General features: G+C 39.3%; 3 protein-coding genes across 14 annotated transcripts in view; 1 reads left to right on the forward strand and 2 right to left on the reverse strand.

The window, feature by feature from the left end:
- The window catches only part of LOC138746083 (suppressor of tumorigenicity 7 protein), a 152,720-nt gene extending 148,492 nt beyond the window's left edge, over positions 1-4,228 (forward strand). For all 11 annotated transcript variants that reach the window (XM_069903882.1, XM_069903878.1, XM_069903879.1 and 8 more), the window contains one exon: positions 3,911-4,228. In XM_069903882.1, the coding sequence (XP_069759983.1) occupies positions 3,911-4,006 (96 nt within the window). In that variant the 3' untranslated portion in view covers positions 4,007-4,228. The remainder of the gene's footprint in view (positions 1-3,910) is intronic.
- Positions 4,229-22,595: 18,367 nt separating this feature from the next.
- Positions 22,596-41,491, reverse strand: wnt2 (wingless-type MMTV integration site family member 2). Its single transcript, XM_069902814.1, has 5 exons — positions 41,418-41,491; positions 40,599-40,819; positions 38,523-38,800; positions 34,346-34,610; positions 22,596-22,825 (listed from the first exon to the last, which is right to left on the reverse strand). Exons 1-5 carry the CDS (start codon positions 41,489-41,491, stop codon positions 22,596-22,598), a joined length of 1,068 nt encoding a protein of 355 aa, XP_069758915.1.
- Positions 41,492-51,720: 10,229 nt separating this feature from the next.
- Positions 51,721-121,126, reverse strand: asz1 (ankyrin repeat, SAM and basic leucine zipper domain containing 1). Of its 2 annotated transcripts, none has more exons than XM_069902820.1 (13): positions 120,885-121,126; positions 114,876-115,017; positions 103,080-103,202; positions 92,941-93,052; positions 91,247-91,358; positions 90,811-90,945; positions 89,700-89,812; positions 87,707-87,776; positions 87,119-87,175; positions 72,169-72,281; positions 56,974-57,079; positions 55,740-55,853; positions 51,721-52,019 (listed from the first exon to the last, which is right to left on the reverse strand). In XM_069902820.1, the coding sequence occupies exons 1-13, from the start codon at positions 120,972-120,974 to the stop codon at positions 51,870-51,872; spliced, it is 1,437 nt and encodes a 478-aa protein (XP_069758921.1). In that variant the 5' UTR covers positions 120,975-121,126; the 3' UTR covers positions 51,721-51,869. The 2 variants fall into 2 exon arrangements, with proteins under 2 accessions (XP_069758921.1, XP_069758920.1); XM_069902819.1 differs by having other exon boundaries at positions 91,247-91,355; positions 120,885-121,096.
- Positions 121,127-121,896: the final 770 nt, after the last annotated feature.

Consider the following 121,896-nt stretch of genomic DNA (forward strand, 5'->3'; position numbering starts at 1 on the left):
CCAGTTACATCTGCCTTGATATGTGGACACCAGTACCTGAGCAGAAAGATCTGCAATAGGTAGTGGACAGAGCCCAGTACATCACAGACAAAACGTGCCCCACATTTACATGGAACACTGCCATCGGAGAACAGCAGCAATCATCAAGGATCCACAGCACCTAGGACATGCTCTGCTCTCACTGCTGCCATCAGAAAAGACTCATGCCACCAGGTTAAGAAACATTTGTTACCCCTCCAGCATTAGCATCCTAAACAACAGACTCAATCACTTTAACTGGGAGTATTTAAACAGGAAATGGATAAATATCTCATTAGTAATGGTATCAAGGGATATGGGGAAAAGGCTGGAAATTGGAACTAGGTGTGAGCATAGTTCAGCTTAGTGTAGAATCACGGAACAGACTTGATGGGCCTAGTGAACTGCTTCTGTTCCTTTATCTTGTGATTTATTATTCAACATTTTTTTTTAATTGCACAACCAGTTTATTTAAATTTTTTTTCTTTTATATCCGTATCTTTCTTCTTAGGTACAATTTACATTTACCATTAGATATAAAATTCTGTCTGACCCACAGGGAAAAGAATGTCAGGGTTGTATGTGATATCCTGTATGTGCACTGACAATAAATTTGAATTTTGATGACCCTGCAGTTTAAATTCCCTATTCAGACTCCTGTTGATAGCAATGATTAAATCTGCTGCCACCACTCTTCCAAGCAGTGAATTCCACATTGGGACATGCTTTCTGTAAATGACAATTCCTCTCTGTCGTCCCAGTCCTTTTGCCAATCACCATAAGTCAGTGACCTCTGGTTCAGCCCATTCCTCTGATGGAGATATCTCTTTATTCACTTTTTTAACAACCTGAATGATTTTAAACTCTCTGTTAAACCATCAGCCTTTTCTTTCCTCAGGAGAATAGTCTCAGTCTTTTTCCAACATATCCCTGGAACCATTATATTAAAATTTAAATTTAGACCAACAGCACAGTAACGGGCCATTTCAGCCCACAAGCTCGTGCCACCCAGTTACACTCAATTGATCTCCCGCTACATTTTTTTTGAAGGGTGGAAGGAAACCCACACAGACATGGGGAGAATGTACAAACTCCTTCCAGACAGCGCCAGATTCGAACCCAGGTTGCTGGTTCTGTAATAGTGTTATACTAACCATGCCACCTTTTCTTAACCTTTTCCAAAGCCAAGCCAGTATTACACCAGGTTCAAAAAACTCACTAAATTTTATCCCATTTGATTTTATCTATATGCATTTAATTCAATACTTTCTTTACCTGTCCTGTCAGCTTCCAAGGGCTCTGTGTTCCTGCATTCCTTTTGAATGGATTCCTGTATCCTCTTTGGAATGTACATTTAGCTTTTCCTAATTCTTCACACAAAAGAATTTGGCACTCTGTGCATGACATTTTATCTCCCCAATGACTGTTCCTTCTGGCAGCCTCTCTAGATCTACTTGAAGTCTATCTTTGTTCTTCTCACTGTTTACCATAACTTCAAGTTTTGAGTTAGCTGCAACTTTGAAATAAGTGCCCTGAATAACTCAAGTCTTAGTCATTGCTAAATATCCCCATACATACCTTTTACCACCATGAAAAAGAACTATTTCCCCAGCGCACTGCTTTCCTACTCCAAGTCAATTTCACATCCATTGCCTCTTTTATTTCACTGGCTTCAGTTTTGTTGCTGAGGTTATTAAATGGCATTTTATCAAACATTTTTTGGAAATACACGTCATCGGTATTGTCCTCATCAATATATTTCATGAGAAAAAAATTGGAATAGGATCCTAGAATTATGTTCTACTTTATCCAGACACACTCAATTGAATCTATCACTCTAATTGCCATTCCTACTAAAAATCAGATAGCCCAGTTCAGTCAAGAGATTCTGTGTCTGTGTGGCTAGGTTAATCACTGGGCTACAGTGAGGGCTTTTCTAAACCTGTTCTGAAATGGGGAATGGACCGAAGAAGGTGCATGGTAAATGAGTCTTCATCAGCCGAGGAAATGAGTACCTGTATTACCGTTGGGAAATCTTGTTAGAGTTCTACAAAACATTGGTGAGGCTTCACTTGGACTACTGTGTGCAGTTCTGGACTACTGTGTGCAGTTCTGGTAACAATACGACAGGAAGAAGTGAGAGAGGGTACAGAAAGATTCACAATGATCTAGATGGATTGGAGAGTTTGAATTATCAAGAGAGATTGGAGAGGTTGGATCTGTTTTCTGTGAAGGGAAGGGGGTTGAGAGGTAACATGATAGAGTATATAAAATTCTGAGCACATAGATAGGGGAGGTAATCAATGTCTGATTCCCACTGTAGGAATGACTAAAACTTCAGGGAATACATTTAAGATGAGAGTGAGGAGATTTGAATGATAGTTAAATTTTTCACAGCAAGAGTTGTTTATATTTGGAATGAGCTCCCAGAGGAGGTGGTGGATGTATCTTGACAGGTACTTCCACGAACAGAGCAGAGCAAAATAGGGAATTAATACAGGAATGTGGGATTAGTATCGGCAGCAGAGAGGCGATGTACAATTGGATGATACTGGCCAAATTTTGCTCATTGAAGTTGAAAAGGAAACATTTTGGATGCTAGAAATGTTGCACTAAATACATATTCCTAGTTATCAGCTTGAATGAAACTTTTCCAACTGAAGCAAGTAGGAGCCTTGTGAATGTGTGTGGGACATTAAGAAAAATATAGCCTTGGTTTTGCATAGCGACCTCAAAGAAATAACACATCACTGCTTCATGGGTGTGTTTGTGTTTACTTTCCGCATGGGACATGCTTTCTGTAAATGACAATTCCTGCTGTAAAATCTAGGAGTACGGGCAGTCTCAGATCTATGCAGGCGACCAGCAGGTGGGGTGGACTGGGGAGGAGATGCTATAGTCTCTTTGATGCTTTAAAATATTTAAACAAGTAGTTCTAGATAGTTTACAAGAGGGCCTGTCTTTTTTTTAACTTTATTTGTACGTCATGTTTGTCTGTTGTTTCTTCCAGTGGATTCAGTCTTAAACCACAATCTGAGGACAACGCTGCAACAGTCTTGAGATTTTTTTTAGGGTTGCAAATTTGGCATATTAAATTCTCACCAGACAATTGAAGTTAACAGTATTAGCATTCAAATCCCGTGTAAACACGGTATATGTGGAATTAGGAACCTCATATTGTCTCTTAAAGTCACCTGATTGAACATTACCTCATAATCATATGCTCATTATTTATTACTATATATTTATATTCACATCTTCATTTGCACAGTTTGTTTGCAGTTACTGGTATAGAAATTACTAAGACCAGCAGTAAAAAGAATCTTAGGGTTGTTCGTGATGTGGTTTATGTACTCTGGCAATAAATTTGAACTTTGAAATGTTGTCCACTCAGTCTGAAATGAAGGAAAATAGATTCTAGTAACAGGTTATCACTTCCTTTTTACCCCAATATCTTCTCAACTGGTGAATTCATTGAATTTTAATCTCAGTTGGTTTGTGAGCACGGGCATCAGAATATCAAAAGAAAATTATTGCTTTAGTGAGAACTTCTCCAGAAGACAAGAAGGGTCTTCTTATTTGTGCCATCTCATCCAAAATGTGGCAGCAGTGAAAGGGCTGAACAATCAGCATGAAGGAAACAACACCTTTAAATGTTAGGCCTTGAATTGGTTTCTAAAGAATGAAACACAGGTGCAATTATTGTGTGGCTGTAGTGAAGCATACGTGAACCTCTTTAATTTTTATGTTTGCTGAAGTGATCTGTTATTGTTTGAATGAGACTAATTGCTGAAAAGTTCCCGAGAAGCCACGCGTCTCAAATTTGCTTTTTGTTTTGATTGTTTTCTGCCCTTCCTCCTTAAACAGGATTTTCCATTATTTGTCCCTGCAGTTCCTCAGTACGCTGTTTGCTCCATTAAATTTTGTGATGGAAAAGGTTGAAAGCATCTTACCTTCCAGCCTGTGGCATCAATTGACACGAATCTAAGAAGAAAAGACTTGTTATAGACTGGTTACCATGATCCCCCTGTGCCAAGCTCATATCTTGCAGAATGGAAGACAGCATGAAAAAATGGATGAAAATCTGAGTTAAAGACTCTATATGTTATGTTCGTTCTAATGTGGACATGTTTTATGTTGTACCAAACAAAGTTGTTGTTGTTCTATTTTATTATTTTACCATTAGCAAAATTCTACAAAAATAAAAAATGACACAAAAATAAAGTTTAACTTTTGTGTAAAACAAGAGGGCATTTCTTAAGTTCTATTTATGCAGAATCTGTGTCGCATTTTATTGTATATTTCACCCTTTTTTATTTAAACTTAAACTACCATGACCTACTAATTGCCAACTTGTGTGTGCGTACGTTTGTGTCTGTGTGTGTATACGTGCATGTGTGTACGTGTGTGTGTGTGTGTGTGTGTGTGTGTGTGTGTGTGTGTGTGTGTGTGTATGTGCGCGCGCGCACGTGTTGGGGGGGGAACAGCCACTTCTATGGCCTGCCAACTTCAGTGTCTGTGTGTCTCTCTCACTCTCTCTCTCTCTCTCTCTCTCGCTCTCTGCAGGAATGCATGGGGTGATAGGGGGCTAGATGAGCAGAGTTGGTAATAGAAGGTGGGTATACATCTCGAACTAACCAACTTTTCCCTTAAGTTCACAAGTGTTCACATGCACAAGATAAAACGGGTTGCTATTAATATGGAAACAGATGTTAAAAGTTTTAACAGATATTTAAAAAAAGGGAAGAGTTGTGTGAGTCTTGGTGATTAAAATAATGTAAGAAGAGGACGTATGAAGGTAACAGTTATTTTGTGTCAATCTTCAGGATGGAGAATACTAATACCCCAGAAATAGCTGTAATTCTAATTATAAGGGAGGGAAGTACTTGGAAAAATTACAATCAATAAAGCAGTGGCGAAGTAAATTATCAGAGCTGTGGGCTGAGATGCTTTTTGGACTGTGATCTTTAAAGGAGAACAAATGTGGTGGATGAATCATAAACCGACAATGTATGATACAATTTCCGTCACTGGCAACTCCAGATTCCAGGATATAGAGCTTACAGGTGAAACAGTGGGAGTAAAAGGGGTATTGCACTGTTAGCCAAAGATTGCATTATTTTAGTAATGAAGGAAAACGCCCCAGAAGACTCCTCAAACAAGGCCATGTGGCCTTAGGAGGAAAAATTACAGCTTCTCAGCAAGAGGTAAATACGTGGGGAAATATCAGAAAAATCCAATAAAAATATTGTTAACATATTGGGGGGAGGTCAAATTCCCAAATTTTAACTATCAGGGGGATAGAATTTATGAGGCGTGTCTAAGAGAACCTTTTGATATGCAGTATGTAGAAAGGTCAATAAGAGAAGGGGCATAATTATCGGTCAGGTTTCTGTGTGGAGATAAGTGAGAGTGACCATAACTCCATATATTTTAATGGGAGCGTGTTTTGATGAAGGATCCTGATACAAAAGGTCAGCAATTCTTTTCTCCTATTGATGCTGTTCGACCCGCTGAGTTCTTCAAGCAGATTGTTTCTTGCACCGTGTATTTTAAAGTTAGTACAGAAAAGGATAAGGGTGGGCTTGTAATCTTAGATACCTCTTCCCCTTTTACTCCCTCTGTTTCACCTATGGAAGGACCTGGCAAAGGGAACATTTACTTGAACATTCAAAGGAGAAATAAGAATTTAAGGGTAGGTGAGATCTTAAATCTTTAGTGTTTACCCGTTAAGTGTTTTTTTTTAAATCTCAGGCTCTTACAAGAGGCAAGGGAACAGATTGTTGGGACTCTGGCTGAGATTTTTTAAACCTTCACTAAACACTAGTGAAGCACCAGATGATAGGAGGACAGCAGCCATCATCCCTCATTCTTTTTAAAGCAGACAACTATAGACCTGTGAACATAACTAGTAGTAGGGAAGATACTGTAAAAATTCTGAGGGAAAAGATTGATGACCACTTGAAACAATAAGGATCAATAAGACGTGGCCAGCATAGCTTTTCAACAGTAGATCATATCTGACCAATGATACTGAACTTCCATAGGATCCAGGGCAAGTTAGCAAATTGGATGGGCATCAAGACATATTTTCAGCAAGGGTCATACACATTAAATGGTAGACAATTGAGGAGTGCAGTAGAACAAAGTGATTTAAGAATTTTGGTACAAAATTGTCTGAAAGTGGAGTTCCATGTAGATAGGCTGGTGAAGAAAGCTTTGGGTGTGTTGGCCTTCATAAATCAAAGTATTGAGTACAGGAGGTCATGTAGAATAGGGCCAAATTTGGAATACTGTATGCAGTTTTGGTCACCAAATGATAGGAAGGATATCAACAAAATGGAGAGAGTGCAGAGATTTACAAGAATGTTGCCTGGGTTCCAGGGTTTAAGTTGCAGGGAAAGGTTAAACAGGCTAGGACGTTATTCCCTGGAGTGAAGATGATTGAGGGGTGATTTGATAGAAGTATTTAAAATGATGAGGGGGACAGATAGACTAAATGTGAATGGGGCTTTTTCCATTGGGAGTGGGGGAGATTCAAATAAGAGGACATAGATTGAGATTGAAGGCGGACAGTATAGGGGAAACATGAGGGGGAGTTTCTTCATTCAGAAGGTGGTGGAAGGAGATTGTGGCCAAAGTAGTAGATGCAGGCTCAATTTTAATATCTAAGGAAAAATTGGATAGGTATATGGACGAGAGAAGTATGGAGAGTTAGAGGCTGCAGAAAGGTATTAGTGTGTTGTTGAAATAGGCTGAAAAATCATAGATGGAGGTTACTCCAGAACAAATGGGAGGTGATGCATTTTGGGAGCATTGATGAGATTAGTATGAATGGAAGGGCCTTTGGGAGTATTAAGAAATAGAGGGACATTGGTGTACTAGCCCATGGCTACTTGAAGGTGGCAATGCAAGAAAATTATTTGGTTAGGAAAGCACAGGAGATACTGGCCATTGGCTGGAGCATTGAATACAGAAGTGGAGCAATTGTACTCCAACTTTATAAAACCTTGGTTAGACCTCAGTCAGAGCATTGTGAGCAAGGATATGATAGAGCTAGCAAGGGTGCAAATGACGTTGCATGGGTTGGAACAGTTCAATTAAGAGGGGAGATTGGAGATTCCAGGTTTGTTTTCCCTCTCATAGCAGGAATCAATCCACTGATCATTTGTACTCACTGTATTGCATACCTAGACTGACACGGAGAAATGATAGCCATAAACGATATTTCAGATGCGATCTCTAGGGTTCTATATGCAATTGCAATAAGATGGTTTTGCTCTTCTACTCAACTTTTCTTGCAATAATTTCATTTCTTTTGGATATTTGGCAAAACCCATTCTGAATGGTTCAAACCAAAAGAAAAAGCCTCAGAGCTGGCTGCCAGACAGTGTGGAGGAATTTGCGGTGTTTTAGCAGATGTACGTAGATGATTTAAACTGGTTTAGATTATGAATACTGCCATGTTTTCTGATTATAGGGGCTTTAAGAAAATGTGACAGAAATAGCTCAAAAGTAATTTCATTCAAAGTATGTTGAGAAGTTATTACTGAAGTGTTTCTAGCACCTAACAAAATGACCAATAGTGGACAGGTTTAACTGACTCAAAACCATCACTTCAGTAAATAATTTTGTCAGAGTTTACACTCGATTTTTGTGTGTTGCTTTCTGCTCTTTCATGAGCCTTATAATTTGATTCACACCCAGAAAAATAATTCAGTAAAGTCACTTGACCAACAAGTGATTATAATATCTAAATTAAATAATTTGATCAGTAATAATCAATTAAAAGGTTTGATCATGAAACTGTATGGTTTGCAGTAGAGAATGAATAGAAAATGGTGCATGTTATCAGCGCTTATTTTCACACATTCTGAAACTGACAGAGAGCTACATTCATAGCCTCCCTGGAAAGCTTGATTTATCTGTTTTAAGTCACGAGATCCACCTAAAATAAACAAGCTTTATAAAATATAAAACAAAGCAAAAGATTCAGCACAAAGAGGACAACATTGGTACCAATAGCATAGGTAAATAAAGGGATTGTCAGCATGACTTTGTGCAAGGGAACTTGTGTCTCGTGAATTTGGATGACTTTTTTAACGAGGCATTTAAGATGAGGGGCAGAACGGTAGATGTCATCTACATCAAAATGAGCCAGGCTTTGACAAGATTCTGCATGATAGACTGGTCCAGAAGTTGGATGGCCAATCAGACTCGTTGGTAGGAGGCGCAGGGAGGATCGCTTTCTCAGTTTGGAGGCTTATCGTCACTGTTCCCTCTAAGCTGTGCACATGTGCGCGTGCACACATCTTGCTGTCAGTGCACAAGGGATAGTCATGTGGTACAAAAGGTTAGTCTGTGCCAAAATTATCTTGAAACGATTTCGTTTACATTTGCACAAGCATTCAGTATGCATGTACTTTTGTCACAAGAAAAAAAATTGCACAACATAGGGTTTTTGTGCACACTGACAGCCAAACATTAGAGGGAATATTGCTTATAGCCACTGCTGTACCGTTGGGGTCAATGCTGCCCCCCTCTACCCCCATTTCATGTCATACATTATATATATGAATGATCTGGATAAGGTGGCATGGTTAATCTGTTTGCAGGTGACATCTAAATTGCTGGTATGATAGACAGTGAAGAAGGTCATCTGAGGTTGCGAAAGAAATCTAAATCAACTGGGAAAATTTGCAAAGGAATGACAGATGAAATTGGACTCAGTCAAGTGCAAAGCAATATATTTGGAGAATAAAATTAGGGCAGGGCATACAGCAAATGTCAGGGCCATGGGGAGTGTTCTTGAACACTGAAATCTAGGGCTGCAGGAACATAGTTAAGACAGTGAAGAAAGGTTATGGCATGCTTGCCTTCATTGGTCAGAGAATTGAGTAGAGGAGTTGGGGCATCAAGTTACAGCTGTACACGACATTGGTGAGACTGCACTTGGATGTGAATCAGCTAAAGAGGGCGTAGAAAAGATTCACAGAGTGTCAGAAGTGGAGAGTTTCAGTTATAAGGAGAGACTGGATAAGCTATGTCTTTTTTTTCCAGAAGTGAAAGCTGAGGGGTGACTTTATAGAGGTTTATGAAGGGCATCTCAGTCTTTATCTCAGATTAGTGGAGTCCAAAACTAAAGGACACAAGTTTAAGGTGAGAGTGGAAAGATTGGAGAGGCAGGTTTTTCACACAGAGGTTGGTGGGATAATGGAATGAAAGTGGTAGAGATATATACAATTAAAAAGTTTGAAAGACATTTGGACAGGTCCATGAATAGGAACAGTTTAAAGGGATATGGGTCAAATGCCACCAAATAGAATTAGCTCAGGTAGGCACCTTAATCACATGGATGATTTGGGCCAAAAGACATGTTTCCACGATGTATAAGTGACAAATAACATTTTAAAGGGCAATAAATTAGGGAAGATGGCAAGTAAAAATATAATTTTAGAATCTCCATTGTAAGGAACAATTGAGCTGTTCATCCTTTTTGGATAAATAAATAACCTTGTCAGGAGAAAATTTTCAGTTCATCAGTTCAACTCCTTTTATTAACCATATACAATCTGCCAGTGGTGGACAGTGCCCACCCAACCTCAAAAAAGGTTCCCTCAACCTAATTAGTTTCCTCTGAAGGTGCCAGATGTTGGTGCCATGACTGAGCTGCATGTGTGCATGGATCAGCGTGAATGATATTTGCCAAGAGATATTGTGTGATGTCAATAAAATGTTTATGCTTGAAACCCTTAATTCTAGAGACAGAAACAACCAAACTCATCCACTCTCTTGAGAAGCATAACAACTTTCGGTGTGGGAATCATGAGTGAACATAGAGAAGCGAGTGGTCCCAATGGGTCAGGCGGCATTTTGGTTAGGAACCTTAATGCAGTCCTGATAAAGAGATGACAATAATGCTGATCCTGCAGAACCCACCATGCGTGGACAAAGTTATAAATAAACTGCAATTCATCACATTTTTCAAGTGAATAGTGTTGAAGTTGTAACGAATGGATTCATCGTGAGATTTATCACTGCGTAAATAAAAGTATAGAAATGTTCATTACAGTCTTTGAAGATAGACATTCATGTCTTATATTTAACCTATCTCTTCTTTATTCTGACTCCTTTTTCTGTTCTTCCACTATATGAAGGGATGTGTTCTGAATCTACCCTTTGATCCAATGTAGGAAATGACTGATTTCCTTCTCAACCATCCACTATCTACTTACTATTCTGGTCTTGGGAAGAAATGCATTACCAACTCAAAGGCATGAAAGGTTTCTCAAATACTCCAGTTCACTTTTGAAGTTGAAATTTGGTCATCATAGACTAATATCTTCTATTGTGGGACATGCATAAGGGAGGCTAGAAAAGTCTGCTCCACAGATAAATATTCTAGTTTAGCAGTAATGTTTGAGAATAAAAACAATGAAGTTATGTTACTGTTATTTAAAACTTTGGTTAGGCTCTAATTGGAATATTGTGTGCAATTCTGGTTGCCCCATTACCCCTTGAATTGGTCATAATGTTTGGCCCAGATGTATCAGCCTGATCCTGTACTGTACTGTTCTACAGGCAAAGGCAGAAAATGACATTTTGTGGAGCTTGGCAAATTCATCATTTTGTACATGAATTTTTTGGATGTCTTAAATATTTGAATAACTACATCTTGTTGATTATATTTGAAGATAGCAACATAGTAAAAGAAATATGAAAAATGAATCCTCCACTAAACTATATATGGCCTGTTGTAAAGGGTTAATTCTTTGATTTCCAAGACCACCAGTATGGGGCCCGCTGAGCCTGACGAGAAGTGCAATACTCGGTCTTTGAGGCCTGCCCTTTGCTGACCCTCACCTTCCATGTGGTCTCAATTGTTTCTCTTTGTTAAGCCACCTACTAAGAATTAATACAACTCTATATTGACAGATGGGGGCTTTCCCACTTTTATCCCATGGCATTAGAACAAATGGAAGGTGCAAATGACCATTTGCAGCTGTGCAGCAGCTGACAAAATCACATTAGCGACCAAAAGGCTTTGCAGAGCATTCCACCACTTTGGAAGTTGGATTGTGGAGCAATTATTTAGACAATTTAATCTATAATTAAGCCTTTTTAATCATCAAAAGTAACATGAAAGTTGTCAGGCCTATTAGTAATTATTATAATAATGAAGTTCAAATCAGCATAGCATCTAATTTAAAACAAAGATAGCCAAGCTTTTTTTTAACTATACTTACAACCCATATATTTTCTCAAGGTTAATGTATCAATTTATACATATTTCATTTTATCAACAATAACACTTTTAAAAGTTGATTTCCTTCTCAGTGGGGAGTCCATCACATTATAACAAGCATAATGCATTGCTTTGAAAATTCAAATCAGGAAACCGGAGCATGCTCATGAATAAAGAATCAAATTATGGGAAAATAGACGCTGTTCTCCAAGAAGGCTGAGCCAGTCCATATAGAAATTTATCAATAAGGCATCTCACCTCCAAAACTTTTGATCAAGATCCTGTCCTACGTTTTGAAGGTGGGAGGAAACCGGTGCGCCCAAAGGAAACTCACGTAGATGCTGCTGACAGACAGCGTTGCATTCGAACGCAGATTGCTGGCCTGTCAGAGCGTTGTGCTGGCCGTTACGCTGAAGGTGCCGCTTTGCTTGCTTGCCTCTGAAGTGGTTCTTGCTTCATGCATCAGATGTGCAATACAGCTACATATTTACATTGTACTCTGCTTCTGAAATTTGTTTCTGTTGGAGAAAATTGTGCATTTAGCAGATGCAATCACGGACAATTTGGCCTCATCCACCATTATAATCCTGATGTACTTTTAAGATTGTGATTTGCATCTGAGCACTGAAGAAGGATCACAGTTGGAATGGCAGTTACAAAGAATATTTTACACTAACAGCACAGGGAAAATAGCAAATGGCAGTATAATTATGATATGTCAGGCAAGCTGGGCCTAATTTAATGTATAGTCTAAATGAGCTGATGCAGAGTTGAGGAACGTGATTTTGACAATATATGTATAATCTCTAAAGTCACTACATCTTGAAATTATTAACTGTTTTACAGAAATGAGGGAAAAAATACTCAGCATGAGCTTATTTTAAAAGAAAACAATGAAAAAGGCTGCAAAATTATATTTTTGCAAAATTAGAATAAGATTACAGAGAAGCTCATAATTACATTAAGCAAAATATTTTGAGCACCTCTTGAAGTGCTTCTGGGAAGTAATATCAGTTCAACTTCCGAATCTCATGAGGTCAGCCAGCAGAAAATTTAAAATATCTCTGACAAGAGACATGTATGTAAGATATCTACCAGCGACTCTGTTGACAGTATACCTGCCACCATCATGTCAACTCTAGCGAGATGGCCCTGGTCGGCTGTATCACAGTGTGGTACAGATACTGCAAAAAGAAAAGATTGGAGGCCATAAGAATGCAGAGAGGATCACTGGAGTCTACCTCCCCACCACTGTAATCTACTGGGATTGTTGTCTGAAGAGGGCGCTCAAAATCGTTGAGGACTCTTCCCATCCTGCACACAGCATTTTTCGGCTACTTCCATTGGGAAAGAGATACAGGAGTATCAAGGCCATTACCACCAGGTTGAGAAACAGCTTCTTCCCATGGGCAGTGAGAGTGCTGAATGACCAAAGGAACTGCTCACACTGAACATCTGAGACTTGAACTTACAAAACAATGTCTATTTATTTATTTATTTATTTGTATGTATGAATACTTGTCCTGCATATGCATTGTTTGTCTGTGTGTGTGTCATGTCTGGTTGTATGTCTACATGTTTTGCACCGAGGACCAGAGAATGTTGTTTTGCTGTGTTCTACTAGAATAATCAGATGATAATATACTTGACTAATAATCTGTTTGGTTTACTATTGAGCAAAATTGTAGAACTAAATTTCACCTGCTGCTCCCTGGTTAACAGCACCATTCTTTGAGAAAATTGGGAAATACGAGCAACAAAAATCTCATGGACACTGAAGATATAATTTCAAAGGTGGGAAGTCTTGCTTGAAGTGGCAACAAATACATAGTTTAGTATAGCTGCTGCCCTGTTCTCTATTTACCCACTGATTCCCCTTCTGTTTGCTGTCATGAAGGCCATCTCCAGCTAAATATCACGACTGGATTATAATTACCTGAATAAATTTGATTTGCTTTTTGCTCGTTTATCCTGGCAGCGTGAAATCATTTTGCCCATGCCGCTAAATGTTTCAGAGGGTCATGGGTGTAATTCAGCAAAAAGCACAATTTGAGTTGGGTCAGAGTGTGGCTCAGGTTCGAATCCCACGCTGTCTGTAAGGAGTTTGTACATTCTGCCTGTGTCTGCGTGGGTCTCTTCCAGGTTCTCCGGTTTCCTCCAACACTCCAAAATTGTATGGGGTTTGTAGGTTAATTGGTGTACATGGGCAGTGCAGACTTGTGGGCCAGAAGAGCCTGTCACCATGCTGTAACTCTAATCCACCTCAATTTTCAAAATATCTTTCACGTTTTTGTATCTTTTCATGATTTTGCATCGCCCCGCCAATAATCTTCACCTGTACAACATATCACGATGACTGTGCCTGACCAATTCTACATCAAAATGTAGGAGGTGGCTACTAGCCTCTCTGAGTTGACTCTGTCATTCTTTTAGAGTGAGGCTGATCTACCAGCTCATTGTCTTTTACCAGCATTGCCCACACATCCCCTGATGTCCAGAAGTCTCTCTGTCTCTGAATTGAATGGCTGAACCTGGACTAACTTTCGGGGATAGAGAATTTTCATATTCACCCTATAACGTACTTCCTTTTTTAATTGAAATCTGTTTATTGTTACATATACCAAAATGCAGAGAGAAAGTTTATTGCTCAAGCAGACAAGCAAGACATGACAGGTCATGTTTAACCAATCTTACAGAGATTTTTGAGGAGGTTACCAGGAAAGTTCACAAAGGAAAGAAATGCTGTGGATGTTGTCTACATGGACTTTAGTAAGACCTTTGACAAGGTTAGTCAGGAAGGTTCCGACGCAAGGTATTCACGGTGAAATAGTGAACTGGATTTGACAATGGTTGAACAGGAGAAGCCAGAGAGTAGTGGTGAATGGTTGCTTCTCAGACTGGAGGCCTATGTCTAGTGGTTGGCCTCAGGGACCATTGTTGTTTGTCATCTATATCAATGATCTCAATGATAATGTGGTAAATTGGATTAGCAAGTTTGCAGATGACACTAAGATTGGAGGTGTTGTGGACAGGGAAGAATGTTTTCAAAGCTTGCAGAGGGATCTGGATCAGCTGGAAAAATGGGCTGAAAAATGGCAGATGGAATTTAATGTAGACAAGTGAGAGGTGTTGCATTTTGGAAGGACAAACCAAGAAAGGATATATACAGTAGGGCACTGAGGAGTGTGGACTAACAGAGGGATCTGGGAATACAAATACATAATTTCCTGAAAGTGGTGTCAGAGGTGGATAGGGTTGTAAAGAGAGCTGTTAGCATATTGGCCTTTATAAATCAAAGTATTGAGTAAAGGAGCTGAGATGTTATGGTAAAGTTGTATAAGATATTGGAGAGGCCATATTTGGAGTATTGTGTGTAGTTTTGGCCACCTAACTACAGGAAAGATATTATAGTATTTTGCCTGGACTTTGGAAACTAAATTACGGAAAGGTTAAACTGTATTTATTTCCTGGAGCGTAGAAGAATGAGGGGAGATTTTATAGAGCTATTTAAAATGATGAAGGGGAGAGACAGAGTAAATGTAAATGGGCTTTTTTCCACTGAGGGTAGGTGAGATTCAAACCAGAAAAGATGGGTTAAGAGTGTAAGGGGAAAAGTTTAGGTTCACACAAGGAGTGGTGGGGTATGGAATAGCTTCCAGCTGAAGTGGTGAATGCAGGCTCAATTTTAACATTTAAGAGGAATTTGGACAGGTACATGAATGGGAAAGGTATGGAGGATGCAGGTCAGTGGGACTAGGCAAAAAAATTGGTTCAGTACAGACTAGAAGGGCCAAAGAGAATGTGGTTGGGCTGGGATGTGTCTTTTAATATATTGGCTGCTTTTTGAAGGTGATGGGAAGCATAGATGGAGCTGATGGAGGGATGAGGCTGATGGTCTGAGCATTGGGTAGGAGCGATCACAATATGATCGAATTCTCACTCGACATGGAGAGTGAAGAAATTAAAACCGAGACTAAGGTCCTGAATTTAAATAAAGGGAATTATGATGGTATGAGACGGGAGTTGAGTAAGATTGATTGGGTGGTGTTTATGGGGGGGTTGATGGTGGATAGACAATGGCAAGCATTCACAGATCTAATGGAAGAATTGCAGAAATCGTTTATAACCAGTTTGGCATAAAAATAAACCAAAAAAGGTGACTCAACTGTGGATAACAAGGGAAATTAGAGACAGCATTTTGTCCAAAGAGAGACCATATCAACTGGCCAAAAAAAGTACCAAATCCGAAGACTGGGAACAGTTCAAGGTGCAGCAAAGGAGGACAAAGGGATTAATCAAGAGGGCAAAAATAAATTACGAAAGTAAGCTTGCGGGAAACATAAAAACCAACTGCAAAAGCTTTTATAGATATGTCAAGAGGAAAAGATTGGTGAAATCCAGAGTAGGTCCCTTGCAGTCAGAATCAGGGGAATATATAATGGGGAATAAGGAAATGGCAGACCAATTAAATTCTTACTTTAGTTCTGTTTTCACAAGAGAGGATACAAATAGCCTCCCAAGGATGTTGGGAAACATAGAGACTAATGCAAGGGAGGAGCTGAAAGAAATCAGTATCTCTAAGGACATGGTCTTGGGGAAATTGAAGGGATTGAAGGCCGATAAATCCCAAGGGCCTGATAATCTACATCCTAGGGTACTTAAGGAAGTGGACATTCCAGAACTCGATAGACTCAGGATCAGTACCCATGGATTGGAGGGTAGCTAATGTTACCCCATTATTTAAAAAGGGGGGTAGAGAAAAAGCAGGGAATTATAGGCCAGTGAGCCTTACATCAGTAGTGGGCAAAATGATGGAATCCATTATTAAGGATGTAATAGCGGAGCATATGACTAGCAGAGAAGGAATCGGACAGAATCAACATTCATTTACAAAAGGTAAATCGTGCTTGACAAATCTATTGGAATACTTTGAGATGGTGACAGGTAAAATAGATGGGGGAGAGCCAGTGGATGTGGTGTACCTGAACTTCCAAAATTCAATAAGGTCCCACATAAATGACTGGCATGCAAAATCAAGGCTCATGGGATTGGGGGCAAGGTATTGATGTGAATTGAGAACTGGCTGGCAGATAGAAGACAGAGAGTTGGGATAAACGGCTCATTTTCTGAGTGGCAGGTGGTGACCAGTGGGGTGCCTCAGGGATATGTATTGGGACCCCAGCTGTTCACAATTTACATTAATGATCTGGATGAGGGGATTGGATGTAATATCTCCAAATTTGCAGACGACACTAAGCTAGGAGGGGTTGTGTGCACTGAAGAGGGGGTCAGGAAGCTCCAGTGTGATTTGGATAAATTGGGGGACTGGGCAGATACATGGCAAATGCACTACAATGTGGATAAATGTGAGGTTATCCACTTTGGTAATACAAACCGGAGGGCAGATTACTATTTGAATGGCAATAGATTGGGAGATGGGGAAGTGCAGAGAGACCTAGGGGTTCTTGTGCACCAGTCACTGAAGGCGAGCATACAGGTACAGCAGGCAGTTAAAAATGCAAATGGTATGTTGGCCTTCATATCAAGAGGGTTTGAGTATAGGAATAAGGATACCTTACTGCAGCTGTACAGGGCCTTGGTGAGACCACACCTGGAGTATTGTGTGCAGTTTTGGTCACCTTATCTAAGGAAGGATGTTCTTGCAATGGAGGGAGTGCAAAGGTGATTCACCAGGCTGATACCTGGAATGGCAGGAATAACTTATGAGGAAAGATTGCGCAATTTGGGATTGTACTCGCTGGAGTTTAGAAGATTGAGAGGGGATCTCATAGAGACATATAAAATTCTGGCAGGACTGGACAGAATGGATGCAGAAGATGTTTCCAATGGTGGGGGAGTCCAGGACCCGGGGCCATGGTTCGAGGATAATAGGCAAACCATTTAGGACCAAGATGAGGAGGAATTTCTTTACCCAGAGGGTAGTGAATCTGTGGAATTCATTGCCACAGAGGGCAGAAGAGGCAGGTTCATTGAATATATTTAAGAGGGACTTAGATATATTTCTTCAGTATAAGGGAATTAGGGGTTACAGAGAGAAGGCGGGGACGGGATACTGAACTTTAAGATTAGCCATGATCTCATTGAATGGCGGAGCAGGCTCGAAGGACCTACTCCTGCTCCTATCTTCCTTGTTTCTATGTTTCTGCAGTTTCTCTTTGTGTCTTAGGTGCAGTATTTCCTGTAACACGCAGTAATGCATTCTAACAGAACACTTTCAAGGGTAGATCTCAGTGACACACCAAATTTTCCTAGGCTTCTGTGGAATTAGAGGTGCTGGCTCACTTTCTTGGCTAATGTGCTGATGTGGATGGATTAGGACAGGCCACTGGAGATCTATACTCCCAGGAACTGCCTACGGTCTCCACCTCAGTGCCAATTATGTGGACCAGAGAATGAGATCCACCCCTCTTAAAGAAGTCCATGACCAACTCCTTAGTGAAAGTCTTGGTAAATACTGGAATTAAGCTATGATAATTCCATACAAATGGACACCAAGGGAGAACATGACCACAAGAGTGATGAGGAAATGGGGTTATCACAACTATTGAGGATGTTAGTTATCTTGGCTATGTGATTGGCAGCATTGGATAAAGAAAACTGCAGTTGTTTGGCAAGTGGGAAAAGCAATTATGAGTTTAAAGATTTGGGGGAAATAGAGGAATGGGCAACAATATGCAAGGTCAAAGAGAAGTAATAAAGTTTGTTCGCAAGGTTTCATGGTGAAAGCTTGAATATCCTCATTGGAATAGCTAGGACATCCAGAGAGCCAAGGAGCTATGAAATGCTCCTTGACACAAACAGTTGCATAAAGATGTCTGAAATCTTGCAGGACTTTCCTGTATCCTATGATCAGTCACAAGAAGTTGTGGTAGGGGAAATCTGCATCCTTTTATAGTGCATCAACATGGACCCCAAAGGTTTTGTTTAGCTTCCTGTGGGGCACAAGAGAAATGGGTGAGCTCAAAGGACCTAAATCATCTCTGTCTGGCAGCCAGGAGTCTTGAGTCTTGTTATGCTTGAGATGCGTGAGAGGCAGATTGTGCCACACCTTTTAATCCAGACGAGCAATGCATAATTGGGGATCTCGCAGAGATCCACTTACAAAGCTTTTCATCAATCCTCTGGTGAGTGGATTGATAAAGGACAAAGATGGTAAATTAGATCTTTCATGAGAAGAATAAGAAGTATTAATACCATCCATCTTGGGATCCATGTCAACCAATGCACTGATGTATTGAGATTAAAAGAAAAATTAGAGAAGGTGAAAATTCATCATGGAGCAGGGCAGAACCTTCCTGACCCTGGGGTGTCTTTGGCAAGTGGGAGGAGTGATAAGGTAGGGGCAGTTGAATGATTAATCCAAGTGACAAAGTGGAAGTTGGAATGGACTAGAAGAAAGAGAGTTGTTTCTGTGAAGCGTTGACAGAGGGAAAAAGCAAAGCTTACTTTTATGCATCCAACAAAATTCTGTTAAGAGTAGTTTTGACAGTATTAAGAGTTGTTCTGCCAGATCTGACAAGGGGAGTGCACTTTACATTCAAGCTCTTGCACTTTCGACAAAGGAGTAAAGATTTTGTACTGTGCTTGGGACCAATGTCTCTAGGGGAGTGCAAAGATTATACATGGCCCTTGCCATCAATAGATGGGGGAATGATGAATGCAGGTCTACAGGTTGTGAACATGACTAGCTAGGGAAAGTGAAAGGTAAAGGATATTTGGAATCGGTCATGCTTGTGACTAAATCCTAAATATTGCTTCTCCATGCTATTCCAAATTATATGAAAAATCCACATGAAAATATATGACATTTTTTTCTCTGTTCCAACAAATCTAAAATTATTCCATTCAAATTATACAGTAAACCCGTATTACTGAGTTTACAAACAGTTTTATAATGGAGATGGCTCGACGTGGATTTTTATCAACCTGTTGGCTGGGAACTATTTTGGTCTATTTGTATTCAGGAAGAAGAAGAAATGACTTGAAGAACAACAAAGATATTTTAACGTACATTGCTTTGCTTTTATTTCAATTTGAGGTCCATTTTACAAGAGTAAAATTATGCTTACTTATACACTTTTTGTTTAACCAAAGAACTTTCACAATTTTGTTCATCAGATTTGCAAATAAAACCAAATATGTGTGAATAAAGAAGTGATCTTGCCAAGCCATCATAAATGAAGGCAATATTTTATAAATTAAAGTAATTCTTGAAGAACAATCAAAATTATAGATTTTTAGATTTGCATTTATGGCTGTAAAGAGGTAGTAACTAGAGTAACCTTTGAATGACTAATGTAAAATCAATTAGGTCTTGGAAGGTTAGACTTTACAATGACGGGTCCAGTGAGCCAGAATTTGAACACGTGTACACATTTCATTAAAAGAATTTCAAAATTTAATGGGTTAAGCCTTGAATATTTAAAAATTGTGATTTGGTAACCAACTTTTAGTAAACCCCATAAAGCACAACAAGTACAACCTTATGATGCCTTCTGTGGAATCAAAATCCATCACACTCCTTAAAACATATTTTATCACACCACAATTTCTATCTTTCTTAGTAATTATTACAAGTTTTTTTACGAGAGATTGGGAGCTCTAAGATAATATTGTCCTTATATTTGACATGTCTCTAAGAGAAAACTGAAATTGTTAAAACTAGTCTTAAATAATACAGTATTCTCATCTGTTACAATGGAACAAATGTTTATAAAGCTTCCACCTAAAAATATCAATCCTATGATTTCAAAATTAACTTACGAAGCATTAATGTGCTTTATGGGTATTTTCAATTTGAATGAAATATTTATGATCTGTTACACATTTACTCATTCAGCCATTGACAATAATATGGCATGATAATATCAAGCAAAATTATCAGTTCAAGTAGCAAAAATAATTTGCTTTCATTGTCCAAAAATGGATGAAGAGAAAGACTTTTGTATCTCATTTGAACAAAGTCGATCTGTTTTATTTGGTTGTGTTGAGAATCAATGAGAAAGAAATATACAATGCATGTTATTTTCTATGCCCCAAATAATTGCATCAAAATGGACATAATCAGGATGTTGCCATTTATTTTTGTTTTTTCATTTAAAGTGAAGTGCAGAAGAATTGTCGTATTTCACACAGACCACGTATAACTGTTAACTCCCTACATTAAATTTAGGTATGATAAGAAACTTAGAGTGTACCTGAATGTACTTGTATGTTATACATCCACAGATGTTAAATGTATGTTATTAATAGTATTGTGAAGCAATTACTATCACAATGTTCAAATTAATTTGAAATTTTAAAAAAAGATTTAAACATACAGCATAATAACAGGCCATTGTGGCCCACGAGTCCATGTCACCCAATTTACACCCAATTAACTTACACCCCCCAGTACGTTTCGAATGGTGGGAGGAAACAGGAGCCCCCGGGGAAATCTCACGCAGACACAGAGATTACAGACAGCATAGGATTCGAACCCATGTTCAGATCACTGGTGCTAGTACGCCAACTGTGCCACCTATAATGGCCATAATAATGTAGATAATTGCCTTTGCTCTGTTGTTGGAGCTTCCATTTTATGAAGTATAGTTGTCAGGGAAATTGATTACAAAATTTGTTATGTAAATCTGTGCTGAGAGTCAGGTTGCAATTTATTTCCATTACTAGCAACAGTTTGCCATTCCTAAACAGTTTGCCATTCCTAAAATAAAATAAAAACCTTTTCTCCAATTTGAGCTGAAACTGTAAGACTAAACGAGAAAACCTGCAGATGGTGGGATCGAGTGCAATACCAAAGAGTGCTGGAGAAACTCAGCATCCATTTGAAGTAAAATATAACTGAGGTTTTTAGGTCTAGCCCATCATCAGGATACACATAACATTGGATGCAACGCGACCTGTTGAGTTTTTCCAGAGTTTTGTTTATATTGCACGCAGAGGAGACCGCAGATGCTGGAATCTGAAGCTACACACAATCTGCTGGAGGAACTCAGCGGGTCGAGAAAATGAACAGTTGACATTGTAGTAGACAGCCTTGATGAAGTTTTCAACCCAAAACATCAACCATTCTTTTTCTCCCACTGATACTGTTTGACCCACTGAGCTCCTCCAGCAGATCACATTTAGTAATAAATGTTGGAGGAGGAAGAGGTACTTTAGACTCACGTGTCCTGATTTGATGTCATTGCATGCAACCTTCAGTAGAAGTCACGAGATAACGACTTGGAGTAGTAATTCTGCATGTTTTTTGACTTTTCTTAGGTCAGGAATATTGCTTCTACTCTTGGGCTGACTTTAATTGAAAGATTGTTCTGAATGGCACAATGTCATTAGGATGTTTATTCTATGGATGACTGGGAGACTTCACAATTGGAATGAGTGATAGTACAGATTCTATCACCAATGTGTATATGTACAGATTGTAGTGTAGGATGACTGTGATTGGCTGAGAGTGTAGCCCCACCTACTGGCAGGTCTTAAAGGGTTGCTCCTAGCCAGACCAGGTCATTCTGGACTGGTCGACCTACTTGTGATACGCTCCAGTCTTCTAGTTAATAAAAACCTGGGTTTGGATCAACAAGCCTTTGATTCCTTCGACGTGATCTGCCGAATGTTAACATAAAAACCAAGTCAACCTAAACTGAATGTTGTGTGAACATCATGGTCATAGCATGCTGTAAGTAGCAACCCTGATTGAAATCCACATCAATTATTGGTCAAAATAAGCTGTAATTAATTCTGTATAGCAGACAAATACAATGGGAATCTAACTAATCATCTTGCAATTGAACATCTAAAATATATTGATTGCCAGGGCTCGGATTGCAAGGAAACAATTGCATTACGTAGAGAATCTGATTCTTGTTTGTTATTTGAGATCCTCATGGATTGATGCAGAAGGTTGAGTTGAGCTGTATTAATGGAAAGCAAATCATGGCAGAAGACAAAGGCTACTTGAGGAGAGGTAATCAGAAATATAAAACAAGAATCAGAACATTTTTAGACAAATGTTCAACCTTACTCCAAAACTAGGATATTCAAATGTTAATAGAATAGAACAACTGCAATTCAATGATGCAGCATTCCTGCTGAGGGAAAAGATTTAGCCATCTCTTCAGGGACGTTTTGCACCGACGACTTCCAACCAGCACCCTGGTATGATGAAGGCAACATCTTTACATAAAATCATTCCAGATGTTTTGGAAAGTAGACATTTCTGTGGATCCAAAATGAATGATGAATGTTTATTAATGGGGAAACAGCAAGAGTTATCTGTCCCATGATGTAGGTCCAAGCTTCCTTTTATTTTTTATGTTTGATCCAGCCAATCAGCATTCTGAGGAGCTTTGCAAGTGTGTACATCTGTCATTTCGTGACATTCCTTACAGCGGACTACACAGCACCAGTGAAATTTACATTCACACTTTCTCACTCGCATGATGCGAGACGTGTCATAGCCTCTTCCACAGCACATCACTTCACATCCATCCATTCCTCGAGAGGTCCTGTTGCATACTCTGCCTGCTGTCCCCAAAGAACCTGACAAATAAAGGATAAATAGTACAGATTTTTATGACATGTAAAACATGCTACTGTTAGCTGGTACAAAATTTCTCTTTCGTGTTTCTCACACGAGTAAGAATGCTGAGATATCGTATATGAACCATGATGATTATCAAATTTCTAATATTTCTGATTCCAACATCCAGTATTTGGTTAGAATGCACCTGTCTGATATATAATGCACAAAGATATCAAACTGACTCATCATTCCATTTGACTGTGAATTATTAATGGGCCAATTCATCTCTTTTTATCATTGCAACGGAACATTTACTAAGCTTGTCATATCATAAAATGGAAATATCTCTATTGAAGAAGCAAGCCCAATTTGATCATAAAAGTCCTTGATTTAGTTTTAAATGTTCAAGAAACCACAGAGATCATGTCAATTAAAATCTGATTAAAGAATTCCCTAAATAATTGTACAGTTTTTTTTGGCTCAACTGTTTTTATCCTTCCATGAAGTAATTGCCTTAATTACACACATTTGTATTTGAAGGAGTCATAATCTTTGCACCATTGTTCTTTCAAACATAAGACAATGGCTCACAATAAGCTAATTTTCAATTAAAAACATCACAGTTACATCATATTTTTCCATCTATAATTATATCACTTCTACTTTCCAACAGTAGTCAATAGATAATGATTGGGGCTATCAGTCATCCCTGGCACATGAGAGTATTTCGACTATTTATGAACTGACATTTGAAAATACATGACCAACAAAATGTTAAGGCTAAATCTTTCCAGATTATTATACCATCAGAATAGTTCAATGAAGTCATGCCTTGTTCTGGTGAATGGATGGTTACACAGAGAGCCAGATACCAAGAGTTTTAATGCACTTGTAATGAAGTGTTTCTCCAAATTTTTTAGCATCTCTTTTGCATGGCCGTGTATTCCTTGTCATTTCTCAGCTGATATGTTAAGCCATCTGGTTTCATATATTGCAGACACTTTAACAATCTGTTTTGACATTACTTGGTTCAATTAGTACTGGGAAAATAGCAAGAATTTTTAACACCCAATGAAAATCAAATAAACTGAAGATGCTGGAAAGCTGAAATTGAAAAAAAAAATCACAGAAGAAGCTGGAAAATCTCTGCTGCTTAGGTAGCATTGTGGAAGTAGAAGCAGGTAACTGTGAAAGAGATAAACAAGTTGAGAAGGTTGAGGAAGGGAATAGAAGCCAAACTTCCTCTTAGTGATATAGCCAATCAGCATCCTTTTTTTATCATTTAAATTTTATTTTCTTTAAAAAAGTTTCCCGATACCCTTAAGTCAGTGTTAAAGTTATGTAAATCATGTTACAAAGCACAAACATCCATTAAAAAAAACAAACATGTCAGCAAAAAAATCAATAGAATAACCTTATCCATCTATGTAGACCTTTAATAACAGAAAAAATCTGCTGTTCATTAATATGCTTCATTACAACATCCACCACTATTTCCCTTCACCCCCGACCCAGGAAACATAGATATTTCCCCCATTTTTGTGTATAGACGTCCAATTTATCAAACTGTATGTAAGATGTGCTTTCAAACCCGGCCATGTTGGCCATATCCGAGGCCCACTCCTGAAATGATGGTCCCCCTCCCCAAATTCTTCCAACCTCTAAGTATAATTTGTCTTCCCACCATTATACTTGTCTGAATCCAATTTTGAGAGCATTTATCCCAAAATAACACGCCTGTCTCCCAAGACAGTCTGTGGAAAAAAAAGGAATTTGAATACCTGAAACTCCACCAATATACTAATGTATCATAATCCAAAATTCTTGAAATATTAATCAGCATTCTTAAAAGCACTGACACAACTGTGAGAGGAAAGGATTAACTCTTAATGTACCTCTTCATGGGTGTCAAGGTTTAAGTTAATGTGTTGAATAAATGAAGATTTGAAGACCATTCCTTCTAAATCTATGTTTAGTGTACCAGTGTTTAAAAAAAAACAACACTGCAATGAAATTGGAAAATGACAAAGGAAAGATTTAACTGCTTTTCCCATAATTCATTTGTATCAGAGCCCACGAGCTATTGTTATTATGTTTATTTTGGAAAATTATTAAGAAAAATGCACTTTTCACTAAATAACTGTAATATGTTAAATACATTGGATTGCATCCTACAAGCTATTGTTAGTGGTTGTGCATTTAGACAGTTCAATAAGTGTGAGTTCTCGACTTCTATCCAAGCATTGCCAAAGACAGGAATTCAAAAGATCACATTGAGTTGAATGGCAGAATCCAGTCCAACTGAAACAATCTAGTAACATCTTGGAGAGTTACCATTTTAATTCTGCCAACTGGTTCGTCCTGCTAACCAGTGGTGGTGTAGGGTTTCAGATTGAGAAACAAAGGAAAAGGTACATCAATTTATTTCTCATTATTTTGCTTTAGTTTAATGCTTTAGCTCAGTGGTTTTCAACCTTTTTCATTCACTCACATACCACTTTAATTAATCCTTATACCATAAGTGCTCTATGATTGGTAAGGAATTGCTTAAGGTGGTGTGTGAGTGGGAAGGGAAGGTTGAAATATTTTGCTTGAGAAAAATTGTCATTGGCCCATTTCCTTTGGAGTTATGAAACCGTGCACATAACGAGTCAATTAGGTACGATTAAAGCAGTGCCTTTCAAACTTTTTCTTTCCACCCACCTTAACCAATCCCTTACCTTAAGCAATCCCTATGGCATAGGGATTACTTAAAGTGGTATGTGAGTGGAAAGAAAAAGGTTGAGAACCACTGCTTTAGCTCATTTATCAAAGCCTTTTTTTTTAAATAACTCTGTAAAATATATTTATTTTGATTTTAATAGTTTTGTATGTTCCAAAACATCAGAAATACTTTGACAGTAAACCCCCCAGTATCTGGAACCTATGGGATTGGTAGATGCAGCTTAAGTGAATTTTTCCAGTTGCTTGAGATTATGAGTTGCACAATTGGCAAGCCAACAGCAATGGGGGAGCCAATTTTAAACTTTTGTATTTTTTACATATTTACTTTCTGGTTCTTTTTGCTGGTTGTTTGAGGCTGTCAGTTGCTTGAATTCCAGATAACAGGAATTTTTCTGTATTATTCTCAACAGATGCTGCATCATCTTTAAGCTAACAAATCTAAATAGTGGCAACAGGTCTTGCTCCAGCTTTTCCTGTACTCAGAAACAGCAAGATATATTTGATTAAAAACCTGAAAGACTCAAATACAGTCATTTCCCTTTCAATCAAACTGTACAGACAAAGATACAAATATTTAAACCTATGGCAAATGTTTATTTATGTAGTTGAAAATTGAGGAAACTGTAGATTGTGTGAATATTGGTTGTTAATAGAAGTATGAAACCATTATGACATAGACAGGGGCAGAGCCCAAGGAGATCTTCCAAGGATATCCATTATATAAAAAAATTGAGTATTAGTGGAAAGGCTTCTCTTTTTCTCTTGCAGTTTCTATTGAAGTCTGTTAAATGAAAACTTACAGGAATATATAAAAACCTGATGAATAATGAAAATTATTACTAAATTAGAATACTTAAAGATGAAACAAAGTAGTTGAAAATTTCAAGAATACACACCAGTAACAAATATGCAATGAGTTCAGACATGAACTGGGATATGATGACTTGGGAATCAGTCTGGAAATCTCATTGCTTTGCTTTTTGTCATAATGTAATGCACAAACAGCTAACATTCTTCAACAATCACTTCAGCAGAAGTAGAATCTAGAGCCTTTTCATCAGTTACATGGATTAGTTATACACATTATTGCTTTGAGAAATGTTTCAATTTATATGGGAAGAATATGTGTGTAGAGATTCATCTCCGTTGCTGTTGTGTTGCAGGCAGTTGTGTCACTAAGGTTGGTGCTCATTGTGTCACCCACCCCCACCATGGACCTCCTCCAGTACCAGATCATGCAGAATCCTTAGTAATGATTTTTGCACTAATGTTACTTGTAAATCATATGTACTAATTACCACAACATTGCAGCTAAAACACCAGCAAATTTGACAGAAGCAACGATTATTTTTAAAAAACACCAGCAGCAACAAAAACAACAGCGCATGCTTGTGGCAGATGAAACCACGTGATTCGAAAAGTCATCATAATTGGGTAATAATGACAGCTCTGACTGGAGCACATTAGAAGGTTTAAAAAGTGAATTAGCATCGAGTTTTAGCCTTTTCGGCATATTGATACATGTAAGCTGGGCTTTCAAAAAATGCTTTTGTTGTTATAACTAACTACAGGGATATTTTTATAAAAAAATAATAAATTTCTGCTGACACACTGAACAAAAATGTTATAGACAGTCATTTTGGTGTCAACCCCTCAGTCCAAACCTCCCACACCCCCCCCCCCTAGTGACACCAATGATTGGAGGATCCAACAGTACCCTTTTAAATTCAGTGACTTAAAAGTAACTCAAGAATCCTATAACAATAGATTGAAATGAAGCAGGGCAGCATGGTTCGAGTAGCGGTTATCGCCACACTATAGAGCACCAGCAATCGGGTAGCAATCCGGTGCTCTCTGTACATTCTCCCTGTGTCGTTTTCCTCCCACTCTTCAGAATATATGGGGGCTGTAGGCCGATTGGCTGGAAGGGGTGTTATCGTGCTGCATGTCGAAATTTAAATTTAAAAACAGAATAGATGAATAACCGTTAATAATTTGCAAACTTCTAATTCCACAATGTCACATCCTCCTCAAATTGCATCTCAAACATAAATAGTTTCTAAATGTGCCATATAGGATCTATCACTTTATTGTTCTGGACAATATTATTGTTCTGTTCACGTACAGTTCTGGATTACTGGGAGTCACTAGAAAGGGTACCAGGAACAGAGGTATCTGCATGCTTGCTGCTCTCACAATGCTCTACAAACGTGATGTTCATGAAGATTGTTCATCGTGGTGGATCGTCACAGTGAGAGTATTTCAAAGATTTTTTTAAATCTAATTATTTTTGAGGGAGAACAATGTTCATGTGTAATGTTATTGAGACAAATTTCCTTGATGAAAATGCTTGCAGACAGTTGCAATGAAACTAATGATGGCCTATTGACTGCTACAAGATTGGGAAAGATAACAATATATACCAGGCATGTTCAGTGCTAAAATAAAAACAGCATTTGAAATTTACAACACTAATATTTCTTACTTTGAGCTAATTTCAATCAGATTATGTATATTTATAAGTGATTTTCTTGTAGAACTGTATTGAATAGCTGACTTCTGCTGGAACTCAACTATACAGTATATCCACTAACCAATGTTTCATTGTGAAATACTAATCAGAGCATCACTTCAGAAATTGGATTAACATAGTAGCGGGCATCCCGCATTTTCAAGGCCCCTCTGTGTTTATGTCCTATGAATTATGAGAAACATTTTCACTTCCATCTTTGTGCAGCGGCTATGAAAAACAATACACCCATGGCATGTATTAATAACCCCGATTAAAGGTGATAATAGGCTAAAATTGCTAACCTTAAATTTAAGGAGGATGCCACAGTCCTCGCCTCACTCCCAGCCCTGGCCATCTGTTTCCCCCAAACTCCCGATGCAGCAGAAGGTGCAGTGTTGTTGGAGGTCACCGGAGTGCTGCTCCACCATCTGATGTGGCTGCCCCAGCAGCTCGTGGCGACAACTCAATGCAGGAGCAACGGTCGCCTATATTGCCCATAATCCCCCACGCAACTGGAACCACTCTGCTTTTCCCTGGTGCTGGCAGAGCGGTTCCAGCTGTGTGGAGGATTATGGGTAATGAAGACGGCCATTGCTCCCACATTGAGCCAGCCTCCAATCGCCACCACCATAAGTAAGTTTTAACAGGGAATGTGGAGGGGAGGGGGGTACAAGTTCAGTGTAAGTGTAAACATGCAAGTAAGTTTCAACAGGGAAGGGGGCACAATTTCAGTGCTTGCCATAGGCAATATGTTTTCTAGATGCGCCACTTACCCCACACTGTGCATGCACCAGCCAGCGCTATTTAGGACCCCACAAGCACAAGCCAGCACAATTTGGGGTACCTTTAAAAAAAATGCTACAGTCCCCGCAATTACCTTAATCTCGGTGCTGATTATGGGGTCATATGATGACAGGGTTTGTTTAAAATTTTGACAGTCTGGAATTAGATAGAAAGAAACAGATTATTCCAGCAATTGAGGGAACTTGAATGAGGATCTATGGATCTAAAATGAAGTTCAGGACCTCAGTCAGCAGGGAATATGGCACCGAGACCTATAAAGCTGTGAAATTCAGTCAGCGTTAAGCAGCTGAAGCTAAGATAGATGACAAAGGAAAATGAGATAAAAAGAATATGGGAAATAGTGGAAAATTGAATTGGAAAATTCATATGGAAAGATGATAAACACCATTATGCATAGGTGAACTATTCATGTGTTGAATTTCCCATGTATTCCTAAAGCTGTCATTCTCACAATCAAAGTCTGTTTGGAAAGGGTTAAACTATGATACTTCATTTTCGAATTATAATTGTCGAGATGGATCTTATCTTTGCTATTAAAATCTTTAATTTCAAATGTACAATATGTTATTGACAGTTATTGGTCGTTCATAGCCCTGAGTGTTGTTTTTTAAACCAAATCTGAATGTGAAATTTGTCTTTGAACGCATTGAAGTTTTGTCAGGTCAAATGAAAAGTAGAAAGGAAAGGAAAATCATCAACAGATGTTGTGATGGAAACGTTCCACGGAGATTCTTCATTTTCAACAAATTTACTACTATGTATGAAATGAAACTAACAGATGTCACAAAAATAAACTCAACATACACCCTTTAAAAACCATAAATGTCAAAACTTCATGACTGTCATAAATCTTTCTATAATCTTGTATGAATTTAAGAACCATATGTATACACAATATATTTGAATCAAACTGTGTGCTTCTTAAAATGCATTAATCATTTTGTTCTAACCAATTGTTATTTGTAGTGTTGAATGGTTAAAGTTTCCATGGTGGTGCAATATCAAGTGCACATTTTAGTGTTAATTACCCTTGGCAACCAAGAATATTAAAGAAAAAGAAAAAAAAAACGTTGAACAGTTTTTGATGAAATAAGACTTTCTTGCCTATCATTAGCTTGCAGTTAAATTCTGGCCCATATGACAGGAGATTGTAATATATTCTGATAGATTACCACGTGGACTTTAAAGAAAGCAAACGAGTGCCAACAGAAAGTGTGAGTAAAACAAAAGCATGAATTTGCAAGATGTTATGCAAACATTTCTGGGGAACACCAATGTTTGCTTTAGGACTGTAAAATTTGCAGAGATGATTGAACACTACATCCATGCCAAGAATTATATAGACGTAACTTGGTGTTTAATACCGTTCCCACTGTCAAGTGATTGCCACCCACAGTCATTCTCGGCAAAATTGTGTTCCAGTACAAATTCATTTCCCTTTTCTCTGCAGCAAGCGTACAAAATTACATTTTTTAATTATTAAAAATTGTATGTTGGATTAAGAGAACATTGAAGTCCTGCCCATAATTGTCACCAAACCCATAAGAATTTTATTTCAATACAGAGGGTCTACCCTGCTATCCTTGATTCCAATGGCACCATGTTGCAGTAACCCTGAAAGTACTGATAACAAAACTACTGGTTTTTATAAGTCTGTGCCTGTTCCTAGAGAAAAAGTATTGAAATAATTATCACCACTATATTAAACTGAGGTGATAAAAACACAGAAGCTGCCTTCTCCTTTGTTTTATAATCAGAGGCCCTCCAATCCCGTTTAGTAGGATGATGGATCCTACATCTGGTTAGCTGAGCATGCTGGAACCTAAAATAGAGCTCCACTGCTGTAGAGTTTCGTGGCAGAGCAAACACACAGACGTGGAGCTCAATAAATAATGAAAAGTAAGGTGCGAAAATGCTTGAACAATGCACAAAGTGCTGGAGTCAGGCAGCATTCACCGAAAGCAATGGTCAATTGACATTTCGGGCCAAAAAGTCCATCAGGAATCTGGTGGATCTTGGAAATGTTGGCATTCACTGCACCAGGAACATCTAGACCAGTGGCTTTCAAACTTTTTCTTTCCACTCACATACCACTTTAAGTATTCCCTATGCCATTGGTGCTCTGTGATTAATAAGGGATTGCTTAAGGTGGCATGTGAGTGGAAAGAAAAGGCTTGAAAGCCACTGTTTTAATCGTACCTAATTGAAGTAACATAAGAGGGAGCTTCTTCACTCAGAGAGTGGTGGCTGGGTGGAATGACCTTCTGGAAGAGGTAGTTGCAGCAGGGTCACTTCTGTCATTTAAGAGGAGGTTGGATGAGTACATGGATGTGAGGGGGTTGGAGTGTTACGGGCAGGGAGCAGGTAGTGGAAATAGTGGAGTTTCACTTAAATTGGTGTGGACTAGAAGGGCTGATATGGCCTGTTTCTTTACTGTAATTGTTATATGGTTATATGACTCGTTATGTGCACGGTTTCATAACTCCAAAGGAAATGAGCCAATGACAATTTTTCTCAAGCAAAATATTTCAGTAACAATTGGGTCTAGAGAAGTGGTTCTCAATCTGTTTTCCCCATTCCACCTAAAATAATCCCTTACTAATCACAGAGCAGCAATGGCATAGAGATTACTTAAGGTGGCATGTGAATGGAAAGAAAAAGGTTGGAAACCACTGACCTAGACCATGATGCATTTCATCTATGAAAACATGCGGCTGCATCTCATTAAGTTGAATCCTTGTCAAAAGGATAAACTTCATAAGTGTGTATATCCAATTTACCATGAGTGTACTAATTACTTAATCTATTATCATGGCAAAAATTATATCAAATGATGCAGAGAATGAGATATTATTTCACAACCAATTTCAATTTAACATTTTCCTCTGAAACCTAAGTTTGCATAAAAATCTCATTAAGGCATCATATTTTGGAACCATATGCTTTTTTAAAAAAACAAATCAGACCCAAGTATATCAATAAGGCTATTTTGTAGTACGTAGGAGTTATATAATAGCTCTAACCAGCAGCACTGTTAGCTTACCGGTTACAGCTCCTGTGCCCGCACCTCCCTTATCGCTAGAAGGGCCATTTTAATGAGAATGGAAAGATGCTGTCCCTCCCACTCACACTCAATGGTTGTCCAATATGATGGCATGTCTGACTTTGGGGGGGAAAAAATGAGATGTTCCACAACTGAAATGAATTCTTTATGGGATCCCTTTCTTAATTACTTTCAAAATTAGTAAGATTAACTAGTTTTTGGTTTTTGGATGCAATGTTTACCATCCTGTGATAGTACAGATTCTATCACCCATGTGTATATGTACATAGGTACAGATGGTAGTGTAGGATGACTGTGATTGGCTGAGAGCATAGACACACCTACTGGCAGGTCTTAAAGGATTGCTCCTAGCCAGACCAGGTCATTCTGGACTGGTCGACCTACTTGTGATATGCTCCAGTCTTTTAGTTAATAAAAGCCTTGGTTTGGATCAACAAGTGTTTGGTTCTTTCGATGCGCTCTACACTTGCTTTTTTTTAAATTATTAGTCGTGGATCATTTCTGTTAGTTGCGTCCAAAGGGAGGGGATTGAATTAGATATTTAGTATAGTGTTTTTTCCTTTTCTCTTTCTTTTCAATGTAACATACATTTGAGTACTATTTGCATCGCTGTACAATATTTGTTAACACTTCATTTTATTGTTATGTACCAATGGAATATTCATTTGATAAATCTGATTTTTTTTTAATATTAAAAAAGAAGCATAGTGGTTACAGCGAAAGAGCCACAGGATCAAATCCTGTGCTGTCTGTAAGGAGTTTTTACGTTCTCACGGTGTCTATGTGGGTCTCCTCCTGGTGTTCTGGTTTCCTACCATCATCCAAAACATTTGGGATTGTTGATTAATTTGAGTGAAATTAAGCGGCACGGGTTTAAATGGCCAGAATGGCCAGAAATAGACTATTTCGTGCCTCATTGAACTCTTACCTTCAAATATCATGAGCGCTGGTTTCCTAGCTTTTCACCTTTAAAGTATTCCCAAACTGACATTTACTGGGGCAAAACACTTCACTGCTGATCCCAACATGCATTTGTCTTCCCCATTAATTTCATACAAGTTCTGCAGTGAGTGTAGAGCTATTTTTTTTTTAAACTTTGTTTTTGGTAAATACTGTACTAATCTGAAAGTATTGGTACTATTGGTGATAATTACTGCTAACTTTGCACCATTCTGTCAATCATCCATCACCCATGTGTTTGCAGATGCTTTTGCTAATTTGTGGTTGAGCACGTCGTTTCTTCAAATGCCTCTGGGATTTATTTCTTCTTTTTCTACAGCTTCACCAGCGAGGGAATCTTTATTCCTTTACTTGTGTTTTCAGGATATGATTGCAATCTGTTTATGTTTCTAGTCCAGTGATTCATCAAATACAGCCATGTGTTCAAATCCCACCATGGCAGTTGTGGGATTCAAATTCAGTTAATTAAATGTTTAAAATGTGATCCGCAATGAAAAGATAATAACAATAATATTGACTAACTGGGTTATTGCATTTGAGCACCGTTTGTTAACATCCTTTAGGGTAGTAAACTGTGACCCCAAAGCACCAGTTGACTCTTAACTACTATCTGAAATAAACTTCCAAGCCACTAATTCAAGAACAATTAAGTTAGCGCAATTGGTGACCTTATTTGCAAAGCTTACTTCCTGTGAGTAAATTAAAATTATATTTGGCCTTTTGATTATACTCAATTATTTCACTATTGAAACCTCACCTCACCTCATCGCTTCTATTGTTAAAACACTGTCACTGTGTATGGCTAGGTGTAAAGTTTTGTTTGATAATACTCCTGGGAACTGCCTTTGATGTTTTACTAGTTTAAATACGGAATTATTTGGATTTGGGGACAAAAGGGTGTTTTTTTTTAATATAAAGAATGGAGCAGTTTCTCCCTCATTCTAATTTCTGCTAACATCACTTCACTCTGGTTAGATTCAACTGTTGCTTGAAGTTCTATTTACATTGCAAAGCAATATATTATGCTCTCAAATCATTCTAATTGCATCAGTATTATTTTTCTACTGTATTTGTTGTTGCAAAAGGTTTCATAGGTCAGCACAACATTGACGGGCCTGCACTGTACTGTAATGTTCCATGCCACTTCAATTGCTGGTAAATTAAGTTTATTAAATCCATTCACTTGTATCTGAATTTGAATGAAATTGTCAGTGCTATTTTATTCAAAAAAAAGTTGTGGAAATAAAATGGCTAATTAATTTGTTCCCCAATACGAACATCAAGCTAATTAATTATAATGACTCTCATTTAGAGATATTCTACTAATGACGGGAAAATTCAAATAAAGATAATTAGAATGATCTCAGAATAGATTTTCTAATTTTAGTACAATTGCATTGGCTCAGTCTAAGTCGAGCTGCAACCAGAAAGAAGTTACATTCAATGAACATAAATAATGGATGGACAAATTACCTGCTTCTCTGTCCATCACGCAATAATCTGGAGAGCTTTCAAAATACACCAGGTCATTCTTTGTGGGTTTTTTAAAGTTCTTATTTGCTACAGTAAAACCAGTCCCATCTTGGTTCATGATCACCTGGATGGCTCCATTGTATTTTCTTCGCAGATAGCTACCAGTTTTTTGAAAGTCTGCCATGGTAAGCCAACAGGTTCGCAAAGTACATGATCCACTAACTCCATGGCATTTGCATTCAAGCTTCAGGAAACGTTTTACAGCCTAAAGGGGAAATAACACTGTTTATTTTTCATTAGAAACCAATAAGAGCACTTTAACTTCAATTCACCATCTAAGATATATTTGTGTATGTATGTCTGTTTGTTTGTCTGTTCTCCATCCAAATCAATATGGAGTCTAATGTCCAGTAGGGGTAACATTTCATTCTGAATGTCAGGACCACATTGAATTTAACCTTTAAGGTTATATGAAGTTCTAAAGTTCAAAAAAAAAGATTTGAACGTGTATGAGGGACACCTCAATTAGTTACACAGTGCTGTGCATCGATGTACATTCAGAATTTTTTTTTAAATGTGGCCAAACCCAGTTCAATATGGGCCCAAAAAAAATGAAGCCAAATTGGCTGAAGCTCTTCACAAGCCTGGAGAGTTAGACAAAGGAGAAAGCAAGAGACAGCAGATGAATATCAGTCTCACTTCACTGTTGAATCTTCCAGACATGCAAGGAGCAGGCAGCAGGAAACAGAACAGTAACAATATGCCAGTCTCAGTGCTCAGGGCTCCAGACATGCACAAATATATATTAGATTACCATGAAGCTTTTGTTTCCACCATGAAGTTAACAACTGAGTGTCTTATTTCCCGGAAAAGACCGGGTATCCTGCTAGTGTGAAATAAATGTAGCAAAGCCCCTGGTATCTGGCACCTATGGGGATTAGTAGATGTCGGGCAAGTGTATTTTCTGGTTGCTTGAGACATTCTTACAATGCCTAACTAATGCACCTGCATTAAGAATAATCAGTTTTTAAAAAAAATACCGTACTGTATGTACACTGAACAAACTTCACTTGCATGAATATATAAACCTTATCGGATTTTACTTTATTTTCAGTCATATTCCTTGACATTTAACCATCCCTGCATCTGCAAGTTCCTTTCCCACCAAGGACCCGCCCAAAAGACAAACAATTACATTACAGCTAATTAAACCCCATCCCCCAAGTTTACAGATAAAGCCTCTGACTGGGGCGACTCTTAATCAGCAAGGATAAGGAAACATTTTAAGAGAGTCATGCTAACAGCAAGGAGCATCAACCAGCTCTTCATCCTGGATGAAGATATTGCTGTTTCACACAACTTTATTCAAACACCTGCGACAAGTAAAACACAACTAAGGCCCTCCACTGGCTGAATATTTGTTTTCAGCTTCACGGAAGGATTATGTGTCATTTCAGAGAGCATTTACATTCACAATTTTAAATTGCATATTTTTTACCTATTATTTTATTCTTTTTTTTATTTAATCTCCTCGATTATTTTGCCAGTTGCTTGAGGCTGCCAAATGCTTGAATTCTGGATACCAAGGGTTTCACTGAACTTGGTCTTGAATGAATCAGGATCAATCCTAAGCAAAATTAAAATGATCCTGAGGAGGTAGACTAGGTTGATCTGAGGAGATTTTCTTTGGGTAGAGAGTTCAGAAGAAAATGGTTTCAAGAAAAAGATCAGCAATTTAACATTAATGTGGGGAGAATTTGTGAAGGTCATTGTAAAATCTAAGGAACTCTCTGCTCAGAAGCCACATGATTGCTTGATCATTGAATAATTTTTGGGAATATTAGATCTCATTAAATGTTTATGGAGACGGTTTAGACTTTTCTTGTTTCTAATTCTTAAGTATTCACCTCAAGTGGAAATGACTTGGAATCTTAATTGGAGAAAAATAGGCACAATTTTATAATTATTTTATAAATGCATGTTCAGAAATGTCAGTTTAAAAAATGTAAAAGATCATGAATAGGAAATAGAGTAAATCGAGTTCCCTTACTTAAACAGGAATGTGTTGGCTTGAAACTCTCCCCGACTCCTTTAAAAAAGCTTCTCACTTGCCATTCATTACTTTACTTTCTGACAATCAATCAATCAATCTTCCCCAATCCTGTCTAATGCCATCAAAATTTGTCTTGCCCCAATTTAGGGATAGCCTTAATTTTTTTCCATTATTATTGCAAAGCTAATAGACTTCTGGTCACTGATCCTAAAGTGCTACCCCAAAGACACATCACTCACTTGCCCAGTCTCATTTACTAAGAGGAGGTCAAGTGGTGCCCTGCCTCTCATAGGGTCATTGACATAGTGCTTGAGATAAGTTTTCTCAGCACACTGAACAAATTCTATACCATCCTAACCCATAGACCAATCAATATTAAGGAATTTAAAATCGCCTATTATAGAATTATTATTATTACATTCACTGTACAAATGCTCACATGATTATCAGTGATATTCCTACCCATAAGTGTAAATTATTACAAGTTGAACTAATTAATTATTCTACTTGCCGAGTCTCCTGAAAATAACTGACAGAGTTGGGAATGTAATGATTTATCCTCTGAAGATTAGTTATGGATTTGACAAAAACTAATGCACTTAACAAAATGAAGACGTATTTGAAACATTTACCAAATCCATCAGCAATAGTAAACATTTTATTTACAGTTTAGAATTAGATCCCTTATCTAAACAAACCAAGGAGACTTTAATTAATATTTTTTCTCGTATAGTTTCAATAATTTTGGCTTTTTCTTCAAACTTAAATATTTTTAATGCAGTTAACACACAAATCATTTTTGACTGAAAATAAATTGGAGGTTGAACTAAAGTCCGATTTTCAATTGTACAAATCTTTTGGTGCTTTTTACTGTTGGAACCATGTTTTTTTCTCTGCAAATCACTGAAATTAGGTCGATCGTTGACTCTTAGTGTCCGTTAACACATTTTCTGATGTCTCTGAATAAATGTTGGCAATCTCATCCAAAAAGGCTAATCAGCTGGGTGCAGAAAAATAAAATGGAAGAATCCAAATGGGATTGTGAATGTAGATCTGAGAGACTGTTTCCTCCAATCTAGAACAAGCAGGAACAATCACAAGACACGAAGCCAGAAAATTAGGATTGTAATGAGAAAAACTTATTTCCACCTTGTTGTAAACCTCAGAAGGTTTCATGAATTGGGCTGAGATTAATTTGCTAATTTGATTTTTGGGTACGAGTAGAATTTTGGATGAGTTGGACAAAGAGACACAGCGTAAAAACAGCCAAGGTATAATTGAATGGCAAAATAGGTGCAGGGCCACATTCTTACTTTTATTTCTTCTTACATGTTTTATTTTCTGGATTAGACAAGGTGCGTTGTTGGGATGACAGTAATATTTTATTTAATCCTTTATCCAAATTTATTGTACTCAGTCTGAAGAATTTTGATATTGTCTTTCAGCATCTAAAGTGAGGGAAGGAAAGGTGTGTACAATAATCCAACTTATTAAAAACACCATGTTGCTTCAAAGCTTAGATGGTTAATGCATATTGCGGAATTAAAAGCGAAAGCTTTTTCTTTCACTTTCTATTTTTAAACAGAGCTGCTTCCCAATCCTAAATTTACCCTGACATATGCAAGTTTCAAAAGCTGTGGAATAAGAATGAAGTTAAACAGGAAAGTCTGCAGTTGTTGGAGTTGTAGTCAGGGACGCGCTGCTAAATTTTAGGTGCCGGAGCTCACCAAATATGGTTGACAAGGAAGTCTCATGATACCTGGGGTGGGGGACTGCGGGAGGGAACTGTCGGGGGGGTGGGGGTCCTGCTGATGGAGGTGCAGGGCTGCCAAAGGGGGGCTGTTGAATGAGAGGGCTGCTGAGGGGGGGGGGGGGAGCTATCAAACGAGGGTGGGAGGGGGCAGCATTTGCATTTCCCTGGCCACTGGCAAAGTGGTTTCAGCTGCATGGGAGGATTATGGGTAGCGAAGATGGCCATTTATCCCACAATGAGCCACCAACTCGGACCTGAGTGGGACTATGAGGTGCTGAAGTGGTCCTGAAGCGGCACTGGAGTGGCCTGATGAGGTGCCGGAGCACTGCACCCCTGCTCGTAGTGCAATTCTACAATATGTATGAACCCACCTTTCTACCAGCTCGGTTATTATGCAGGTTCATCAGTGCCCTGGCATCCTTTCCTTTCTTTTCCTTGGCATCCACAAATGCTTTAGCAAAACTAATTCCGTAGTCAATATTATCACTGCATCCTCCCCAATCGAAGGTTCCCTTGTTGTCCTTGGATATGCCTTTTTTTTGGGGATCGCAGGAACAGGAGCTGAGTTCTCCTTGGCTACAGGCTCTTGTTATGGCAAACACAACTCCAGCAGAAGAGATGGCATAAACAAAGGCGGCTTCCCTGCTACCTATTGCAAGACAGCACAAGGCAATTAGTTAACGTGTATTAAAGCACAGAAAGAATGGCTTCCACTGGAATTATTTAAATCAATATCCCTTTGAAATTGCAATAAAAGTAGCCTCTAGGAGAACCAGGAATATTTTGGGAGAATAGTTTTTTTGAGTTTTCAGCTCATAGAACATGATGCTGATGCAAACAGTATTATGCTAATAAGCCATTGTAATTTTCTAGAATAATCTTATTGCTGTGTCATTGATTTCAAAAAATGACAATGAAACATGTAAAATATAAAAAGTTGATATAACATCAAAATAACAATGGAAAAGTACTGATGTAACCCAATGCTATAAAAGCCCGTGGAATTCAAATTACTCTGTAAATTGCAATTTGGAAAAGTTAATTAAAAAGAATTGATCGATAGCTTAGAGCAGGGCACAGAAGCAGTCTGGCCTGGTGCGATATTAAATGTCCAATTACTTTGACCATCAGAACCCTCAAGAAACTTATTGCCTTGTAGCTAACTTCCAGCTTGACACATAAATATAATGCAGTTAGCCTGACTAGATATCCTGAGAAGATAGGATTTTCCCCTGTATTAAATATTTCATTTTACTACTGACGTGGGGTTTTTTTGGCACCAATTATCAACAGTAACTTGTTTGGTGAAAATGTTGAAGGTTTCTAGAACCCCTATGAACCATATTACGCACTTTATATGAATTTTCTTTGCCTCAGATTTAACTCTCCATTGCTATGGTGTCCCTACTCCCCTTCTGCACCCCCCCCCCCCACCACCACCTAACCATTGCCTCTCAACTCAAATGAACTCACCCTACCCAACCAGAATATTGCTTTTGCCAACCCCCTGAACACGCTTTCGACTCCTGCCTCTGTCTTCACTGAGGATGAGTTGAGGTTGCTGTTGGAATGAAATGTAAAGACAGAATATAAAAGTCATGAAAAGCATAACGATTCAGATCCTGGAAATTTGTAATCAAGATGAAAATGCTGTACATGTCCAGAAAGTGAAATTTCATCAACCTGAAATGCTGACTTCGTTTTTTTCTCCATTGATGCTGCCTGGCCTGTTGAGTATGCCCAACATTAACTATATTAGTTCTCCTTATAATGATGTTTCCACATTGTGTTTCAGATCCCAATTTGATTAAACATTGAATGCAACTAATTAAAGGAAGGAACAGCCAAAATACTCTGCAAGAGAGACAGCATAAAAAGAGAGAGGATTTCCATACGATGATCTTGTATTAGAATATCTTTAATGTAAATGTGTTTAAAAACACAAAACTAGCATGCATGTTATTGGCAAAGACATAGGTACTTGAGTTCTGCTTTCCCTCTACAAAATAAAAATTGTTTTTCAGCATTTGGGAAGGGGTGGACATCCTAAGGTTTTTTTCATGCATGAGTGTACTGGGAGTTTAGAGATAAGCCAACAGGTAGCACATATGTGCATTTTATAATCAAGACAGTACAGAACCCAATCTGTCATTGATTCATATAATTTCCTGTCTGGAATCCATAGGAATTATGGTTAAGCAAATTGCATTCTATAAATCTGTCTAAGTTTTGGCACAAGGCTCCATCCTGGTTAACTGTACTGTGATGGAGACATATGTACATACAATGTGCATTTGGTCAACCAACGAGCTTATCATGCTTCATGCTTTCCATTCTCAACAGCTGTCCTCAAAGACCACCAAATAGAATCGATCCACCAGGGCTATTATGAAGAATCAAATGTATATTTAAGAGCAGGTCACCTGAAGATTCAGTCCTTTACTTACTTCTGAGCATGACTCTACCAAAAAGTGTGTGGTCTCTGTCCAGTGTGTTACAGTTCCAGCGATGATAACGGAATTGATGTTGGCATTCTGCAATCCATTCTTTGGCTCCATTTCCAATTGACTGCATCATATCAGGGTGCTTGTGACAAAGCTGTCGCTGTCTGCTCACCAAACCTGGGATATTGTCACAAATCACCCGTGTTCCAAGGGCACCCATATACCTGCCAGGATTAGTAAATAACCAGAAGCTGCCATTTTCAAGGTATCCCATGCAATGTCCAATTTTGACAAACTTTTACTTACTGCTCCTTCTCTATTTTTGTCCTATGCGCTCATCTATATATACACACACCTATATATATCTATATATACACACATCTATCTATATATATATACACACGCATATATATATCTATAGACACATCTATCTATCTATATACACACACACACATATCTATCTATCTATCTACACACATATATCTATCACACACACACACTTCATATATACACGAATCAACTTCCAGGAACTGCCTCGCAACAGCCCCTTTATTCGATTTTAGGAAACGAATTAAAATATGAAGGTTTTTAATTCGTTCTCTTCAAAGCGGTGCCACAAGTGAGCAGCGCTTCATGTGCTGAAGCGATCGAATGGGTTAGAATACGTTGGGAAGCGCCCGGAGGTAGATGATGCAGCCAGGTGCAGATTTCAGGTACTTTCTCCGCTGTTACGGGGGCTTGGGGGAGAGGTAGGGTCGCTGGGCGTTTGGGACTTGCTGCTGCGACGTATTGTTGACACGGCTAACGGACTGAGTGACTTACCACCATGACGAATAAACTCGAGGGGCGATCGACAAAACGACCAGAGGCAGGGAGAGCAAGAATGTGGAGTTCATGTTAAAATGCTTTGATCCGGATCCTGGTCCGATCGGTCACGGTCTGCAGAGAAACATTCCATCGATTGCCGCGTTCAGGTCGTCAGATGCCGGCGGTACCTCTGACTGAGTGGCTCATGAAACCTCTCCGAGTTTCAGCAATGCTGCCTCGAAAGAGGTCCCCTCTCCGCCGGGCACCGAGGCGTGGACACGCCGCTGGAACTCTGTCATCCGCCAAAACTTTGGCACTGGGTTTGTTCCCACTTGCTGCAAAGTCTCGCTCGAAGGTGAACCCGGTGGTTCTGGTCGCTGCCGCTGGCTGCCTCTGGACCTATGGCTGGAGAAGGGGTGGGGCAAGGTCGCCCCTGATGGTGATGGATAGAGCTTCTGGCCGAAATAACGTTAACGAGTGCACTCTGATCATTCTCAGAGAACAGGACCGACCCCTCGTTCGTCAGTCTGCTCTCAGTTGACAGAGGATCGCTCACAGTAAATGGTCCGATCAAACGTCCCAGTTCCAGGCAGACAGGTCGGATGCGAATTAAATGAGAAGTCGTGACACTCGTGCAAAATGTATTGATCGACGACGAAGTTGGCATGAGCTGTCTTCAGTTGCTATTTATTAGTGCTATTTATTTTTACCACCTTGGAGATAAAGATTGGCGATATTTTTCCGGGCAATGCCAGGCATTTTTTCACACAGAGGCTTTGAACTTGCGGAATAGTCCCCCCCCCCCCCAAAACAAAAAGTTCTTAGGTTGCTCGGAACGCGGCAGTGAAGGAAGCTACAGGTCCCTTCCGATCAATGCACGTCCAGTCAAACAAATCTCCACGGTAGATCCCTGAAGAAGCGAGGTGACGGATAAGCCCATTACAATCAGATGTCGGGAGGGTCTCACAATCGTTTAACATTTACTCGGAAGGTCAGGATCCTCTCGTGAGAGTTTTGCCAACGTTCTGAAACACAACCATCTCCGTTTGTAAAACTCCTGTCTAAAGTTCCACCCTGATATGATTTACCTAATTTTCTCGCAAGTTTTATGGCACTGTATGCTGGTCCATTTAGCACGGATATCGCCAGTAAATCTCATTGGCTTCTAATGCAATTTATTCCCACATTCAAGTACATTAATATCACCCAAGAGGATCTGAAACTAACAAATGGACATTTTACAAATAGACATAGGCGAATACTCCATTGATTCATGTGTTTTTATATTTATTTGGATTAGTGGTGTTCCACATGTAAACATGTAATAATCTTCTCATTCAAAAGAGCAAAGCAAAAGCCCAGATCATGTGCCCTTTTGGTTCTGTGCAATGTTCGACTTTTGCATTGCTGTAAACTACAGCAAGTTTAATGATCTCAGTTTTGCACACATCAATGGCCGTCACTGACATCGAGGAAGGAATGGACAACCAGGCCCGGGGTTTAAGGATTCCCTGGCCAATTTAAACATGTTTGTTTAACATCCTCGCCTCTGTTATCAGTAAATTTTGAACTCAATACGTCTTGGCTCAAAATCAATTCCCAGAATTGGTCTGTGCAGAATTTATAACGCTGCATTAGAAAGCTGCATTCAGTACAGACAATGCAAGTTCTTCCTTCATCGAGTGACACGTCTAATTTGCCTCTTGGTGGAAACTCTCGTTCTAAGAAATGGTCCAGGGATGACAACGTAGTTTTCGTTTAATGGAAACAAAATTTCGTCAAATATTAATTAGCTGGAGACAAATCTGGATCGAAATAATGCTCAATTTCTTGAATTTCAATGCCATTTGGGGATTCCAAAGCTCTAACCATTGGAAAGCGTGCGAGGAATCTTCACTTTATGCGTTACACCGAACTAACTGCCTCCTTTCAAATAGGGGAGCGACTCCAAACTACCAAAACACGTTCATCCGACCCCTTTTCAAACCAGATTACTTCAACGAGGTTGCATTTTCGAAACAAAAAGAGAAGAAGATTCGATTCATGTTACTTTTTCGTGGAGTTGCAACTGTTTAAAGCGACCCAAACAAGCAGGGCTATAAATGTGGTTCCTGCAGCATTTAAAATAGCAACAAAACGGCGCAAAAACACCAGCACTGCATTGATTTTTACACTCAGATAGTTACTATTTTGCATAGGATGTTCAGGAAATGAACATCATTTCTCAAAATTTTTTACAGTAACTTCAGCCTTTGAGTTTTGCTCCGAAATACCGGTCCCGTCACTCGGGAAAAGACACTCGAACCATTTTCTATTAGGCTGATTTCTATTTTCTCTGTGCCCATGGGAAGATCCACAAAGATGGCTTTCTGAATCCCTCCGTTCCAATAACGACCTGCACCGCTCCGGAAACCATCTCACTGATATCAACAGTGCTATTATTTTAAAGACCCCTAAATAGCCATTAATATTGGTCTTTGACGGAAAATATCCTCCGACCTTGGCAAAGGGCTCAGGCCCTTTATTTCCTGTAGATGCTGCGCGACCTGCTGAGATTCTCCAGCACTTTTGCATATTGCGCAACGTATTCTCACTCTTCCTTCCAGATATTCTTCTTTTCTTTCTTTGGTTTGGCTTCGCGGACGAAGATTTATGGAGGGGTAAATGTCCACGTCTGCTGCAGGCTCGTTGGTGACTGACAAGTCTCTAAATGTCATTATGGATTGCTATTGGTTCAATAGAAACATTTCAAAGACTCAGACACATGGATGCAAAAATAAAAGGGTCTGGGTATGAAGCAGGCAAGCGTTAGTTTGTTGAGTAGATTTATATAGGTCGGCACGACATCGTGGGCCGAAAGTCCTGTACTGAGCTGTAATTGTCCATGTTCTATTATAGATGCAGAGAAATTAATACTCATTTCTATGGAAAATCTAGCACCGATGGTCTGCAGGTCTTTACAATTTAAAACCTCCACTTCCATTAAATGTTGCATATTATGTTAAATATCATTCCAAGGGATTGGCGCTGCCTTACTTTGGAACTCAGCAGTAAACGTGCAAAGCCACCAAGTTTTCATGACCTTTACAGTGTACACTAGGAATTATTTAGAAGGTAGACCATTATCCCATCTTACGAATATCTGCAGCTTAATCCCACGTGAACATTTAAGAATTAATTGTTTTAACATAATACTGCGTAAAGATTGTTAAAAGAAAAAAATACACTAAAATATCTGGTACTTGATAGAGAGTGGTCCTAAGTCACTATATATATATATATATATGTGTGTGTGTGTGTGTGTGTCTAGAGAGAGAGTAATCTATGACCATGGCCACCGTATGTGTGTGTAAATTCTCCGGATAATTTGCCTGACACTATTTTAGGATTGCTGGAGCAACATTTTAAAGATTCAGAACGATTTCTCGGAACGAAATCTTCAAACGCGTGGAGAGAACAGCACCGGAGCCCAATTAAACTGGGGCTTTCCATTCCCACCGTCTCTTAAACGCACTTGTGCTTCCACCTCTGCCTAGACAGTAGAATAAAAATATAGTAAAAATATAAATTGCAAACACGAAAGTCTGTAGACACTGGTTGAAGTAAAAGCTCAAGGCTGGAAAGTCCTTTATAGAGCACAGAGACATGACCAACGTTTCTGGTTTGAGCCCTTCTGGCCAAGAAGGTTTCTCCAGCACTATTTTTACTTCAGAAGGAACAATCTTCTATAAAAAAGAACAATAATAATTTCCTGTAAAGGAACAATGGAGTTTGGATATTGGGAAGTTAATCTATTTATCGGAAGAAAAATATTGATCGCTACAATAGCGTTTAAAAGTTGAGTTTATTGAATAATTTATTCAGACAAAACTGTAAGTAATACAAAATGTCCCATCGATCACTCCATGTTTTTAAATGTTATTTCATTTGCATTCTTGAATGTGAAGCTAGGGGAATATCCTTCATTGTCAAATATTCATTACATGACCCACTTACTCCAGCGAAAATAAAACATTCAGTATAAACATGCCATAAAACTCAACATTTATATTGTTCCCAGGTAATGTGAACAACATTTATGGGCCAGGATGTCAGATCAGCAAAGAAATTCACTCTTTGTGGATCCTCCTGCCTTAAGGGTGGCCTCAAGACGTGAAAAAAAAAAGCATTTTTCCCCCAAAACGGGCAATCTCTAGAGATCTTTACCTCAACCAATATCGTAGAAGCTACACTGTTCAAATGGAAAGCATTTGATGTCTCTAGGAGAGTGAAAAAAGTGAGCCCCGATTTTATTTTTGCCCAGATTCACAGAGACGTTTTGCACTTGGCCATTAATGTTGATTTAAATCACAGGTGAGGTGGAAAAAAAATCATTTGGAAGAATGAAACCGTCGTCCTGTAAACCGTGCTTAAGGCATCAATTAAAATCAAATCAAACCCATCCTAAATAAAAATCAGAGCTGAAACCAGTGCCTTGGATCGGTGAGGTGCGATTGCTTTAAGATATTTTCTGGTGTCCACAGAGGGGGTGTTTATTTCTAGCAGGAGCGTCGCCGTCCTCAGGTGTTTTATAAATGGAGTGAAGTGCGTTAAATTGTGCCTGACTTAAAAGGTCATTGTGGATTTAGACTGCAATAATTGTTTCGTGGAGAGATCCTTAAAAGTGGACCCCCCCCCCCCATAAAAAGCTGCTGCTTTGCTCTGTTCATTGGAGGAGGATATTTGTCACCAGGAGAAAGTGCTTGTCAGGATCTCCTTTCGGAAAAGGATTAAAGAGCGTTAAATCTCATTAAGCATTTGGTCCTGACAAGAACGAGCGAGGAATATGCTAACACCAGAACCAATTAAGCTGTCTGCTCCGGCCCGAAACATCAGCTCTTGGGACATCTTCAGTGTCGCTCTCCGCTCTCTCCCTGAAACAATCCTTGTCATTTTTTTAATGATCGAATATGAAATACGAAATAGGTACATTTCCTGGAAGGGGGAGGGTGGGGGGGGGAATAAGGTCATAGAATAATCCATCCAGGCTTCGCACGGTGATAAATTCAGGGGTCGATCTGGCAAATCGCCGACAAAAGGCATTGAAATGATTCATTTTGTCACATTTTGAGTGGTTTTAAGTGGATTTGGGAAGCAGATTAAAAATATAAAGGACGACTTTAAAAAGTAGACCTGCAGCTTCCAATAGTTCGGTAGCTACGGCTGAAACTTCAGGTAATATTGACGGGGTCGTGTCTTGAGAAAAAAATACCAGCCGCCGTTTATCGATTCACAAAACAACCCAACTTCCACCTTTAAAAGGTCATCGCGGGTGAGTTTTGTTAAATGCCACTGGCTCAGGCCAATCCATTCGGATTTAGGGGATTAAAGCCGTTTAATGTTTGTATTTGGTTTGATGACCACCTCCTGCCACCGTTCAAAATGTACCGGGGGGGGTGTAGGTTAATGGGCTGTGAATTGGGCGGCCTGTTACCGTGCTGTATGTCTAAATTTAAATTAAATCGAAGCACAAACGGGATCCCACCAGTGCTGTCTCTGTAAAACCCCGCAAATCTATCGGTTTTATTTCCCTGTTCAACCTCTGGAGCAGCCCATGAGGCTCACCAGCTTGGCAATTGACCTTTTTAAATTTAAAAAAAAATTTTTCACACTATGAACCATATTGACCAAAATACACATAAACATTTCCCTCTTGAATATACAGTGCATTTTCTCCCTTTTCCCCCCTCCCTTCCCTCCCTTCTTCACCACCCCTGTCCCCACCCACTCACGTTCAACATATAAGATACATTAAACCCATTAAACAATGTCATCACACAATGAAAATAAACAAGAAAATTGTGTCATCTACTTTTACACACTGGGTCAGTTCATTTCTCCTTCTTCTCATTCTGTCATTTTAGGGGGTGGAGGTCCGCAGTAGGACTTCTCTGTTGTGTTCCATGTACGGTTCCCAAATTTGTTTGAATACTGTGATGTTATTTCTTAAATTATATGTTATGTTTTTTTCCAATGGAATACATTTATTCATTTCTATGTACCATTGCTGTATTCTTAGGTTATCTTCTGATTTCCAGGTTGACATTATACATTTTTTGCTACAACTGAGGCTATCATAATAAATCTTGGCCTCGATGTGGATGAGGCAATTGACCTTCTTGAAGCATCTACTCTAGCCCGAGAACCATGGGAAGGGATTGCTGGCAAGATAAAGAAAATATTGCAAATGTGTTCCTGAAGCCTCCTTGAAAAAAAATGGAACAGGTTGATGGTATTCTATGGTTCAACACCATGCAAAAAAGGAGAATATAGATTATCTTTCAGGAACTCATTGACAAGAGAAGCAAATCATCAGATATACTACCCACACACACCCCCCCCCCCCCCCACCCCCATCTCCCCACCCAATGAAACAGCAGCTCTGGCAGTATCTGCAGATCCTAAAAAGGGCACATCCCACCAGCAGCTAAATAACTTGGATAGATCCAAACTCTGTGAACAGGAGAGATAACTTTTGCATTGCATCCATTACGAGGATGTAACTAAAATGACCATTTGCAACTTTGCACAGATGCATATAAAACAAATTTTTAATGGAATTTAAATATAGAAGGGTTTGCACTGCACAATTCATTTTTTCCAGGAATGTTGCCCATGAGGACATCCTTGAATTAGACACACACACACCCACAGGAACAGTCTATTTCTGAGACCTGCCCCGCCACATTAAAGTATCTATGTTTGATTTTTTTTTAAACAAGTTCATTGGGCCATATATGGGTGAAATTAAATGAAAAAAAGATAACAAAATGTCTCCATGAGGATCATACTGTCTTATGGTGCTTCACAGAGACAGAAGTGTTAATCTTTTGTAAATATCATAAGGTACAGTATGATTGAGCTCACTTTGAAATTTGAAAAAGAGAGGTTGAAGTCCAATGTGTCGGTGTTTCAGTGGAGTAAAGGAAATTACAGTCCCGTGCAAGAGGAATTGCCCCAAGTCGAATAGAAAGCACACCAATGGGGAAGACAGCTGATCTGGAGTTTATGTGTGAAATGAGGGAAGTGCAGGACAGGAACATAGCAAAAAAGGAAGAAAATTATGAATGGAAAAATTGTGGCTGACAAAGGAAGCTAAACCAAAGTAAAAGCTAAAGAGAGGGCATACAAGGAAAGTGGGATAGAGGACTGGGAAACCTTTAAAAACTTGGAGAAGTAAGAAGGTGATTAGGAAGGAAAAGATGAATTATGAAAGTAATATCAAAGAGTTACTAAAAGCTTTTTTTTAAATATCGTATATAAAGAGTAAAAGAGTGACCAAAGTGGAGGTAGGACCAATAGAAAATAACACTGGAGAAGGTATAGGAAGCTAAATGGTTTAAGTCTCCCAGTCTCAATGGAATGTTGTAGAAATTATGCAGGCATAAGTAATGATCTTTCAGAAGTCAATGGAATCTGGCATGGTTTTAGTGGATTGGAGGATAGAAAATGTCACTCCAATGTTTAAGAAGGGACCAAGGCAGCAGAAAGAAAATTATAGACTTATTAGCCCGATGTTGGTGGTTGGCAAGCTGTTGGAACTGATTGTTGATGGCGACGACGGAAGTCATGTATTCTGAGTTGTTGGTCAGTTGGCGCTGCTGTCAGGCTGACCAAGTATCAGACACTTTGGCAAAAGCAAATGTGAGTGGTTTGTGGTCCGTGAAAGCCATGAAATCCCTGCCCTTGAGATAGTAGTGGAAATGCCAGATAGCGAGGTAGAGAATGAGGAGCTCCTGGTCGAAGGTGCTGCATTTCTGCTTGGGGAGTCTCAGATGGTGACTGGGGCTGCCAGCTACCATCGATCAGTTGCTCCAGCACTCTGTCCTGACCTGTGGATGTACCAGCATTGTAGCCTTTTCCAGCACTTTCTTTGCATTATCGAACGTGGTCATGGCCAATTTATCCCAAACGAGCTCTTTCAGCTTGTTGGCCATGACCTTGAAAAGCATTATCCTGGCTTCTGCTGGCATGAGCTGGCGATAGAAGTTGAGCATACTGACAAACTTTTGGAGTTCCTTCACAGTAGATGCTTGAAATTCATAGTATTTTGTAGCTATTGAATTTAATGGGGACTCGCAGAATATTACTATCAGCAATGTTAATGTCAAAGGGAGATTAGGTTCTTTCTCATTGGACATCAATGCCTGACACATCATACATAGTTCAGTCTAGATTAACCGTCCAATTTCCTAATTATTTACAATTAAAAACAATAATCAATACACTATATCACTTTGAGAAAACCTTGAATCAAAACTCAACATTTTATTAAACAATTGCAACTAGGCAGTTTATTTCATAAATTTTTCAAATAATAGGAGATACTTTCCAACAAAATATCTTTCAACATTTGTATATGGAAGATAGTTTAGTAATAATTGTGGTTTACTGACACCTCAGGAAAGAAAAATATTTGGATGTCGCCTTTTAACATCAAGTAGAATTGCATTTTTGAATGGCAGTTATTTTTTCTGGAAGTTGTAAATTGCCTTTCTCAAAATTGGCAAAATAAGCAAGCTAATTTTATGACTCAAACTTCAGTCGTTGATTCCACCTATTAACCAAAAGCAACAGTAGACAAATGATAGGATTTAAGAAGCTTTTAGGTGGCACATAAACATGCAGCAAGTGGAGGATACAGATTATGTACAGACAAGAGAGATTTAGTATAATTTCACATCATTCGTGCAGACATCATGAACCAAATGGCTGTTCCTGTGCGATGAATGCATTGAAGATGTCGACACCTGAACACCTTTGGGTGTATTTTTATGGATTTCGTACTGCTGATCATGAAAATTACCTTAAAACTTTTCTATCACAAACTCTTAGATATAACCTATTTTTTTATGATTTCCTATCATATTTTAAATCTACTAGTATATTGGCTACAACCAAGCTGTTTTGTTCGGTCCAAGCATGCCTGGGCATGCATTCAGCACAGACATTATGCAAATATTGTCTTAGACCTGGGCATGCTCAGTCAGGATATAAAAGCAGTTCACATCTACAGATGCTGTGCATTACATTGATTATATAAAGAATGCATATTGCTGCCTTCAGCAAGATTCAATGCAGCAGCATGTCTCATCGATGTCACAACAGCTGTGCTGAAGGCTCAAAGACTGCTTTGTAAGAAACTGCAGTTAGTAATGTAGGTACTCAATATTGCTGCAGATGTGTCTGCTCAGCTAACTGGCAAGATCATGACTGCATTGATTAGGAAAGCCTACGAGCTCTGGGCTCCTCACGTGTTGTGCAGTATGTGCAATCAACTTGAGAGCTTAGAGCCAGCATCATTATGTGATTAAACGTGTTAAATTCAATAAATGTTAAGGTAAATGTTTCTGCAACTTTCTATGTGATGCAACAAATCTGAAATTATCTTTGTATTCAGCTTGAAGTTGTTTATCATGTTCCCCAATTTCTTTTGTTGTCCAGTAAACTAAAAATAATTTGCCTATTGCTATCCATTTACTTCCAAACAATAGTCTAAGAGGAATTTGACCGATTGATCCCATTAATGCCAGTATCGTTGATGAGTTGCTTCAAATTACAGTTGAGATTCAAGCTTATATCCTGGTGTATTCACTGCACAAGGACACTGATCCACAAATTGTTCACCAGATTGAATGCAAATAATGGTTAGAGAACACAGGACAAATGCTTTCGTTGACTGCAGATATATTCATTGATTTTTGAGTTTGACCTGAGCTTTATCTTTTGATTTTGAAAATGTCAGGACTAGCATCCAAGTTATAATAAAGATAAATAAACTAAAGTCACCCCTCCCATTTTTGTGACGCTCTGAAACTTTGTAAGAAACTGCAGTTAGTAATGTAGATACTCAATATTGCTGCAGATGTGTCTGCTCCATGGTTCAGCTAACTGGCAAGATTATGATAGAAATAACTAAATAGTTAAAAGTTATAGCAGAAATTGTGAAATAGCTCCTTTTTAGAATTTGGACATTTAATGATAATGTTTCGATCTGTTTTCTTCTCATCAGTTTCTAGACTAATTTCTTAGATTCTAGCATGTCTTTGGGGTGATTTTTAAAAAATCAGACACTGGATCATAGAGATTATTTTCCGTTTGATAAAACATTTCCTCTGGATGACTGTTAAGTTTTCTTTCTGGGAGTTAGGACCGCAAATCCAAGTTATGTCTTATTAATACTGAGGCTGTGTGTGGGGTAAAAATTATAAACCTCTAAAGCAACAAACCAATAGTGCAAATTCAGTAAATATTTTATTCAAGATTGATTTTGTAAGCAGATGATTGGAAATCTTTACAGTAAGATGCTTTCTTAAACATATACTATTTTACTTAACAGACACCAACAATACAGTTGAGAATTACAGGTATTGCGCTTTTGTGAGAAAGCCAACAGAAATCAAATACTTAAAAACATCTACTATCCAACTAATTTCTCATATTATTTACTTTCATGAGGAGAAATATAAATCCTGTTCCAAAGAGCCCAATTGCTACCTTCTTTAAAAATTGATTGTGATTAAAGTAATTTTGCGCTGGTGGGACGCGAATGGGAACCCTCTCTTGATTAGTCTGCAACTGAAAGAGAAAATGTGTTATGAGGTATGTCTGAGGGGGGGAACTTAAGATGAAATACCTTTACAATCTCAGATGTTTAGATTTTTCATTAAATCAGCAAGCTACAGATGCCTAACTTTTTAATCCTGGATCGTCAGGACCGGACACCTACCGTTGTCCGGAATCTTTTGGATTTCAGAATCATTTTAAAATGGCAGTCCCTTTAAGCAAATGCGATGTTTCAAAATCACGCAAAACAGGAGGCACAGGGTGTTAAATGAATTTAGATAAATAAAGACCATAATATCACAAGCATGTTGTTTGTTTTTTTTAAAAGTAAAACTTCAAAACTGGCCCAGACATCTCACACAGTGCAAATGCAATAAACGCATATTACAGCTCAGACATCACAGACTATCAAGCTTCCGCAATAACTCCACCTTCTGTGCAATCGATAATGAAAGACGCTGCTTTTTCTGCATCTCACTGCTACCCAGAGGGGACTTTGCAGCTCTTACTTCCATGTTCATAGACTTCACAGAGGCTTCTGACTGGTAGCATCGAATGGGAGGGTGGGTGGCGATGATGCCAAGGGAAGGGCTCTTATAAAGTAATGATCATGCTAATCAGCGATGGCGTACGACAGGGAGTCGATCTTATAAAGTGATAATCGCACTAATTAGCGATGGTACGTGCCATGAAGGGCCACTTATTAGGAGATGATACCACAAATTAGAGATGCAGAGTGTGATGGGTTACACGGAAGTTGCATCGAGTCATGTTTGGCACCAAACTCCATCTTTGATGAACAGATGTCATCCACCAAAAAAAGTGTCAGTTTTTGAAGGTTGCCTGTTTTTGGAATCCTGGATAAAAGGTTAGGCACCTGTATTCTACAGACCAATCTGCAGATTTTACTTTATTGTTTTTCAGTTCATGAATGTAACTGACATAAATGTTTTGTAGTTATACAAAACCACAGCAGTTAATTGCAACAATTTTTTTTCCTCTCCCTTTTGTCTCTCTCTATCTATACAAGCTACAAGACTTTAATTGCATCTGTACATTGTAGTCATGTGTATAACACTCTTTACACACACACACACACATAGCATCATAAAATGTTACCATTTGGTAAATATAAAGTTGCTGTATTAAGTCCAACATTAGATCATATCCCCCACAAGCAATTGCATTTTTATACATAGAAAATGATTTTTAATGAACAATAATTCTTTTTGCCTTTCTTCCTATTTCATTATATCTATCTATATAGGTAAGAGTTCCAATTCTGCAGATGGTGGTACAAAGCTTGGAGTGAAACAAGCAAGTATGGAGTGGCTGTGATTACAGCATATACATAAAAGTACTAGAGTAACTTAGCAGAGACCATAGGTTCCAGAGGAGCTATAACAGCCACTGTTTCAGGCATAAGCCCTACAGATGCATAACTTTTTATCCTGGATCGTCAGGACCGGACACCTACCGTTGTCCGGAATCTTTTGGATTTCAGAATCATTTTAAAACGGCAGTCCCTTTAAGCAAATGCGATGTTTCAAAATCACGCAAAACAGGAGGCACAGGGTGTTAAATGAATTTAGATAAATAAAGACCATAATATCACAAGCATGTTGTGATATGGTGAGGAAAATGCAGTGGAATGGGTCAAGAGGACTGCGGATAAACTGAATGATACACTGAACATTTGATAAAAGCAGCAATGCAATTTTAGAATTCCATTTTAATTCTTTGTGCCTTTAAAGTGAGGGGTTTCAGGGAACTGTGGCAATTATTTTTCCCCATAAATATAAATAATTATATGTCTAGATAGTAAGAATTTTCGTTTTCCATCTGGGGTATTATTTCAATGCTTTTAAAATTCTCAACCAGTTAGAAAGAGCTGCCCCTTCTGCTCCATCTTTCAGCAGCTTTCTCTTGTTGCAGAACCTGAGACTGAGTATCATTGCACTTGCAGTGATTTATTTACTGGATTAATCACACTCTGATACCACGGTACAAAATAAGCCTTCAACTGGCAGTTTACACAATCAATATGAATGACTGAAGTGACAAGCATTGCTTATTTCCAAATAGGCAGAAATGATTTATAAACCAATTGTCACAATTCTACAAACAAATTAAAATCCTAAATGACAAAATTAACTAAAGAAACACGATGCATCAAATTTTCAAAATTTATGAAAAAAAAAATTATATTCTCTGAATGGTCATTTTTAACCTTTTTCAATTTTCAAGAATAATTTCTAGGATAGCTCTCGAGCTATTAACCTTGAAGAATGAGAAGAGAGTTTGCGAAAAACAATTTTAGACTTTTGTTTGTACCACTTATGTCTTTCAGAAAATTTACATTATTGATTTCATAAATACATTTGATAATTAAGCATTCACATTCAATACTGTGATGGATGAAATGTGTATATTGTCTGCGAAGACAAGTACCATCTTTTATAGATGGTCTATCTGGTTTGTGGCTCTTATATTTTCAGGTAGAACATTATAGCTTCAGTCCCACTGGAGTCCTGAGTGCAAAAAAATCTAGCTTGATTTGAGTCAAGGAGCAGGGCTATAACAGATGTACATGTCATTCTGAATGAGGGTCCATCGTCCTCTCCGGTAGATACAAAAAATTTAAAATCGTGAGCAGCTATAGCCCCAAAATATTGGTCAAAAAGAGTTTTACAATACCGTTTATGGCAGCTTACATTTCCCTTCTTACAATGGTGACTGCACTTCAAGAGTGTATCAACACTGCAGAGTTCTATATCAAAGTCCTTAAGTTGTGAAAGATATTACAAAGTATTAAGAAGTTTGACAAGGTAGATGCAGAGTTGATGTTTTCCTTGCCTGGGATGTTGGGAACCAAGGATCTCAGTCTCAAAATACGAGGTTGGTTATTTAGGACACAGACAAGAAGAAGTTTAGTCAAAGGATAGTAAATCCTTGGAATTCTGAACCCATGAGGGGAATCATGGCACATAGGGTTAGTGCTAAAGCAAAACATCAGACATGATCTCATCATTTGGTGGAGAAGGCACAAGCACTTCTGTTGAAAAAAATGAGTGTTTTTGTTTCAGTGCTGACTTTTGTTTTCTTCTGAGTTAAAAAAAAAGTTAACAATGAGAGCTTGTACTGCTAAATCAATTAAGTTTTCACATAATCAATTAAATGATAGATTAGGGGAAGCATGGCTAATAAACCATTTCACAGACACTCTCAAAAAAGAGAAAACTTGTTGATTTCAGAGAACACTCTGTTTTATCAGATACTGCCCCATTAAGTGACATTGTTTCTCACATTAGGGTTAGGAATGATTTTCTTTGGTTAAGCACCAAGGCTTTACTGGTCTCTTCACAAATATTCATGATGAGACTTCCACATGTATTCATTCAGTAACAGATTCTTTGCTGACGCTAATATTCCATTTACTGAACCACTAAATTTATTCCCACTCTTGCAGTCAATTATTTTCAGGGGACACTTTCTGACAAGTGCCTGTCGTTATGTTGTTAGTTTTCAAATGACAGATGTGGTGTTAACACACAGCCTTGACCTCTCCCACCCTCACTATCTCTTTGTCACCCCATCAGTGTTATCCAGACTACATCTAGTTTTATACTGGGCTACAGGGAAGTGGCTGCTTCAGCAAAACAGTTTGTATTATATTATGCTAATATCCAAGTACTTAAGGCTGTACAAGAGTATCTGTTCACCCTCATTTACCATCAGTAGAAGATTCCTCAAACTCTCCACTTCTTTATTCAGATCTAGAACACACTTCACCAAGTCATTACAGATCAAAGCTGATCTTTTGTCAGGGTCCAAATCCAGTACTCTCTGAAAAGAGATGAATTGAAGACATCAGTAAAAAGATAACAATGGGAGAGAGAAAAAAAATCAAGCCTTTACTTACTATCCTTTGACAGGAATGGCAACCACCTTGATGTCCCTCTAAGCTTTCTTCAGAACTACTCTGCAATTACAGTTTTAAAATTATTCTGTTTTTTAACCCCAACCAACCAATTTTCCCTTGCAACCGCTGCAATCGTGTCTGCCTGTCCCGCATCGGACTGGTCAGCCACAAACGAGCCTGCAGCTGACGTGGACTTTTTACCCCCTCCATAAATCTTCGTCCGCGAAGCCAAGCCAAAGAAAAGAATCTCACTAGATAAATGTGTTGCCACTGCCAGGTGTGAGTTACATGATAAAATGGGAGATTAAAAAATCATTCATCTGTGTAAAAAGAAGTTTTCAATCAGATTTATAGAATCACTCCCCTTGAAAGATGGAAGCAAATGACTTAAAGAAACATTACTGGTTTTTATAATCTGTTTTGTTGCTGTGCCATCCTATTGGCTATAGAATTCCATATTAAGAAACCCATGCAAGAGTTTGGAGCAAGGGTACAGAAGGAGGATTAAAAACAAAGACATCTAGTATGGACCACATAAGCCACACATATCAGTAAGGATCTCTTTCATTTGTTTATTCATTTCAATGAGGACTAGAAGTGTGGAAAATGATCAGCAATCCATTTCAGTAATATTTGATGGGAGTTTTCAACCAACAACAGTTAAGCGTAAGATCGGTCAGTTATATTAGACCCGATGGAAGAATTTCCTGGTGATACTTAATAATTGAAGTTCATATATGAGGCATAATTATTTTAGAAGGGTTCCAAGGACTATATATGCTGATGTATAATGGAGTGGTGTACTTAAAATTTTAAGTGGGGGGGGGGGGAAGAGGGAATTTCTAATATGGGAGCAGAAAATATGTCTTTTCAGTATTTATGCAATAGCAGTCTGAGACTACTTCCTAAAAAAAAAGCTTTAAGCATTTGAAATTTAGTGACTTAAGACCATGTGCTTATTTGAGAAAGGAAGGTTGCTTATTTGTAGAAATATTGAGATATCCAAGCTGAGCTTTCAAAGATAAATGGCAAAAGGAATAGTACCAGTTCTGAATTGCTTGCTAGTTGGTTTGTCACATTCTGAATTGTTTCGATGAGATGCTCACAGCACTTCTTCAATTTTATTAAAAAAACTGTAAGCTCTTCATTGCTTGTGAAGAAAAGAAGAGCAAATTAATAACAATAAAGTATAATCCAAAGAAACATCCATTTGGAGGCAATAAATGAATAGTTGGTTTCTTAAGTTATGGTCTTCAGTAACCTCCAAATTCTCTATTCAAGAAAAAAGCTATGGCATTATCCAGGAACAAAGATATTGAACGGTTTGTGCTGCACCACTTCATCTTCCAATTTTGGCAGTTCTCAAGTTTCAATACAAATTCTTATTTTCTTCAATTAAAATTGAATCACTAATTATAAACTTTCCTTCATTAACTGTCACACTCAAAATCCCCAACTACAAGAATACCTTGATGGCACTTTGTTTGTAACAAAGCCACCAAGATAGATTTCTATATAGCTCTAATAAAGAGGGCGAAGGCATAGCCATACTTATCCACCCAAACTGCCACACACATTCATCTAGAGGTGCTTTTACTCAGCATTCTTGATGTGCAAAGCTAAACAAGGTGGTGCCACACAGTAGTTCTGGAGTTAGTGCTGCTACTTCACAGCTCCAACAACCCAAGCTCAATCCTAACTTCAGGCTCTGTCCAATGCATCTGCTGGTCCCATTGTGGCCATCTCTACATCGAAGATACTGGACGCAGACTGGAAGATCGCTTTGCTGAGCGCCTTTGCTCTGTCCACATCAGTATCCGGGATCTCCAGTGGGCAATCAGTCTGTGCCCCACTCACATGTTGACAGGACTGTCTATGGCCTCATGTACTGTCCCACCAAGACCATCCATAAATTGGAGAAACAACACATAATATTCTGCCTGGGCATAGTCCAATCAGATAGCATTAACATTGACTTCTCAAGTTTCTAGTAGCCTAGTCTCTGTTCTCCCTCACCTCCTTTTCACTACTTTCCTCTAGCTCTCCATCCTCTTCCCTCTCCATTCACAGAACATTCCTTCCTCCCCCAGCTTGCTGGTGTGCTCTCTCTCCCTTATCCACCTATTACTTCCTGCCTTTGGGACTGTACTCCTCCCCCTAACCCTCCTTTTTAGTTCGGACAACTGTCCACATTTTTCTTAACACGATGAAGTGCTCAAGCCTGAAATGTTGGTTTATGTATCTATATTTGCTCTATAAAATACGCAGTTTGACCTGATGAGTTTCTCCAGCATAGTGCTTTTACTTAGGTGCTATCTATATAAAATCTATGCGTTCTCCCTGTGACTACATGCCTCTACCTTTTTTTTTGGAATATTTTGTTTTTGCTTTTCCAAGACTTGCTCAAATCCAGAACAATAATATAATCTTTTTCAACAATGATATATTACATTCAGAACCCCTTTTCTCCCCCATCCACTCCTCTCCCTTCCCTCCCATACCCTAATTTAATTAAATTAAACAAACATTTAAAAAAAAATCTGTAGTCACAGACCCTTAAAGGAATCAAATATAAACCCAAAATAACAAAGTATAATGAAAAGTCACAAAGCAAGAGTATGTCATCTGTGCCATGACCCACTTCATTCATCTCAGTCATTTCACTGTTAGTATGAATTTTTACCTATTTAGAAGGGGTGCAACTATATCTGCAGACCTATATATTTCGGATAAGGCTGCCATACCCTAACGAATGTGTCATAATTCCTCCTTAAATTATACATTATTTTCTCTGGGGAATACAACTCTACATTTCAGTATTTCATTATGTAATATTTAGTTGGGAGTCAGGACTTCCACATGAGTTCTACGTTTCCAAGGCGACCTTCAAAAACTGGATTTGGTACTTGGACAGTTTAAAACTCACATCCATAATGTTTCCCAGAAGGTGCAATTCCAGATCCTGTGGAAAATCCACCTTTGTAATTTTATTTCAGAATGTCCCCCAGGTCCTCCCAGAAGCATCTCAATTTTGTACACAGCCAGGTTGAATGCCTTTGCCTCAGTGCACCTGTTTCCTTCCTAAAGAATTTGGGGAGGTTAATTGGCTACTGTTAGTTGCCCTTAATATAGATGGGTGGCAGAGAATAAATGAAGTTGATGAACAGGTGAGCGAGTTAAGGTTAATGAGAATGGTCAGATGGAAATGCTGAATATGACACTGACTCAATGGGCTGAACAGCTTTCTCTGTCATAAGAAAAAAAAATGCACATTTGCACCCTCACAGGCTTTGGTGTTGGCTTGGTGGATATATATATATATATATATATTCAGAAAATTAAGATGTAATCAAATAAAAAATACTTTTCTTAAATTCTGGAGTTGATACATCACTGCACCACTTCGCCCGCATTCAGAAAAAAAAACTCTATTGTCAATTGAGAAATCAGTTCAGTTCCCAGTTAATGTTGGAGTTGATTGTATCACTTATTAGAAAAAAATAGAATTATGGCAACATTAAAGAGTCTGAAAAGTGGCATTTAATGTACACAGCATGTTTTTAATTTGCATGCAGTTTCAAAGCAACACAAAACTTCTGCATTAGAGGATTTTAGCTTTTGGTCATCAACACAAAACATAAAACAAAACCTATTATCTACAAGGGATACGAAGTGCAAGGCTTCTCAATTTTTTTTACAGAACTACATCTGTTGTATATAGAAATTAAATCAAATAATATTGGTTGCTATATTGGACCAAATGTTAGGCTAGATAACTCCATTGATCTGTTGGTGCCCCAATATCATTACAAAATCTATTTGGTTCTTCAAAAGCTAAAAGTTTTTGCAAGATAAAAGGTGGTAGATATGAGTATATTAAAGCACTACTAAATTTAATTTGTGTAGACAATGCTTTCTGAAATTCAGGCATGGTCAAAAGTGACAATACCTTTATTAGTAGCCAAGCTGGTTCATTCTGTTGTTAATGGTTTTTGTGGGACAGGGTTAATGTAATGACATTAAAATCACTTAATCTGGTTTCCGTATTACACTAGAAATAAAGCATCAACATGGATCTAACTGGCTCAGTGAACATAGTGTTTCCTTTTAAATATAATGGTATTTTAAAACAATACCTAACTTGTCAAGATTCAGACATTTCTCTAAACCAGAACAAAACAGCAAGCTGTTGTTCTGATGGGTTTTGATAATCAAATGTCACCCAGTGACTTTCTTGTGTATTCTAAAATATTTTTGAAGGAAATAAAAATGATTATCAACAGAGTGAAAATCATGTCTGAAAGTAATCACTTTCAAATCAGTATTATCAGATCATTTTTACACATTCTTGTCCAAGAACTTATAGAAATTGTTATCACTCTTTAATTCCATTCCTCCAACAATCTGCTCTTCTCCAAAATACAAGCTTGAAATCACCTGACTGAGTGTTCCTAATTCAATTGATATTCTCATTTCATTCTTGATGAGGAAACTCTTTATAATGTGCTTAAAACTTCCCCCTTATTTTATTAATATTGAAAATGATTCAAAAATTATAAATGCAAAATAAACTGGAAAAAAGGTTGATCTTTGGTGTTGCAATGCAAAAGGCTGTTGGTTCTTAATGTTAAGTGTTGTTTTCATTTGCAATGAACGTGTCACATAACTAAATGGAATATTATTGAGTGTAAATGCACCTCATCTTCTGGACTGCATCAATTTAGTTACGTACAGGAAACAATCTTGGAATTGGAGTCTTTTGAGGATACGTGCAGTCAATTTCACATCAGATTTTTGACCTGAAACTGACTGCGTACTCCATCAAAAGGTTGTGATCCGGAGACTGATTGTTTACCGTAACTTGAACTACCACTTTTTCACCATGTTGTCAGTTTATAATGCTCAATCAGCCACTTCTAAGAAAGGGAACTTCGAATTTAGCAACATTTGTAGAGGGTGGAAAGTCTATCAAGATCTCTTTTTTTTCTTTAAGCGTGACATCTATTTCAGCAGATTGTGCTGGCAAATAGCAAAGGTCAGAGAGGAATTGGGTCTTTTCCAGTGTGCTATTCCAAAGTAAAACAGCCACTTATGACATCAAAAATATTTTTAATATGCATCCTTGGACCTGTTCATCTATTTTTAAAAGTTTCAGGAAGTTCTAATGGTTAGCCATGATAGTTACCAGTAGGTCTATATATTACCATAAAATACACCGTAGAAAGCAACAGTATGTAGTTTTCAACTCATTCTGAGAAAATCCAGTTACCTTAGTCTGTAACATACCTATATCTCCAGCGATAATACTTGAGGATTTCACTTAAACAATATTCATACATTTTTTTTAAGATTTAGAGGTGAAAAGTTGCATGCAATTTTATACAAGACAATTTAAAGTATTTTGTGTTAAAATCTCGACTCCATTCTCTTCTGTTATTTTTTAAATTACATTGATGTTTAGTAACCGAAAGGAGCACCAAGCCAATCTTAAGCAATAAAAAAATCACCATAGACAAGCAAATGTTATTTTCTAAATAATTTGAAAAATAGTATTTTATAAAATCCAAATCATTAAATTACTTTAAGTGGTTTTTTGATACATATTATTGGGAACTGTTTTGCAGATTAATCATCCTAATGGTCTCGGTGTGGTGGTGGGAGGGTGGGGGGGGGGGGGGGGGGGCGGGGGAAGTATCTGTGAAAGCAAATGGCAATCCATCACTCCCAAATGATTTAACTGCAATGAGCTTCAGGATTCTTTAGTCTAATCAAGAACACAATGTTTGTCAAAGAGATAAGGTGAAACTAATATTCATGATGTGAAATTATAAAATGAGCAACAAATTGAAAATTTCATCTACAAATTAATCTTCAAACCAGTTAATGTACAAGTACTAGATAACTTCTGCAGCAAGATTATAGTCTTTTATTTTATTGATAAATGGAGAAATGTTAAAGTAAATATACAGTTGCTCATTTGGAACTTTAATCAGATAAATTACCATCTATATTATTAAGGCTATGGGGTTACACAAATAATATTGTCCTAATCATCTGATTTTAGCTTTTATTTTGTATGCTCATTCTGGTTAAACTCTAGACAGTGGGCTATGTAAGACAAGGAAATTCCAATCTGACTGTACTTTTATCTGTGGATTTGTTATTCCAGTTCTGTTTTGAGAAAATAATTCACATCCCAATATTTCCAAGTCATAAGCTATATTTGTAACAGATTTCCAAATCAATGTTACAGCATATGATGTTGAAAGTAAAACTAAAAAAAGTCGATTTTAAAAAATTCTTGAAACATTTCATTTGTTTCTATCTTATAAATTCTTATTCATGAACTGAGCATGGAGTGTGGGTACATCTGACAATCAATACCTGAGCAAATGTGCCCACCTAGTGGTCGAGAGAAATGAGTGCCACTGAATTAAAACAAAATTGGCAGAGATACAATTACAGACTCCACAAAAATTCCTATGAAGTGTATCATACTTGTATAAACTCTTCCACTTTGCTCGTTCTCCATTTTGTATTGATATCATGTGTTCACGTGCCTATTTCTTTCTCTATTCAATGATTGTGGTAAAATGGCGGCACTGTTGGCACAGCGGTTAACGCAACGCTTTTACAACGCCAATGATCGGGACCAGGGTTCGAATTCCGCGCTGTCGAAAAGGAGTTTGTATGTTCCATGCCTGTGTGGGTTTTCCCCAGGGGCTCCAGTTGCCACCCACCATTTAAAACGTACCGGGGTGTAGGTTAATTGAGTGTAAATTGGGGTCATGGGCTGAAATGGCCTGTTACTGTGCTGTATGTTTAATTTAAATTTTTTTAAAGTTCCATATTCTGGGAGTCATTTATGTGCATTATGTGTTTCTTTCCACGTGCACATCGACTTTGCACACCTGGCTATCTATTCACTGACTGGGCGTCAGTTTGTCTCAGTCTTGCTTTTCAATCAGAAGGGATACATTACCTGTTCCATTCTTCTTAGATTTGTACATCAATTACTGGTAGACCAGCACCTCAATATGAAATTGTTCTCCATCTCGTCAACATGATCAAAATCTATTCAGCCAAAAGGGATTTTAAGAGATGTTAGTAGTGGACATGAAGAAATTGTACTAAATATTATTGAGGTGATGCTAAATCTACACTGGGATATTTCAAAATTGTGGTCACCTCAAATTAGAGGAAGTCAAATTGGGACATTTGCCTTCATATAACTTGGTCACGGAGAAAGAAATGAACGTATTGTTTAATTATCTAAATAACTTGGAGTTGCTGCAGAATGAATACATCCATGATGCCATAATCAAGATGTAATATAGCCAGTTAAAGAGGAATGGGGGAAAACAGGGATGGCAAAGAAAAATCTAAGGGAAATATGAATGGAATAGTATCTGGGAAATTTATTAAACACCTGTTCACGGTGTCATTTTCAGAAAATAATTTATATGGTATTTTCAAAGCATAAGGTTTTACAATACAAATTTTAGAAAACCCAGGCTATTATTTCAATGTTTATTTTAATTGCAATGGAAAAGTCAATGAAATGTAACTGCAAACTGTATTCCTTCAATTTAAAATAAAAGCCAGGTGACAGATTATAACTGCACACATTTTAAACTGTTGACACCGTACAGTGATGTTTGAGGAAAAAATACTTGCAGATGAAGACCATAAATTATTCAGTTTGCATAAACAAATATAATAACTGCAGAAAAAAAAATCAGATTTACAAAATTCTATCCATAGAAATATTCAATGGAACAAATCAATTTAGGCAGAAATATATTTGCTTTGATTAATCTTGGCTCAGTTTATTTGATTGAAAATTAATGGGAAATTTGAAATATTAAATGGAAACTTGAAATTCCATCTGAAACTTGCAAAAGTACTCCTTTTTAAAAATAAATACTTTAATTTTTCAACTCAATGATCCTTTAATCAAACGGCTTCTCCGTTGAAAGATTCTACTCATCCTGTTGAGTATTTACAAAAAGTTTAGCCTTTATTAAAGTTTCTCTTTTGTGTTTCAAAGAACATTGACCTGGATTTCATACTTGGGTAGAATTTGACAGTGCTTGCCACTGATCTTGAAGGAAGATATCAGCAAAACCTAGTCATTGCCTCTCTACTGCCCTTGCTTGCCAATATCCTTATATTCACTGCAATCCCTGCAATATTGAATCTGGAACATCATCAGGGTGGCTAAGAAGTTGATCATATTCATTAATTCCCAAAACCAAGAGGGACGAGGCAAAAGTTTTAGTTTTTTTTTTAAACATTTTATATTGCTTGATAAAGATTACAGTCAAAGCTAAAATATCACAAGTAAAACTTGGATTAAAAATAACCTCTAAAAAATTGGGAAATGATCAATGTAAAATTATTTTAGGACCATGGATTATACATGCATTGTTTTTTTTTAAAATAATTGGTCAGCATTAAATACTCATCAAGACTTCTTGTAATAAGCACAGTTTCAAGACATTTTAAAATGCAATTAGTTGTGACTGTCAAACTTTTTGTTAACTTAATTTTTTGTTGATCTTCATGAACACAGAAAAAAGTGTACTGAAGATGTCTGAATTACAAACAATTACACTGGGGCTTGGGCATTAAACGACAAAGAGAAATGTGAGAAACACTGATAACATTACTATTATAATTGCAAAATCTGGGCCAATGCATTCTTCCAAAAATATCTTCAGCTATCTTAAGTTTCTAAAAATGTAACATTTTAGATTTGAACTCTGCTAATGTCAAAGATTTCAATGCTCTCAAACAGTACATTTCTGCCAATGGTTAATTAACTGAAAAGGAAAGAAATACTGGACTTCTCTTTATATAATCCCCTCATATATAAACATCAGATAACATGTTAGGGTAAACGACTGAGCTGATGTGAAAATTAACATCTATGCTTGAAGTTACATAACTTGTGCATTAACCTGCCAGAATAAAACCAGTCTGAAAATTCTCCCATTCAACAAATGAACAAATTATGCTGTCCTGCAACTGAACAATCATTTTAGATTAATATCGATTGAGAGATGGGAAATCCATACCTTATTTTAAAAATATTAAATCTCCTAGAAGGAGACCTCAAGAATGATAAGTGTGCCTAAACATTTCCTTTATAAAACATCAATATTTCAATCCCTGTGCTTGATACACCAAGTTCAGATGAATTTGTTTTGACTGTTTTATTCTAACACCTAGTTTAGCATTAGAAAGATTAGAGTTTGTTAATACACTTTGCATTTAAAATTCATATACAGCAAAATGGTTTTTTTTTTTACCTCCTTTCAAAGATCAGGATTAATCTTGCTGCAATCTTTTTATTCATTTTGAAGATGTTTAAGAAATCTTAACATCAATTCCAATAAACAAAGCTCTGGATTTGCAGTGCACATTACATGCAAAAATGCAACAAGCTGGTTTGATGCCTACAATTTACTGCAAATAATTACAAAAACATCTGAGCAAAATGTTTTCATTCAAAACATTAATTTCTGAAACATTTGTCAAAGGTGAGGTGGAGTTTAAGACCCTCACATTGGATTAATTAAATCACAGCTTATTTTAGGAGACAGGATAATAGTCGATCTCATTCTTTCTGTCATCCATAACACAAATCCAAACTTTCTGACAATCTCAGGGACATTCTGTGAACCAAGGCATATTTGCAGAGAGGCAAAGGGAATTAAGGATTTCAACGCCTGTCTGCTTACTACAAGGTCTTCCACGGCACATAATTAATTGTGATATTTGCTTGAAAAACATCAATAATGTGAACACTACTAACTATGTACATCCATTCTCTGTGACTGATAAATGACAGCAGTTTTGAGATGCAAGGACAAAGTGTGAATAGAGACTAAAATTCTTATTGCAAGATAATTTTCATAGTGTGACAATAAATCAATTTGCATTTAAATTCAGAATTTAACCTTTAATATCTGATGCTAAATTTGCAATATTTAGGAAAATACTGTAATTACTTTTATTCGATTAAATTCTTCAGCACATTCTCCCTTAAAATATTTAAGGGTTCAATTAAATGGTTCATTCTGCTTCACATCTTGAATGCATTCTCATTCCTGGCTTAAAATGTATCTGTTATCTACACTCTCTACAAAAATTACTTAGTCCACTTTTGGCAATTTCTGAAATGGCTTCCTTGACTTCGAAACCACAAAGTTATCCAGGGCACTGCTTTAACCCATTATCAACACTGTTTAAACACTTTAAACATCAATATTTTGCAATCAGTGGAGTCAGATTATAATAATGTATTATTAATGTCATTCTGCAACATCAAAGTACTTTGTACAGAAAGTATTTTAATTGTTATTTAAGGGAGAAAACTGCTTAAATTTTATTTTAAAAATGTTTTTCAATTCATGTAGAGCCCAAGAACGATCATATTCTGTTCAATCAAGAAAGGATCAAGGTTCAGTGAGCAAAAAGCATAGAATTTCAGCATGTACAGGTGCAATTCATCTGAGAAATGGTAAGTAATTACCATTTAAAAGACTTGCAAATCAAAATGTGTTCTGGACAAGCAATATCCACCAAGAAAGGCAAAACTGGTAGCTTAAGAAGGAAAAATAAAACTGCAAGGATCTCTTTCACCTCCTTAGACATTCAACAATACTTCATTCAATGGACTCTCATCTCTTAATTCTTGAGTAAAAAGTAAAAGTATATATTCTGTAGCAAAGATCCAATTGAAAATATTAATGGAAGATGTATAACTGCTGAAAATAACACCCTCACTCTCTGCTTCAAAATAAAAATATAGAGAATCACATCCTTGGGATGTTTCAAGGTGTTTGTTAGATGATAAATTACTTAAAAATACAGTACATGTAATACTGCAGCAAACTGCAGCAATTAAGCTCGTGCTCTACTCTGATACATAACTGAAACCCAACTGATCATAGCCAATCCAAACTTGACTAAAGGACATGTTTATTTCCTACCTAACCCCAACATTTATATCATGAGTATAAATCATACCAAACAAACCATTGTACAGAAGCCTGCCAAGGCACACATGCCCAATTGTGCATGTTACAAGTCCTCATATGTACCGTAAGACACCAGGTATCCCTAAAAGGTTTGGTAGATGCCTAATAAGTGCAATTTCTAGTTGCTTGAAACTCATTGGTGTAATGCCAAACGAATACACCTGAATGAAGAATAATCAGTTTAAAAACAAAAATACTACACTGTACAAACTTCACTTGCATGAATAAACCTTAAAGCATTTTACTTTATTTTCAGTCCCATCCTTTGAAAACATTTAACCATCGCTGAAGTTACAGGTTCCTCACCCTCCATGGAGCCGCCAGAAAGATGAACAATAACATTACAGATGATTAAACCCCCTTCCCCAAGTTTACCGATAAAGCCTTATTAATATACTTAATGAGATACTAATAAAGATTTCTTTCTAAACAGGGGTAAGAAAACACTAAGAGAGTTGCCCCAATGGTGAGCTGCATCAATCAGCTCTTCATTCTGGGTGAAGTCATTGCTGTTTCACACTTTATTCAAACAGATGCAATGAGCAAAACACAACCCAGGTACTCTGCCAGCTGAATATTTGCTCCCATCTTCACCAAAGGTTTGTGTATTACTTCAGTGAACATATATTTTTACATTTTAAACATGTATTTTTTAATCTATTATTATATTCTTATTTATTTTAACTTTAAAATTTATTTTCCTCAATTATTTTTGCCAGTTGCTTGAATTCCAGATAACCAGGGGTTTTTAACCGTATCTACATTTTCAAACATTGTTTCCAGGCAAAGCCCTTTTGCAGGATCCTTACTTTTACCCCTCCACTTGCAGATAAACCCACTGTTGACCTCCTGAGCATGAATAATTTTTTTTCTAATCCCTCTACCCATTTATAGTTATAATAGCATGGTGTTATATGTGGATTGTGGAGGAACACTTGGCATCCCTGTCTGGAACTTATTAGGAAATCGCAACACCTGCCAATCACCGTTGTACGCCAGCTACCCATTAGTACACACCTTAGTATTGGCTCATTGGTCAGACACGCAGCTCAGAACAGTATAAAACATCGATGCATACCACATTTCTCCCTCTCTGTCTCTTGGTCCAAGTCCCAGACATCGCTTCATGCCGGGTCGCTACTGTGGCCACCACTGGAGGAGTCATGGGTGAGGTGTGCACTATACTGAGTTAAGCCGTAACAGTGTGTTGCAGAGAGCCGGACCCCCATTGGTACAGAGAATCTGGAATGTGTTTGGAAAAAAAAAGCTGTCTGTGAAGTGTACGTGTGAGGGAAAGTGTGGTAGGGTAAACAGCCACCGGTATCAGAGCCGCTTGTGCCCAAATGGTCTGCTTGCACTAATTATAGTTTTTGTTTCATACAATGTAGAAGGTAGGTGGTGACTGGTATTAGATTCCAACTGGGTCCGATGTGAATGTCTATATAGTTATTTAGTAGTAGAGTACTGTAATTAAGAATCATTCCTGTTTGTCTCCCATGCGTTCAATAGTTACCTTTGATTGTAACTTGTGTCCACCCATCCTCTGTGAACCCACTGAACCTGATATTTTTGGTGCTGCAAGCAGGGTTCAAAGAGTTTCGGCTGGACACACGTGGAGTATGAGAGATTGTGCGAGTGAGTGTGTGTATGTGTGGGTGTCCTGTTGGATGCATGTTTTATTATGTACCAGCTCACCAATGGGGGGCGGCAGGAGACAACCCACAGCTAGAAAAGGAACCCCGGGGTCGGAATACAAAATCCCTGGGTGGATCAACAACTATCAGGGGTTCAGCTGTTTGGTGGCGCGGCTGGCACATTGTTTCCCTCCTGGAGGAATCAGGGTCTCTCAAGGCCAGGGTGAGCCTTATGATATCCCTTCTTGGGTGCCAGTGGGGTATCACGTCCAATTTAAGTAATCAGGGCGCCCAGAAAGATGAACAGATTAAATTGCTAAAGCTCCATTGAGGATCCCTGTATGAGTCACTGGACACTGCCAGAGCGCGCATCAATCAATAGTTTGGAGGCTATGTAAACTGAAGGTGGCTGCCAGCTAGTCAATGCATGGCAGCTTCAGGTGGTCCACCTGTCCAGCTGGTCTGTCGATCCTGTAAAAATCAGAGCTATCAGAGTGAGCGGGGAAGAGAGTGATATGTGATCGGGAGATGTTGGCAGGACAATGATGACTTTGCAGAGGCTGATTTCACTTACGCGCAACTCTCCCGGAGACCTTGCAAGCCCAGCAGGTAACCACGCATTCCCAGACCCAACACGTGAACCCCTCATCAGCCTTCCTCAATGGGGAGATTCCTGAGAACAGAGAGGGTCCAAGCGGACAGATAAGGGGCTGGTACAAGATCACAGAGACCTGGGAATGCTCCATCAAGGAGTTGGCTGGGCTAGCAGATACCGCCAGCGATCGGGTGAGCACTTAACTGAATGGCTACTCTGGCTGAGGGACGGGGCCCCCTTCCCCATATTTGCCTCTTCCACCTAGAGGTCAACAATCTGGGCAGTCTGTCTGCACAGCAGACGGAGAACAACTCTCTGCAGGTTCCACCTGAAGGCATCGATGAGGAGACCACTGTGGTGTGGGCCAGGTACCCTACACTTTTTGAGTGGGATTTGATGTGCCCACCGCCAATAGTCAGTGAGGGCATGAGGGTCATTGGAGAATGGTCCCTTATTACTAGCATCTATGGTGGGGCTCCTGGGTGCAACCTTCTTGAGGAGGCCAGGGGAACCTCCACCTTAGTTACCACCATCCAACCTGACCTCAGAGGGATGGTCTTGCTCTTGATGGGTCCGGAAACTGGCAAAATCGTCTGGGAAGCCATTGCCCTTCTGAAGGGAATAGAATATTTGGATCAGGGAGCACCTGCCCAGGGGGTACCTGCATAGGTTCGCCATATGGAAACAAGGCCTGGTGACAGGAAGATGGTTGAGAGCACATTCCTCTTGTCCTGCAGGGACATGTGTTGATGTAGACCGTGCCCACATACATGGCATCTCTACCCTTGCCATGTTCATGATGTGGCAGGAGTACTGTGGGGGAAAAAGCCGCAAAAACCAGCACCGCCCACTGCGGCCCCCACTACGCAGCCTTCTGCTCTCCCCTCAGCAGAGGTGACCCCTGCTGCTCTCAGGGCAGAAATTATCTCAATGGTGTGACAGGAAATCTGCAATAAAAGTGCACAATTGGACCCATAGGATGGAGGCCAGGGACCCTGGTGGATCCATTCAGTGGTCCTATCTTGCCCACTTGACCAGAGGCACCGGGCAGAACACACAATTATCCCCAGGTATCCCGAAGGGTGGAGGGGGCCTGGTTAGTATAGAAGAGCTAGGGTGCTCCATACTCTCTCCCTCTCCATTGGCGATGAGTCTCCCTATCCAGTCCCAGTACTAGCCTCCCATGGGTACATCCTTGGAATGAAAGTGCTCAAGGAGCAGTGAATTCGTCCCAGCAAGGTATCCATGTGAGGATGCTCACTCAAACATGGCCACAGTGGACGCCATTCACAATGCCGCCATGAACAGTGCAGCACAAATCTGTACAGCCTCCATCTGCTTTGATGATATAAAATCCAGTGCTTTAGAAACATGGGCCCACAGGAAAAGCGGTCACCTGTGGTCTGAATGAACCTGGCAGTGGGCAGAGAGCTTAGAGGTGGCATTAACCCAATATCAGGTATGGAGAGCGATAGACAATTGCCACACGTGCCAGCAGGTTAAACGATGTGGCTGGCAGATGGATACATCAAGGCACATTCGGCACACCTATTCTAGTGTCCTGGTGGCAAAGCCCTGTGAGTGAGCCAACCAGGACATCACAATTCGGGGACCAAAGTACCTCTCTTCCATTTAAGGAACACCATGGGAGGTACAGTCCAGTCAAGGCTGACATTTTACAGAGTCTAAGGTACAAAACTGAGTGACAGAGGCTGGTATCTCGTGGCTGTTGCACATCCCCTATCATCCACAAGTATCGGGTCTAATTGAAAGAATGAACTGTCTCCTTAAGCAAAAGCTGTGCACGCTGAGACCCAACAACACGCTTAAGGGGTGGATCAACATGCTGCAAGAAGTGGAGGAACATCTTAATTCACATCCTACTACACAGGGGCGATCACCACTTTCTAGACATTTGGCCACAAAGTAGATGAGGTTGACCTTCAGGGCCCTGAGGAGTCAGTAGGGTATGGGTGCAGCAGCCGCAAGGTCCACCCAAAAGTGGGGAGGTAGTTGCTCGAATGGGTTGTGTTTCCCAGAGAAATATTATTATGTTTCCACACTAACAAGCTCTCCAAGAGGGAGTGAAGAAAATTCCTACCACCCATCCTGCAGGGCAAAGACAACTCAACGTTATTGAAGACCACCCTGCAGGACAAAGTCCACAATTACAACAGACTGCTGCAATTCCCCTCACTGATTTTCAGTCTTCCAAACATCATCATTAGTCTGTTTTAACTACAATAGACGGCAAGAGGCATCGTCATTGAATTTGATTATGTGCCTTGTCTATCATACGTAATGTACTTGTTAATATATCGATCCACTTGATTTCCATCATTTTAGACACAATTTTACAGTTATAGCATATTACTTAGATTTTTCAATTTTGAAACCAGTTACTGATTGTGTTTGTAGTGTTTGGCAAATGATGCGACTTCCGAGGGTGAAATGTTTATGTGGATTGTGGATGGTCATGTGACCTCCCTGTCTGAAACTTATTTGAATGTCACATCACCTGCCAATCAAGTTTGAACTCCTGCCATCCAATAGTGCACACCTTACCGTTGTCTCATTTAAATTATTTAGCGTCATGCCCAGGTCAGAACAGCGTAAAACATCAATGCACACCACATTTCTCTTTCTTTGCCTCTTAGTCCAAGTCCTGAACATCACTCTACTCCAGGTTGCTACTGTGGACATTGCTGGAGGAGTCGCAGGTAAGGTGTGCGCTATTTTGAGTAGTATTGCTTACAAGTAATATTAATTTCAAAGGATTTTGTAAAGCTGAGTACCTTCAAAATGACATAATTATCACAATAAATATTTAGAGACTAATTGTCAAATGAATCAAAATTTCCAAACTATAAAGAAGTTTGAGGAGGTCTTGTACGTTTCCAAATATCACTTTGATAAACAACCGACTTAGCTGTTAAGTGCTAGTCTTTTCATTTTCTATTACCTGCAATCAACATTATTCAGCATTGACAACTGGGTGATTTGTAGATCTTCTGGTTGCATTTCACAAACTGCATCAGAAATTTTCTGTTGGTCATTAGAATCAGTGATTCCAATCTGCATAAAAATTAAAATTGCGACAATTTATGCTCAGACCAGGACATATTAAGGAAAGAACAATTCATACTGTCACAATTCTCCACAAATTTAACCTCAGGGCAAATCCATTCTTACAATTACTATCATTCAGAAAAATAATTCTTCTATATGTTTTGGGAGTGCCCAAATTTAGAGAGATTCTGTAAAGACATTTTCTGTCAAGCTGTACAGTAATGGGAAGCCCTGTGCCGGCTGTACAGCCATGATGGCAAAGGGATCCCACACCAGCCACTGGGAGGGAGGCCAAGGCTGCTGGAAGATGAGCCGGTAGGTGCCGCCCAGGGATCTCTGGATTTCCTGTTATCTACGATTCTTAATTTGGAACCTTGCCCGTTAATTGCTTTGTTTGTTTTTTCACTCATGATTCAGATAAACTTATATCGGCATCTCAAGAAAAAGTTTTACCTTTTACCACGTTGATAGGCAGACAAGCAATTTTATGGAAATGGAAAGATGATTCATCCCCTACTCATATACAGTGGTTATATGACAATGTCCTATTTAAGTTTAGCGAAAATTAGATAATATTAAAGACAGAAAATTTCAATTTATGAAATTGTGGGGCCCATTCTTAGAATTTTTTTTTATAATTGGAAGAATTAACAATTATTGTCTGTACCGGTGGTTGATCGCCTGTTCTCCAGGGGTCGCCAGTGGTTTCACATTATCATTTTTTTAAAAATAATTTATTAGGAAACCTTGATTAGAGGAAGGCGATGGATTAGATTTAGTTTTTTTTTTCTTTTTATCTTTATCTTATGGGTTTAACATGTTATTTCAATTAAATGTTTTTAAGGTATAAACAATTATTGATGTAGTTTTATTTTTTTCAATTGGCTTTTTTGTGCATGCTTACATATATACAAATGAATGACTATGTAATTGTTAATGCTGCATTTATGCTTATATATTAAACTCTATAAAAAAAATATTTTTCATCATTTTGCACATCTTTGTTGATTCCAAAGCAGAGACAACCCTTTAATTTCTACTTTTTGTTTGTAAATCTAATTTTATTCTGTCCTCTTGCTGTCTCCTTTTCTTCTACAGTGTTCATACAGAAGGTCTAGTCTGATGATTTTAACACATCTCAGCCCTTCAAATAACTGTTGTTCTACCTTCTCCATCTTTTCCTTTACATTTGCCCTTCTTCTCGTGTTTAGTACAATATTTTCATCATTAACATCCCCACCCTCCTGGCTACACGACACAATAAATGTAGTTCCAAATAATTTTTCCAAAATCACAACTTGCCAAATGATTCTTCACCAACATCTCCTATCAAAATCTTCACCACCTGAAAACATGGATTCACCAACTCATCCATTATCTGACCAACTTGCAAACTAACCTGATTTAGAAACTTTTCCTCATAGTTGTTTCGTCAATTTCTTTCAGATTTCCCATCTAACAATTCAACAGGAGTACCCTCAACAAAGATGACCCAGCACCACCTGGATTATGGACAACTTCGGACAGGAATTAAATCAGGACTTTGCCAGCAGCCTTAGTCCTTGTTCTTGTCAATACTTTGAATTATAACTGAACTATTAACACAAAAGATTTCTCTATTCTGCAATGCAAGTCTAATCTGTAATCTATAATAATGGTGAATCAATTGTGTGATGTAAACATTGGTCTTATGCTAACTCATTAGTCTTCTGTTTTAAACAGTGCTCATTCCAGACATTTGGTCAAACTCACAAAGACAGCACCAACTTTAAGAATTTCAAACTGTCTTTACACTAATTTGACAATAATTTTATTTGCAAATGCATTTACAAATTTGGAACTGTTGAAATCCCATCCACATTCACAAAAATATTTTGAAAATAGGACCGAGATCAACTAGAAAAGTGGGCCAAGGGGTGGCAGATGGAATTTAATTCCAATAAGGTGTTGCATTTTGATCATTTAAACCAGGGCAGGACTTGCACAGTAAATGTTAAGGACCCTGGAGAGTGTGGTACAACAGAGAGACTTAGGGGTACAGGTTCATAGTTCTCTGAAAATGGCACCAAAGGTAGGTAGTGATATAAAAGGCATTTGGCACACTTGCGTTCACTGATTACAGGAGATGGGCATCGTATTGCAGCTGTACAAGATAGTGAGATCTCACTTGAAGGACTGCATGCAGTTCTGGACATCCTGCTATAGGAAGGGCATCATTAAATTGGAAAAGGTGAAGAAAGATTCACATGGATGTTGTTGAGATAGATGGGCTTGAGTTATGGGGTTCATAAAATCATTAAGGACATAGAAAAAAAATAGAGGGTCACAGCATTTAATCCTAGGATTAAACTAGAGGGAAATAGGTTTTTGGTGAATGGAGAAAGATTTAAAGGGGTCCTGAGAGATAAGCCTTTCACAAATATGGAATGAGCTTTCAGAGGAAGCGAGGGAAGTGGGTACAATTACAGCATTAAAAAGATACTTGAGCAGGTTCATGGATTGCAAAGGCTTAGGGAGATATGGGGCAAATACACATAAATGAGACTTGCTCAGGAAGGCCCATTGATCAGCATGTTGGACTGAAGGGCAAGTTTCTGTGCTGTATAACTGACTCCATAACAAAGCAACTAAGTAAACTTGAAAAAACTATGAATCACTTGATTTCTTATCAGAGGTGAGGTTAGAACAATGGGAAAAGGAAGGTTGTTGTGGGAAAGATGCAATAAAGAAAAACAAGAAGGATAATTAGCTCACTTGGATATCTCTGGAGAAATGGACTTGCTAACCAGATTTGGAGATTGATGGCTAAACCATTTAACCTCATGCAATGCCATCTGTAACGATTGAACATCATGGTGTTACAAATCTACGTTATTTGCATGATAAGCAGACATTTTATTCCCTTATGTTCTCCTAATATATCTTCTATATTCTTTTCAAGGTTAGAATATGGAGAAATTCCCTGTTAAAGATAAAACCGCAATGTTCACAACAGATTTTTGTGAGGCTACGTTTAGCAGAATTTTTTACTCTTCCTGTCTCCTTAAATCCTGCTTTGTAGGAATGTTGAAGTAATAAAGTGCAGTTGAAATGTGACAGGAAGCACTCAAATATGGAATGAAACATAGCAAGTCAATGTGTGCTGAAAATTTTGTTTTTCCACTGACATTTGGAATGTATACTGACATGAGTAATTTTGTCCATTAGTTAAATGACTATGATGTGTGGTATTAGAAGCAGCATCTAGGAATCTTGTAAATGTAATGATTCGATTCTGTGTCAAATTATAAACTGTAAAATCCTGACTGGTTTATAGACTGTTTGGCACAATCAGACAGCTTAAGTGACTTTAATACAGTGCATGGCAATGATTTACATCCCAAGTATTGATACATGTACAGTTTTTAAACACAATTTGTACAGTGTACATAATGACAGGAAATTACTGATGTTTATTTAAAATCCAATATGACATTTAAAGTTATTGAGTGACAAGTTACCATTCACAGATGAACATGCAGACATCGTCAAAACATAAAATTCCCTTTTCTATACCCCAAAGTCAAATACAATGAGCATTTAACATGCAGGAGAACATACCACTTTGATAAAAGGCCCTTTCTACATGAAGATTTGGCAAGCTCCCAGGTTTCACTCCTTAAAAAAAAAATAACCCAACTTTTTGTGGCACTGAGAAATAGAAGTTCTGCATACTTCCACTCTTTCAAAATATTGCCAAACACTTTTTTTCCCCCCCCCACAAAGAGGTACTAATGAAATCTAGTCACTGGTATAATGTAGAAAGCATCAACTAGTTTGTGCAAAGTGACAAACGGCAATGGGCTATGACCAAATTCTAGATTTTTCATCTTAGCGGATTGTGAAATAAATATTCGCTTGGATTTCTTTACTCCTCCTCAAAAGTCCCATTCAATCTCTTGTGCCTGCTAAAGAGAGCAAACGACCTTAATTCAACATTTCATTTGAAAGACAGTAATTCCAACTGCTACTTTGCAATAGAGTGTTGACAGTTGACTGATATTTATGGGAAGGGGTTGGGTTGTGTTTCAGCCTCAATGTTCCAGCCTGAATGTTCACTCGGGTGTTTGTCTCTTGCACTTGGTAAGGCATCGGCTTTTCAAGATGGAGATGCCACATGCAACTTCATGCTATTCCTATCTAACCAGCGTGGGAACTAACTGGTGACTAATGCAGGAACCCTTTAAATTTACTCTCATTGTCTGAGGTAAAGATTGTGGCAAGCCCATCCATACTCTCACAGTTTAAACAGTCATCATATCAGTCTGTATCTGATGAGGTAGCTTCATCATCAGTGCCCCACAATAAATCATCTTCCATTGCACAAGAGATACTTCACTTTATAAACAATTTTATTATAGTCTCTACTTTCATTTTATCCCATGTTTTGAGCACAAAGTCATACAGTTCATCAAGTGATGCAGTACTCATTGCCCCGCCTTTTGTGAATTATTTTTATGCACTCATCCTCCATGTATTCCATTCTTCATGCACATTGTCTTTGACTGGTTTGTTCAAGCAGAGAGGTTGCAAAAGAGATGTCAAACCATATTGGATAACCGCCATGTAAGTTTATTTAGTGCTAATCTACTTATTGGTCTTTATCAATTAAGTGACTATGAAACACATCCCAGACCAGTAAACTCCTTATGTAAACCACACATGTCCACACATTGTCCAACCATAGTTTTACACAATTTTCATCCATCCTTTTTCATGAAAATGTACAAAAATATCTGCTGGGAATTTTATTTTAGGTTTAATTTTATGCCTGAAGATTACCCTAGGTCTTAACTTCGTCCTGTTGGCCATGCACGATAACACCACGGTACTTCTGGTTTGCCGTTTTCACACATTTCCATTCCACTGTTCTATTGCCTATCATTGTTAAAATTCATGGGGGTTTCATCCATGTTTCCAATATTTGCCAATGCAAACCTGTGTTTCTGCCGGTTACATATAATAAACTGGTGAAAACTTACAACTTTATGATCAATATCTTTTGGTAGTTTCTGAGCAATTTTTGTTTTTGTCATAATACCATATTTTTCCTGTTCACGAAACAGTTGCACCAGCCTACTATAGCTTCAAACTTTTTACTGAGTTCTGGGTGCAACTCTGCCACTTCAGTGCAAATGTTCTTATTTTATTTTGTGTGCAATCTCACCTCTGTTCACATACCCATAATGAGATGTGACTTTCCAATTTTGGCCAACAAGCCCAGGGTGGATGGAGGGCTGTACAAAAGGAAAAAGAAAAAGAAAAAAAGGGCCCAGTGGAGGTTAGGGGCTGTACTGGTCAGGGGTGTGAACCGCCATGGTGCCGGGATTGGGGTCGCTGGAGTCGTGTCGCCGGCAGGCTCGTAGGGTGCGGCCACTGCTTCGCTCAATTCCCCAATGGCATTGTTAACAGTCTGGCCTGAGCTGGTGGGGTGGTGCTGGTCCCTCTGTTCAAGCACATGACCTGGGGAGAAGGATTTGGGGGAGGTTGGGTTGGAAGCACTGTGGCGCCTGATCCGGCTTGGGCTAGGTCCCTTACCGAGACTGTGTCCTCCCGCCTGTCCAGGTACTCAATGTAGGCATAATGCGGGTTCGCATGGAGCAGAGTCACTCGGTCAACCAAGGGGTCATTCTTTGAGTACTGGACGTGGTGTCGTAGGAGGACCGGCCTGGGAACCGTGAGCCATGCCGGTATGGTTGTTCCTGATTCAGATTTCCTCAGGAAAGAGAACATCCTTTCGTGAGGGGTGGCATTGGTTGTGGTGCATAGGAGGGAGCGGATGGAGTGTAGTGCATTAGTGTGCATGTCCTGCCAGCAAGAGGTGGGGAGACCTTTGGACCGGAGGCATTCTCTCTTTCGACTTGCCCATGACTGCGTGGGTTATAGCCGTCCTGCTTGAAGCAATACCACGCTCCAAAATGTACTGCCGCAGCTCTGCACTCATAAACGAGGACCTCCTGCCACTGAGGATTTAACTGGGGTACCTGAAGATGGCGAAGATGCTGTGCAGAGCCTCTATGACTGAGGAGGCGGTCATGTCCGAGCAGGGCACAGCGAATGGGAAGCGAGAGTACTCCTCGATGGCCGTGAGGATGTAGGTATTATGGTAGGGACTCCTTGAAGTTCACGCTGAGACACTCAAAGGGGTGGGTGGCTTTGATGATGTGGATGTTCTCCGGACGGAAGAAGTGGGGCTTGCACTCAGCGCACACCGGGCAGGCTCGGGTCATGGAGCGAATCTCCTCGACCGTGTAAGGCAGGTTGCGAGCTTTGACAAAGTGCGCGAACCTAGTGACCCCTGGATGACAGAGCTCCTCGTGGAGTCTCTGCAGCCTGTCCAGTTGTATGTTGGCGCAAGTCTCCCTGGAGAACACATCTGGCGGGTCATTGAGTTTACCAGGCTGATACAGTATGTCATAATTAAAGGTGGGGAGCTCGATTCTCCACCTGGCGATTTTGTCATTCTTGATCTTACCTCACTGGGTATTGCTAAACATGAAGGAGACCACGCGTTGGTCGGTCAGCAGTGTAAAGTGTCTGCCAGTGAGGTAGTGCCTCCAACGACGTACTGCTTTGACTTGGAATGGGATGGACTCGTCGATGGCATGCAACATTGCAGCAGCGATGTCCGATTTGATGCGGTCGAAGGCTGCTCTGGCTTCGGTTGACAGGGGGAAGGAGGTGGTCTTGATGAGTGGTCTTGATGAGTGGCCATGCCTTGTCGGCACAGTGTGGAACCCATTGGGCATAGTAGGAGAAAAAGCCCAGGCAACGTCTGAGTGCCTTCTGGGTGTGGGGGGCAAGACCATGAGGGGACGCATGCGGTCTGGGTCTGGCATGACCACCCTGTTCTCCACCATGCAACCTAGAGTTGCGAGCCGAATGGTCCGGAAGACACACTTGTCGAAATTGTAGGTCAATGTTCAGCCGAATTGCAGTCTGAAAATTTTTTTCAAGGTTGGCATCATGATCCTCCTGTCATGGCCGCAGATGGTGACATTGTCCTGATACAAGAAAGTAGCAGTTAGCCCGTTCTGGTCCACCATCCGGTCCATTTCCTGCTGGAAGACCGCGACGCCATTTGTGACCCCAAAGGGTACCCTGAGGAATTGATACAGGTGCCTATTCGTTTCGAAGGTCGTGAAACTTCAGTCTTCTCGGCGGATCGGGAGCTGATGATAGGCCAAAAGTAAGTCAATGGTGGAGAATACGTAGTATTGGGCGATCTGATTCACCACATCCGTGATCCGTGGAAGGGGGTACGTATTGTTAGGTCTGCTTTGTTCATGAATGAGTGAGACAAACACCAGGCTGAGTCGAAATCAGGGTTCTTTGTTCTTTATTACCGGATTGTAACACTTGCGACTAACAAGTTAGTCGGAGAATGCATTCTGCCGTTATCAGCAAAATGGTGATTTTTTATACCCTTGGATACATGCTTAGAACATCATCATATCATTACTTGTCCAATGACTAAAACTGTTGCTATCCTTTCCCTGCTAGCTTCCTGCCTCTCAATCCATCAATGTCTCTCTTATCTTGTAAGTACAAGGATGCATTCTGTTACTCCTTAGTACTGGGTGACTCCTTCTCCGGTCCCATCTCATGATGTTTTACCTAACAGGAGTACAAGGACACCTCCCCTTCTTGTTACTGCCCTGTACAGGGTAACTCCCTACACATTCCCATCTCATGATGTTTTACCTTACAGTATCCAGAAGCGTGAAGCGGTTGATTGTCTGGCTGTAGTCAACCACCATTTGCGGCTTCTCCCCATTTTTAAACAATCACCACCTGGGCCCTCCAGGGACTCAAGTTAGGTTCGATAATGCCCTCATCCAGCAGTCTGCGCACCTCGCTTATGATAATTTTCCTGTGTTCATAACTATATTGCCAGCTTTTAGTGGCCACAGGCTTCCAGCCAGGGGTGAGGTTTGCGAAGAGCTTTGGCAGAGCAACTTGGAGGGTGGAGAGGCTACAGGTGAGGCCCCGGGGCATAGGGGCGGGTGGCTCGGGGTGCTGCTGGCAGGAGGCTTCCGGGGGTGGAGTGGTTACAGACAGAGAGTGGAGCGTGAGGCCTCCCAAAGTGCAGGGAAATGGTTTGAAACTGAAAATCCAGTCCCAACAGTGCAGGGGCACACAATTGGGGAAGGACTAATAGTTTGAAGTCTGTGAACGTGATGCCCTGGACTTTCAGGGTCGCCATGCAATACCCCTTTTCTCCTGTCGAGTGCGATCTGGTCGCCAATGAAATCCTCTGGGCAGTGGGGAGAATAGCTAGTCTGCAATGGTGGGCCAGGTCTGGGTGAATAAAACTGTCAGTTGACCCCGAGTCAAATAAGAAATGGGTACAGTGTCCATGCACTTTAACCAGTTCCATTGCTTTTGTGAGGGGATGGGGGAAGTCCTGGTCTAAGGTTACTGATGCAGCGACTTGTAAGGGGAACAGTGGAGTCCTGCATGATGACATCACGCAAACAGTTGGGCCTGAAGAGACAGCGTTGAGGAGTTGGTGTTGCTGCCTGCAGTCTGCTGGGGGTGTCGGCCAGTAAACGGTAAGTGTTCGGGGTCGCTGCTTGCTGTCCCCGGTGGGGCAGTCAGTCGGGCAGTCATTGGCGGTGGGTACCGGGTCGGTAGCGTTGGTCGCAGCGGCGTGTCCCCAGTTGGTAGCGGCAGCGGGTGTGGCGTGTCCCTGGTCAGCAGCGGTGGGCGCGGCGGCGGGCTCAACAGTGATGGCGGCGGCGGCTGTTGAGGTCGGGGCCGGGGCCTGGTCGGACATTGCTTCATGAGGGAGGGTGCACGTCATTGCGGCGAAGGTGGGTTGTACCTTCCGCGCTCGCCATCTGCCCCGTGATGTCAGGCGCTGCCGCACAGTGGAGCCCTCACTCTCATTGGAGAAGAGTTCTGAGGAAGAAGTGTTTGAATGGGAGGGTGGTGGCTGGGCTTCACATGAGGCACTGTGTTTGACGGTGGCCATTTTGGAGCGACAGACTACAGCAAAGTGGCCATTTTTAAGGCACTTCAGGCACTGGCTTTTCTCACTGTGCACTGGGACTTGCTGTGCTTGTTCCTCCCGCAGAAATAACACTTCTTCAGGGCAGTGTAGCAGCAGCCGACAAGCCGTTGGTGTGCTGGGGGGTAGTATGGTAGAGGGAGGGCATCCTACTCACATCAGGACATTGGGGTCCAACCCCGAGATAACACGTCCATACTTAAGACCACATCCTCCATTGTCTCTGTGATGCGGATCATGTCCTCTAGGTTTTCTCCCCCGTGCTCTAGCAGGTGCTGCGTCACCTCATTCGATTGAACCCCAGCCACATAGGCAACCCGAATGAGATCATCTGTGGTCTCCGCAGCAATTCTGTCTGTACAGGCACAGTCCTTGCCCATTGCCTTTAGTGCTTGAATATAAGCTCTACAGGACTCACCGGGCTGTTGCCTCCTTGTTGCAAGTTTGTACTGAGCATAGACCCTGTTCACCAGTCACTCGTAGAGCCCTTTCAGCACCTTCATGGCTGCGGCGTAAGTGGTCGCGTCCTGGACACTCTGGTAGACTCTCGGGGACACCATAGTCATCAATATTAGTAGTCAATGGCTGTCCTCTATCACGGCAGGGTCAGAGAGGTGTAAATATATTTCAAAGCATCTCGCCCAGTGCTTAAAGTCATTCGAGGCTGTAGCTGACTGTGGATCGATGTCGAGGCATTCCAGCTGTAGCATACACTCCATCCCTTCAAAACCTTTTTGTTAATAAAATTGTAGAGCGCGTCGAAAGAACCAAGGACTTGTTGATCCAAACCAAGGCTTTTATTAACTAAAAGACTGAAGCATATCACATGTAGGTTGACCAGTCCTTTAAGACCTGCCCGTAGGCGTGGCTACACTCTCAGCCAATCACAGTCATCCTAAACTACAATCAGTACATATACACATTGGTGATAGAATCTGTACTATCACACTGAGATAGGGGAAAATATCACCATTAGTATCACCTGATGCCCCTTACAGTAACGTGGGGAAAATATAATATTGGTTCACTTGGCAGGAATATATATTCTCCAAATAGTGAGAGATTGCAAACATCCAAATTACAGATGGATTGTGATGGCCTCCTACATAATTTGCAAAAACTTGGTAATGCAGGTAGTTCTGGATAATATCAATTTTTGTTTGAAATTCTTTCACAAGAATAAAAATATTGAACACTACCCAAATGTCCTTGTCCTAAATAAATCCTTACCATTTATATTATTATCGAAACAGCAAAGAAAATCTGAAACATCTCTTCTCTTTAAAAAATCCTGTATTGATTTTAAAGGGAACTTGAAAAAAGTTATCAAACAGTTTCAGTCCAGTTACTAAGTTTGAGAAGTAGACAAAAGGTCTTCCAAATATTGCTGGGCTTCCTGTACCGAACATAGCCACTTAGATTTATCAGGAAGTGTGACTTAAAGATGCGCAAGGTCCAGCAATGCAGGTTTGCAGCCACGTTTATACAATTCTGACAAATTCTCTGTAAGCAGCATGCTCCTTCAATACCTCAAAGCAGAAGTCTTCCACAATTCTGATGTCTTGACCGTGATATTCAAGCATCCCTCTACAATAAGATTCATGTACAAGAAAATCTCTTATTTGATAACGGTGCAGTCTGAGAGTAACCGAACACATCAGCGGTTTCCACAATTGTTTCAACAGCAGAGATTCTTTCCTCATAATCATCCATTCTCTTTCTTAAAGCATCCAGTTTAACATCAATTTGATCCAAAAAGCCTTCAAGGTCATCAGCTGACGACTTTCTGAGTTGTTCCAACAAAGAAGCAATATTTTCCATAGTTAAGGGAGTTTCTTATTCTCTCTTTCAACCTTTACCACTTATTGTAGTCATCTTTAAAATAATTGTGATTTAAAAGTATATACTTTGATGCAAGTTATTTTAGTACAAGGACGTTAGTAAATGGAAGACTTGTAAAGGAGTCAGGAGTAACATTAACAAGCTGCAACTCCATCAATTGCCAGGAGGAAGTCCAGCCAGGTTCTTGTAGGGATGTATAAAGCAGCCCTTCCCTCTTCCTTGCTGAAGTGGACCAACTTGGACGAGAATGGACATCAAACCTGGCCTTTCCTTTTTTTTTTATATACATATTGTAAATATGTATATTTCCATTAACAATGGCGTGAAGCAAGGCTGTGTTCTGGCACCAACCCTCTTTTCAATCTTCTTCAGCATGATGCTGAACCAAGCCTTGAAAGACCCCAACAATGAAGACGCTGTTTACATCCGGTACCGCACGGATGGCAGTCTCTTCAATCTGAGGCGCCTGCAAGCTCACACCAAGACACAAGAGAAACTTGTCCGTGAACTACTCTTTGCAGACGATGCCGCTTTAGTTGCCCATTCAGAGCCAGCTCTTCAGCGCTTGACGTCCTGCTTTGCGGAAACTGCCAAAATGTTTGGCCTGGAAGTCAGCCTGAAGAAAACTGAGGTCCTCCATCAGCCAGCTCCCCACCATGATTACCAGCCCCCCCACATCTCCATCGGGCACACAAAACTCAAAACGGTCAACCAGTTTACCTATCTCGGCTGCACCATTTCATCAGATGCAAGGATCGACAATGAGATAGACAACAGACTCGCCAAGGCAAATAGCGCCTTTGGAAGACTACACAAAAGAGTCTGGAAAAACAACCAACTGAAAAACCTCACAAAGATAAGCGTATACAGAGCCGTTGTCATACCCACGCTCCTGTTCGGCTCCGAATCATGGGTCCTCTACCGGCACCACCTACGGCTCCTAGAACGCTTCCACCAGCGTTGTCTCCGCTCCATCCTCAACATCCATTGGAGCGCTTACATCCCTAGCGTCGAGGTACTCGAGATGGCAGAGGTCGACAGCATCGAGTCCACGCTGCTGAAGATCCAGCTGCGCTGGATGGGTCACGTCTCCAGAATGGAGGACCATCGCCTTCCCAAGATCGTGTTATATGGCGAGCTCTCCACTGGCCACCGTGACAGAGGTGCACCAAAGAAAAGGTGCAAGGACTGCCTAAAGAAATCTCTTGGTGCCTGCCACATTGACCACCGCCAGTGGGCTGATATCGCCTCAAACCGTGCATCTTGGCGCCTCACAGTTTGGCGGGCAGCAACCTCCTTTGAAGAAGACCGCAGAGCCTACCTCACTGACAAAAGGCAAAGGAGGAAAAACCCAACACCCAACCCCAACCCACCAATTTTCCCCTGCAACCGCTGCAATCGTGTCTGCCTGTCCCGCATCGGACTTGTCAGCCACAAACGAGCCTGCAGCTGACGTGGACTTTTTACCCCCTCCATAAATCTTCGTCCGCGAAGCCAAGCCAAAGAAGACATATTGTAAAATTCCTATACTCTGGAATTAAAGCATCCAGCAGCCTCATGCAACTGGACCAAAAAAAAAGCTGAAAATAAAGGGTAGGTTAAAAAAATACGAAAGTTTAAAGTGACCCGTCATGGTGAGTTCGCCAATCATACAACCAGAAAATTCACTTATTCACCATCAACCAATCCCCATTGATGCCGGATACTGGGGGATTTACTCTATTAGTAAATCTGTCACTAGAAAATTTAATCAATAGGCGATGGATGGAACCTCAAATAATACTGTTAAAATAAAACTTCTTGAAAAAGGGAACAATCAAATGAATTTTTCTGAAAATTGACACTAATGCTATTTAAAAGATAGATTTAAATAATTGCGGGGTCTGTACCCAAGATGGTGCCACCTGTGCTGGGCAGTGCACCATGAGAGGTTGCAGATCAGGGGAGTAGCAGACTGGTGCAGGGTACCAGAAGTGGGGAAAGCTCACTCCCTTGAGAAGGAGAAACATAGGAGATGGCCCTACAGGACAGTGACCATGACAGCATACCAGCGAGGGGTTCAGTAACAGAAGGACCCACACAGGCCTTTGGCAATTTGCAGTTGGAGGACTCACACAGGCTGTTGGCAACTTGCAGTTGGAGGACTTACACAGGCTGTGGGCAACTTGCAGTTGGAGGACTCACACAGGCTGTGGGCAACTTGCAGTTGGAGGACTCACACAGGCTGTGGGCAACTAGCAGTTGGAGGACTCACACAGGCTGTGGGCAACTTGCAGTTGGAGGACCCACACAGGCTGTGGGCAACTTGCAGTTGGAGGACCCACACAGGCTGTGGGCAACTTGCAGTTGGAGGACTCACACAGGCTGTGGGCAACTTGCAGTTGGAGGACCCACACAGGCTGTGGGCAACTTGCAGTTGGAGGACTCACACAGGCTGTGGGCAACTTGCAGTTGGAGGACTCACACAGGCTGTGGGCAACTTGTAGTTGGAGGACTCACACAGGCTGTGGGCAACTTGCAGTTGGAGGACTTACACAGGCTGCAGATTGCTGGGTCAAGTGAACAATGTATCGGAATCAGGAATAGAGAGGCCTCTGATGCTGAAGGCTTTGTGATTGTGCTGGAGGTTAGGATTTGGAGCTCAGGTTGCCAATGGTTTGAACTGGAGTCCTTGTGGCTGTAGAAGCCCGGGAACATGGAGGTGAATCCACAGACACTCTTTTGCCTCACTTTCTCCTTTTTGTTGGGGCACCTGGCAATGCTCATGGCAACTCTGTTAACTTTACGGCAGACAAAAGTTGGAGTACGTCGTGTACAACACCGATTATCCAAAATTAGATTCCCCAAAATCCTCATTTATCCAATTTTTTTTTTCCCAGAGCCAAACTGACCTCATAGAAATAAATTCACTCGATATTAAATTAGAACAGCGATTGTCCTTGTTTCAGGTAACTCCTTTCCATTTCTTCTTTACCTTCCCCTATTGACTTTTCTCTCTAACTCTCCCTCTCAAACTGCGTGCCACTGCAAGTGGTCAGAAGAATCCCTTGTCCTGGTGTTCTCAAGGAGAGCGGTCTCCTGGGCAGGAATGGGACCTCGGGGATCATTGTCAGTGGCACTCCCTTCCCTCCCTCCCTCCTCAGCATATCAGAGCTCCCGATGTCAACTCTGAACCCCCTCCTCAGCTTACTACCACACACACTCACCGGACTCCCCGGTGTGCATGTGCGGTAGGCCTCGGGGAGGATTTGGAGCCAGGACTCGGGTGTCGGGAGCTTCGGTGACCAGAGAGACAGGAGCCTTCTGACTCACCAGTAAGTGTTCCACTAGGCCAGGAAGCCTCCCCGGGGTTTAGCGGCTGTGTTGGGGACGTGTTGGGAATTGGCAGTGGCAGTTGGGAGGTCTCAGTGATCGGCAGCAGCATTGCGGCCAGCATTTTTTTAGCGAGAATTAAACATGATTTTAATTTGGATAATCGGAGTTGTTCTGTATATTACAGTTTTAATGTATTATTATGTAACAATCAAAGGAATCTTTGAACTTTTTCTTGCAATAGATGAATCTGCACTTGTGTTGCTTTGACTACAAACCCTTCGTAAGTTGAAAAAGAATACAGGTATACCTTGTATAACACTAACAGCGCTGTATCAGTCCCCACACTGATCCCACTGCCCTGCTCTCTCTCCCGACAGCACTGTACAAGTCCCTGAAAGCTTTCTGACTGAACTAAAAGAAGCGATTGATCAGGTTACACAAGGTTCTTGTGTTAAAATGCAAATGTTGCTATTTATTGATGTTTAAAATATCAGAACACCGTTGTGAATTATACTCAAAGTAAAATAAATATAATGGCAATGATTGCAAGCAGTGATCAGCATTGTACTTATGTCTGCTCTGTGAAGATTTTTAACTAGATATAATAAATGAAAAAAAAAGTAAAAAAGCAAACCTTTTCAAGATCTTCTTTCCCCATCATCAGGAGTCCTCTGAGAGATATATCATTCTCCTTCAAAACCAATAATATTTACAGTTACTCCATTACTTGCATAAAGTGACCCCACTTTAGATCTACTGATATCCAATGGCTTTATAAAATAACAATGGATCTCTATTGTGAATATCTGTTGTTGATTTGCCCTTAAAAAGTTAAACAAATAGTTAACCCTAATTCACTCAGTGCACAACAAAGATTGCTTTCTAATGGAGCAGCCACTTATCACAAATGATTTTGAAACTACTCACGACAATTACACAAACAATAATTCGCTCCTCAACGCGTACAAATATATAGATATTCGGAAAAATCAAGATGGTACCTGGGACCAGCTGATGAATGCATGGAGAGTAACTCAGTATGGCAGTCTCACATTATAGAAGAGGGCTGCCTCTGTTTAAGAGTCTCCAAATAGTGTACAGTAATTTCAAAAGCAATAAAACTAAAAAGAAAGCCACTAATACAAGATAACTTAGTAATTCACTTTGGACTTGTTCCAATAGTGTTAATAACATTTTCCATGAAATATAAAAAAAAACACACCTTAAATAACTCCAGTAGATGTTCAAGTTCAAGACCATACAGAAATAGCTCTATTCCATCAAGAGAGGTACTATGTAAATATAAAATAATTCTAATGTTACAAATTATCATAATTCTAAATATAACAAATTATCAATGACAAATGTAGAGTTTTTATATCAGAGTTGCCTCCTGAATAAATCACCTCAATCATAATTTTCTGTCAAAATAATTTTCTTTCAAAATAATGCCTCCATTGAGCAGTCATTCTCTAGGTCCTCATAATTAAGTAACAGCCCTGTTTTTTTTCACCTCACGACATATAAATAATTTTTATGTCGTTGGTGGGAGAGAAGGTATGGAAGAAACCAAAACTTGACAGGAAAGGGGGCCCATGAACTTTCGGCAGAGTCCAAAAAAAGGTTGAGAATGTTTGGTCTAGAGGCAAGAAGATTCTAATTATAATGTGGGCAGAAGATAAATGTTGTTTTAATTAACTAGAAGTGGATTTTACATTGCTTGATTCTTATCATTAAACAAGTATCAATAGAAGGGTTGGCCTTGTCAGTTTCCAAAGCAAATCAAGGAATAAAAATTCATTATCCATAATTTTTTGCAGAGATTTATGAATTCTGTAAGGGGAAATTACCATTATCTGAACTACTATTGTGCAAGGGTACTAGATAGCTATGAATATGGAACTTGCAAGACTAAGCTCTTTGCATTTTTGTTGAATATTTTGCTGTTACATCTGGTTTAAAAAGGCTAGAAAATGGATCACTTTGAACAAAGAAGAAACAAGAACTCCAGTTATATGCTCAAATCTAAATTTGCAAATGAATTCAAAACTAATAACTGTCCTTATATGCGACATTTCTTCATTATTTCATGAAAACGAGTGGAATGGGAGATTATGTACCCACATAAAGTAATTATCATCTAGTTCAGGGATAGCCAAACTTTGGCTCGCAAGCCACATTGACATATAATGTGCGGCTCACAGACTCTTTCCCAGGCTCTGGCCGCCCGCCCATCCGAGCTCCCGATGCCCCGGTCGCCCGCCCAGCCGAGCTCCCGATGCCCCGGCCGCCCGCCCAGCCGAGCTCTCGATGCCCTGAACAACACAGGTATTTAACATGGTCAAAAGTAGAATGTGTGTAATTGCTGACCCCCTAAACTTTACCCTCAAAATTTGTCCACAAAATTCAACTATTACATGCGTATATACAGTATGTGTACAATTGTAGGGATTAAAATGTGTTTTATGCTTGCATTTATCTGTATGTAGCTTTGTTGGCGTATTTCAATGCAGTCTCCAGGCAACAGCCATTCTGAAGGTCATAGAATGTTTGCTAGACCCAGATAAACAGTCAGTTTTGATTTTCTTTGTTCTACTAAATGGAAGGAATTCATTTTGTTCTGACAACTTTTATTGAACATTTAATAGTTTAATCACTGTTTTAGTACCTATAAGTTTTTTTAAAAACAGCTTTTAATAATGTAGCAACTGATTTAAAGTTTAATAAACTGTAGAAAATGCTACTCAACTTTAGTACGGATTTGTTTGAACAAGTCATAGACAACAACATTCTAATTCCTGCAAGCGACTATAAAGGAAAATATTTGCAATACCAATACAATTAGCAATTTGAAAACTGCATACATGCATAAATATTTTGTGCATGTATTTCTTAATACTTGCATAAAATTCTTGTAACAAAATGTGCATGAAAGTAAAAACAGGCATGTAGTATTTTTTCATGTCTTGTGGCTCACAAACATCTTAAATTTATCGCATGTGGCTTTTACAATAAGCAAGTTTGGACAGCCCTGATTTTGTTGTAATTCTGTGAAACAATTTCCAGGAATTAAGCTTTAAATTGAACATTATTTAATCAGATACAATTGTCAAAATAATTAAAGGAAGGACATCAAAAGTTTTTGATGAAAATTTATGAATCTATCAAAATAGACCTTTTAATGTCTCACAAGAAAATAAACAATGTTGGTTTACCTTACACTATTGCTTTTTCCTGTATTGGTGGTTTTGAAAATTGTTTTAGCTTGAGTTAGGTTCTGAAGATTTTTTGATGTTGAATTTGAAGTCACTTTGAGTAACAGTGCTAACTAGAGGGAGAGAAAAAAAAACTAATTACTAGGAATCATTTTAGCTTGACCATTGCCATTAGTGGTCAATATATGTATTGCAAGCCCACCAATTTTATGATAGATCTAGAACGTCCAACAATACAGCACTGGAACAGGCCCTTCAGCCCACAACATCTGTGATGACCATATTGCCACATTAAACTGCATATCTGCCTACACATTGTCCATTCCCTGTCTGTTCACAAATCTATATAAATGCCTCATACACTGCTACTGCATCTGCTTCCACCACTTGTCCTGATAGTGCATTCTAGGCACATCACACTCTGCCTATAAAAACTCACAGCATAAATCTCCTTTAAACTTCACCCTCTCACCTTGAAACTGCTCTCTGGTATTTGACATTTCCACTCTGGGGGAAAAGACCCTGAAGATTTAGCATATACTGCTAAACATTGACCAATTACAAAACAGGATGAAATATATTGCCAAAGCAAACAAGTCAAAGATTAATTGCAGCATAGATGGCCATTTGGCCCATTAACTCCGTGCCATCTTCTTGGAGATCAATCCTGTCAGTTCCATTATCTTTCCATTACACCCACTCTTTCCTCATAGCTCCGTAAACTATATTTCAGAGACCTAGTCAATTTATTTTGTTGTTGTTTGTTTTAGTTACAGTTTCATTATCTGAAAAAAGGTTAATTTTTTGACATGAATCAAGCACCAACTAAGGCTTCTAAATGTTGTCACTGAGTGTTGAAGGCCAAGCATCACTAGTCCACCAGGTGGACTTATTGAAAGACTTGCATTGAAGGATTGGATTCAAAGGTGACATTTGTCCTTCAAAAACATTCAATCTTCAATTAATGATTTAATCACGGTGAACTATTACATAGAAAATTAAAGGTACTTTTGATTCAGAGTTAATGCAACCATGACATCTTAATTTGTACTTAACTAAAATAAAACTACAAAGTTAAGTTGATTTTGCCTGTGTGGGTTTTGATATTTACCTGTGAATGATGTTTTTTCTCAGCAATATCAGCTGCTGTTTCTCCACATTTGGTCTTCAGTGTTTTATCAGCTCCTAAATCAATCAACTTCAGTGCTGTACTTTTGTGACCTTGACTTGAAGCCCATATCAGTGCCTGTGAAGGGAAGTCTATTCACAAGCTTATAACATTTGTAGAAAAAAATCTTTGGATAAAATCACAACTGATATAACTGTTCAGTTCCAAAATTAAGCAAAATATTAAGGAATAAATCAAAATGAACCAAATGTCCATGACTCTCTCTGCAAAGCTAAGCTACAGAGTATTTTTTTTTTTAAAACTTCTGGTAATGTTCTAGTCATTACTTTATTTTCTCCTCTCTAATTGTTTACTGCAAAATGGCTTTTGCTTCAATACAACCACATTCATATTTTAATCAATAACCAAAGCTGCATACCGTGTATCCTTTGTCATCCTGGGTGTTTATTTCCACTCCTTGAGCCAGAAGTAGTGTTGCAGTCTGAGTGTGTCCTTCTCTGGCTGCATACATGAGTGGGGTCATTTGACTACTGAGGACGGAAGGGGGTGGAAGTTAAAGTGGTCCTTGAAATAAACCATAGATATTTCTCATAAAAATGTTAATTTCATACAAAACTCCTACTGCATAAATTATCTTTTATGTGACTCATGCAAAAGCTCAATGTTTATCACTAATGTTTAGCAATTCATTTACTGGGAAGTTGTGCATAAACACTTTTTATCCATGTCGAAAACTGCACAGTTGCAGTTGGATTATGAAGCTCTGGATAACATAAAATAATAGCATTTTTAAAATTTGAGACATCCAGCAATGGTAACAGGCCCTTCTGGCCCACAAACCAGTGCGACCCAATTGACCTACAACCCCTATACATTTTGAAGGGTGGGAGGAAACCGGAGCACATGGAGGAAACCCTCAGAGACATGGGGAAAACGTACAAACTCCATACAGAAAGTGCTGGATTCGAACCCTGGTCGCTGGCACTGTAACAGCGTTGTGCTAACCATGCCGCCTTCTCAATTTTGATCCCTTCATTATTCTCTTAGTGGTTACATCCTTGCAATTTGCATTAGAAAGATTGAATTTAAACACTCCTTTATACACATTAATAGATCTGCAGTCATTCAGTGTAAACTGATTCTGAAAATTAAAACCAGGTTAATTACAGTGATAAGGATTTTATCAGTTTAGGTTTTGTTTGTACATCTACAGCACTATCTTAAAGGAAAATAATACCACGAACACCCCAGATTCAAAGTGATAAAATAGTTTTATTTGTCATCAAGGTCCAAAACTGTTTTGGCCCAATAAGTTCATAAATATTGCAATGTATTCAACATTTTTACCACCAGAGGGCCATCCAGAGCTTTACAAATTGATATAGACTGTTAAACAGAAATTAGACTTAAAACAACTCTACAGAAAATTAAACTGGCAGTTAAATTCAATCTGCCATCTCTTGGCTCACTGACTCAATTGAACAACATCCTGCTGTATTCTTAGACAAATTTGTTCACCAACCACTTATACATCAATTTTAATACTATCTGCCAAAGAACATACTGTGCCACCTATATTCTTATCCAAATTGTTAACATAAATAATGAACAATAGCACTAATCCCAGTAACACGACCTCCAAGCCTTCTCTCTCCTACTCCCAATCCAATTTTATACCCACGTGTCTAGCCTGAATCATGTCTAATCTGAACTATAATCCTAACTCTTAATCCTAAATTCCATCAGCCTCAAACTCTAGGTTTTTGTTGAGAGGGCGAGACAATACCAACATACAAAAGCACACAGGAATTTTTATCTTTAAAAAAAAACAATGGTGAGCTGAAAGCTTATGTTGAAACCTAGGTTTTGATGTTAATCTTATTATTTTTTTGGGATTACAAGAGTATCACAACCACAATGAAAATCGAGAATTGCATGCAACTCATTCTAAATTCCCCATTTTTGTTGTCCTGTTTTCTGCTGTAGCCATTTGCCATTTTAACATTTATTCCTCGGCCTCAAGACAAAACCATATTGAGTTTGAACTTAGGAAAGGAAATAAATTTCTGGACTTTTTCATACCCATCATTTAATTTTACAGTAAATGTGTACCTGCTGGCAGTGTGTGGATCTGCATTTCTGGACAATAGCAACTCTACACACTTCATCACTTTTTCTTCTGATTCACTGCTAGCACAGGTAGCCATCAACACCGTATACTGATCTACATTATTTAAAAAAATTGCAAAAATTTAAAATACAAATACCTATGGGAGTATGTGAAATAATTAGTTGCAAATATATGAATCATCGACAGACAATAAATGAGACAGCTCTAACTGCTTAACACCAACACAAATTAATACATTATATTTCAGTAAATTTATTATGTAAACTTGGACTTAACTATAATTTTGATGTGTTGTATAATTAAGTCTGATCACTTAAAATCAATAGTTTTATTATTATGTAACTTCCAAACCTATACAGTTGGCACATTGATTTGTCAGATCAAAAGCCATAGTTACTATTTATCAATTACTTACAAAACTGTTTAATAAATTTGTGATTTAGCCACAAAAATATTGGTAATTCAAAAAAATGGAAGTGTTGGTCAGAATAATGTAACAAACTCATTTATTTAGTGTTGAATGTCATCTTATTGTGTAAAATATCTTTGAGTTTTCCACTACAAATACACTGTACTCCATTATCTCTAATCATACATGACTGACTTATTTTATAAAATATCCAAATTGGAATTCTGATGCATGTTAATTGCTTTCCTTTGAAGCCTCAAGCACCAATTACTGTCCTATGCATGCTCTTAATCATCTGTTCAGTAAATGGAAGCAATATGAATGAACTAAGCCCACTGATGCTCGAAGACGTGGTTCATTTAAAAAGTTTAAGAGCTAAAATGTATACAATGGAGCAAAACAAGTCAGGGATTTTACATTAATCCACGTGATGCTCATTCAGAAAATTAAACAGGTAAAAGTTCTATGAATCTTTGGGCAAGAACAGATTTGGGCAACAGATTTTCTGCTTTAAATAATTACAGATCTATTTTTAAGATTATAATGCCATCAAGTAAGAAACAATGGTACAAAGTAATAATAAGACATGGCTATAAGCAGACCTGACCACACAATTCCTTGTGTTAAAATGAAATCTACTGGGTGAAATCAGGTTTACAGAAAAAGAAACTATTAAATGTCTCAAATCTTCCACAAGAGAGTAGAGAATAATGAATCGTTTGGTAGTTGCTCATGAAGATGAAGTTCATAATCTGAAAGATCAGAGTTCAATGTTGATAAGATTTATCATGTTGGGTTACTTTTGAGAGAGAGTGCCATGATTCTGCCAGAGTGAAGCTAATCTTGAATCCATTTGATTGCATGATGACTACATCAGAATCAATGTCACCCAACAAATGCATTTTGCAGGTGATGCTTGTGTTTATCTGTCACAGAGGCAGCGCTGCAAGCCAAAGCTGACTCATTTATTGAAGCATATAAGGAGTTCACTGAATTAACGTCTTATCAAGAACACTAAACTTTTCATTTGTCAGGAAGGCACAACAGTGACTGTATATCCTGAGAAGACTGAAGCAGGCAAGGCTACCTGCCACCATTATAATCAACCTTCTATAGGAGCTCTATCTAGAGCAGTAGTTTTCAAACTTTGTCTTTCCACTCACATACCACTTTAAGTAATCCCTATGCCATAGGTGCTCTGTGATTAGTAAGGCATTACTTAAGGTGGTATGTGAATGGAAAGACAAACTTTGAAAACCATTGATTTAGATCATCATCCTGGCTGACTGCATCACAGTGTGGTACGGTTGCTGCAGAGAAATGGATCAGAGGTCAATTCACAAGATAATAGGAGTGGCAGAGAGGACCAGTGGAGTCTCCCTTCCCTCGATCAACATGAACTACTGGGATCGTTGTCTGAAGAGAATGGAGAAAATCACTGAGAACCCCTTCCACTCTGCAAACAGCATCTTTCATCTGCTCCCTTCGGGAAAGAGATATAGGAGGATCAGAGCCAGAACCACCAGGCTGAGGAACAGATACTTCCCACAGGCAGTAAGAATGGTGAATGACCAAAGGAACTGTTCACATTAACCATCGGAGACTCTCAGATTCAGGAAACAATATTTATTTATTGATTTGTATAGATGAAATACTTGTCTTGCATATGCATTGCTTGTCTGTATGTGAGTTAGGTCTGGTTGTGTGTCTGCATGTTTTGCTCTAAGGACCAGAGAATGCTGTTTTGTCGGGTTGTACTTGTACAATCAGATGACAATAAACTTGATGAAGAGGATGCACCCTTAGCATTTGCAAGAAAATGTATAACACTGGCATCCAACATTAAAGGTTCTTGGAAAATGTAAACTGTTTTCCTTATCACCCTCCACCAAAAGCAGAAACCTTCAATGTACTGGACAGAACAAAGCATGTTGAGTGATTTATACAAAAAAGCATATGCATAGCAGGAAAATCTTCCAAATTCACTGGAAGGACAACCAGACCATAATGGTATCTAATTCAAGGTAAATATCCCCAACACTGAAACTCTAATTACATTCAGTTAACTACCTTGAGTGAATTACCTCAATCTTCTCATCCATCTGACCTATAAGGCACCACATGCTATCGATGGAAGAGTCTATGGTTCCCAGGTTGACCATCAACTAAGACTCATAAAACATGTGGAAAGAAATCATCCTCAGTCCAACACAGAAAGAAGGTTCACAAAGTCACACCACAGTTTATGCATCCTGGATTAGCAGTCACCCTTCCTTGCAGAAAAAGCATTCTGAAATTCACACTGGATCTCCATTATGTACTGATTTGAATGCTTGAATATTAGTATAGCTTTGAAGTAGTTTTTTTAAGCACCTTGGGCCTTGTTTTAACATTAAAAGCCTGTACATAGCATACAAAGATGTACTCAATTTCAAGAACTTTTTTTTTTAAATGCAGGGGGCAGAAATGGTCGTGGTACAGCAGACTATTACAGTTTATGGAGATTGGTGAAATTTCAACGTCATGGAAGTAATCGTTGAGTTTGACAAATTAAATGGTTGTGAGGCAATAGAAATATCTGGCACCAGAGAAGCTTATTGAAAATGAAAAATAAAACTAATAATGAAACCAAGAGTTGGCAGAAGTAGGAATGAAAGTGCAGGCTACAGACAATAATGTTGAAATGGTGAAACTAAGCATTATTAATGAAGGACAGCAGGTAGAAATTGAATGCCTCAGAAAGAGAAGGCTACACTGCCCAACTCAATTGTTCAAACTTGGTGGTTGTGAAAATGAAACTTTTATGAAAGTACAGGTTTGAAGAAATAGCTAATTTGGAAAAAGTAAAATTTATCCGTGAATAAATTGTCATGCTAAATCTGCAATGGGAGACAGTTGTAGACATAGGTCATAAATAGTACGCTCAGAGTTTGAGATATTGAGTTAATTTTGACAATTGACTAATTGAAGAAGAAGTATTGAAACAGTTGAAAACCTAGTGTAAAAGACAATCGGAATTTGAATTAGATAAGGTTTTGCAAAAAGAGAAAAATGATGCAAGGGAATGGAACATCATGAGGTACAAGCTCTTCAGCAATGAAAGCTTGAAAAGGTAGCTTTCAATACAAAAGTTGCACATAAAGAACCTGTGACAGCACTGAACAGTGCATATCCAGCAGCCACTGTTGTCAGGGGTCTCACCATACTTTGGTGATAAGCAGCATTTCAATCCAGATTTTATTCTGAATGGACTCTAAAGAAAGTGAACAGATATTGGAAGAGAACTTGATATTAGACATCACTGCAAAGAACAAAACATTGGTCATTTCTAAATGTCCTGGAGTAGATGGTGCTGAGCTGGCTTTTAACTTCTTGCTTTTGTGTGTTGGCGGTGCTGAAGCTCAGGTTTATGGAATCATAGAACACTACACAGAAAACAGGCCACTTGGCCCCTCTAGTCTGTGGCAACCATCATCTCCCTAGTCCCACCAACCTGCTCCCATACCATAACCCTCCAGTCCTCCTGCATCCATGTACCTATCCAATTTACTCTTAAAATACATGGTTGAGCCCGCATTCAGCACATCAGATGGCAGCTCATTTCACATTTCGGACACCCTCTGAATGAAAACGTTCTCCCTAATGTTTCCCCCTAAACCTCTCCCCCTTCAGCTTAAAACTATGATATCTTGTATTTATCTCCCCCACTCTGTCTATACCTCTCATAATCTTGTTAACCTCAATCAAATCTCCTCTCATTCTTCTTCGCTCCAAGGAATTAAGTCCTAACCTGTCCAATCTTTCCCTGTAACTCAACCCCTGAAGATCCAGCAACATTCTAGTGAATCTTCTCTGCACTCTTTCAATCTTATTGATATCCTTCCTGTAGACACCCCGAACTGCACACAATATTCCAAATTTAGCCTTACCAAGGTCTTAAACAACTTCAACATAGCATCCCAACTCCTATACTCAATAATTTGATTTATAAAAGCTAAGATACTAAAAGCTTTCTTACATTCCTGTCCACATACAACACCACCTTCAGGGAACAATATATCTGCACTTCTAGATCACTCTGCTCTTCCATACTCCTTCGTGCCTTATTTGCCTTGGTTTGCCCTTCCAAAATGTATCACCTCACACTCCATTAAACTCCATCTGCCACTTTCTGGCCCATTCTCCAAGCTGGCCCAGAACCCTGTGCAAGCTTTGTCCACAGCGCCTCCTATCTTTGTATCATCAGCAAACCTGCTGATCCAATTCACAACAATCTAGATCATTGATTGTCCCAACACAAATCCCTGAGGCACATCACTGGTCACAGGCCTCTAATTCGAGAAGCAACCATTCACTACCACCCTCTGCCTTCTCCCACGCAGCCAATTTTGAATCCAGTTTACCACTTCTCCTTGAATACCTAGTGTCATAACCTTCTGAATTTACCTTCCATGTGGGCTCTTGTCAAAGGCTTTACTAAAGTCCATGTAGCCAACATCCACAGCCTTTCCTTCATCCATCTTCCTCAAAAAAACTCCACATTTGTTCAACACGACCTACCCTGCACAAAGTCATGCCTGACTATCCTTAATCAGCCCATTGTCATCTATATCTGATTTAGCAAGAAGGGTTCTTCAGTGAGCATACTAGCAAGTAATCTCTAACATGCACACAGCCGTACAAACTAGTGGGGCAAGAACACAACCACAGAGTAGAGTTACAATAAAAAGACCAGTTTGTACAAGCAAAGACAGCAAGAGAGCACTGCATTCAGGAGCCTGATGGCCGTGGGAAACGGTCTTTCAGCCTGTTGGCGTGCAATTTCAAACTGTCGTGACTTCTCCCTGATAGGAGCAGGGAGAAGGTGGCCAATGCAAGAAGGCCCCTTCAGTATGTTGGTTGCCTTTCCTGGGCAGTGATGGAGGGGAAGGAGAGTTGCGTGATGTTCTAAGATACTCTCATCATCTTTTTCCAGTCTTGTGCAGTATGGGTCCTGTCGTACACTGATGCGCCCATCTAGAATGCTATTGATGTGCACTCGTCAAAGTTGTTAAGGGACAAGGGGATGGGGGAAAGACATGCCAAACTTCCTTGGAGTGCTTTCTTGATTCTCACGTCAATGTGGTTGGTCCAGGACAGTGCAATGGAAGTGTTTAGCCCCAGGAATTTATCTATTCTCTCCGCTTCAATGCTATTGACATGGACAGGAATGCAAGCTCTACCTCCTCTTCTGAAGTCTATGATCAGTTCTTTAGTCTCAATGATGCAGAGGGAGAAATTGATAACTTGGCCCCATGCCTCTCGCTCTCAATCCCCTTTCTGTATTCTGTCTCATCGTTATTTGATATTCAGCCTAAGACTGTGACATCATCAGCAAATTTGAAGAAGGGACAGAATGAAATTTGGCTCTACAGTCATGTGCGTAGAGGGGGTAGAGGGCTGTGTACTCATCCCTTTGGAGCACTGCACTGAGTATGACTGTACCCAATTGCTGCCTGTTTTCACTGATTATGGGCCTGTTGGACAGGCAGTCAAGAATCTAGTTGCAGAGGTGGGTGCCGAGGCCAAGATCCTGAAATTTAAGGATGTGTTTGCTGGGGACTATGGCATTGAAGGTAGAGTGGCAATCGATGAATATTCGTCTGGCACAGGCATTCAGGTGGTCCAAGTGGATTGCCATGGAGATGGCATCTGCTCTGGCCACGATTGGATGGTAGGCAAATTGAAGTGGGCCAAGGTTGGTAGGGTGTCTAGAGGTGTTGCGAACCATGACCAGCACTTTTGATGGTCAAGAGTCAGCACCCATTTAGGCTCATTTTTCTGCCTTTTTTTCCCAGTATTGGTAACGGGTAGAGACTAAGGCCTTTAACAGGGAGAAATTAAAGAAATAAGAAAATGCCCATCAGTTTGATCCTGAAGTTCTGCTTGGCATGGCCTATTAATATGCAAAAATAAACAAGTCCATGGATTATTTCCTTCAGCGTTTCGCTTTGTTTATACAGCTGTTTCTAATACATTTAAATGACGTCTGTTCCATTGCCTATAACATCATTTCAAACCACACAAAAATGTAAATGAACCATGAAGACCATTGGAGTGATTATCCCCACATATGTTGTCATCTGCATTTACTTTTTTCTCATTTTGAAATCGAGTCATACAGCTGGAAACAAGCCCTTTAGTTTAAGTCATCCAGGCCAACTCTGATGGCCATGTGAGATAGATCAATTTGCCTGTATTTCGCCCAATTACCTCTAATCCTTTCTTATTCACTGTCCTTGAAATTATCCATTTGCATCTACCTCTACAGCTCATTCCATGAGAAAAATTTGCCCCTCAGATCCCTTTGAATCTTTTCCCCTTTCCTTTAAGCCTTCGCCCTCTAGTTTTAGATTTTTCCTACCCTGGACAAAAGATTTAACTACCTGTATTTACTAGTAGCCATTCTGAGGGAAAATAAACTAATGATTCGATAACAATACTATTATCTTGACAGAGGTTGGCCTCAATCATGCCATCTCACCCTCTTCCTAGGACAGTCTATGGCTCATGTACACATGCTTACCCAGGCTCGATTTGGAGGGACACTATCACCAGTTTTACAAGGCCTCTATGGCAGCCTGCAAAGTCCAGACATAGCCAGATTTTCAATCATTGGTAAAAGACCCTTGTCCCCTCATTAACTCCACAACCGTATCATTAAAAGCATACTTGCTGGGTGCATTACAGCATGGTCTGGGAGCTGCACTGCTCACAAACAAATGCAGCTAAGATCATAATGAAAATTTCCCCTCCCTTTCCCAGACTCCATCTACATTTCCTGCTGCTTAGAAAAGGAAGCCAACATACCAACAGACCCATCACACTCTAGACATACTCATCTCTCTCCTCTCATCAAGCACGCACCAAAAGGCTTAAAGACTGTTTCTTCCCTCCAGCCATCAGAGTGAACCCCATAACATTTCTTGGTTGGCTCCAATTGATCTCCCTTTCCTTTATAATCCTATACTCTGTAAATTGTGCTCTTTACACGACTGTATGAAATGCCAGAGATAACCTGTTATTCCATGCACAGAAAAACCCTGCACAAGTTATTTTGCAACAAATAAACAAACTTAAATTACTTAGGTCCTAAAAAGTTTTGAATCAAGATTTTTAGTGCCAAAGCTTTCCCTTCTGTTAAAGCCATGAATCATTATTATAGTTTCAGTGTCTCGCATTTAGTCATTTTTAATTTACAAGTTCCACATATAAAAGATAAAACATCAAGTTAATTGAAAACCTAATAAAAGCCTTTCAAGCCCCTTTCCAGCTTTCAGGGCAATTTTGAATCCTTTTTCCCCACCACGTGTTGAAAACCTGGGCCTAAAAATAATAAAGGAGGCCACAAAAATTATGAATGAAGGAGGAAAATAGAATGACAGATATGTGAAATGAAAAACATTATATTGTTTTAACAAATGAAACTTTGACTATCTCTTCAGCAAGATTTCAAGAACCTTTAGAAATGATTTGAATAGCTGGCCAGAGTGCAATGCATATGACTCAAAATAATTTATAACTGTGGCCACCTACAATAATTGTTGATTTACTCACATTTTTCTACCATGTTATTAACTTGATATCTAATCTCACCAAATGCTCAAAAATCAACTTCACTACAAATTTGTAAGGGTCCAGATAAAGGGTTGAATCCTTCCATTGTAAGAAATTTTTCCAAAGATATTCACCTACATGTATGCTTTACCATTCTGTTATAAATTTTTCAACCTCAGACACATTGGTTCTATCAACGTTTTATTTTTGGGTTTTATTTTGCTTGTGCAGATTCCAACTGCAGGAAAGATGAATGCCACAGTTCATTCCTTCAGTTCACTAATCCAAGTGAACAAAGTCAATCTTAGTAGATCTGATCTCTCAAATTTTATGATTCGATGAATATAAAGGTCATCCAGAACATTACTGTAAAAAGTGTCTCAGATTTCTAACATACAGCCCCTCAAATGAGAAAATCTGCATTAACTTGATATTCACAATATTAATTTTTTTTGTCTTGTTTGTGGTCTCTTTCTATGGCTTTGTCAGCTTCCTGAAGCAGTCAGAATAGAACAGAATCAAAATTTCTTTTTAAGTTTCTAAATTATTTCACAAATATATGAAGATTTCTCTTCTTTATATAATATATTAATATTTAGTGTATGATATTACTGTTAAACTGATGAACAGCTTTTATGCACAGCTATCGGGCACTTGAAGTTCCCCATACTACTCTAACCATAAACTACTCCAGGACCACCAAAGATCTCTCTGCACGACTGAAATGTCATTTTTTTCCTTGCACTAACAGCAACTGTGAATATCTATTATTTTATATTCATCTCTTTAATTGCTTGCAGCATATTGTGGTAATTTAATTTTGCTATTGTGAGATATTTGGCTGCAGCAAGAATTTCATTGTATTTGCACTTATGCAAATGACAATCCCACATAAACATTGACATAAGGGTGTTTCAACAAAAGGACATGTGGCTTGTAACCTGATTGCAGGAAATTTATTTTTCATAAATGTACCATTGATAAATATTCTATTAAAAGTAGACATAAAATAATGATGAAACATAATTAAAGAAAGAAATTGAGAGTCCAGTGCCAAAATAACAATCTCAAAATACAATGCAGCAGATCTCAGACTTCAGGAGGGTGGGAGAGAACAGCTCACTCTCCACATCCATGGCACTGAAGTGCACAGAGTAGATAGCTTCATATTTTTATGTAAATATTTCCTGTGACTGGACCAACCACAACAATGTGACAGTCAAGAAAATGCATCAATGTTCCATTCCTCAGAAGTTATGACCCCCCCCCCCCCCCGCCCCCCAACTCCCTTAACTTCTAGAAGTGCAATGTCAAAAGTATTCTAGATGGATGTATCAATGCGGTATGGAATCTGCTCCACCCAAGATCAGAAGGTGCAGAAAGTGGTGAACAGTTCCAAACATCACACTAACTTCCCTCCCATCCATCAACCTCAGAAAGGATGCATCCTGATTACTGGCCTACCCTATCCTAATCAAATTCTATTATTTTTCTTATCAGGTAGAAGGGTCAACTGTGTGGAATCACACACCAAAGTTCAAGGCTAGTTTCTTCCCCACAGCCTTCAACCTCATAATGAATCTCACAATAATTGCTTCTGTGCTGCTCTTACTATTTCGTGAATTGATTGTTTCATTGCAATGATATGGTCATTTGCTTTTCCTTCGACCTTATACTGCTGAATACATGCTAGAGTTGACTTGCTGTACTGCTCACAAAGAAATCCCTCTTCACTGTTCTGGGTATAAAGTGAGAATCACCATCCTATCACTGGCAGTGGCGGATTGCAAAATCCTTTCTCGTTTGTTTGAAGAGAGCATTATTTTACTGATCACTTATTCTTGCAGACATGACTTTGGTTGACAAGCCCAATCATAACACAAATGTAATGCATGCTCAAACAATCTATTCTTTGAATTTACATGATTTTGTATCATAACATTAAATAACTTGCATTTCACAAAAAAATAACAGTTGATTTCCAGCTGGAAAAAAGTTTTATTTTCTGTATTTGGGCCTCTAAAACATACATTTAAACTGCACATTAATTATTATGATGAGTTTCTGATTTGCTGATTACCTGTACAATCTAAAGTCCAAAACAAAATACCTCACCTTTCACAAAACTAGCATTAGCACCTCTATCAAGAAGAAGACGACAAATTTCGCAGTTCGCAATGCTTGCAGCATACATCAGAGGAGTCCACCCAAAACCAAAACGTGTCTCCACATCAACACCTGTAGTACAAGATACAAAGTGGGCCATCATGTTTATGAATGGGTTAGATTTTATAATAAAATTACATTATAATTATTGTAATAAAAACTAGCTTTTAAAATGATTTTATTACCCTGCTGTTACAAGCCCAGGGGACCCCAAAAACCAGCAGTAATAGATATTCACCAAGACAAATGGTCATTTAAACAAATGTTGCTTTTAATTATTTTTAAACATGAAAACAGGATCAAACTTTAACTTATCACAATTAACTTATTTAACCTAACTTTACCCCCTTCTAATTCTAAGTGCATGTGTAAGTAATGTGTCTGTCAGTTCAGAAAAGTTCTTTAATTCACAGTCCAATCTCACTTCTCCACTCTTCCAAGTTACTGGTTGCCGGCAATTTTTATACTGTGCACAGAATTTAACATTTATGAAGTTCACCAGGCTTTGGTGCTTGAAAGGTAAATGGTTACTGCTCAGGAAGGTTCTTGTCAGTTTTCAGAGAGAGATTTATTGTTCCAGGACACCCACAACTGATTCCTTTTTAATCAGCCACTCCCAGTGTCTTGCTGACGAAACTTGCCCCCTTCAGGGTTCTCCAGATGATAACCTCTCTCTTTCAGGTCACCACAGAGTTCCTTTTTGAGGGGGTTGTGGCAAGATGGCGGAGAAGAAAGACATGTATTCCACCTTTCCCCAGCTGAATTACTAAATTTCCGGTTTTAAAAAAGCATAAAAGTGGTTAAAAATTATATTTACAGTTGTTTAAATAACAGTGATTTATTATGGCAACTAATGTTAAAAAATCTAAACCTCAACTTCAGAAAAAATTACCATACAATAGTGTGGAAGAACTGAGGCCTACCTGCATAGCTGAATCCACGGAATCGTCATTAGGAGCCTCCAAGCCTCAGAGGACTCCAGCCCGTTCGAGTTTGACCTCAGCGCCGATCCTGCCTCCACCAGATGGCGCCAACACTTTGGTGAGTTTGGCCGTTGCCAACCCGCATTCACGTGAAGCCGTGTGCACGGGTGGCACTGCCAATAAGGGGACCCATGAACCCGTGACCTTGCTTGGCGGCCCGGGGACGCGCAGTGTAGCGTCGGAGGATGCTCCTGCGCGTCCGGCAGCTTTACCTGGCTTGCGTGGGGCATCCCGGGTCCAAGAATTGCTGGACAAAGTATAGGGTGTGGGGGAGCCCGAACGCCGACATCCCGAAGAGGTTAGGGTGCCGGCATAGGGTGTCCAGACCTGCAGCCATTCAGCTAAAGGATTTATGATGACTGAGGAAGAAGAGGAACTTACCTATTGGAATTTATCCAGGAGGAGGAGCCTGTAGTTTAGGGAGGCAAACCTCAAAAAGTGGAGGTGAAATCTGGAATGGATTCAGTGTTCACTGTTTTGGAAGGGATTGCTTGTCAAATGGACAATATGTCAAAACAAATATCAATTCAGATGAATCAAGGATTTATGGAGATGAAAATAAAAATGTATACTATGAAAAGGAAATGACTGTGGTTAAGAGTGATATTAATAGATGTATAAAATCAGACGATACTGTGCAAGATAATTTTAAGAAAATTGAAACAGCCTTTTCTGAGTGTCAAAATCAGGTGGAACGTAATAGAGAAAAAATGGAAAAAGTGGAAGGTTCTTTTGTAGATTGGGAGATTCAAAGAAGAGACTTATTGAAAAAAATTGATTCATTGGAAAATCAAAGCCGAAGGAATAATGTGAAAATAGTTGGTCTTCCAGAAGACATTGAAGGTTCCAATCCTATAAAAAAAATTTTAAGCATTGGATCCCAGAGGTGCTGGGTAAAAAAGCTTGGAATTGGATTGGGCCCATAGAGCTCTGAGAAGAAAATCACTTCCAGGACAAACACCGAGGACAGTCTTGGTTCGTTGTTTAAAATACCAAGACAGAGAAATGATTCTACGTATGGCGGTACAGAAAGTACGGCAGAGTCGGTATCCATTAATTGTTCAGAATAACAGAATGTTTTTTATGCCGATTTGAGCCAAGAGGTTATTAGAAGACCACGAGAATTTAATACGGCTAAAGATGTTTTGTGGCGAAAGGGCTACAAGTTTGCTTTTTGTTATCCTGCAATTTTGAAGTTTTTTATGGAAAATTTCAATCTCAATTCTTTGAGAATGATCATGATGCTTTGGTTTTTGCTAATTCTTTGCCGGAATTGTGAAGAAATGGGCGTTTTCCCCTGTGGTCTCCTAAGAGGAGGGTAAAAGGAAATGGACATGGGTATGGAAAGAATAGAAAGTATGGAAAGAATGGAAAGAAAGAAGAGTTGACACAAAGTCTTCTTGATGTTGAAGAACTGGAGCAGTCATTGGGCTTGGTATCATTGGGTTGAATATATGGACTATATTTGATTGTGTTTAATTAAATAATAAATATGTATCTGGCTGGGGGGGTACTACTACCTTTGGGTGTTTTTTTTGTGTTTCTGTGTGTTTTTTTAATTGTATTTTTGAGGATTTTTTTCTTTTTCTTTCCCCTTTTTTTTGAAGAATTATAGAGGGGAGCATTATTTTATAGTCTGCAAATATACTAGTAATTAAAAAAGATGTCTGAATTGAATCTTGCAACTTTTAATGTTCAGGGATTAAATAATCCAATTAAGAGAAAGAGAATATTGGCTTATATAAAAAAATGAAAATTGACATTTCTTTTTTACAAGAAACACATCTGACTGAAAAAGAACATTTGAAATTGAAAAGAGATTGGGTTGGTCATGTTTTTTTCTTCTTCTTTTAATTCTAAGGCAAGAGGAGTAGTGATTTTGGTTCATAAAAATTTACCATTTGAATCGAAATCTTTAGAGGGGTTTGCTGGCAGGAGTAAACTTTTTGCTGAATCTTTATGCTCCTAAAATAGATGATGAGACGTTTATTTCAGAAGCTTTTTTACTGTTAACTCAAGCTAATGAAAATGTCTTAGTGGGTGGTGATTTTAATTGTGTTCTGGACCCTTTATTGGACAGAACTCCAAAAAGTATAAGGAAATCAAAGATGGCAACACAAATTAATGCGTGAATGAAAGATTTAAATTTGGCGGATATTTGGAGGAAAGTTAATCCTACAGAGAAAGATTTTTCTTTTTACTCTTCACAACATGATTAGTTTTCCAGAATTGATTATTTTTGGTATCACCACATTTACAAGGTAAAGTATTACGAGCTGAATATAAAAGTAGAGTTATATCAGATCATTCATTATTACTTTTTTCTTGTGAAAGTTCAGAGGTAGTACGTCCGTCGTTTAAATGGAGGTTTAATACAATGTTACTGAAAAAAAACAGAGTTTGTTACTTTTGTTAAAGAGCATGTCTCTTTATTTTTGACCGAGAATGCTAATTCTGTGGATAGTTATTTTGTAATATAGGATGCTTTAAAAGCTTACTTGAGGGGGAAGATTATTAGTTATTCTATGAAAGTTAAGAAACAATATATGGCAGAAAGTTTAGAGTTAGAAAATCAGATTGCTGAGTTAGAGAAAGATTTTCAGAAAAGTGTAACAGAAGATTTTTAAAAAGCCACATTAGCGAGGTTGAAATTATGTAAGCAGTTTGAGTGCTAAATTAATCAATCTAAACAACGTTATTATGAGTTGGGGGAAAGAGCTCACAAGGTACTTGCTTGGCAATTGAAAGCTGAACAGACATCTCGGACTATTAATGCTGTTAAGAAGAATTCAGAAGTTACTTATAAACCTCAGGAAATTAACGAGCAGTTTTATTCATTTTATCTAAAATTATATACTTCTGAGGGGAAACAGGATAATGATTCTATTGATTCTTACTTATCTAAATTAAAGTTACTCGTATTAGAAGGAAATGATGCTCAGGAATTGGAATCTCCATTTACGGATTTTGAAATTAAGGAAGCTATTCAGGAAATGCCTAATGGAAAGTCCCCAGGGGATGATGGATTCCCTGTGGAGTTTTATAAACTTTTTTATGATGATTTCTCTAATGTATATGGAGAAGTGTTGAATCAAATTACTGAAGATCAGAAGTTACCAGAATCATGTTCAAGTGCTTTAATAACTATTATTCCCAAAAAAAGAGATCCATGAAGAGGGTCTTCATATAGCCCTATTTTGTTATTAAATATAGATTATAAAATTATAGCAAAAGTATTAGCTAATAGACTTCGAAATATTTACCCAAATTGGTACATATTGATCAAACTGGTTTTATTAAGAATAGAAATGCATCAGACGATATATTTCGATTAATTACTTTGGTCAACGCATACTGAAAGCAACCTAACATTAGATGCAGAAAAAGCTTTTGATAGGGTTGAGTGGGATTTTTTTTTAATTTAAAGTGTTAGAGAAATTTAAATTCAGCCCTTTTTTTATTGGTTGGGTTAAGGCTTTATATACGAAACCAATTGCTAGGGTGGTGACAAATGGACAGATTTCTTTACCATTTAAATTGATTCGTTCAACTCGACAGGGCTGCCCATTGTCACCAGCCTTATTTGCATTGGCAATTGAACCGTTAGCTCAGGCTATTAGACAAAATTAAGAAATTAGAGGGATGAGGGTTTAGAATGAAGAATATAAAATTAACTTATTTGCGGACGATGTGTTGGTATACTTAACGGAACCGAAACGATCGTTGAAACAATTGCAAGAGTGTTTGCTGAAATTTGGAGAATTATCGGGATATAAAGTTAATTAGGATAAACGTTAAATTTTATCTGTTGGAGTGGGAGATTATTCTGAATTTAGAACTATTACAAAATTAAGGTGGAAAAGTAAAATTAAATATTTAGGTGTGTTTATGGATACTAATTATCAATCATTATATCAATTAAATTACGTACCTATAAGAAGATGGATTAAAGCAGATTTGATTAAGTGGAAATATCTTCCATAAACTTTGATTGGTTGGATTAATTGTATTAAAATGAATATTTTTCATCGAATTCAATATTTATTTCAGTCAATACCTTGTTTACTTCCTAAGGGTTTTTTTTTCAAGATTTGAATAAAGCAGTGCAAGAGTTTTTATGGAAAGGTAAATTAGCTTGAGTGGCGTTGCATAGTCTTACATGGAAGTATGCATTGGACGGACTACAGTTACCACATTTTCAAAATTATTATGAAGCAGCCCAGTTGAAGTTTGTTAGTAGATTGATGAATTTAGATCAGCCTCCGAGCTGGGCTAAAGTGGAGATGGCGTTTATTTCTAGGGTTGAGATACATGAATTTATATTTCATTGGAATTTGATTTTATTACAGCAATATGATGTGCTGACATTGAAACATTTGTTAAAGATTTGGATTTTTTTTAAAAACAGGGTGTTAGGGTTGAAAGATAAATTAATTTTAACTCCACTGTATAATAATCAGCTTATTCCTTTTTCAATATTTAATAATCATTTAAAGATTTGGGACTCTGAAGGTATTAAGACAATACAAGATTGTTCTGAAGAAGGGCAACTTCTTTCCTTTAATCAAATGAGAGAAAGATTTGATATACCTGTAAATTCTTTGTTTGCATATTATCAACTTAGAGCTTTGATAAAAGATAATTATGGTAAAGAGATGATTTTACCTACTTTGTCAAGATTTGAATCTTTGATTTCCTCTATACCGAAAAAAGGTTATATTTCAGTTATGTATAGTTTGTTACAAGATAGTATGGATAAGTCAGATTGGGAGAAATCTAAACTTAAATGGGAGAGTGATTTAGTATTTATTTTTCCCGAAGGTTATTGGGCGACTATGTGTCAGGACAATGTAATTAAATTGACTAATGTAAGCTATGGGATGGTTAATTATTATTTTTTTACACCAATTATATTTGACCCCAGAAAAGCTAAAAAAAATATGCGTTTAGTAATTCGGATTCTTGCTTTAGATGTGGCTCATGTATTGGAACTTTTCTACATGCCATTTGGTCTTGTGCTAAAGTTCAATAATTTTGGCAAGGAATTAAAGTAGTTCTGGAAAAATTATATAATTTTATATTACCATTAAATCCAACAATTTTTTTTGTTGGGAAATTTGTATTCGTTAAGGGGAATGGGATTGGACAAAATTCAAATTGCTTTTGTACGTTTGATGTTATCAGTAGCATGTAAATGTGTTGCTAGTACTTGGAAAGATAATACTGAGACTAATATATCACGCTGGCACAATGAATTGAAAGTATGTTTTGTCATGGAAAAATTACTTATAATTTACATGATAACCATTCTTCTTTTGTTAGTAAGTGGTCTCAGTATTTGAAATATATGCATTTAGATATACTTTGAAATGTTATTAACATTTATAATATTTTCTTTTTTTATATATTTTTTTTTGGTGCTCCCCTTAAGGGAGCTGGCTGAAGGAGTGGGTGGGTGGGGTGGGTGTTGTATATATCTTTGTAAAAAAATTTTTGATTATTACTATACTGTATGTCATGTTTTTTTCTATCTTTTAAATAAAGTTTGAAAAAAAAGTTCTTTTTGTTTCCCTTATTTCAAGTGAAACATTAGGCAGCCAGTCCTCTCCTCTTGTATGGACCACAAGGGTTTTGACCAGGCTGAACTAAGCATTCACAACCTTTCTTCAAAATGGGGTTTTCCACAAGCTTGCCAGTTCTTCATGTTCCAGTCCCAGCTGCTGCTGCTGATGATGAACGGAATTCTCTCTCCCTCTCACTCACTCAGAGAAAAGCCTGTTTGACTCTCTCTGCTTGCAAAACCACATGACCCTCTTAGAACAGCAGCCTCCACTCAGACAGATTGCTGCTCCAACGAGTTCTTTCATCTGTTCCTTTTCAAAACAACAATCCATTAATGAAGTCCCTTGGGCATTCCCCAAAGCTTTTGCAAAGGTATTCAGAGCTAGCCTGTCTAGCTTGAGCAGAGCTCTAGTATTTTAAATGAGATCGGTTTTGAAATGTTTGTACCTGTCCTACACTAAAAGTTTGTTAGTAGATTGATGGATTTAGATCAGCCTCCTAGCTGCCACAATTTATTTCCCAAAATCATATCTAAAAAACATACCCTGTCACACTGCAGATTCAATGGTTTTGATGGTGATGGCAAATGTCAAATGAAATTGCTTACAGTTACCTGTATCCAGCAGAAGCTTTAGATGATCATGCAGGCTTCTTTAAATCAACAGTCTCAAAACAACCATCTCTTACTTGGCACTGTATGATTGTAATACACTCCACAATCCTATTCTCCACTGAGACGAGTAGCAATGCTTTGCATGACCAGCTGTACTGGGATATCCTCTCTTGAATGAAACCTTTCAAAAAATCTGCCAGGTACTGATATCATTGGAAATTGCAGAGAAAACCAGAAAGATTTTTTAGAAGTTGTTTTAACATTCTGTAATTATTTGCAAGTGGTTTTACGTTGATTTAAAATAGCACAGGAATGTTTAATTATTCCTCTTTAGCAGTTTTTAAGATTTCTGAACATCAGAAATTTATTTAAACCCAGAAATAAGCCATATTTAAAGTCCAAATACAATAATACCTTGCAAAGTTGGAATTTACTAGCTGTCAAAGCTGTTGGGGGAGAAGTTCTCAAATGCTTCAGTCAAGGCCTTTGCACCTGGCCTCTAATTTTTTTAAAAACTGATGTGCTATTTATGGGTTGACTAGCTAGAGCTCTTGCAAAACAAATTTTCTTACAAAACCAAATTTCTCACTAGACCTTGAACTCAAATGTTGTTTTCAAGAGGCTTTTATGGCAAGTATCAATATCATATATTTAAAATGTTGCATACTTAAGTTTATAATAACATATTTTAAGTCATTGGATCATGTTCAATATATTTGTTCCTGTTATGGAACTGATAATATAGTAGAAAGGAATAAAACATGGAAAGGTAATACTGTAATTGAAGTTTGGAGAGATTGAACAAAAGTCTTGACTTGAAAAACTTCAAATTTAAGCTTAAACGTTTTAGTAACTGGTTTTTAAAATAAGATGTTCAATGTTTTTTGGTTTCATGTGTCTCTATTCCTACATTCTAAAACTCATACAACACAGGACCAAGGGGCTGCACGAGATATTTATGGATGTTTATCAGATGTTCGTCCCCATGATTCAAGGCATGACCGCATTGCCTAGTCACCTCAGGGAGAATAACGGATAGGTTTATTGTCACTGGCTTTAAATCAAGTCTTTATGTTTGTTAAAATTAAGGTTAACATTTCTTTCAGGTAATTACATCAGACTGAATGACAGGCATATTCATGAAATTTGTGCTGTATTAGTAGGATGTAAGAGCTATTAAAGGCAGAAGTATTTCAGTTCTTCAGATGGCCCATAGAAGAGAGGAACAGACAAAGGTGTTGCTTTAATTTAATGCTGGGATCTTTTGAAGTTGCATCTAGTAGAGGAGAAACCAATCAATATACTCTGAATCAGAATTTATTGTCATGAACAAGTCACAAATTTTGTTGTTTTGCAGCAGCGTCAAAGGGCAAACATTCATATAAACCACATTACAATGATAAAAAATTTTGCACAAGATGTTAAAGTAAGTCAGTGTCTTTGGTTTATTGGTGGGAAAGAAGCTGTCCTTGTGCCGCTGAGTGCTCGTCTTTAGATTCCTTGATGGTAGCAGAATGAAAAGGGCATGGCCTAGATGGTGGGGGTCCTTGAGGATAGAAGCTGCTTTCTTAAGACACTGCCGCTTATAAATATATTCGATGGAGTGAAGTCTGGTGCTCATGATGTCACAGGCTGAGTTAACAACCCTCTGAGTTTATTCTTGTCCTGAGCATTGGCACCTCCGTATCAGTGATGCAACCAGCCAGAGTGCTCACTAATGTACACCTGTAGAAGTATGAGCGTCTTCAGTAACATACCGAATGTCCTCCAACACTTCACAAAGTATAGCCACTGGTGAGCCTTCTTCATAATTGCATTGACATGAAGGCTCCAGTTGGATCCTCAGAGACATCGACACGCAGGAATTTGAAGTTCTTAACCCTCTCCACTACTGACCCCTCAGTGAGGACTGGATCTTGTTCTACTGGCTTCCTCCTGAAGTTCACAATCATCTCTTTGGCTTTGATAATGTTAAGTGTGACACCACTCAACAAACTTATCTATCTCCCTCCTGTATGCTTACTCATTGACATTTGTGATTCTGCTGACAACCGTGGGGTCATCAGCAAATTTGTAGATAGAATTGGAATTGTACTTAGCCACACAGTCATGGGTGTAGTGTGAATAGAGCAGTGGGCTAAGCGTACATCCTTGAGGTGCATCTGTATTGATAGTCAGTGAGTTAGTATTCAATAACGTTCCACACTGAAGGTCAGTGCATGGAATTGGGGTGATATAGATCATGAACTAAGGTTAACAGGATTAAAACTAAGAATTGAAAAAAAAGTCCTTTTCAGTTGGCAGGCTGATGTCTAACATATATCTGGGCTCATTGTTCACAATCACCTTCAATAAATATGGTTCAATGATAAAATGTAATTTTCCAAGATTGCTGAAGGCACGAAATTAAATTAAGAGGTGATGAGGATGTAAAGTGGCTTTAAAAGGATATTAACAAGCTAAGTGAATGGACAAGAAAGTAAGAACCAACAAATACAATTTAGAAAAATGAGGTTATCCACGTCAGTCGATGAAACAAAAATGTGGACTGATTTTTTTTTTAATTTGGTGAGAGGAATGGAAATGTTGATGTTTAAAGGGACCCAAGTGTCCCTGCACATGCCACTGAAAGTTGTATGCCGATGCAGCAGGCACTTAGGAATACAATTAATTTGCTGATCTTTAATGATATCTTTGAGTACATTTAAAAAGATGAATAGACTATCAATTTAGGATTGTATTCGCTCGAGTTCAGAAGAATGAGAGGAGATCTTATAGAAACATAGGATTATGAAGGGTATAGGTAGGATAGATGTAGGAAGGTTTTTTGAGCTGGCCGGGGAAACTAAAATGAGAGGACACAGTCTCAAGATTCGGGGGAGTAGATTTAGGACAGAGATGAGGAAAAATAGTTTTTCCCAGAAAGTAGTGAATGTTTGGAATTCTCTAACCAGGGAAGTGGTTGAGGATGCCTCATTAAACATATTTAAAATTCGGTTAGATAAATTTTTACAGGATAGAGGAATTAGGGGATATGGGGAGAAGGCAGGTAGGTGGAGTTAGGTCATAAATTAGATCAGCCATGATCGTATTGAATGGCGGAGCAGGCTCGATGGGCCATTTTTGGCCTACTCCTGTTCCTACTTCCGATGTTCCTTACTCCTGGAGAATTGTGTAGAATTTTGGTTTCCTTGCCAAAAACAGAATATACTTGTTATTGAAGGATAGCAATGAAGATTCACAAGACTGGTTCATGGGAAGGCAGGACTATCATGGAGAGATTGAATAGGTTAAACCTTTATTCCAATGTTCTTAGAAGATGATGTGATCCAATTAAAATATACAAAATTCATTCATGTCTCCACAGGGGAGATGGGTTAAGATGTTTTTTCAGAATCTAGAAATGGGGGTTTATAATCTCAAAATAAAAGTTAGGCCATTTAGGACCAAAAGCCAGATGTTTCTTCTCTTTGTGGGCTGGGGGGTGGGGGGGGACTTCTTTGGAATTTACCACTGCTGAGGATTGTGGAAGATGAGTCATTCATTACATTTTAAACAGAAACAAGATCCTATTAAAGGAATTGAGGGACAAGGAGTAAAATGATGTTTAAGGTAGATGATAAAATAAGATTTTTTTGGATACTGGTGTAAGAGTCTGTTCATGCTCCCATTTTTTAATATTCTTATGCAAGTTTATTTTTTGATGCAGACTTCAAGTTTTGATTGGTTAATGTCATCTTTATGCAAATGCCAACCAGTTATTGTTTCAGTTGCTATACAAATTCACAATACAACTTATTTCTCGCCTCCACACCACCCTGTCTCAGTCAAACTGTAATTACCTGGAACATCAGAACTATCAACTATCTAATAGTGTAATTCTTTAATTTTGAAATTCCACTTTTTATTTTCAGAAGCAAATCTGCTGCTCTGAAGTAAAATGGATTCTCATCCACAATGTAATACTACACTTTATGAAGCCTATTAAAAGCCTACATAATGGGAATGACCACAGAGGGCAGTCTAAAGTAAGGCTTCCCAGAAACCCCATGCAGTTGTTCAAGCTTCACATTCCTGTGTTGCACCAACAGAGTCCTACATTGTCAGGTACACTTTTTTTCTGGATAAAACACTAAACCATGATCTTATCTGTCCATAATCCTGTGGAATTTTGAAGAGCGAGTGAATTATCCTTTATGACCTGACTAACATTTACCCCCATCTCATAACTATAAACAAATTATTTGTGTAGTTCTGGGAGCTCGCTCTTTTCAAAATGTTTTGCACATTTGTTATATTATAACGAGTACAATTTAAAATGACTTACTTAGCTGTAAAGTTATTCAGAACATAAAGAGATGACGAAGGAGGTCTTGAAATGCAATCCATTTTCTCAACAGTTCTGGAATAAATCCTTTGTCTTCTTCGCAATTCATTTGATTTCTCTCTGACTTTGTGCTTAACAATAATGCTGTACCATTTTTACAAAAGTAAACTGATAACATTTACATCCAGTCAAAAACCCCCATGTACAGTGGAAGGAAAAAGAGAATGGGAAACAAAATGAATTAATGACATTTTCCTTACCAGAATTCAGAATTTGTTCAACCAAACATGTATTTTGTGATGATAAAGCTTCTTTCAACGTACTTGTCCCTTCTTCATTTTTTGATAATTGAAACCCTGACGAATTGTCTCTTGGGCTGTTTATTTCATATGCCTTCACTGGCTGAAAAAAAATAAAACTACTAAATATATTGTAGATGAAAAAAAATTATAGGGCAACAATTAAATATTCTTCATTTGTCTAATTAAAAGCCATTGCCTTCTTATGTCTTTGTATTATCAGAATTATTATTAAATAAATTTTTCCCCAAAAAAGCCATTGCCTTCTCTATTATTTAATCTACAAGAGGGACGAAATGGAGTTTTGGAAAGGGTGGAGAAGAGGGAGAATTTGATTTAATCTTACACATTTGATCTAATTCATATAAAGTTGAAGACATGCCAGCTCTATCAGTTTGCAATGCAGCCTCCCAGAGTTCCCACAAATGTGGTCTGTAATGCCAAGCCAAAAGTTATAGCTTTCAACAAGAAAATTGCCATGTTACTTTTAGATCTGCATGAATGCCATTGCTGTAGGGATGTGGGGAGTAGTGAGCATGTCATTGCTTAATTGCAAAATTAGGCGAAGCTTTATGTAAAAGGGCGCCTGTGCAAAATATTGTTAAATTAAACTCATTTCATAGTGTTAATTTTTTTTTCAGGAGATGTTAAAAATCACTCCAAGACACATGATTGGAAAATTCAACCAATGTTGCGCAACTTGCTATTTTCCACCCACTACATTCATAGCTGAAAGATCATGTCTTTTGTAATAATTTTCTTAAATAATTGCACTAACACAAACATTTCAAGCTTGTTTTCTTTCTTTTTGAATAAAATTTAAACCAAGCAAACCAGAAGTAAAAATATAAATGAAAAGGAAAATAAAAGTTTGAACATTTTCCACTTAGCTATGTGAGTAAATAAATAACTCAAACACAAAATATACAATTAATTACTCATTTTTTCTTGTTACTTGACATTTTTATGTGCTATTGAATACTGTGAAGACAAATGATACATGGGAGAGCTCGTCATAAACTTGCTAATGGAAGAGAGGTGATTTTCTGCAATCACCAGAAATGATTAAGATCTGTCTGCTTTGATCTTAACTACTGGGATTGAGAAGAGACATTTGACTAAAACATGCACCTGCAATTAAAATGTTAAGAATATTAAGCAAATAAAAAGCCAGCACTGATGGATGTATAATTTGCCAGTTCATTAAATAGGAGGAATTGAACTGCATGTACCATTGCATATACAAACATTTCCCTTCCAGCACTGAAGGTTGAAACATATGTGCATGAATAAAAAAAATTAAGTTGTGGAATATATTTCAAAAACCTCACACCCACATGGAACTTACCTGCTTTAATGCTTTCATTGTCAACTAGATAAAAATAAACAACAGTATAGAGTTCGAACAAGTAACACAGCTTGATTTTACAATCATGTTGAATCTTAAATAAATGTGAAATTAAAGCATGCTAAATTTCTTTTGGAGTTTCAAGTCTGATTCCAGGTTAGGAAAGTTCAGATTTAGCACAACGACACAAGAAGTTGGTTTACTAATGCTAGATTTCTGGACTCTGAAGTTATTTCAGGATAACCAAGAAGACTGACAGGTAAAATCAATTAATGGACTAGAACTAAAATATTAGTACACCAAATATTTCGTCTTTGGCTTGGCTTCGCGGACAAAGATTTATGGAGGGGTAATGTCCACGTCAGCTGCAGGCTCGTTTGTGGCTGACAAGTCCGATGCGGGACAGGCAGACACGGTTGCAGCGGTTGCAAGGGAAAATTGGTGGGTTGGGGTTGGGTGTTGGGTTTTTCCTCCTTTGTCTTTTGTCAGTGAGGTGGGCTCCTCGGTCTTCTTCAAAGGAGGTTGCTGCCCGCCGAACTGTGAGGCGCCAAGATGCACGGTTTGAGGTGATATCAGCCCACTGGCGGTGGTCAATGTGGCAGGCACCAAGAGATTTCTTTAGGCAGTCCTTGTACCTCTTCTTTGGTGCACCTCTGTCATGGTGGCCAGTGGAGAGCTCGCCATATAACATGATCTTGGGAAGGCGATGGTCCTCCATTCTGGAGACATGACCTACCCAGCGCAGTTGCATCTTCAGCAGCGTGGATTCGATGCTGTCGGCCTCTGCCATCTCGAGTACTTCGATGTTAGGGATGAAGTCGCTCCAATGAATGTAGAGGATGGAGTGGAGACAACGCTGGTGGAAGCGTTCTAGGAGCCGTAGGTGATGCCGGTAGAGGACCCATGATTCGGAGCCGAACAGGAGTGTGGGTATGACAACGGCTCTGTATACGCTAATCTTTGTGAGGTTTTTCAGTTGGTTGTTTTTCCAGACTCTTTTGTGTAGTCTTCCAAAGGCGCTATTTGCCTTGGCGAGTCTGTTGTCTATCTCATTGCCGATCCTTGCATCCGATGAAATGGTGCAGCCGAGATAGGTAAACTGGTTGACCGTTTTGAGTTCTGTGTGCCCGATGGAGATGTTGGGGGGTGCTGGTAGTCATGGTGGGGAACTGGCTGATGGAGGACTTCAGTTTTCTTCAGGCTGACTTCCAGGCCAAACATTTTGGCAGTTTCCGCAAAACAGGACGTCAAGCGCTGAAGAGCTGGCTCTGAATGGGCAACTAAAGTGGCATCGTCTGCAAAGATTGGTTCACAGACAAGTTGCTCTTGTGTCTTGGTGTGAGCTTACAGGCGCCTCAGGTTGAAGAGACTGCCATCCGTGCGGTACCATCAAATATTTAAACAAATGCTAAAATGCATGGTCAGTGAAGAGGGAGCAAGATCAGTATAATGGTTCGAATCTGGCGGTGCCTATACCTTCTCTCGTGTCTGCGTGGGTTTCCTCGGGTGCCCTGGTTACCTCCCATGTTCCAAAGATGTATAGGATTAGTCAGTTAGTTGGTCACATGGGTGTATTTAACCAGCATGGGCTTGTGATTTCACCAGCGTGGGCTTGTGATTTCACCAGCGTGGGCTTGTGATTTCACCAGCGTGGGCTTGTGATTTCACCAGCGTGGGCTTGTGATTTCACCAGCGTGGGCTTGTGATTTCACCAGCGTGGGCTTGTGATTTCACCAGCGTGGGCTTGTGATTTCACCAGCGTGGGCTTGTGATTTCACCAGCGTGGGCTTGTGATTTCACCAGCGTGGGCTTGTGATTTCACCAGCGTGGGCTTGTGATTTCACCAGCGTGGGCTTGTGATTTCACCAGCGTGGGCTTGTGATTTCACCAGCGTGGGCTTGTGATTTCACCAGCGTGGGCTTGTGATTTCACCAGCGTGGGCTTGTGATTTCACCAGCGTGGGCTTGTGATTTCACCAGCGTGGGCTTGTGATTTCACCAGCGTGGGCTTGTGATTTCACCAGCGTGGGCTTGTGATTTCACCAGCGTGGGCTTGTGATTTCACCAGCGTGGGCTTGTGATTTCACCAGCGTGGGCTTGTGATTTCACCAGCGTGGGCTTGTGATTTCACCAGCGTGGGCTTGTGATTTCACCAGCGTGGGCTTGTGATTTCACCAGCGTGGGCTTGTGATTTCACCAGCGTGGGCTTGTGATTTCACCAGCGTGGGCTTGTGATTTCACCAGCGTGGGCTTGTGATTTCACCAGCGTGGGCTTGTGATTTCACCAGCGTGGGCTTGTGATTTCACCAGCGTGGGCTTGTGATTTCACCAGCGTGGGCTTGTGATTTCACCAGCGTGGGCTTGTGATTTCACCAGCGTGGGCTTGTGATTTCACCAGCGTGGGCTTGTGATTTAACCAGCGTGGGCTTGTGATTTAACCAGCGTGGGCTTGTGATTTAACCAGTATGGGCTTGTGGATGAAGGTTCTGTAACCATGCTGTATCTCTAATTTTTTAAAAAATTAAATTCTCAACAGCAAACATCTTTAATGAAGTGCAAGAAGTAATCTTCACAAGTCCACAATCCATTCAGACTATAAATGTTAATAATCGGCTCTCAAAGCAGCTTACTTAGCAAACAGCAAGCAATGAAATCCACAGTGGTGATTTATCAATTATGACCAATAATGGAATAACTATGTTGATCTCAAATAACTGGCAAAGCCCAGATTGAAATATTTTCCCTCCAATAGATCTACTATGGTAGACATCTTCAAGGTTCTTGTTTAAAATGAGTTTTAAATGAAGTAGATTTAAACACGAGGTAGCAATAAACTCATGGACATTTAGATTATTTGATCCAAGCCAGATGCAGGTTTTTAAATGAATCTCTGCTGGAACATTTCCCAGTACAAAAACAGCTGATTCACTTCTCACTCATCCAAAGACTTTTGATTGGAGTGACCAATCAAAGTGAGGACTGGTAAGAACATCACCTCACAATCTCTATCAGTACTGGAACACCACAGGGCTGTGTTCTTAGCCTCCTGCTCTACTTGCTTTACACCTATGACCATGTGGCTTTGTATAACGCCATCTACAAATTTGCTAATAATACCACGGTAGTGGGCTTTATAAAAGGGGGAAAAAAGTCAGCATACGGGAGGGAAAGTGAGAAGCTGGCTGAATGGGATACGGACAACAACCTCACACCTCAATGTTTCACATTGTTTGACAAACTGCAAAGTTGAATTTACAAGCCGAAACTCACCATGTTCTGTAACCCACGCTTTCTTACATCTTTATATTTACTGGATTGAGTGAAAAACTTACTATAATACATGGACCAGTAGCATGTAAAAAAAATAAGTTCAATGAGTGTTTTGTGATAACATAAGTAATCTGCAATTGCTCAGAAAATCTATTAGTCCAACACTAGCACAGTCCGAGAGGGGCTAGATTGTTGAAGTTCTGTGTTTGTTTTTATTTTTCAATTCAGTACAGTTCTTGCTACTTTATTTATAAAGTCATGCCTTCATGTATTATTAATCTTGTTGGATTTTTATGTTCAAATGTCTTGTGCTTCAGATATTGCATTTTTCATAAAAATATTTACAAATATTTATCTTGCCTCAAAACAAAGTCACCATCAAGAAATAGTTTTGACTATTTAAATTATTAGTATTCTGTAGTATTCCTTAGTCACACATGAGCTTTGCACCACTTGGACCACTTACATGCCTTACTACGAGAACAAGACTTAACAACTCTTTTTCCAAATTTATAGGGGAACTACCTTCCCCATCCCACAAGGGCAGGAGGGGGTCTCCTACCTCCCCCCCACCAGGGCAGGAGGGGGACTCCTACCTTTCCCCCCCCACCACACCACCAGGGCAGGAGGGGGTCTCCTACCTCGCCCCACCCCCCACACCACCAGGGCAGGAGGGGGCTCTCCTACCTTCCCCCCCCCCCCACCCACCAGGGCAGGAGGGGGTCTCCTACCTCCCCTCCCACCACCAGGGCAGGAGGGGGCTCTCCTACCTTCCCCCCCCCCCCCACCCACCAGGGCAGGAGGGGGTCTCCTACCTCCCCTCCCACCACCAGGGCAGGAGGGGGGTCTCCTACCACCCCCCCCACACCACCAGGGCAGGAGGGGGTCTCCTACCTCCCCACCCCCCACACCACCAGGGCAGGAGGGGGTCTCCTACCTCCCCACCCCCCACACCACCAGGGCAGGAGGGGTCTCCTGCCTTTACACCCCCCCCCACCAGGACAGGAAGGGTTCTCCTACCTCTACCCCCCCCCCACATCACCTGGGCAGGAGGGGGTCTCCTACCTCCCCTCCCCCCCCCCACCAGGGTAAGAGGGGGTCTCCTACCTCCCCCCACCAGGGTAGGAGGGGGTCTCCTACCCTCCCCCCCACCAGGGCAGGAGGGGGTCTCCTATCTTCCCCCCCCCACCAGGGAAGGAGGGGGTCTCCTATCTTCCCCCCCCCCCCCCCCACCACCAGGGCAGGGGGTCTCCTACCTCCCCTCCCCCCACCAGGGCAGGAGGGGGTCTCCTACCCCGCCCCACCAGGGCAGGGGTCCCCTCCAACCTCCCCCTCCTTCCCCTTTTAGCTCACCGTTATGCCCATGTCCTCAAGGCCTTCACAGCCCAGGTACCAGCCATCGTCTGAATCCTCCAGCTCCGCACCAGCAGCCACAAATGCCATATCAGCTCCGACTTCGGAACTCCTGCTCACCAGATCCGGACTTCGAGATCCCCCTCCAATGGGACCCCGACGTCGCCTCGAACTCGCCCTCCAATGGGACCCCGACGTCGCCTCGAACTCGCCCTCCAATGGGACCCCGACGTCGCCTCGAACTCGCCCTCCAATGGGACCCCGACGTCGCCTCGAACTCGCCCTCCAATGGGACCCCGACGTCGCCTCGAACTCGCCCTCCAATGGGACCCCGACGTCGCCTCGAACTCCTCCTTCTCCAGCAAGGCACTTCCTTGGGAATCCATGTTGCTACTTCAAGGGATATAACCTCCAGCTCCTCTTCTAGTCCCTACTGCAGCAGGACCCACTTTCCACCTCTTCCTCCAGTTCTTTCAGCTGGAAGCCCTCAGGTGCTTTCTTCTCCAGTGGGACACACACTCAAGTTTCTTCTCCAATGGAGTCACCCTTGGGCTTCACCTCCTCCAGGATAGAATGTCATTAAATTCCTTGTTCCTCCTCTGTTGAGGCACCCTCAGGCCCTTTCTCCTCCAGCAGCAGCAGCCCTCAGGTCCTTCCTTATTCACCAGGACCAGTGCTTCAGCAGGGGACATCCTCAGGTTCCTCCTCCTCCAGGGGGACCTACCCTCAAACCCATTCTTTTGTGGACTTGCACTCAATTCCTTCCTTCTCCCCTTTGAAACATCCTCTTCTGACCAGACTTGCTCTCAGACATGCCTCCTCCTCTAGTGGACCCAAGCTCAGGCCTATTCCCTACCTCCTCCTCTTGTGTGCAGACTCCTCAGAAGCTGATCCTTTTCTTTCTGCCAAACACCACCATGTCCTTCATTTCTCCTTCCTCAGACCATACGCACCAGACCTTTCTCACAGGTCTATTGTTACGCTCCTCTACCTTAGCAGCTCCTGTTCTCAG

Source organism: Narcine bancroftii, chromosome 11 (genome assembly GCF_036971445.1).
Source record: "Narcine bancroftii isolate sNarBan1 chromosome 11, sNarBan1.hap1, whole genome shotgun sequence".
Classification (NCBI taxonomy): Eukaryota; Metazoa; Chordata; class Chondrichthyes; order Torpediniformes; family Narcinidae; genus Narcine; species Narcine bancroftii.

What these genes read in the sequence shown, in the direction of transcription:
- wnt2 (XM_069902814.1), bottom strand. Translation starts at nt 41,491, where the DNA reads ATGAACTCCACATTCTTGCTCTCCCTGCCTCTGGTCGTTTTGTCGATC. An exon ending in CGAGTTTATTCGTCATGGTG is followed by an intron (nt 40,820 to 41,417) that starts GTAAGTCACTCA and finishes TAATCCTGGCAG; the next exon opens with GTATATGGGTGCCCTTGGAA. An exon ending in CGTGATGGACAGAGAAGCAG is followed by an intron (nt 22,826 to 34,345) that starts GTAATTTGTCCA and finishes TTTATTTGTCAG; the next exon opens with GTTCTTTGGGGACAGCAGGC.
- asz1 (XM_069902820.1), bottom strand. Translation starts at nt 120,974, where the DNA reads ATGGCATTTGTGGCTGCTGGTGCGGAGCTGGAGGATTCAGACGATGGC. An exon ending in GGAAAAAGCAATAGTGTAAG is followed by an intron (nt 87,777 to 89,699) that starts GTAAACCAACAT and finishes ATATTTACATAG; the next exon opens with TACCTCTCTTGATGGAATAG. An exon ending in CTGAATAATGTTGATTGCAG is followed by an intron (nt 57,080 to 72,168) that starts GTAATAGAAAAT and finishes TTTCTTCACAAG; the next exon opens with CAATGAAGAGCTTACAGTTT.